Here is a 144,179-nt window from a genome sequence, read left to right as displayed (position 1 = left end):
GAAAAAGCCGAAAGACAAACAACAACCTTTCTGACTGATTGTGTTCACAAGCTTTCAGTTAAAGGTCATACATGCTCAAAAGTAGGATATATAAGATGACAGCTTTTGTCTTTTAAGAATTCTACTAGAGTAGCTGGCTATCCTGATAATGTCTGGTAAGTAGCTGGAGATTTTCAGCATGACACATACAGGCATACAACATGAAATCACTGGCACATTGGTTTAGTGCTGTTTTTATACTATGCTCCCTCATTCTATTTATGTGAAGGGAGATGAGCAGCTGGTCACTAGAACTCTTCATCATGGAATACCTGCATGTCCTGGACTTGGATCTGAACCTTTATTTTGTTATACTACCCTTTTACGTTTCTCTGACATATGACAACATAGCTGTAATAGGGGTAATGTGCCAAAAGTGATTAAATTCCAACCTTTCTTCCCAATGAATTTGTGGAAGATATAGGCTTGGCACTCAAGTGTACTGATTTGCATGCTTTTTTGGTAGAATATTGGTAAACCTTTCTTCCCAATAAATTTGTGGACTATATATATATATATATATATATATATATATATATATATATATATAAAACATCACTTGTGTGGAAGAAAATGGATCTCTTAGATATTAAGTGATGGCATAATTTAGTTTTTCAATACTATTTAAAGAAAACATTCTTGAGGATTAAGCACAAACTTAAGGCCTAGAAAGCATATTAATATAGCACAACCCTGTGTAACAGTATGCACCCCTTTCTACATTGTGTATTCTTTGATCTCTTGTACAGGATTCATTTTAGCAATCCTCTTGAGGGTATAAAATAAAGAATGGAGCATTTTTCATGCAAAAAAAAAAGTCTGACATTAAATGAAGATGTTCACATGGCTAAGGCCATTAACATTTTATATATATATATATATATATATATATATATATATATATATATATATATATATACTTGGCACTGGTTTGTTGTGTCATATATCTATGAATTATCATGAATTATCAAAGAAACTAAACTTTGCCAGTGCCCTTTATCTCAAGCAGTTACAGGTTATGTACTCTAGATTCTTTTCTGAAATCATGATGAGCTGCCAAAAGTAGGTCACATTTGCTGATTTCAACTTTATGGCTCTTTGTAATGTTTACAGCTAGAAATTAGATTGCCCTTTTCTCAACCATCACAGCACTAGTAGTTTGCTCTAACAAGCACAATAGTTCATGATCATGAATAATTTATTAATATTAACAAATGGGCACAAAAGTGAAGAAAGAAGCTTAATTAAACACAGAAATATGTGAGTCCATATAAATAATGGAGTTTCAGTATTAAAAATAAATTATTTGTTGAAGCTATAATGTTTCATAAAATGAAATTTAAATGCTATTAAAGCACTGAACATTAGAAATTCACATTTCACCCTGTAATAAATACATATTAGTTATTTTATGTTTACTGCTAATATGATCAAACATTCTAAAATATGAAAAAGGTACTATATTTTCACACATTTAAAGGACTATAAAAGCACTACAATAAATATATATTAATATTCAGACATTTTAAAAGTTTTATAAAGAAGAATCTTTAGTTTTTTAATTGAATTACTTTTTAAATAAGCTTTTGCAAGCAAACAGAGTCATATACATTATTATGCACCTGTAGTATTATATAAACAAACTTAGTATAATGCCATTTTATAAAGAGGGTAAGGCTTTCAGGGTGTTAGTTGTGTGACAACTGCATTCCCTGGTTTAATTTCCCTAAATGCTTAGGTTTTTACATACCTTGATGGAAATTAACCCCGTTTCTAAGTTAAGGCATAATTACAGTTCATGAAATCAGTTTTGCTTCAGTCTTTGACATTTGATACACATGCTCTCTTCAGCACCATTTCATAATGGGGTTACTTTTACCAGTAGCTTATTTAGCTGTGTTTGAAGATTCTTATTAGCCCAGTTGCTTCTACTACAATTGGAACTGTGTATCCTTATTCCATATTGCTCTAGTCTCTGGTTGCAAGTCCTAATATTTTTCAATTTTATATCTTTCAGTTAGTAAGACACTGGGTGTAGCAATTTCAATAATCAAATATATTTCTGTCTTTTTCTCTTGAAATACAATTTCTGGTCTGTTTGCTTCTACATTCTTAAATGCTGATATGGTTTGATCCTACATAATCATTACTTCATCATTTTCAACAATTCTCTGCAGTTCATGTTTCCAATGTCTCTCAGCTGTTTTTGTGTTGTAATGTTTACAAAGTCTCCAGTGTAACAAAATCAACACATTGTTATGTCTTTCATGTACAAACCTTCAGCCATGAATGTATTGTACCCTGCAATAAGATGTGTAACTGTTTCAAATCTATGTTAGTCTATATCTCATGACTTTTAATTTTTTAATAATATTTTTATTAATTTTATGATGCACCCTCTCTGGGCCAGTAATCAAGGACCCTGAATCCTCACCACTGACATTGAAGAGGAATGTTCAAAAATAGATACAGTATTTCCAGATGCAGCTCTCTGCATCAAGCACAATTTCTCTTAAGAGCACACAAAGAACACACTCAGTCCAGGGTCTGGATTTCTCTCTCTGTCTCCCTCCAGATCCTCAGTAAGACTCCCCACTAGCACAACTATAGAGTTGAGTCCTTAGCCGAGTGTCCAAGCCAAGTCCTCCAGTACCCTCTCTGTGAAACAACTGCTTCATGTTCCTGCTCCAAACAGCTGACACACACACACTCTTGGAGCTTTGATTTACACACATATGCACACACACACATACACACACACCTGAGAAAGGATGGCACAAATATACTAACTATGCCCTCTTCTGCACATGCTGTACGGTAGTTACTGCCACCAGATACTCCAAAGCCAGCTACTCTAAAGCTGTTACAAGGGTGCCTAATTATACTGAGTGAAATTAATATTAATACAAATGGTAGTGTTTTGACCAATGCAGTAAGGCTTTCAGAAGTGGCCACAGAGCCACCAAATAGATATGAGTACTGTCAAATATTAAAATATTCTCTAAAGGACCAACTATGATGAAAAGTTTCAATATATTTAATAATAAATAATAAAATAACATGAATATACTAAATATCTATCTACAATAAACACCAGAGTTTCAATCCTAGAAATATTAAAATGACACAGATGAATATATCCACACAGATACAGAAAACCGTACTTAACTAATCTCACTATAACTTCTTGACTGATTTAAAGAATTACTATCACCTTGGTCACTTACTAGAGCAAGGCAGGATGAAGTAGGTGAGGGATCCTTCTTTGTCAGGTTGCAAAAACAGGGTGCTATGAGTCTTCAGTCTCAACTAGTATTAAAATATGATTACAGAGCTGGCTTACAGAATGACATCACACACATCTGGTCATATGACTTCTGGTTTCCATACTACCCCCTTGGTTTTGATAAGCTGGCAGGATTTAGCACATATGTGTCAATAATAATATCTGTTGCAGCTTCTGGAACTTATAAAACAATAAACACTTCCATTCTTCCTACAAGAGCTAATAAACCATTCTCTAGCACATAAATGTTGTCTCTATCTGCAGTCAGAACTGTAAGATACAATCTTTTTGGCCTAAATTAAGTAATTTAATTTCTGACTATTTTTCAAAGTTATATGGACTGAGATTAACATGTTCTCTTCCATTATACTTTGTTAAAACATATATATTTAATCAGTTACAATACAGTCAGGACCCACTGCTGGTATATTTTTATTACAAGCAGCTTAATAAATGCATTTTTCAATACAAGCATCTGTACAAATCAGTTTGATATACAAATGACATGCCGTACTGGCATATGTTACACATCCACCACCCAACTTCTCCTGGCATAGCTGGCAATATCTCACGTCATCACAAATTTAACATATTTACAATATATACACAGAGAACTCAACTGCAGATATTGTTATACAATGATAGGAATAATTGAATTATCAAGGTAATGTTATATAATTAACACATTCAGAATCATGGTATTCCAATAGCAACATTTCAAGGTTATCCCAACAACTAAAGGTCTTTTTATGATTTATAGATCTTATTTTGCTAACTTCTTTTTTCAGTTTTACATAGTATTTTTTTGTTAAATTTAAAATTGTTTTGAATATAAGAACTATGTTTGATTTTCAGTTTTTTGTAATAACTTTTCAGGCAACTGCCAAGAGAGCCCAAATGAGTTTTTGATCTTCGGCTTTCATAGACACAGGAAGTGGAACATTCATTAGTATTAATGATCTAGTTAAAGAACAATTATCAGACTATAACCTCTTAAAAATGTATTTATCTCTTCTCAATATAGATTTAATTTTCACAATCCATAAACATGTGCCTTCAGCTTTTATATTATTACTACATCAACAAACTGAAGTCATTTTACTAAACGTAGAGATTTTATATGGAGTAGCAAACATTCTATATATGTATTTTTACATAGAAACTTTCCAGTATAAACTTGAAGAGGTTTGACTAATTGATTTAAGTATCAAAGCTTTATTCTTACCATCTATTGAGTCATTCAGTCCACCACTGTCTAAAAAATTCCAGAAGTTTGCACTGAAATGATCATTATCATTATTATTTATAATTAACTTATAAAACTTTGGCAAACTTCCTTTGTATGTCAATCGACTTTTAATAACAACATTCATATATTCATATAATGGGGGAATAATTTCCTGTTCCTCTTCACTCATATTATCCACAAATTCATTTAATTTCTTACTGATGGATATTATTAAGTGGTTATCAGATTCATTCAACTTATATTTTTTCATTAAATATTGTGGGGACTTAGCTTTTCTTTTTCCAAAACAATCAGACCATAATGCTAATAATTTCCTTTATAGTAAACTCATTTTAACTTTGTTCTAAGTTTCCACAAATCTAGAGGGTCTATATTATAAGATTGACATTTTAAAATGTCGACTCTCAGTTGTTCGACACGAAAATGTCAAACTCCAAAGTTCAACCAAACACCAATGCCACACAAAAACAAACATATTTAAGTGAGATGCTTTGCCCCCCCCACACACCCTAACATGGGGGGGCCGTGTCCCCCACACCCTAACTAAATATTCTAACTCCAAAACCACACTACAATTAGGGAAAGGGCAGGTGTAACAGAACAGCCAACCGATTTCTTTCCATGGCCATTCGGGAAACTTGGAGTTCGACATTTTCGTGTCGAACAATTGAGAGTCGACATTTTAAGATGTTGATCCCATAATATAGACCCAAATCTAGAGGCATGTGCAATAAGAAAACACAAAAAAAATTTCATTTTGATATAATGGAGTTTTAAAAGTATATTTCTTAACTGTTTAAGAATTGATTTCATATACGCAGAGTCTAAAGTCTGAAATTAATTTCCTTCTAAGGTGCATTTTGTTAACCAGAGGAAAGAATTGTTACATATTTCTAATTTATCATCTTTAATAAACTTATAAGAATTTAGTATAATCTGGTCCTGGATGGTTTTCCATTGACTATTGTAGGTTGAGTGTATCCAGAGTAAAACAGAGTTAAAATTTGGAGCAATAAAATAATATTCTACATCTAGGAAGCTAATACTACCATACTCCCATAATTTATATGATTTCCATAAACAATTATTGGCTTTTTAGGATACCATAAGAATGAAGTTAACATTTATTCCATTTTCTTTAAAAGTTTTTGTCAGGTATTAAAGGTATTGAATGCAATATATATATATATATATATATATATATATATATATATATATATATATATAGATAGATAGATAGATTTTTCTTCCTAAATATTTTGAGTATTTTTACTATTAATTATATTCACATCCTTAAAGTTACTATTTAGTAATTGATTTAACACTAATATTTCAGTTTTATTGCTATTAAATTTCAGCAGTCATACTTCTTGAAACTTTTCAATTTCTTCATCTATTTCTTCAATCAAATAATTTAAATCTCTTACAGTTAATGAAATATCATCTGCAAATAAGTTGTAGTTTAGACTGACAAAGTTTATTAAATAAAAATCCATACATTTTGCATTAGAGTCTCTATACAGGTTTGTTTAATATACCAATAAACTGTTCTAGAAATGCAAACTCTTCTAAAGTTTTAAACTGGTAGTTCCAATCAACAGAATCAAAAGCTCTCTCAATATCTAAACTAATTAGGAACAATTTCATGTTCATTCCATTTGCTAAATATAAGATAGTTACTACCCTTTTTATATTATCGTATGCTGATCTATTGAGCATAAATCCTGTTTCTTCTTCTTCTTCTTCTTCTTCTTCTTTTGGCTGCTCCCTTTAGGGGTCGCCACAGCAGATCAACTGTTTCCATTTCTTCCTGTCCTCTGCATCTTGCTCTGTCACACCAACCGCCTGCATGTCCTCTCTCACCACATCCATAAACCTTATCTTAGGCCTTCCTCTTTTCCCGTTACCTGGCAGCTTCATCCTTAGCATCTTTTTCCCAATATACTCTGCATCCCTCCTCAGCACATGTCCAAACCAACATAATCTTGCCTCTCTGGCTTTGTCTCCAAACCTTCCAACCTGGGCTGACCCTGTAATATACTTATTCCTAATCCTGTTCATCCTCATCACACCCAGTGCAAATCTTAACATCTTCAACTCTGCCACATCAAGCTCTGACTCCTGCCTTTTTGTCAATGCCACTGTCTCCAACCTGTATAAAATAGCTGGTCTCACTACCCTCTTGTAGACCTTCCCTTTCACTCTTACTGGCACTCGCCTGTCACAAATCACTCCTGACACTCTTCTCCACCCACTCCATCCTGCCTGTACTCTCTTCTTCACCTCTCTTCCACACTCACCATTACTCTGAACTGTTGATCCCAAGTACTTAAACTCATTCACCTTCGCCACTCTACTCCCTGCATCCTCACCATTCCTCTGTCCTCCCTCTCATTCACACACATATATTCTGTCTTAGTCCTCCTGACTTTCATTTCTCTTCTCTCTAGAGTATATCTCCACCTCTCCAGGGTCTCTTCCACCTGTTCCCTACTCTCACTACAGATCACAATGTCATCTGCAAACATCATAATCCATGGGGACTCCTGTCTGATCTCATCTGTCAACCTGTCCATTACCATTGCAAATAAGAAAGGGCTCAGAGCTGATCCTTGATGTAATCCCACTTCCACCTTAAACGCATGCGTCACTCCCACCACAGACCTCACCGCTGTCACACTACCCTCATACATATCCTGTACCACTCTTACATACTTCTCTGATACTCCCAACTTCCTCATACAATACCACAACTCCTCTCTAGGCACCCTGTCATATGCTTTCTCTAAAGCCACAAAGACACAATGCAACTCCTTCTGACTTTCTCTGTACTTCTCCATCAATACTCTCAGGGCAAACATCACATCTGTAGTGCTCTTCCCTGGCATGAAACCATACTGCTGATCACTAATCATCACCTCCCTTCTTAACCTAGCTTCCACTACTCTTTCCCATAACTTCATGCTATGACTGATCAGTTTAATCCCTCTGTAGTTACTACAGCTCTGCACATCACCCTTATTCTTAAAAATCGGTACCAAAGCACTTTTTCTTCATTCTGCAGGCATCCTCTCACTTTCCAAGAGTTCATTAAACAATCTAGTTAAAAACTCCACTGCCATTTCACCTAAACACCTCCATGCTTCCACAGGTATGTCATCTGGACCAACAGCCTTTCCGTTCTTCATCCTCTTCATAGCTATCCTTACTTCCTCCTTGCTAATCCACTGCACTTCATGATTCACTATCCGCACATCATCCAACCTTCTCTCCCTCTCATTCTCTTCATTCATCAGCCCCTCAAAGTACTCTTTCCATCTGCTAAACACACTCTCCTCACTTGTGAGTATGTTTCCCTCATTATCCTTTATCACCCTTACCTGCTGCACATCTTTACTAGCTCGGTCCCTCTGTCTAGCCAATCAGTACAGGTCCTTTTCTCCCTCCTTAGTGTCCAACATTTTATACAACTCTTCATATGCCTTATCCTTAGCCTTCGCCACCTCTCTCTTTGCCATGCACCTCATCTCCTTATACTCTTGTCTACTTTCTTCATCTCTTTGACAATCCCACTTTCCAGATGTCACACCAAGCACCTTCTAGCCATCTCTCTTACTAGTTACCCAGCTATTCGGTAACTCTTCACTGCCACCCAGTGCCTGTCTTAACTATTCCCTGAACATCACCTCACAATTACCCTATTTCAATTTCCACCATTTGATCCTTGGTGCTGCCCTCACACTCATCCTCCTCTTCTTGATCACCAACATCATCCTACAAACCACCATCCTAGCTGCCTAACTACACTTTCCCTGCCACCACTTTACAGTCTCCAATCTCCTTCAGATTAGCCCTTCTACATAAGATATAATAATCCACCTGTGTGCATCTTCCTCCACTCTTGTATGTCACCCTATGCTCCTCCCTCTTGTTAAAATACATATTCATCACAGCCATGTCCATCCTTTTCACAAAATCCACTACCATCTGACCTTCTGCATTCATTTGCTTAACACCATACCTACCCATCACTTCCTCATTCCCTCTGTTCCCTTCACCAACATGCCCATTAAAATCTGCTCCAATCACCAGTCTCTCACCCTTGGGTACAGCCATCACCACTTCATCCAACTCACTCCTGTTTGATCTTTGTTAATGAAATTATGTAGTATATTTCTAAATTTTATGGTGAGAATGGAAGTAAATATTTTATAGTCTACATTTAATAAGAAATAGGTCTATATGAGGAGGCTAATTTATTATCCTTTTTTGTTTAAGTATAGATGAGATTACAGACAATTTCTATGAGGGAGGAATTATTTTGTCATCCTGAATTATACTGAAAATGTCACTGAGTAATTCTACAATATTTAGTGGAAACAGACTATACAATTCCATAGTTAAAACATCTAACCCTGAGATTTATCATTTTTACCTTTTTAAAGCTTCTTTAACTTTTGACAAGGTAATAGGCTTATTGAACTGATATATTTGTTAGTCATTTAGTTTACAAGCAACATTTTTCTTTAAATAATTGTCAATTTTGTAATCATCAAGATTATTATTTTATCATTATTAAAATCCTCATGGATTTTTTAAAATTATTAAGCATTTACTCTGTATATGAAGTAAGCTTATAAGTGTGAGGACTTTGGATATTATTGATTTGTGCCCTTTTGCTTAACATCTTACTTCTATTGGCTAATCTATGTAGATTTTTGAAGTCATCCCATAACTATATAATTTTATTTTTTTCTAAAGATATTGCCACTTTATGATTTAAAACTGTTTATTATTTTATCATTAATTTTGGAATGATTTTAGTATTATCTAATTTCTTTGTTTGTTGTTCAGACCTTGCTTTGTGCATTTTATCTTGTATTTCTAACAACTCTTTATCCCACTCTTTTATTTTATGGCTAGCCCATCTTCCCATTATATTTTATTACACATTTTTAAAGAGTCCCATAGTATGAATTTACTAACTTGACTATTATCATTCAAAGTTAAAAATGTCCTTGACTTATTCCTTAAGGTAACTCTCTAAATAATTCAAAATGTCCTTATATCCATTACTATATTAATACTTAGTGCATTATGATCAGATAGAGGGCAAAGGATAGTTTTAAAAAATTCAGTTTATTAAGTAAGTCTATAGAGGCATAAATCTTATCAGTTCTAGTTTACATACCTTGTACATAAAAATAATGACTGAAGAACAATGACTTATCTTGTGCTTTTGCTAGCAAATATTTAAATTATTAATAATCCATCTATTTAGTCCTTTAGCTATTTGCAGTATTTTAGATTTATTCTGTTTACTTGTATCTTCTGTACTAAATATGTAGTTAAAATCCCCTGCCAAAATTCCCTGATAAAGTTAAACTACATTTCCAATGACTTTGTTGTAAGTTTAAATGATCTTTAGCCACTCTTGCACCTACTCCAGGGATCCAATAAAAATTAACTAATGTAGAGAATTTGCCGTTATATTTAATTATTACAAATGTATACATTCTTTGAGGATCATTAAATGATTCCATGACCTTAGGCATTAGAGTCGATTTTCTCTAAAGTATAGCAGTTCCTCTCCTCAGTTTTTTAAAAGAAGCAGATGATAACATTTCATAACCTCAATTATTTAAATATTGTATATCTTTATCTATCAACTGAGTCTCTTGCAAGGTATAATGTCTTCTCTACTTAATTTTAAATATCTCATTAATGATTTCCTTTTGATGCCATTATTTAGTCCATTTGCATTAATTAATAATAGATTAAAACTATACATACTGTGAATTTCAAAATATTTCTTTTAAAACATAATATGAGACATTTATCCACCATTTTAGTTGAATAATATATAAGACTCTAACATATTCCTCTGACAGTATCTTGACATTCCATATTTTTTTGAATTCTTCCTTTCTACAAACTAAACAACTAAAATTCAAAAGTAACAAAAGCAAAGACACGTCTACAACTGTAACTGTATGCAATACTAATAAAACACAGCCTACCATGGATATCAAAATTCCTAGTCTGCCTATTGAATAGTCAAACTACTAAACTGTTGCTCTATCTAGCAACACCTAAAAATTCATCCAAAAACAAGCCAAAACTATTGGGACTTACAAGTAATTAATATACTATTACACACACATATATATATATATATATATATATATATATATATATATATATATGTTTCTTGATCGAAATTTCACAATCTCAAATAAGAAACATCAAGACCCATTAAAGCAAAAGTGCACTACATTGAAAGTGCACTTTTGCAAAAGCCGGTTCTCCGTACTGGAAAAAACAGTATTTTGCTAGTGGGCAAGCCCCACTGTGCCCCCCACACACCCCCTACTTAAATATACTAATCCCGAGATCGCACTACAGTGGGGAAAAGATATATTTCCTTATCCCTACTGTAATGCGCTTCGGAGACCGGCTTTTGCAAAAGTGCACTTTTGATTTAGTGCACTTTCGCTTACATGGGTTCGATCTTCTGGTTGTCGAGAAAGTGTGTTTTCGACAATCAGAAGTAGACCCATAGATATATATATATATATATTTATATATATATATATATATATATATATATATATATATATATATATATAGTAAGGTCAAAATAGTAAGAGACTATTAATTCAGTTATATATTTATATAATAATCCTCTTCTATTAATCATAGACATTAAATAATCTAAGAAATAGTATACTACATGCCTATTTATATAATAGTAGTGTAAATTGCCCATTTCATATTCCTAAAATTATTCACTCATTCAACATTATCATAACTAGATCTTTAAATAAATAAGTATAACAGAGTGGGACCTGAAGAGATAAAGACTTATGTAAAGTTGCAGGTGACAGGTAATCTTATACTGAAATATAATACAAAAGAGGGATCAATGTACATATATATTTAGCATGTCAAAAGACACATACACATATTTTATAGCTCTAACAAAAAGCTGTGAATTACTTTTTAAAGTACACATACATATATTTCAAATTTCTGATATGCTCTTAACACATCAAATATCATTTTTTAAAACATTACCTTATTAAAGTACTTCATAAAAATATGCACAATACTGAGTTTAAAGAGAATGTCTTGCTATTTATATGGAGTAAAAAAGAATTGCAGTCTATATTGTATTCATAAGTTACAAAGTGTTCAATTTAAACCACATTCTTCATTTCTTGATTTAAGCATATTGAAACATTTGCTTTACTTTCTATAAAATGTGATGCACTCATAAAGCAATAAAACACTCATGTTTCTACATTGACATATAAATTGAGTTATTTCAGGTAGTCTTTGTGAATCTAATCACATTCAACATGTAAATAGCTTCAAAGTTCACATGACCAAGCTTAAAATTTTGGCTTTTATATTATTTTGCAAAATGTTATATGCTTTTCTATGTAAAATATATGAGATCACATTTCTGTCATATACAGCTATAGTCAATAGACATCTTTCTTACAAATAGTTTGTTATTTAAGTATATTTTTGTCTTATTTTCCCACTAGTATTCTACCTTATTCTATATATCTAGTATTTCTAAAATATCCCATCAAAACATTATTTATCAGTTCTCTATTAAATATTATTGTAAGTCTATATATTTCTTAATTTACTGATACTGTTGTTTTACTGATCTTAGATAGAAGATGTTGCATTACCTGTGTATTTGCATATTTGTAAGATGTTTATTTATTAATTCTAATATTACAAGCAATATTGACTATATATAAAATAATTCCTGCTTATTTAATTTGAATAAGTGTGTTTAGCTATTGTGAACTGCTGTTCTGATCTAAGCTTTACATGCTGAAATCAAAATCTGGCTATAGCAAGTGAAAAATGACAACTCACAACATGCAGCAGCTGCTAATGTCCTTTGTAAGTTTTTCATTTTTCTTAGTTCTTTTAAGCTGTTCTAATTAGTAACAAACATATAACTTTCCTTCCTTCAATTAATATGTACAGTTAATATGTATACTTAAAGTTAATAACACTGCAGCATAAGGTGTTAACATGCAAAATGTTATCAAATTGTATACATTACTCTATATATATATATATATATATATATATATATATATATATATATATATATATATATATATATATATATATATATATATATATATATATATATATATATATATATATATATATATATATATATATATATATATATATATATATATATATATATATATATATATATATATATATATATATATATATATATATATATATATATATATATATATATATATATATATATATATAATGTTATAACATTACTATAGCTTTTGTCTTACAATTTTTCAAGTCTAAGAAAAGAAAAGATGGTTATTTTGAATACATTTCTCACATAAATACTTGAGAAAAGGAAAAACATTTGAAAGCTCCATTTCTTCTTTCACAGACATCAGTAATGAACTTTGATCTATATTTTCTTCAGCACAGCTTAAAGTGGGAAATTTGTAGCATTCTGAAGAAATGGGACATTCTATTGTTCTCAAGCTTTCTCAATGTATCTGTTGTTTCATAAATGACCTGTGAAAAAAATGTTACACAGGAACAAGGAAAACAAAGTCAACAGCACTTTAACTCTTTCAATTAGCATATTACTTAGATCTGACATTCAGTTAACTCAGCAATACATATACTAAGTGATGTCAAATAAATAAAATAAAATTTGCAACTTATATAGCTTTAAAGTTAACAATTCTATTACTGATAATATAATGACATTTTCTTATGGAAAGCATTTGTTTAACACTTAGAAACACACTTATAGGTTTAGTTAAATAAAGTATATTAAGTCTTTCACTGTAAATATAGTAAAACAGTAACACTAACACTTTATATTCCTCATCATGAAAAAATGCTTTAGCTTAAAATATAAATACATACTTAATATGTTTTGAGGCTCAAAGTCTAGTACAAACCTTTTACTTAAAAGGCAAAACTATTGTTCCAGAGAATAATAGTCCAGCAATAAGTGAATACGAGTCATTTGCATTTAGGCTTTTCAGTTTTAGAAGCAGTTTTCCAATAATTCATCTTGCTCTCTTCATAGATATATTGTTCCACTCCATTTCTTCAGTAATAATGATTTTATTGCTGTTAACAAAAGTGATTGCCTCCTTCAGTGTGTTAAATATTTTGGTTTCTTGAGAAATTTAATCAAAAAATTGGAGATGGTCAAAACCTGCAAGTAAAGCCCTTGGTCAACAAAGGATCCAAGGGAATAAAGCAACCTAGATGTAACTTTCCCTACCAGATCCTAGTATCCAGATCATGAAACTAGGAGAAAGAGCCAAAGCAAGGGTTACAAAGCATCCCTAACATTTTTCGTAGCCCTGATAAAGAATACCAAAAGCACAACAAATGTTTAGTGCAGAACATCATTTACAGACTTACATAATATTTAAATGGTTCAACAGCTACCTATCCAGTATTCAGCCAACAAGCCATCCAGTGGAAAGAATCTACCTCTCCTTTCCTACCAACACCCACCAGGGTCCCCCAACGTTCAGTTCTAGGTCCTCTACTCTTTAACATATTTATCAACAACTTCCACCTCTCCATCCCTGAAGCCTCTATCATCCAATATGCAGACAACTCCACCATCATCTCCTCAGCCTCTTCCCCTTCTAAACTGCTAATAAAAACCCAACTTGCCTTTTCCAAAACAGAATCTTGGATGAAAGCCAATCACCTTGCCCTAAATGCCACCAAAACAAAACTAATGATCTTTACTCCTACTAGAAATTCCACTTTGGACAGAAACCATTTCTGCATTACTAGCCAAAATAAAATTCCATTAGAAATAGTCCCCTCAATCAAACTGCTAGGCATCATTATTGATGAAAACCTAAAGTTTGACTCCCACATATACTCTGCTATCAAGAAAACTTACCAGAAGATTGGTCTGCTATACAGGCACAATCGCTATCTTAGCCCCTCCACCCAACAAATGCTTGCAACTACCTTCCTCCTCCCATCTCTTATGTACAGCGCTCTTCTATTTATCAACCTCCAGCTAGGCCTTCACTCCAAACTGGAAGCCTGCTACCACAAAATTAGCAAATTCGCTACCTACTCCAAAAGTTCATATCATCACTGCCACTCACTACTCACCCTCAAATGGTTAGAACTCCCCAACTACCTTAGATATCTGCAACTCACCACTACTCACAAGCTCATTTTCAAACCATCAGACTGGTCCATTCCTAGCCAAAGTGCTACCACCCTACACTCCCTCCCACTCCCTAAGATCCGAGAACCAAAACCTGCTTTAAGCACACAAACCCTCTCATCCCCCAGGCCAACTACTGCTATCCTGCACAATAGCCAAACTTTGGAACTCCCTCCCCTCTCACCTACGCAACATACCTAACCATAATAACTTCAAAACCCAGCTCTTCTCACATCTATCCTCCAAGTGGGAATGTCTCTTTCATGCTCCTACCTAAATTACCTCCATCAATGTTGTTCTTACCCTCTTCTTTATATTTTTTACATGAATACCTAATGAGCTTTTTTCTGTCAGTCTGGTCTAAATATGATTAATGAGATTTCCTATTCTACTAATGTTACCTAATACATTACACTGAATACTGTCTATTAATAGTAATGCAATGTAACCCTACATATATGTAAATGTTATGCAATTAAATGTAATGCAATGTAATATAACTATCCTTGTGGAGCTTTTCTCCCCAGGCCACCACTGAAAACTGGGTAACTCTGCCCAGTAGACTATCCCGGTCAACAAATGCAAATAAATAAATAATAAATAAATTGTTTCCTATAGATTTGGTTGGCTTAACTGTTACTATTATACAATTAATTAAAATTCATCCAGACAAAAAGAGGTCATTATTTCCCTCTACTCATCACTCTTTAGACCCATTATAGAGTACAACGCCCCTTTTGGAATGTACCTTACAAGATATCTACAACAACTGTAAAGGCCGTGGAAATACCTCACAAAGAGGATTACCGGCCTCAAACAGATGCCCTACACAGACCGTCTCAAAAAACTCCAGCTTTACTCCGTCGCATATCGCCTACTCAGAGGTGATCTCTGCCTAACATACAAAACTATGTCAAACCCAGAGCTGTTGGACATGCTGCACTTAAAGAAATCCCAATCCCTACGAGTTACACGCTCTAGGGACCTAAACCTTGTCACCACAATAAACAGAAAATGCCGGAGGGATAGATTCCTGTCCCAGAGACTTCCCATACTCTGGAATAAACTACCTATCTATATCAAACAAAGCTCCTCATTAGCACTCTTCAAGAAAAATCTTGATTATTGGATGGGAAATAGGAAATTCACCCTGGGGATCACCTCTGTGGCTCTGCTCGACAGTGGTACAGGAAAATAATTTTCTTGGGTGGCAAAAGCCAGGGTACCTTTTTGGCTGGGCTTGTATAGGCCCCAGGGCCGATAGCCTAGTACCTGCCTATGAACCTATGGCAGGACATCAGTTACAGGTTTACATAATATTTAAATGAAGAGTTTTTTTCCTGTAGATTTGATTGGCTTAACTGTTACTGTCGCAAAATGAATCAAAACCAAGGGGCAGGTACCATTTTAATGTCTTATTTGATTGAAATAAAGGCTCTGGCCCTCTACACCCATGCACCTTGACTGGTTACCTGCCACTGACACTCCTGTACACTTGGCAATAAAAACCCTGTTTTCAACACTGCTATTTCAGAACCACTGAGTAGCACTTGGATGCTGTCAATAAAGTCTTCTTGAACTGAAGTACATCTGCTGAGTTTTATTGGATGAAGAGTGTCTTCCTGATGCCATTTTAACACCTGGCTTCAGAGTGCCTGACATGTGACCAACCACATTCTGCTTGTTTATTTTGCTCATACCAAAACTGAGAATTAAGGTTTCAGTTGTTTGTTTTCCTTATACCTGAACTGAGGTTTCATGAGCACATTGCACCTAATTATTAGAATGTATGCATGTGCTGATTTTTCTCTTAGCATTTTTATGGTGCCTTTGCTGTATTTTTTAGCAAAACCAAATATTTTGAAATGTGATTTGCACAAGGTATCTGAACAGGGTTACTTGTTTTGAGTTGGACCATTGAACGAAAATGGATGTTGGCTTTTGGAACCCATGCTTTGTCTCTTTCTAGTTTTACAATATGGACATTAGGATTTGGTAGGCTAGTTACTCCTGGTTGGTTTTTTGAGAAAGGGATAATCTTATCTTTGCAGAAAACATAAAAGTGGTTTGTTCTTTTTAATTTCCTTAATCAGTGGTAAATATTATTTTCTTTTACTCTTTACTTTACCATAATAGTCATCATCAAATCTGACTACATGCTCACCTATTTTGATAGGTGGAATGGACCATGCTGCTTTTAATATTTGTTCTTTTTGTAAGCTAGACATGAACTTAACAATAATTGACCATGGTGGTGAGTTTTCCTTCTCAGGGATCGATGTGCTCTTTCAATTCCAAAAGATAAAGTTTCAGGTCGATTTAATGTTTTATGTAGCCAGGTAGTTAAGAAGTTTGCTATATTGTCTCCCTCATACTATTCAGGTATACCATAAATTTTGATGTTATTTCATCTCAGTCTATTTTCTAAATTGTTGGGAATTTCTATGAACCAGTTGTTTTGTTTTAAAAGAAATTCAGTCCGAGGCTCACTTTGAGTTATTTTGTGTTCATGATGATTGAAAAGTCTCTTCCATATTGTTGATTTGTGCCCCTTGTTGTTTCACAATTGTTTCAAAATGTTCCATCTTCTTACTGGTCTTTTCTTTGAAACATTTGAATATTGTATCCAGTTTGTCTATTTTAAGTAATATATTAATTGTATACTAGATAATATTGACTACATTTTTTTAAAAAAACAAGAATCCTGAGTACCATTTCTTATTGACTCATGTTGAAGTATTTTCTCTTTTAATCAAACAGTTGAAATTCTGACAGAAAAGCTATTGGTTTTGAAGAACCTGAAGCTATAAATCTTTTTTTATGACTGTTCGTGAATACAATTAGCTAGAAGTATCTTCAAATTTTAACTTTTTGACTACGTTTCCTGTCAGAGAAACGTTTTCAGTCACAGAGCTTTCACCAGTTGCTGCTCTCAGTTAGCCATCTTGGTCATGCCCCTTTCCTACCCTTTCTATAGATTTTATGAACCACCTAATATGTAATCCACTATCTTGGACTGCCATTACTAACCTTTCATCTTTTGGTTTAAATTTACCTCTTTTAAGCCAAGACAAGTCTTGACCAACATGCAGCTGTTCCAGCCGATCTTTAGATTTTTTGTTATAACTGAGATCTTTCCATTTATCTTTTCTTTTAACCTGATCCCATTCTTTCTATTATTTCTTTCACCTTTTTTTCAATTTCCGTTGCCACCTACTTTTTATCCATGTTTGGTTGGATTTCCTTTTTTCCTACAGGCTTTTGTTAACCTAAGTGAAGAAGTCATCTTAAGCTTATTTCTTTCATGTTTTAGAGTTTTCAGTATGCTTGTACCTGATAATGTCAATAAATATGTATACAAACCCAGTCAACAACCTATATATATATATATATATATATATATATATATATATATATATATATATATAGGTTTACTATTGTTTATTCAAACAGAAAAACATTTTTGGGGGCTGCACCCCCCACCCCTCCTACTTATGTATTCTAACTCCAAGATCGCACTACAGTGGGGATGTGGCTGAATTTCCACTCCCCACTGTACCGCGATCTCCACGCAGATAGTCGACTTAAACTTATATGAAAACAGTTGTGCATTCACATAAGTGGAGTCGACTATCTGGTGCAAAACTGTTTGTGCATTCAACATTCTGGTTTTTGGCACATTGCAGCCGACAGACTCCACACTCGCTCTACCCCATCTTCCTAAGTCCTATACTATTCTATAATCTCCTACAAACATGCCTCTTACTCATACACTCACATATGTACAAATACCACTCCTACTTTCTTTCCTATCTATCCTTTCAATACCATACACAATTACCTTTTATGAAAACCTACAATTCACATCATCTCACCAACCCCTAAAACAAACATTGCTAATAAATGATCTTAAATCCCTAAGCCATTCAAACATAACATCCAACTCAACCTATCTATCTCCTAAATTCCACAGAGTAGCCCATCTTACATTCACGCAATATAGAAAATCACAACAAAATTTCATTAAACTTCTGAAGCATCACTACTATCCCAATAGATATCCTCTCCTTCATGGGGACATTCATCCCAACCCAGGACCAGGCAGCAACACCCTTAGCCACCCCACTCCCCCTTTCACTCACCATCTAACCCCAAATTCTCTACTCATAGCTCACCTTAATATAAGGAGTGTTAACAATAAAGTAAGCCAACTACACGCACTACTAGTTACTCACTCTTTTGATATCCTATGCATAACTGAAACCTGGCTTAAACCTGTTACAAAAGACAATGAAATACTCCCACCTGGTTATAATATCTTAAGATTAGACCGACCCACCAAAAAGGGTGGTGGGGTAGCAATACTGCATAAATCTCATTTACAAATCACTTCTCTACTAATACAACCACCTCTAGACACCAATGTAGAAATCCTTATCTCTAAGCTCCAGCTCAGTGCTACAAAATCCATTTACATAATATGCACCTACATACCCACAGGCAATAACATCAGCACCCTACAAAGTATCCTCTGCTGGCTTTCGACATCCTTCCCTCAAGAAACCATTGTACTTGGTGACTTTAATATAGACTGGAACACCTGTGCCACTCTTAAACCTACAGTCCATATAAACCTCTATGGCTTCTCCCAAACTATTACCACCCCCACCAGAATCCATAAACCCAGCGGCAAAGAAAGTATACTAGATTGGATCCTCATCAACAAACACCCCCTCTCTTACAAAGTTGGCATCCTTCCCAACGATATTAGTGACCACTCACCTACCTATTTATCTAGCCAAAAATCCTTTATCCCAAATCAAACTCCCTTTAAAATCACCCGCAACAAAAAACATTTTGACCCCTTAGCCTTTCAATCTGAACTTCAATCCTGTGACTGGTCACCTTTAAGGCACCTACCACTTGATGAATCAGTATCCTATTTCAACTCCAAATTCCTACAAATTCTTGAATTCCATGCCCCTTCACGCACTATAAGAATTAGAAGCAAAGCAGCCCCCTGGCTTACTAAAGAAACCAGACAACAAATTCTTCAAAGAAACAAAATCTATTCCAAATGGAGAAACACTAAAGACCCAATCGATCAGCAGTTCTTTAGACAGCTTAAAAATGCCACCAAAAAATCAATAGTTCAGGATAAAAAAAAACTATTTCTTGAAACTCCAGAACAAGCACCAAAGTCAACCCAAAACCTTCTGGTCAGGCATAAGCAAACTATTACATCCAGGCCACTCCAAAACACCAACCCCATCTGGTCTCTCTCCAAACTCTCCCATCCAGATAGCGGATGCTTTCAATACATTTTTTTCAGAAACTGTCCAATCTCTAGCTAACACCTTACCACCTATTAACTCTACCCCCTCATCCTCCCTAACATCCCTACCATCTACCTTTCACCTAAAACCTATTCCTACCTTTCACCTAAAACCTATTCCTACAACCTACATCTATACTCTACTTCACAAACTTAAACCTTGTACTCCCTCAACTGATCTCCTACCAACTGAATTCCTTCAAACTGCTGCAAAAGTTCTTGCCTATCCCATTTCTATCCTAATCAATAGAACCATAACCAAAAGCTACATCCCTTCACTCTGGAAAACCTCTCACATAATCCCACTTCACAAGGGTGGTAACTCAACTGAACTCTCCAACTATAGACCTATAGCCCTACTATCACCACTTGCCAAAATCATGGAAAAATGCATACATCAACAATTTCTTGACCACATCCTCCAAAATAATCTACTAGCTGACTGTCAACATGGTTTTAGACCATCCCATAGTACCACCACTGCCCTCCTATCCTTTACGGACTGTATAAATAAACTTCATAACAATAACATGCTCTCCTCTGCACTATTTATTGACCTATCTAAAGCTTTTAATATGGTTAACCATCAAATACTTCTCAACACACTAAATTCATTCTCACTTGACACACAAGCACTACAATGGTTCAAGTCCTACTTGGACAATAGACAGCAGACTGTCCTGTGGGGCAACAACCTATCCAAACATCTCCCTATTACCCTTGGTGTCCCTCAAGGATCAATCCTGGGACCACTACTTTTCTCCATATTCATTAACGACCTTTCCACTATATTACCTCTACCTACCTGCATACAATATGCAGATGACTCCACTTTGATTTGTAAAGCTTCCACCTCATCTGAACTGCACTCCATCACCCAAACTGTATTTAACCAAGTAGAAAACTGGTTCCAACAATGTTGTCTACTCCTAAACGCCAAAAAAACAAACTACTACTCTTCACTCCTACTATAAAATCTACCCCGATTCATTTCTCTATTACATCCATCAATGGCACAATCATAGCTCCTGACCCAACTACCAAACTCTTAGGTGTAATAATTGATAATAACCTCAACTTTTATTCACCTATTAATGCTACAATTAAAACTGTAAACAGAAAACTTGGATCCTTGTATAGGATAAAACTCTTTCTCACCCCAGATGCTAGAGCTACTATTGCCCAGACCCATCTGACCTCCACCCTCCTCTATGCCTCACCTATTTTTACTAATCTTTCCAAAAACAACCTAAACAAATTGATCACTTCTTATAACAATATTGCCAGGTTTGCTACAGGTTCCCCATTTAGAACTCATCACTGTCTAAATCTCAAACTTCTAGGTTGGCTAGAACTTAATAACCAAATTGAATTTCAACAACTCTCCATTACCCATAATATTCTATACCAGCCTAATAAAACTCCTATTCTTAAAAACCTCATCTCCCCCTAAACAAACATTACTACCCTTCAATCTGCAAATAAACTACTGGTAACCATTCAGAAATCCCACAATAAGGCAGGTAACTCTCTTTTCTCAAACTCAGTGGGGAAGATTTGGAACGAGCTTCCCAGTAAACTGACATCTCTCATCATTACCACTCTTTAAAAAACAACTAAAAATTCAACTAAAATTACAATGGCTATGTCCATGTACTAACCCAGACTAAATCCCCCCCCCCTGCCAAGTATTACCTTTTTCTACATCTCCCCTCCACTCACCCACTTGGCTGAATTTAGTAAATTAATCCTCTCACTCCCCTCTTTGTGAATTATCTAAGACTTTTCTCATGGTAAACATTACTGTATTTTTGCCTTGCTAAACATTTGTACTCATCCACAGTAGAATTAAGTTACGGTATAAATCAACTTGTTGATGGATATTTTCAAGTTTATGTATTTTGGATTGGTTTTTTTGTTGTTGTTGTTTTGTGGAGCTTATCTCCCCGGGCCTCTACTGAAAATGGACTTGTATCCAGTTGGACTAGCCCGGTCAACAAATGTAAAATAAATAAAAAAAAATAAAAATAAACAATAGGAGGCCCATGTCTCCTTCTGACTAAGGGATATAGAATATTGGCATACACTGGTTCTTCTTTATCATTTGATGGGTATGGAGCAATTTTTTTGTATTTTTATCAAGCTTATTCAGCTTATTTTGTAGTCAATCACCCCAAAGCTATAAGTTAAAACAGGAAGTGCAAGTTTATTTATAGCTTGAACTTTATTCCTAGATGTCAAAGCATTTTTCAGTATTAATTTTAACCTTCTAAAATATGCCTTACTGGCCTTTGTTCCCATTTTTTCGTGCTTTATCACTACCTCTTCATCTGTTGCAAGATACACACTCCTTCTTGTTCCATATCTTTTAAATCACATTCCTCCCCGAGTTTTACATTTTCTTAGGTCTTCAGGTTTCCTCTTTCAAATATTGCTTTTTCACATTTCTTGAGACCAAATGACATTCCTATGTTGTCTGAGAAAGCTTTAACAACTTGTAGCTGTTTTTTCAGGTGTTCATCTGATGACCTATGCAGTTTTAAATCTTTCCAAAAAGTTAGTGACTTATCCATTCACTTGATGATTTTCTTGGAGTCAGACTGAATCTGTGACTTAGGTTGTTGAGTAAACAGTTTAATGGATTTAGAGTAAGACAAAGCAGTAATGCTGACAAAAAATCACCCTGAAACTTTTCACACTGGATTTTTACACCCTGGCTAGCAATTTGTTATTTTATATAGTTCAATTGCAAAGTGGTTTGCCATTTCTTCATAGTAACTACAATAAAATTTGCCAACATATGACAGACCTCATACATCAGTAAGTATTCTATAATCCAGGAGTGAGAGATACTATCAATGTCTTTTTTTTTGTAATCTATCCATGCCATATTGAGATTCCTGTTCTTTTTACAGGTCTCTATTATGACTTTGTTGAACAAAAGGTGATCTTTTGTGCCATATGAATCTCTTTTATTCCCCCTTCTGTTTTTATGGCCATGGTTGAACTTTTATCTAAATGACTGTATAATCTGTTTGCATCAATTGCCATATATAACTTATATGTTGTTGGGAGACAGGTTCTTGGACAATAGTTTTTAAAGTGATCTGCAAGTTCAATTTTAAATATAAGTATGGTTTCCCATTGTTAACCAGTCTGGTGTTGTTTTAGGATGTAAATATAAGTAGCTTTTACTCAAGGCTAAATCAAAGTGCAAAGATGTCAATACCTTAAGTCAGGTACAGCATCTGAACCCAGTGTTTTCCATTTCGGAGCATTTTTACTTTATCTGTATTTCAGTAGGAGATACTTCATTCCATTTCCATATCTTCTATGTCAGATTCTCTTAATCATTCTTTTATTTATCCATTCAGCCTTATTATGCTAAACTGGGTCCTCATAGGTATTTCTCCAGAATGCATTTATTTTCTATATTATTGATGGTATTTTTAATGCAGCTTTCCTTCCTAACTCCCCATAGAATTTCTTTGTGTCATCCCTAAGTTCTTTGTTTTGTGTCCTTTCTTTATAGGTTCATAGATTCATAGGTTCATACTAGGCTATCTGCCCTAGGGCATTTACAAGCCTAGCCAGAGTGTGTTTGGCTTTCGCCACCCATTTTAAAATGAATTTTGCTATGCCCTTTTTCGAGGTTAGTATACTGTGCCTCTGTCTAACAGTGACACAGAAGTGATACCTGGAGTAAATCTACAATCTCCCATCCACTCATCAAGATTCCTCTTGAAGACAGTCAATGAGAGACTATGCCTAACCTGGACTGGGATTTTATTCCAGAGTGAAGGGAGCCTCTGGGTTATGAATCTGTCCCTCCAGCATGTCCTATTTATTTCAGTGCTGAGGTTCAAGTCTCTCGAGCGCATAGCTCGATGGGATTTGGATTTTCTGAGGTGCAGCATGTCCATTAATTCCAGGTTGGACATGACTTTATACGTCAGGCACAGATCGCCTCTGAGCAGGCGGTATGCCACTGAGTAGAGCTAGAGTTTCTTTAACCGGGCATCTGGCATCTGTTTGAGCCCTTTGATCCTCTTGGTGAGGTACTTTTGGGGTCTTTCCAGTTGCTGCAGGTGTCTGGTAAGGTACATCCCAAAAGGGGCATTGTACTCAATTATGGGCCTGATGACGGATGAGTAAAGAGGCAATGATGACCTCCCCTGATCTAGATGTGAATCCCTTCATAATTAGGTGGGCTGTATAAAATGTTTTTCTAACCACTTTGGCCATGTGGTTGTCAAATGAGAGATTGATATTAACTTGGGTCCCCAGGTCCCTAATTACTTCTTCCGTACTTAATGGATTACCATCTATGTGGTAATTTGTGGGCACTTTGTTTTTGCCAAAGGGGGTGACTATACATTTTTTGGCGTTTAGCTTGAGGCCATGGCTCTGGCACCAGTTGTCTGTTTCTATGAGGCCCTTTTGTAGGATGCTTGTGTCAGCTGGAGAGTCGATTATGGCGCCCAGTTTGCAGTCATCTGCGAACTTGGTCAGCCACAGTCCTTCCATGTTGGCCTGTACCTCCGAGAAATATATACCGAACAAGAGAGGTCCCAGGACTGAGCCTTGTGGGACACCACTTGTAACTGGTTTGGAGTCTGACATGGCTCCAGCAATTCTAACCATGTGGGCTCTGTCCTTGAGCCAGTTTGCAACCCATCTAGTGACATAGGGATTTATATTTAAGCTGATGAGCTTATCTATAATGCCCGAGTGGGGTATTGTATCGAAGGCTTTTGCGAGGTCCAGGTAGGCTGTGTGGACCACCTTACCCTCGTTAATGGCCTTGGTGACTGTTTCAAAGAAATCAACCAGGTTTAAGAGGCAGGATCTGCCCTTAACAAAGCCGAACTGGGTAGGATCCAGTGTCTGTAGGTCCCCAATATCTTTATTTATGAGGTCCATTATGATCCTTTCCATATCTTTGCAGACCAGGCTAGTCAAGCTTATGGGACGATAGTTTCCAGGATCCATTGAGGCACCACCTTTGTGGAGAGGGACCACTGTTGCTGTATGCCACTCTTTGGGTACATATCCTGTAGTAAGGCTGAGATTGAACAGTAGTTTTATGTTTGGGTTTAGTTCTTCTTGGATTTCATGTGGGACACAGCGTGGGACACCGTCTGGTCCCATTGATGCTGTGTTTTTTGCTTTGGAAAGGGTGGCTCTTACCTGAGCATCTGAGATGTCAGGGGGGCAGCACTCTGCTGGGATAGATATTTGCCCTTTTGGTGGGGAAGGGGGGGAGAAGTTTGCACTGAACCTGTCAGCTAGGATGTTGGCAATGTCTGTGGGTTTGGTGTATTTTTTGTCATGTTGGACTAATTCTGAGCATATCTGGGAATTCCCACCCAGGTTCCTAACATAACTAAAGAAAGCCTTGTGATTATCCTTAGTGTCCTGTGCAATTTTTCTCTCGAAGCTGGCCTTAGACGATTTTATGAGTGCCCGTAGTTTTTTGCTAATACTGATCAGAGATGCCTTCCCTTTTTGGGATTTTGCTCTATCATGTAGTAGCTTCCTCCTTCTTTTGTATAGTTTGTTTATGGCTGGGGTCCACCAGACAGGACGCCTGCCTTTGGAGGATTGGGTCTTGGTTTTGTTTGGGATTGCATGATCCATGCATTCCTGAAGGTGTTCATATAATGCATTTATAAAGGATTCTGCGGTCTGGGCCATATTTTCCACAGGCCCGAGGGCTTTGAAGGATTCCACCTCGGTTTTGAGGAGTGTGAAATTTGCTTTAGAAAAGTTTTTCACTGTGGTTTTCTGGGCAGGGGCTGAGGTTGGGATGTGAATATCTAGTGAGATTAGTTTATGGTCTGATCTTACCAGTGAGGGATACACTTCTGGTCTGGAGCATAGAGTCTCCTTGTTGGTGATGATCAGGTCCTGTATGTTGTCCCCTCTTGTGGGAGTGGTAACAAGTTGTTCCATAGCATTTGAGTTTATAAATTCTAGGAACCTTTGGGCTAGGGTGTTGGAGCTAGAGTAATGCTCCCAGTCTATGTTTGGGTAGTTGAAGTCGCCCAATATAATGGTGTTTGGAGAGACCTTCATAGTTTCCAGTGTTCTCAGGAAGGCCGAGTGGGGTTCCTGGATTTGGGAGGGTGGTCTGTAGCAGGCTATAAACGGGAAGGCAGTTTTACCCACTGTTAGTTGCACATGGACAGTCTCTGATGCTTCGTGCTGTGCCACCAACCTGGAGGTGTGGGTATCTTTGACGAATATTGATACTCCCCCTGCTTTTCTGGTTCGGTCCAAGTTTTGGGGCCGAAAAACATGGTATGAGGTGTAACCTGGTAGTGCTGGGGTGCTCTCGGGAGCCTTGAACCAGGTTTCTGTTACTGCACAGATATCGATGTTCTCCATGCTAAGGAGAGTTTCAAGTGCATGCATCTTGAGGTTTAGACTTCTGGCATTGAGTAGCATTACTCTTAGTTTCCTATCCCTTGTTATACCTATGGAGGTGGGTTTGTCTTTTGAGCCTTGCCTAAGAAAGGCACTATGAAGGTGGCAAGAGCCTTTGCCAATATCCAAAAGCCCAGAGGTGATAGCTGCAAGCCATCCCTAGCGAAGCATCATGGCTTGTCGAGCATGTCATCCCAGGCTGACAGGCTTTGGATCCCCTTTGAATGACACCAATACTTAAGCCAATTGTTGAAATTGATCATCTAGTCTTCATATTGTGGCATCATTCTTGGTGAGGGTAATATGCTACTCAAGGTCAGGGTCATACCGGCATGAGCTACATGCTCAGAGAGCTCCTCTATGTCTCTTTTCATGTAGCCCAGGGAGGTACGTCTCAAGTCAGTCACACCAGCATGGACAATGACTGAGTCATATTTGTACTTGCCTTGGAGTAACCTGAGTGCTTGTGTTATGTGGTGGATCCTAGTGCCCGACAGGTAGCTTACTGTGACCTTCTCCTTGTTCAGCCTGGTGAGTGGGACGTCAGTGTGCCTGACGATAGAGTCGCCTATTACAAGTGTATCAGGTGTGTTGTTTAGCCTTAAGGGCTGTGACTGTTCGGCACACTGGCTTTGTGAGCTATGTGTTGCACATGTTTTGTTTTGGGGTAGTGGTTGCTTGGGTGTCTGCTTTGGAGGTCTCTGTTGCTTAGGCAGATTTTTACTTAGAGCTTATGAGTATGTTTTTGTTTGTTTATGTGTTTGGTTTGCTGTCGTGGTAGGTCTATGTGAGACTGGAATTGTAGTGAGTGTGGTTTCCTTCTCCTCCTGACTGGTTATGCCAGCACTGAGTTGAGAGAGCTTAGCCTCCAGTTTGGCTATATGGTTGCATCTCTGACATGTCTTGGAATTTTTTGGGAGGAGGAGAGCGGTGTCTGTGTACATGAGGCAGTTGTAACATTGCCTCAAGATTCCCAGATTCACCAGCTGGACCAGAGAGGAGATTGACAACTGACCTTTGGACATACTAGAATAGTATTGGGAATTCCTTTATAATTGAAAAAAGGGCCAATGTGGAACAAGGTACTCAAGGGGAATTTGTGAGGGTGTAGTGCTTTTAATTTTTTAGTGCTGACTTATATAATTGCTTTAGTGAGCAAGTGCCAGGATTTAGAGTAGGAATAGGGTGTTTATTATGAGAACTAGATCAGTTCTAAGGGAAAAAGTGAAGAGCAGACTTTGTGGATCTGAGAATGGTTAAAACCCAATTAAGCGGCGTTGCCCGATGCTGCGCTATGCGCAAAATTGCGTAAAGCCGCACTAAAGTGGGTTTTATATAGGGGGATTTGAAATAGCTAGAAATTGGCCCAAAACGGCCAATAGACTACCAGATTCTTGTGCTGGGAACACTCCTCCAGGGATAGATAGGCTGCTCTAAGCTCCCCACTGCCACTGGTGAACAAAGAAGCCTCCCTTTATCCAAGAAAGGAAATGGGCGACACAGGAACTTTCCAAAAGTCCAGAATACAGCAAAGCCTGTATTTGGACTACTGTAGGTCAGGAAAGATGGGAAACAAGGATAATTTTTATTTTTCTTTTTTGTAACAAACAGCAGGAAAAAGCAATAAATATGTAACACAGGCTAGCTCACTTGAGTGTGTAGCCTCAACAGGTAAATGCAACAAACAGGACAAACTTTAAAAGTGCAGGTGCAAAAACAACTTTAAACAGTTTAAAACAGTTCAAGAATGCAGAAATACTTGCAGTTTAGCTAGATCGGACAGTCGCCCAGGTAGTAGCAGGAAAAAAACACTTTTATCAGGTTAGTAGTCGCTCTTTTAGCCTCTCTGCTGCTAGCACCACTCTGCAGGACCACGAGGAGCTTGGCTGATTAGTAACAAGCGCAAAAACCGCGCCAAAGAGGCTTTTATACAGGGGGACTTGAAAGAGCTAGAAATTGGCCCAAAACGGCCAAGAGACTACCAGATTCTTGTGCTGGGAACACTCCTCCAGGGATAGATAGGCTGCTCTAAGCTCCCCACTGCCACTGGTGAACAAAGAAGCCTCCCTTTATCTAAGAAAGGAAATGGGCAACACAGGAACTTTCCAAAAGTCCAGAATACAGCAAAGCCTGTATTTGGACTACTCTAGGTCAGGAAAGACGGGAAATAAGGATAATTTTTTTTGTTTTTTCTTTTTTGCAACAAACAGCAGGAAAATGCAATGAATATGCAACACAGGCTAGCGCACTTGAGTGTGTAGCCTCAACAGGTAAATGCAACAAACAGGACAAACTTTAAAAGTGCAGGTGCAAAAACAACTTTAAACAGTTTAAAACAGTTCAAGAATGCAGAAATACTTGCAGTTTAGCTAGATCGGACAGTCACCCAGGTAGTAGCAGGAAAAAAACACTTTTATCAGGTTAGCAGTCACTCTTTTAGCCTCTCTGCTACTAGCACCACTCTGCAGGACCACTAGGAGCTTGGCTGAGCAGTAACAAGCGCAAAATCTGTGCCAAAACGGGTTTTATACAGGGGGACTTGAAAGAGGTAGGAATTGGCCCAAAACGGCCAATAGACTACTAGATTCTTGTGCTAAGAACACTCCTCCAGGGATGGATAGGCTGCTCCAAGCTCCCCACTGCCACTGGTGAACAAAGAAGCCTCCCTTTATCCAAGAAAGGAAATGGGCAACACAGGAACTTTCCAAAAGTCCAGAATACAGCAAAGCCTGTATTTGGACTACTCTAGGTCAGAAAAGACGGGAAACAAGGATAATTTATTTTTCTTTTTTGCAACAAACAGTAGGAAAATGCAATAAATATGTAACACAGGCTAGCACACTTGAGTGTGTAGCCTCAACAGGTAAATGCAACAAACAGGACAAACTTTAAAAGTGCAGGTGCAAAAACAACTTTAAACAGTTTAAAACAGTTCAAGAAGCAGAAATACTTGCAGTTTAGCTAGATCGGACAGTCGCCCAGGTAGTAGCAGCAAAAAAAAAAACCCACTTTTATCAGGTTAGCAGTCACTCTTTTAGCCTCTCTGCTGCTAGCACCACTCTGCAGGACCACGAAGAGCTTGGCTGAGTAGTAACAAGTGCAAAAAAAGTGCCAAAGTGGGTTTTATACAGAGGAACTTGAAAGAGCTAGAAATTGGCCCAAAATGGCCAATAGACTACCAGATTCTTGTGCTGGGAACACTCCTCCAGGGATAGATAGGCTGCTCTAAGCTGCCCACTGCCACTGGTGAACAAAGAAGCCTCCCTTTATCCAAGAAAGGAAATGGGCAACACAGGAACTTTCCAAAAGTCCAGAATACAGCAAAGCCTGTATTTGGACTACTCTAGGTCAGGAAAGATGGGAAACAAGGATAAAATTTATTTTTATTTTTTGTAACAAAGAGCAGGAAAAAGCAATAAATATGTAACACAGGCTAGCTCACTTGAGTGTGTAGCCTCAACAGGTAAATGCAACAAACAGGACAAACTTTAAAAGTGCAGGTGCAAAAACAACTTTAAACAGTTTAAAACAGTTCAAGAATGCAGAAATACTTGCAATTTAGCTAAATCGGACAGTCGCCCAGGTAGTAGCAGGAAAAAAACACTTTTATCAGGTTAGCAGTCACTCTTTTAGCCTCTCTGCTGCTAGCACCACTCTGCAGGACCACGAGGAGCTTGGCTGAGTAGTAACAAGTGCAAAAACCGCGCCAAAGCGGGTTTTATACATGGGGACTTGAAAGAGCTAGAAATTGGCCCCAAACGGCCAAGAGACTACCAGATTCTTGTGCTGGGAAAACTCCTCCAGGGATAGATAGGCTGCTCTAAGCTCCCCACTGCCACTGGTGAACAAAGAAGCCTCCCTTTATCCAAGAAAGGAAATCGGCAACACAGGAACTTTTCAAAAGTCCAGAATACAGCAAAGCCTGTATTTGGACTACTCTAGGTCAGGAGAGATGGGAAACAAGGATCATTTTTTTTTCTTTTTTACAACAAACAGCAGGAAAATGCAATAAATATGTAACACAGGCTAGCGCACTTGAGTGTGTAGCCTCAACAGGTAAATGCAACAAACAGGACAAACTTTAAAAGTGCAGGTGCAAAAACAACTTTAAACAGTTTAAAACAGTTCAAGAAGCAGAAATACTTGCAGTTTAACTAGATTGGACAGTCGCCCAGGTAGTAGCAGGGAAAAAAACACTTTTATCAGGTTAGCAGTCGCTCTTTTGGCCTCTCTGCTGCTAGCACCACTCTACAGGATCACAAGGAGCTTGGCTGGTAGTAACAAGTGCAAAAATCGCGCCAAAGTGGGTTTTATACAGGGGGACTTGAAAGAGCTAGAAACTGGCCCAAAACGGCCAATAGACTACCAGATTCTTGTGCTGGGAACACTCCTCCAGGGATAGATAGGCTGCTCTAAGCTCCCCACTGCCACTGGTGAACAAAGAAGCCCCCCTTTATCCAAGAAAGGAAATGAGCAACACAGGAACTTTCCAAAAGTCCATATTACAGCAACCCCTGTATTTGGACTACTCTAGGTCAGGAAAGGCGGGAAACAAGGATAATTTTTTTTGTTTTTCTTTCTTTTTTTGCAACAAACAGCAGGAAAACGCAATGAATATGTAACACAGGTTAGCGCACTTGAGTGTGTAGCCTCAACAGGTAAATGCAACAAACAGGACAAACTTTAAATTTCAACCGCAAAAGCGCGCTAAAGCTGGCTTTAAAGCAGGGGGTTAGAAGAGATAGGAAATGGCCCAAAACGGCCAATAAGCTACAGGTCACTGGGCTGGAACCACTCCTCAAGGGACAGATAAGCTGCTCAGAGCTCCCCACTCTCACTGGTGAACAAAGAAGCTTCCCCCTATCCAAATAAGGATATGGGCAACACAGGAACTATGACACAGCCCAGAGATCAACAATACCTGAAGACTGGACTATTCTAGTTTAGTAAAGGCGGGAAACAAGGATTTTCTTTTTTTTTTTACAGAGTAGCAGAAATTAGGTACATAAACACAGTAAATGCTTTAATTCGGCTAGCACACTTGAGTGTGTAGCCTACCAGTTAAACTAAGCAAAAACAAACTTTAAAAGTGCAAAAAAACTCAGAAATACAGGCAGGAATGCAATAAAACAACTTTGCAGAGCTTATTTAGTTAAAGAAACAGAGAAGTCTATATATACAGAAAAGCAGCTAAAACACACACACACTTCAGATGCAGTGCAACCTAGAGCACTTGCGTTGTAGCAATATTAAGGCAATTACAGTTATAATAAATGCTCTGAAATATTCTCTATATATATTTTTTTCTTTTTTCCCTTTTTTTGAAAGGGAAAAAGGAGAAACAGAAGGCCTTATCAAATGCTCTCTCTGTATTAGGTAGAATGAGCTAATGACACTAGACTAGGAGGAGTGTCACAGATCAGATTTACAGTAGGGGTGGGCAACTGCAAAGCCACCAAATATAAGAGAAAGACACCAACTGGGAGGAAGGGAGGGGACAGACAGTAAGCACTACAGAAAACAAATGAAAGTTTTTAAACAGATAAAGATTTGTAAAGATACAGAATGCTTTTAACTGCAGACAAATCAGTTACTTGTGCAGATTTGTTAATAGCAATAAAATACACTCGAAGACTAAAAAGCAGACAATAAAAGTGCTATATATTAATTGTTAGAAACAATAATCTGTATAAATAATCGAAAAAAAAAGCAGGATACTTATATATCTCAGATAACTGTTGCGGTCAACAACTCTCATCCACTCTGCTCAGTGTGTATTGACGTAGTGTATCTCCTAAGTTTTTCACTTTGTTCAGAGATTTTTTATTTATTGTTAGAGATAGTATAACTCATTCTTGATCTGTTTTGATGCTGTACTTTTGTTTCAGCTCATACACTTTTCTAAAAGTTTTTTAGATTGATTTCCTTTTTTATATTCTTCGAATAATGCTACTTCTTTTCTTATTTGTTTCACAAGTGTTTCTCTTTGGTGCTTCCGTGGTGGTGATCTGTTTGCTCCTTTATTTTCATTTACTAATTTATACTTCCGTGGTAATACCTTGTCTGTTATTAGTTCTGCTGCACAATAATACATTCTGATAATTTCTGTTACATTGTGTGGGTCACTCTTTATAGTTTCAATCACTTTATTGATGTGGCTTATTCATTTTTTGACAATTGGTGTCTTTTTCACTTTTGGCAGCCTCTCTCTCTCTCATGCTTATTATTATATTTATAAATTCCTATCAAACCCAGCAGGACTTTGCTTAAATTTTTTAATTCTCGATAGAGAGTTTCTTCTTAAGCTTGTGCTCCCTGCCCTTTCTGCCTCTGCTGGAAATATCCTGGCTTTGAAATGACAGTGACATTTCATTTCGTACATCTTTACTGCTTTCAAAATGTAACTTAATTAATGAGTGATTTTTCTGTACTATTCAACTTGTCTACGCCCTCTGTCATTTCTTCAAGCTGTAACAGTTTTAATAAACCACCATTCTGAAGTAGCCCTTTGCATCTGGAATTCCCATTGAAGTCCTTTACTTTGTAATTGACCTATCACTTAATTTTCAATTTCCTCCATTTCTGTATCAAACTGTTTACTTGTCACATCATTAGACGTTTGTGCTACTACTCTCTTTTTTGTAACATGTATAATGCCTGGTCACCTTTGCCTATATGTATTTTCAAACATTTTTGACTTTGCCTTATGATCATTAGTTAACATTGATTCCTTTTCAGTGTATGTACTGCACCATATTAGGTTTCAATTCTTCTAGTGAGTCCATTCTTCTCTCTTTAATGTTACAAATACTGTGGACTTTTTTCTTTCTCTCTTAATACTCAATTTTTTGCTTCCCTTTCCAACTTACTGTATGTTTTCATGTCTATATATTGTTTTGTTTTTATGTGGTCAGTTATTGACCTTAAACTGACATCTGTAACGTTGGCCATTTTCATGTTTCAATTACTTTGCTTTTCTGTATTTTTCACTTGCTTTTGCAGTATAACTCATTTTCAGGAACTCTGGGTTAGTTGCATAGAAGAAACAACTTCCTTTTTTCCATGTTATATATATGACAGTCTATATATATATATATATATATATATATATATATATATATATATATATATATATATATATATCAGTTTTTCCTTGGTGGGATTTAGTAAACAATGGGCCCACCAAGTGAAGGTATCCATCAAGGCTTGGAAATGATTTTAACTCAAAACAAAACCTCCCTTTCATTTTCTTTTTTTGCACCGATTTCATCTCTCCGTCCAGAACCTATTACTTGCTGTACGATAACTGCATGCCCTGGTTTAGTTTCTCTAAATGCTTAGACTTTTTTATACCTTGACGGGAATGGACCCCATTCCTAAGTCAGTACATAATTAAAGTTTAGGAAATCAGTTTTGCTTTATTCTTTGACATTTGAAATGAGTGCTCTTCTCATCACCTGCAATGTACCTGGAAGTACTTCTTTTTGCAATTCATAAGGGGTTAGTTTTATTGGTAGTATATTTAGAAATGCTTGAAAATTCTTTTTTGGTACCCAGTTTTTCCTGCTACAGTTGGAACTACCTGTCTATCCTTACTCCACATAGCTGTACTTTCTTTTTCTAATGTCCTGATATTTTACAATTTTATGTCTTTCAGTTTGTAAGACACTGTAGTCACTGGGAGTAGCAATTTCAATAATCAAAGCTATTTCGGTCTTTTTCTCTTGCACCACAATATCCGGTCAGTTTGCTTCTACCTTCATGATGTTAAATGTTATGTGATAACTACATGCTTAGGTATGGAAGTACCTCTGGTCTTTCATCTTAAGCATTGTTATATATGTTGTCATGCCTTATTAGTTACATAATGAATATGAAGAAGTAAAACTGCACATACGCCATCCATCTCTGCATGCCATATTCACTGCATAACATTTGCTCATTTAGTTTCATCTGGGTATTGAGACAGGATAAAATATCATTTCAATTATAGATGGTGAGATGGAGAACATAGAAATCTGTGGAAAATAAATGACTATATAACTACTGGGCTGCTGCATGCAGAGTAGAGAATGTGGTGCTGTCTCTCAAAGTGCGGACTATGAGAATTCCAGCAATATATGCTATAACCTGTACAATAGCAAATGTCTGGCAGCATAAATTTTTACTTGAACAGAAACTACAGAACTTTAGATCTGAGGGTTTGAGGTATATATATATATATATATATATATATATATATATATATATATATATATGTATATATATATATATATATATATATATATATATATGCAAATGTTAGAATTTGATCCTTTTAGTGTGTGTTTTTGTACTGAAAAAGTGGATGCAGATTTTGTTGTCATTCTATACAGAAGAACACACTAGATGATAAACTCCTGCAAGCATTTTACAGAAGTCTTTTGCAAGCCTTTGAATGGGACTCCAGTTTAAATTTACATTTTTAGCTATTATCAAATGTTTGATCCCAACATAGAATGGTAGCAGGTATTGCTTACCCTTATAGTAATATAATTTTTTGTAGAAAATTTTAATTTTATAAAGAGCTATGCATTTTTAATTTTGTTTTTAAGTTTTGGTTCCCAATTTATGAAGCAAATAAGATGGTAAAACATGACATTTCATAACCTTCGGTGCCACAATGTACAGATGTTACAGAAGGTGTGGATTATTGTTTCACTTAAGTGAGGTGATGGAAGGTGTGAATTACTGGTCCACTTATGTGAGGTTAAAGAAGATGTGAATCATTGTTAAATTTATATGAGATTACAGAATGTGTGAATTATTGCTTCACTTATGTGAGGTTACAGAATGTGTGGATTATTGTTTCACTTATGTGAGGTGCACCCCTACCCTATGGAGCATCAGGATTAGCTGTGATATTCAAACTGAGGTGTGCAGCTGAGCTACATGTCCACACCTACACACTTAATAGCCAATAAAGTGAAAGGGTTGTCCTCTCCTGTCATATATATATATATATATATATATATATGTGGCCTTCCTGTCAAAGTATCAGTCTCCTTCTTAACTCTTCTCAATCTGCCATTTTTTGTGATTTTAACTGCATCCTTTATCTGTTTAATGGTCATTGATATAATACCCCCATTCAGGCTAATTTGGTCTGCTGTACACAACTTCCTAAAGGTGTTTTCACCCCATCACTTTTCTTTAGTTTTATGACAAGGATGATTACTCTGAAGGAATGAATTATTTCCAGAAATACTTTTAACCAAGTTTATTCCAGAGTACTGTGAGTCTCTGGGTTAGAAACCTGTCCCTCCAGCAGGTTCTGTTTATTGTGATGATAAGGTTGAGGTCTTTGGGGTGAGTAGCATGGAGAGACTGGGATTTTTTCAGATGAAGCATGTCAAGCAAAACTGGGTCAGACATGGCTCAGTATGTCAAGTAGAGAGTGCCTCTAAGTAGGTGATATGAGATGGAGTATAGTTTAAGATATTTAAGTCTATCAGCATAAGACACGTGTTTGCATCCTAAGATCCTCTTAGTGAGGAATTTCTGTGACCTCTCCAGTTGTTGGAGGTGTCTAGTGAGGTACATGCCAAATGGGGCATTGTACTCTATAATGGGTCTAATGAGGGACGAGTAGAGAGAGGTAATGACTTCTTTTTTCCTGGATGAGAAACCTTTTCTGATGAGATGTGCCACGTAGAAGGACTTCCTAACTACAGTGGCAATGTGGTTGTTGAAGGAGAGGTTGCTATCTATCTGTGTCCCTATATCCCTTATAACTCTTTCAGAGTTAAGTGAGTTCCCTTTGATATGGTAGTTTGTGGGGACCGTGTTTTTCCCAAAGGGAATGACTATGCATTTTTTGGCATTTAGCCAAAGGCCATGGTTTTGGCACCAGTTGTTGGTCTCCATGAGGCCTTTTTGTAGGATGTCCACATCAGTTTGAGAATCAATAATAGCTCCCAGTTTGCAGTCATCCACGAATTTGGTTAACAAGAGTCCGTTGGTGTTGGCTTGAACTTCAGAGAAGTAGATACCAAACAGGTGAGGACCCTGAACTGATCCTTGTTGGACTCCAGTTGTAACTGCCCGGTAGTCAGAGTTGGAGTCAGCTGCTTTTGCCATGTGCATTCTGTCAGTAAGCCTGTTTGCAACCCATCTAGTGATGTAAGGATTGATGCCCAGATTAGTGAGCCTATCAATGATTCCAGAGTATGGGATGATGTCAAAGGCTTTGGCTAGATTGAGGTAGGCTGTGTAGACAGCCTTGCCTTCATCCACTGTTCTGGTGACAGCTTCAAAGAAGTCTATCAGATTTAGCATCATGATCTGCCTTTCACAAACTCAAACTGCATGGGGTCCAGGGTTTGAAGGTCCCCTATATCCTTATTTATAATATCTGTAATAATATGTTTCATAGCCTTACAGATCAGGCTTGTCAAGCTGATAAGGCGGTAGTTCTCAGGGTCAGTAGTTGCACTCCCTTTGTGGAGTGGGATGACTGTAGCAGTGTGCCATTCAGTAGCAACAAAGCCTAAACTGAGGCTGTAGTTGAACAGAGCACTCAGGTGTGGTGCCAGCTCCTTTTGTATTTCATCCAGGACAAAACTCGGTATATTATCTGGTCCCATGGAAGTTGTGTTCTTAGCTTAGTTCAGTGCGATTTTTACTTGTGCAATCATGATAATAGGGATTTGGTATTCCTCGGGCATGTGGATGGGCCCTTTAGGGGGTGATGGGGGAGTACAATTTGCACTGAACCTGTCTGCCAAGATACTGGCAATGTCAGTTGGTTCAGTATAAGTAGTGCCATTGTGCTGTAGCTCAGAGCAAATCTGCATATTATTATGCAGATTCTTGACATAACTAAAGAAAACCTTGTGGTTGTCCTTTGTATCTGTAGCAATTTTGTTTTCATAACTAGCTTTGGTGGATTTGATGAGGGATCTCAGTTTTTTACTGAGATTTCTGAGGGAATTTTTCCAGTCATCAGACTTTACATTTCTCTACAATAGTTTTTTTCCTTCTGTTGTAGCGTTTGTTAATGGCAGGGGACCACCAGATTGGCTTCCTTTTTTTAGAGGAGAGCATCTTGGTTCTGCTTGGTATGGCCCTATCTATGCAATTGTGTAGGTGCTCATACAGTCCCTTGGTGTATGATTCAGCAGCCATACTCCCATTCCCCATGTCTATGGATGACGTGAAGCTTGCCACTTCTGTCCTTAGAAGCTCAAGCTTTTGAGAAGTTTTTCACTGTGGTTTTCTTTTTTGCAGGTGGGGGTGGGATTTGGATATCAATGGTGATTAACTTGCGGTCGGATCAAACCTGTGAGGGGTTTATCATTAGGAGTAGAGCAGCGGTTCCCCCGTGTTTGTAATGACTAGGTCAAGAATGTTATTTCCCCTAGTGGGGGTGAGAATGAGTTGGTCTAAGGCATTGGAGTTGATGAATTCCAGGAAACGTTGGGCAAAAGATCTGGAGCAGGAGTAGTTGTTCCAACTAATGGAGGGTTAGTTAAAGTCTCCCAGTATAAGGGTATTAGGCTGGACTTTGATGTTTCCCAGAGTGTCCAGGAATGCAGAGTGGCAGTCCTGGGAGATTGTGGGGATCTGTAGCAGGCTACAACATGGACTGCAGTTTTGTCCAGTGTTAACTGTACCTGAAGTATTTCTGATGCATTAAGTTGGGCAACAAGTCTGGAGATGTGTAACATTTATGAAGATGAATACACCTCTGTCTTTGGGGGTTCGGTCATCACATCCCTTAGGGCTTTGGTTCAGATTTGGGGGCCAAAAGGTGTGATATGCATTGCAACCTGGAAGTGCAGGGGTGCTCTCAGGAGCCTTGAACCAGGTCTCTGTTACTTGCAAAGATGTCAATGTTCTCCAGTTTGAGGAGTGACTCGAGGGAGTGCATTTTGAGGTTTAGACTTCTAGCGTTGAGTAGCATAACCCTTAGGATGCATTTGCTAGCAGATGTTATGGTAGTACATTTATCTTCAGGACAATGCCTAAAAAAGGCACTATAGGGGTGCCAAAGGCCTTGGCCAGTATCCGAATTCTTAGGGGTGACAGATGCAGGCCGCCTCTGGAAAAGCATTGAGGTCTGTCTATTATGTTATTCCCAAGCAGACAGACATTGGATCCCCTTTGAATGACACCAGAAACTTAGCCAATCGTTATAATAAGATGACTAGGGGAGCTATCACATGACAGAAAAATACCAATGAAGGCATAGAGCAAGCTACATAAGAAAGGGGAGCATGATATAAAGGGTGAGTACAGTGGCACAGCCAGCAACTTTTTAGGTAGTCTTTGGTGGCTGATTTAAATTCTTTCAGTTGTTTGAGTGTTCTGATTTCCAATAGGAGTTTCCAAGAAATGGTAAGCTAATAGCTATAGAGGTTTTGACCAATTTGGGGGGGGGGGGGGTTATATATTTATATAAAGTCTTGGTGTGAGCAATGGAGAGTCCTAGAAGGAGTGTAGAGAGAGATTAGAGGGGACAAGTTGGGACAGAAAGATGGCTGGTACAAGACAAAGTGTATAAACTGAAGCTGAGAGAGGAGTAACAGAAGGAAGAATTCTAGCTAGTTTAAGTGTTTTAAAGAGAGACAGTGATAAGATCTAAAGCTTTGATTTGTAGCAAATTTGGCCACTTTGTTAGGGTAGTTTCAAGCTTACTTAGAAGAAAGGGTTGAGGTTAGTGAGGATTTGCGAGCTGTACAATAGGCTTGGTATGAGATAGGCATGAGAGAGAGAGACTTTAGCTTTGTTAGAGAGGAACTTTCTATTTCTGTATAAGAGGCCAAGTTTTTGATGGGGTTTTTTAATGCAAGTGTTCACATGTAGATCAAAGTTCAGTTGGTCATCTATCATGACCCCTAGAAGTTTTGTGTTGGGTTCAGCTATGATAGGTGTTTCATTTACAGAATGGATGATAAAAGTGGATTTAACATGGTTTAGGTTTTTGGGAAGAAAAGTAAAAGTCTGGACTTTTTAGGATTCAGAATTAGCTGGTTGTTAGAGAGCTAAGTTTCAACAGAGTTGAAGGATTTCTGAGTAATAGAATACAAGTCAGAGAGGGTGTCTGCAATTGATATGACTGTAGAATCATCAGCATATTGAACAAGGGATGACTGAGGGCAGGAGGTATAGTGTAGATTATTGAAGATATTGAAGAGTAGTGGACCAAGAATAGATCCTTGGGGAACACCCATTTTGATAGGGATAGGAGGTAAGAGAGCAGGCAGCCATTTTACTGATTGCAATCAATCTGTGAGGTAACTAGAAAACCAGGCAATGGTAGAGGTGGAGAAGTTAAGGTTAGTGAGTTTGTCCAGAAGAAAGGAGTGAGAGACTATACTGAGTGCTTTAGTGAGATCTAAGAATAAGCATGACACTAGTTGATTGTTATCTCTGGCCAGAGAGACAGGGTTGATAAAGGATAGGAGGGCAGTAGTTGTGCTATGTTTTGGATCAAAGCCATGTTGTGTGGGATTGAGCAGATTTTCTTGAAGTAAGTGTTCCATGACTTGCATGCATTTTTCCCGTATTTTTAGAGAGGTGACAGGATGGCAATAGGTTTCAAATTGGAAATTTCTATGGAGTTACCTCCTTTGTATATGGGTAGGGTATAGAATTCTTTCTAGATAGAGGGAACTTTTGATTCAGATATAGAGTGGTGTATGAGTATAGGGACTGGGAGGGCTAAAGAGATAGCTGGTATCTGAAGAAAGTAGGGAGGTATATTGTCAGCAGATCTAGAACACGTTTTCAGTTTGAGAACTAGAGATTTAATGCAGCTGGTAGGAATTGGTTTAAGGGAGAATTTGTTAATAGAATTCTGTCTAAAGGAGGGGTCAAGTGGATTTGTAGTGCTAGAATTAGAGGGAACAGGACTTATCAACTTACTAATGGATTCAATGAAGTAGGAATTGAAGTTTGAAGCTGTTTCTAAGGGTGTGTTTGTTGGGCAGGGATTAGGAGATGAGGGGTTCCCAGGATGTAATATTTGATTTATTGAGTCCCAGAATTTCTTGGGTTTTGACCTTTGTGTAGAAGGTGGGTTATTGTAAAAATCTTTTTTGTCTTAATTGATACTTTTTTAGTAAGGTTTCTGAGTTCTTTATATTTTTGTAAGTGGATGGGGAGCTTAGTCTTTACCCAGGCTTCCCACATTATATCTCTTGTTTTCATCAAGGTGCAGGTAGCATTAGTTAACCAAAGGGGTATGTCAGCTTTGACATATACTGTGCACAGGGGTGCCAATGAGTTAAGAATATTCAGGAAGTTTGAGTTGAAAGAGTGTAAAACTTCATATAGAGGGAGCTGGGTAAGAAAAGACCTGTTTATTTTGTTGAGGAGGGTATTAAAGGTTTCTGGGTAAAAGTTTGATAGTTTGTGACATTTGATATATCAATGTGATGTAGAGAACTGTGGAGAGAATCTTACAACTTTTATTGGGGAGTGATCACTTAGGGAGTTTGGTAAAGTTTCGGGGTTGTGATATTTATTTGGGTCTGAGAATACCATCCATTCAATAAGTGAGCCAGAGTTGTGAGATTTATTAGGATGGGTGGGTGTAGAGGTAAGTTTAGTAAAACCATGCAATTTAATACATAAGGTAGAGTTTGGTGAGCAGAGCGATAGCCAATTTATACTGACATTCCTTAGAAGAGTGATTTCGTTATGCATGTGCTGTGTAAGCCAGGAGAGAATATGTTCAAGTAGGGGAATGTTGTCACCAGGAGGTATATAAATGAATTACTACTTCAGTTTTTTTTCAGCTGTGAGTAGTTTTTTGGATTAAATTTACTCTTTCCATGTTCCCATGTTTCAAATCATAACATTATATGCAAACATTGCAGCAAAACAGGAGGCATGTTAGACAGCTTGAAGACTTCTCTCTCTCTTTCCCTGTCTCTCTGTTTACACACACACACACACACACACACACACACACACACACACACACACACACACACACACACACACATGGGTGTGTGTGTGTGTGTGTGTGTGTGTGTGTGTGTGTGTGTAAAATTAATTAACAGACCTTAAGATCATACATAGCATGTGGAAAATACACCTATAGCCATCCTCATCAAAAAAGCAGGCATTCTGCTAGATGCTGAAATGTCTTTTCTCCTACCGTCCTCCACTGTTTGCACTTTTTCTCCAGCTGCACAACTTGCCTACCAAGATTTATAGCCCTTATGGTATTATAGAGGCTTGTAAGTGAATTGACTTGAGTTAATTTCATGATATTAGGTGTCAGACATGTATTAGGGAAACTGCATGGATACCTGTGTAGCTAGCACATCAGCACAGTGACTTCTGCATATGGCACACTGAAATAGCACGGAAACAATTTCATCTTTTTTTATTAATTTTTGTCTGTATTGATCCAGATGTATGAAACTACAAAAGCTACACAATGAATCTAATAATTCAAGCGTAGCTTTCTTAGAATAACAGACACATAGGATGTTACATTATTCAGGTAAATGATCCGCTTTCTTAATTTTGCATTGATTTTTTCCTCATTTTCTTTCAGTGATTTTAAGAGGGCATTTTGCAACTTCCATTTCTCATAATAGATAAGTAATATTGAAGACCGTGACTTGTCAATTTATTCTGATTTTGTCTCTCATCTCTGCAGTTGTAGTTCAATGAAACAAATATAGTGCCTGTACTATTGTATTAGCTCTCACTTTAATGCTAACAGAAATCTCAAAATGCAGTATAAAGCTGCAAAGATGGCACACTTGTCATACACTTGAATTCAATGCCCTATGCGCATACATACAGACCCCCAGAAGGCAAAAATCTGATGTGACTGTAATCTGTATCTTGAGAGATTTAGGATAATTTTCTTAAATATATCATACAGAAAACTAGATAACATTTCATCCAGATCTCATCCATTCCAGAATTTTTTTACAATAGAGGGAATGAAAAATAACAGTCTTCCAGTACCAAAATAAAAGGAAACTCAAACACAAATGTCTTTTCATTCAGTAATTGCACTTCTGATGAACCAGTCCCTTTCTGAAAACTACAGATTTTGGAAAATAAAGAAAGAAAAAGGCACACCTAATATTTAGACAGCATCAAGGATCCACCAAGATGCACTACACATCTGTACAGTGCTTACACAGTTTTGTGGCACTGCACAGTGATAAGGGAGTACTTGTCCAGAGCAAAACAAGCAGCATTTCAGTCCAGGTAATGGAATACTGGGATATGCAAATGAAGAGCACAGTAACTATGAAAGCAGATGATCCTAATTGCCTGGCACAGAGGGATGGATAGAGTCCTTACTGAGACCCAGGTGACTGGAATTCAGTTAGCAGCACCGATACTGCTGAAGGCAGGCAGGGAGGGGGATGAGTAGTGGGATAGGGATGGTTGCATGCACTCAAGGGCACATGGAGTTGGTGTGATTTCCCTAGTGGAGAACAGGAAAAACACCATATGTGCTTCCTGGGGACTGGGATACTTGGAGTTAATGCCCCGTGCAAAAGTGGGGCACCAACCTCTATGGTCTCCTTGTGGCATGACCTCGTTTAGTGCTTTGCCGAGTTTGTGAATGGAGTTAGGCGAAGGAGTAGCAAGTAAAAAGTCAAACACTCCTGATGGTGGTCTGAATGATGCCCACTCCCGGCCAACTTGCACCCCTGTGTTGGGGAATGACTACATCCATTGTTCGAGAAGATGTTGATGACTGGTAGGCAGAAGGGCAAAAATGGGTAAAAAATATGAAAGTGAACACATCCATGCAATGTTACACCAACACAGAAACACATGACATAACACAATTCAAAGATTGGCAGCATGCCAGATTGCAGGGATCTCATGGAAATGGGAACTCATAGACTGATGCATCTCAGAAATAAAACATCTAGTGTCTATACTCCCCATAGTAGCACATCCTTGTCAGTTACCATACAGCACTTGCAACTGCAGTGTTGAAGCATCCACATACATGGACATCTGTCAGACATATAAAATGGAAGGAAATGTATACATATACATAGATATAGATATAAAATTGTTTGCAGATGATACAGCATGTAGCCTTTGTCACAAAGTTAGTTATTTACCTGAAGCATATTACGGATCTTTATGTATATAAATACTACAGTTGTATTTGTGTAGCATGCATTACTGACATGGTCTTAATGACAGAAACTGCTTTTTGTCAGCATTGATTTGCAGAACCCTGATAACTATAGTACTTAATACCTCACATGCACCTATGTGTATGCCTTTGGGTTTATAAAACTCCTAGAATAATGCATAGAGATAGAAGATGCTTCCTTGGTTTGGAATGTCAAAAAATGGTGTCCACTATGTTATATAGAGGGCAAGATGTAACTGGCAGAGATGTAGGCAAGATATACTTAAATTTATATGCATGATTAAGTAATATCAATATAGACCAAGGGTTTATTTTACTGGAACTATATTTCTTGCAAGAAACATTTTTAGCTGTGCTTATTTTAATGTTATGAATTTCCACTAGCCTGTTCATCATACTTTCCAAGACAAATCATCACTAGCTTGTGCTGTCATTAAGATTTAATAGTGTTTGGCGTCAGAGAGTGTTGTCTGATCTGGGATGACAGAGTTGCACTATCCTTTTTGGATTCTCTTGGTGTCGAGTCTGACAGCAGTCTTTATGAGATATGACCTCAAATGGGAATATAATGGCTTGAGAAGTCGTCTGTGGAAGTCTCTATCTATAAAAGAGAAGTCTGTGATATCTGCCTTCCTTTGAGAAGAAGACCAGTTACCAGTCTTACGCTTAATTATGTAAGCATCTCTGGTGGAGGAAGGTCTGCTGGGCATACTCAACTAAAAATTGTTACTCTTTAAACTACTCTTGTAACAGTGAGATGCAAGCATACTGTTGGGACTGAAATGTGCCATTCTTGCTATGGATACTTAATGCTAACTGCTTTCATTATGACAAAGTCCATTCTCAAATCTCGAGCTAAAAGGGAAACACACATTTTTTTTCCTCTTTTTTCTTCTTAACTGAATATTTGACTCCTGTAAAACCTTTTAATGCATACATGTCATCTGTCTATGAATTCAGGTTTTTCTAGAACATTTCCGGACCTCTGTGTTACTTTCTTTCTTATTGTTTTTCTTTATATATTTCCCTTACTTTCCTTAGCTCCCTTTTGAGTTGCTCATATTGGCTTCTCCAGTTGTATCATTGAGGCATTCACAATTTTCCTAATTTTCTTTACTCTCTGATATAGTACTTGTCACATGACTAGTGATGACTGCAGAACCTTTGAAGTGTGAGTTAGTAATTATTCTGCGATGTGCGTCGTCAGCATTTTTCTGCTTCTACTTACGGTTATCTGACATCCAAGTTGCTAAAGATCAACTGATTTCAGGCACACTACCAAAAAAACAACAGTACCTTAAATAAATACAAGAAACACAGTATGATATAACAGAGTTATCGGTCATATCCACTAAATGCTGGGGCATTATAATAAACTGGTAGTCAAGAAAAAACCCCAGACAGTGGCAGTCTTTTCTGAAAAGTAACAGCATTTCACTGAAAAAAGATTATTTTAAAACAAAAGAGTCCTAAAACCTCCCTATTTGACCATCAGTGGGTCAAGCAAATATCCATGTATCATCTGGTTTATTTAGCTTTTTGCAAGGCCTAGTCAGACATCGATAAATATATATCTGTAAGGGTAAGCATATCAGCTAGTGCCTAAAAAAAGGGATCATTGTTCTTACTGCAGCTAATGCTAAATAAAGTATAGGGCTCTGATTGGCTGCAAGCAAGGAATTATGAGTAACTTCTAGTACCCAGCTTAATTGATTTGCCATGCCCACCTCCCTTTATCAGACTTAACTAGCTATGACTAGTTTGGGAAAGTAAAGCTCATTCAATTAAAAATGCATTTTGTTTTGTAGTAGCACAACCTGTCATGTTAATTCTTCTTCTTCTAGCTTTTCCCAGTTAGGTGTCGCCACAGCGGATCATCTGTATGCTCATGATTGGCAGTGGAGTTTTACGGTGTTGAGTTGCCAGCCCAGCACCCAACCTACCACAGAAGGCACACACACGTACACATGCCTAGGGCCAATTTAGAATGTCCAATCCACCTACAGCATGTCTTTGGGATGGTGGAGGAAACTGGGGCACCCAGAGGAAACCCACACGACCACAGGGAGGATATGCAGACTCTGCACAAAAGGCACCCCAGATGAGAATCAAACCAGAGAACCTCTTGCTGTGAGGTGGCAAAGCTAACCGCTGCACCACTGTGGTCACCCATACAACCTGCCATGTTAATAAGATGAATACATTTTATATGTAGCCTCATTTACAGAAAATAACCACTATTATAATTTTCACAAGTTTTGCTTCTCCTCTGTTTCTCTATTTTTATTCCATTGCAGTACTCCATTTCTCTTATTACAAGAATATTAGAGGACTATATTGACAGTGAGCATGTCTATCACCTTAGTAACTCTAATGAATTCATTTGCAATCCATGAACTATGCTTTCAAACTAAGGCTTGCATTGTGACCAGTTTGATTAATAAGACTTTTCTATCAGGTTGATAATTGTACAAGCTTATTTTTAGCAGTTCTTCTCAGACTGCAGAAAGGTCATCTGATACACCATACAGTTCCACAAACTGGCATCATCACAACTCAAAGCTGAGGAGCACAAAAAAAAAAAAGAATAGAAAAATATCCTGTAGCAAGCTGCTTGCTACATTTAATGTAATACAGGCTGAACAAATTAACGCTTCATGCTCAACAGCAAATGCATTATCATCATTCATTTATGAAACACTGATACCGTCACAGCTTCATAAATCAATGCTGATAATGGGCTCCTGCACCATTGGCACCTGCTGATTGCACTTCCGTGTACATCTCTTTGCCCTACCATAGTTACAGCTTTGTTACTTCTACTTCTGTTTATACCACATAACCAGGGCAAGCAGGAAATCGTGGACAATATTATCAAAAAGTGTAGAAATATTTTGTAAAAACTGTGAGAAAATTGTGGGCTTTAGCATCCAACCCCAATATTCTCTAATAGTTCTTTAGATTATATACTGCAGTCTATATTTATCACATGGTTCACTGTACAGATGTGATTCCATGTGTATGTGCTTTAAGTCTGAGATTTTCCTAAATACACTGCAGATTAACCATTACTTGATACATGTTCAAGCTGCTAAACATCATAGGTAGTTCAATAATTACCTATTATGCATTCATTAATGCATGCACACCATCATCAGTAGATCAGTGTGAAAGCCTAATTACCTTTATCTGTTTTGCTGAAAATGTGTTTTTAAATGGTTTAATGAGCTGTTGTCCATCCCCTCCAGGAATACAATCAAAAGTAAAATTTAATTCAAAAACCCTTTTAATGCAAGGAATATAAATTGCCAAAAAACATAAGAACACCATTTTCATGAAAACAGAGCCTTCTAAAGATTAATGGGTGCTTCTTTGTGTTTTATAAACATGCTGTAAGGTCACTTATAATAGGTTCATAGGTTCATATGTTCATACTAGGCTATCTGCCCTAGGGCATTTATAAGCCTAGCCAGAGTGTGTTTGGCTTTCGCCACCCATTTTAAATTAATTTTGCTATGCCTTTTTTTGAGGTTAGTATACTGTGCCTCTGTCTAACAGTGACACAGAAGTGATAGCCGGGGTACACCTACAATCTCCCATCCACTCATCAAGATTCCTCTTGAAGAGAGTCAATGTGGGACTCTGCCTAACCTGGACTGGGATTTTATTCCAGAGTGAAGGGAGCCTCTGGGTTATGAATCTGTCCCTCCAGCATGTCCTATTTATTTCAGTGCTGAGGTTCAAGTCTCTCGAGCGCGTAGCTCGATGGGATTTGGATTTTCTGAGGTGCAGCATGTCCATTAATTCCGGGTTGGACATGGCTTTATACGTCAGGCACAGATCGCCTCTGAGCAGGTGGTATGCCACTGAGTAGAGCTGAAGTTTCTTTAACCGGGCAGCATATGGCATCTGTTTGAGCCCTTTGATCCTCTTGGTGAGGTACTTTTGGGGTCTTTCCAGTTGCTGCAGGTGTCTGGTAAGGTACATCCCAAAAGGGGCATTGTACTCAATTATGGGCCTGATGAGGGATGAGTAAAGAGGTACGATGACCTCCCCTGATCTAGATGTGAATCCCTTCATGATTAGGTGGGCTATATAAAATGTTTTTCTTGCATGGAATCATGTAACTCATCTCCTTTGTTGTAAACAGCAAAGTCATCTATACTTTGTGTACATTTAAATTAAAATTCAGGATGAAACATTTCATCGGGGGGAACTTTAAGTCACAATCTCACCAAGGTGAAAGGAAAGATTTTCAGTCATTCTCATACCATTTGGTCAGTTCCTGCCACTGAAATGTTTAGGGTTCACGTGATCAAAAAATCTTACACAAGCAAAAATGATGAAACCAGACATAAAATAAGTAATTTAGAATGACTTATTGTGGCTCTTGTTTCATTAGACTAAACTGAATATTTATCATATTCTGCAACAAGTTGTTAAATTCTTGACTTCTCTTATCAAAAATAATGTTATAAATTATGTAAAGAATTACTGATTTTGAGGGAAAAGTAAACATTTTGGAACCTGCAGAAAAAAAATTGCATGTGTGATTTTCCAAGAGTTCTGCACATGAATCGGGCAGCTTTCTCCTTTCTCTTTATCTGCATATATATTTATATATTATGAGTATGTTTGTGTGTCTGCATGAATTTGTGTGTGTGTGTGTGTGTGTGTGTGTGTGTGTGTGTGTGTGTGTGTGTGTGTGTGTGTGTGTGTGTGTGTGTGTACTGTGTTAATCTGAATGCAGAGTACTGAACATGTAGTTCAAATTACAATGGAATGCTTTGCAGTTTGAATGCATAAGAAAATAAGGTGGCTAATACTCCCAGACAAGTAATAGTTGCCCCCCCCTTTTTTTTTAGCACAACAGGTCCTAAATGAATAGATTTCCTAATGAGTGAAAATCTGGACACCTGTAGACACACATGATAAATGTGCATTCAAAATTTCAAAATAAGGTGAATGGCTACCGTTTCTCTTCACCTATTATCTCTTCTGATGTTTACTGCCCAGGTGACCTGAAGTGGTAAGTTAATCCTCTGTTTCGAACAAGCAGAACCAATACACATTTAACATCAACTGTTTAGCCTACCAATTAAAAAAAAGGCTATCATTTTTCATTATTGCAAGTCTAGTGCCAATATCTTTGCAAAACAGTATGCAACAAAATTAACATATCAGTATGACAACATGGGGAAAAACATTGATTTCCTAAAATATTTGTTTTCTAATTCTCGTAAAATACAAAAGAAATAATCTGTCAAAAAATTACATGGCAACTACTGGAAAGCCATTTCAACAGTAACAACAATTTCATTGTAATCATTGCCTCTGTGCCATACCTCTCAACTATCCAGACTTTCATAGAATGTCCAGATTTTTGTCTCATATTTTGGTCTGTTCCTCATAAAATTTGTGTTTTTCTTGTAATTCACTGAGGATTGAAGTCACTAAATAATGACATATGTTTGAATTTCAGACTTCATATACTTCAGAAAATGCATACTAACACAAATCCTGGTACGCTATTTTTTCAAAGTTTATAAGAACAATATTTAAATTCTGTACCTATTTTGGAACTTTGTCCCCCCATTATTTTAGGCTTTGTCAAGCATTCTTGCACTAAGAGGTTGAGAGGTATGTTCTATGCCTATCCCTCTGTACATGAGTGTATATATCTGTACTGTCAGTATCCAAAGTGTCTCTGCTCATTAGCTTACCAGCAGAAGTACACTGAAAGAGAAAGACTTGATTAAATAACTGAAACAGAAAAGTAAGGAATATCTTTAAAAAATAATTGTGATATAAAGTACTCATTTTATAAAAGCAGTTTAAGGTTCAGCACTGGACTGATGCCATCTGCCATAATGCAAATCATCTGGCTATGGTATTAAGACCACCCCAAGTGCCTGAAATCAATGTTGGGGAAGTCAAATGCAAGAAAGCATGGTGGTTCTAACCAATAAAGATTATGAAAGGTACTCTAAATTGGCCCTAGGTGTGTGTGAGTGTGTGTGTGTGCCTTCTGTGGAAGGTTGGGTGCCGGGCTGGCAACTCGACACTGTAAAACTCCACTGCCAATTATGAGCGGACAGGTGATCTGCTGTGGCGACCCCTAACTGGGAAAAGCCGTAAGAAGAAGAAGATTCTCTTATAGTGTGCTTGCATTCTCTGATGGATATCTCTTTAAAGGGAATTCAAGGTGTCACTGGCAATTAAGTAAAGGTGTTAGTAAGATTTGTATACAAAACAGGGGTTGTAGAGCCCTAATCAGAAGGCAAAGAAGAACTGGAACTGTTAAAAAGAGAACTGAAGACTCAGAGTATCAGCTCTGGAGAAGATATGTTTTTACCAGGAACAGTTTGCATGAAGAAAAGTCTGGCACCTTGCTTTCTAAATGTGTGCCTGAACCAGAGACTTTTTGTTTATGTTGTTTATATCCAGTACTTTAACAGTTATGTTTTTGTTTCATTGTGACCTCAGGCATTACATTTTTTTTTTTTTTGCAAAATAAACCTATCATTTAAGTTCTATAAAATAAGAGTGTTTTAGAAGTTAGATTCATATGTTATTGTCTTTTAATCTTTCACAGTACTTTAGTAATTTCTTTCTTTGAATCCCTCTGGTCGACATCTGTTTAGTCAACAAAATTTAGTAAACTACATAGATGTTAACAAGTTTGTTAGGTTACACAATTCTCAACGTAAGGAAATATACCCTTCCCCCTATGTTGTATGATCCCAGAGTTAGTATATATAATTAACAGGAGTGTGAGAGCACAGCTCCCCACATAGGCAGTGGAGGGAGCTTGCCCCCTGCAAAAAGTGATGTTTTATTACATGTTTTAACTGATGTTTTGCATGTGATGAGATTGTTGCTCAGTGCATGTGTAGTAGAGTCTTGACATTTGCATAGCTGATATTTTCTGGTGCAGTTTGGGGGTTCCGATGAAATTCAGCATACCCATAAACACACACACACACACACACACACATATATATATATATATATATATATATATAGAGAGAGAGAGAGAGAAATTCAGTGTACCCATAAACACACGCGCCCACACACATTATATATATATATATATATATATATATATATATATATATATACAGAGAGAGAGAGTGTGGTAGAGCTATATAGATGAGTATCTATATTTCTATGTATGTGCATATATCTATAGCTATCTCTTTATATATATATATATATAATATATATATATATATATATATATATATATGTGTGTGTGTGTGTGTGTGTAGACAGGTATTGATATAGATACATATATGGTTTACACTTTCATAATATCTGCTACTGTCTAGATATTATTTTACTGGAAACACTGAAACTCTTTGCTGTGCATTTGCTGATTTACTAGTGTTAGAAGAAAATAATCTGGCCTAGTCCTTTAAAACCTGACAAATAGAAGATTTAAGAACCCGTGGCTTGTCTGGGGTCATGAAGCTTTGCTGTGCTTCCCTGGAGTTCACAGAAAAAGGCACTTGGCCTGGACCTTGGTGCAAGAAGAAAATCATTTATTTAAACCTGCAGCCTTCAGCAGTGTACCTAGAGTTTTCTTAAGATGTGGCAGGAATGATTCCAGATGAGTTATTGCTATTCACTGAGAAACTGTGTACATTCTCCCTCTGTGAATCAGGAGAAGGTCAAAGGAGATGAAATAACACTCCCCAATTTATATATGTTTCTTTGATTTCTATCTGAGTTGTCTAAGCCATTTGTCATGCACACAAACACACTGGACTCCTCCACCTCTATTCGGAAAGCGGCAAAACATTTACAAGCACTTTTTACAGAAATATTGTATATACCATTTGGAGTCAAATCCTATATTTTATCTAAGTAAGTAGAAATGTAAAATGTTCTTGGCAAGTACCTAAGCATCTTTTTTCCCCCCAGTAGCTGATTGTACCTCAGAAATCTGTTCTGAACTGTTTATCACTTCCAACTGTCCTGCATCTGTAATCTGGGTTTACTGGCTGTGTTTCAACAGTATAATTACAAATACAGTAGCATTTTCCATTTTTTGGCTGGAAGCAGTATCATTAATTATTTAATGTGCTTCAGTGGTGAAACTAGAAATGTTGTGTCCACTGTAATTTTCAGGTTTGAAAATGAACATCCCTTTCACAGTAAGGGGTTAAGGGATAAATGTTTCATCTTGAACTGTAAGCATACAGCCTTATGTATTGTATGGAAATTTTCAGGAAATGGCCAGGCAGTACAAATACAAATGTATGACATTTCACTCTTCATTCATATTTGCAGTAGAACAACATCACAATATAAAAATATAGCAGTATCTGATGTTCAGAACTGATATAACTGCAAGTCCAAATCCATTGGTGCAGGTGGGGGTTGGACTATTAATTGCTCTTACCACTAAGCTGCAGTCACTTGCAACTTATAATAATTAGTTAAAAGGATAAAGGATGAAAAGCTGTCCACACAAAATGGCTGTTGAAATGTTATTTCTTATATCATGCCTCTGGTGAAGCACAAATTACCATGCTAACAGTTTTGATCTGTGGATGCCAATGACATTTCCAAAGTTTGCAGAATTTGCCTTTGACATCTGTTACAGCAAAAACTGATTGCCCTTGTACATCTTTATCAGCATGTCGCAGTATCATGCAGTTCTGTCGAATTAATGTGGTTGGACCTGTCTTTGGTTTTTCTATGTAATTTTAATTTAAATTCTACTTGGATTATGAATAAGGGAATGGGATTTCTTTCCAGTTTTTCCATATAATATTGAGTGAGAGGTGAAAAACAAGTACATGTGAAACTCCCGTAAATAGTATAAGAGATAGTTAAAACAATTTTGTACACTCTGTAGCTACATTTGCCAAGTTACTATATATTTCATTTGAGACAAAAACATTAAGCTTGTAAAACTAAATGCAAAACATTGTGATTCCATGACACAAGCATTTCACAAAAGCTGCAGTTCAGTATCAAAAAATAATGCAAAATACCTGTCTGAAAACTACACATTTGAATTGGTAAACTATGGATGGCAGGACTGCTTTCATTCTGATAAATGTGATCAAAATACCTGGAATACATTGCTTCTTTCTCATTCTCTATAATGTGTGTGTGTTTTTTAAATAGGTAACAATATCTGCCAGGGTGAACATTACAGTAAAATAGAGAATGGGGAAACTTGTGCATTGCCATCCTGCATGGACTGCTGCAAGAGTAAAATTTAAACAAAAAGTAAATAAAAAAAGGAAGCATATGTGTGTGTGTGTGTGTGTGTGTGTGTGTGTGTGTGTGTGTGTGTGTGTGTGCGCATGCGTGCATGTGTCTGTTTTTGTATAAGTGCTTGCATGTGTGAAAATGTAAGTGAAAGAAAGAAAAAACAGCACAGAGGTACGAAACTCTTCATCTCTGGCATTACTTAGTTTTTCAGCTTTTCCCAGTTAGGGGTCACCACAGTGGAACTCTGGTCTGCTAATGATTGGCAGTGGATTTTTAAGGGTGCCAAGTTGCCAGCCCAACACCTGACCTTCAAAGAAGGCACACCCATTCACACACACACCTACCTGCATGTCTTTAAACATCACTTGACCACAGGGAGGACATGCAGACTCTGCACAGAAGGCACTCCAGCTGAGAATTGAACAGAAGAACCTCTTGCTGTGAGGTGAGAATTCTAACCACTGCACCACCATGGCCACCATCTCTGGCATTACTGACCAGCTTTACTCCTCAGTAATTTACAAGGAAATAATCACACAGAGCAGCACTATGGGAAAAATCAGGAACAGTAAAGTCTTTAGCTTTGGGAGTAGGGGGAGGAGACAGAGAGATGCAATAAGTTGCTTTATATGATTTGGTTTTTTTTATATTAGACATTTTGGATGCATGGCTCTGTAAATGAAATTGATTGTAATTGCTGTAAGTGTGTATGTGTGTGTGCATGTGTGTGTGCCTTAAATACTTATACAATTTATAATTTGGATGGAAAATACTTCCTTCAATAACTATACATACAAGAGCAAGTCTGAAACATTAGGTGGCGGAACTATTTTACATCAAAATAAAAAAAATACATAGTAATAAAAAAATGAAATACAAAATTTAATAAATAACCCATTCTGTAAGTGTAATAACACCCTCCAGGGTGTGCTATTGTGTAAATAACACCCTTGTTGTCCAGAGAGAGTGGAATTTGTATGAACGTCTGTGCTTTCTAGCAAGTTATGTGTTATACACTGCAGGGTTTTATTCTTGGCCGAGACATACTAATGTCTGGCAGTATTGCTTGCATAAGAGACCATACAGAGGTGCTATGAGGACTGATGACAAAGACTGATTGTCTTTCTATCTAATAAGGTCCATTATTTCCCTATAATGTCCACCACATTGGGTGGCTGAGTTTTTATAGTTGCTTTTTAAAGCATGTATTTCTTTCTTGGTATTTTTAATTATGTTTATTTATAATAGAATATTTCACATATTGTACTTTTAGACATTGTCAGATAATATTGCACGTGTATCTAATTGCAAAAATGCATATCCATATATCTGTGTGCATGTATGGATATGTATGTGAGAATATTTTTGTGAGTGTGTGTCTTCATGTATATGGCTGTGTCTGTGCAAGTTTTGTGTGTGTACATTAATGCATGTGTATATTAAAGTAATTCAAAAAACAACATTCTGTAAGCTGCACTCTGAGAAACCCGCTATTTCTCTGACTTGAGGGGTGTCAGAATGGAGATGTGTCATTTTGTATTGCACTTTACAGTAATGGATACGCAGCATATATTTTTATCTGCAGATAAACAGAATCTTTCATAGCAGTACCCTTTTGTCTAGTCCCACTTCCCTTTTTTTGTTAGAGAGTATGATTTATCTAAAGAGGGTTTCTTTATTTACAAGAAAATAACATTTATGATCCCTTCTGGTATGACTTTTTCTCAAGACATGCCAATGAAACAAACCTTATTAGAGCCTTTGATGATCTCCTCATAGTTCCATTTTGGTGCACTTGGAACTCTCATTTGTTTATGATAGATTTTGGGATCTTATTTGAGCACTTCATTCTTCCTGTGACACCACTGCTGTAGTTCCAGATTGGTTTGTCTCCTACTTGTCCAGAGAGAGTGGAATTTGGATGAACGTCTGTGCTTTCTAGCAAGTTATGTGTTATACACTGCAGGGTTTCATTCTTGGCCAAGACATACTAATACAGCTCTGCTTCCTGCAGGAATCAGGCAGGAATTCATATCTGAGCACTGTATGGCCACACAGCACTGATATTCAAGGAGATTGCTGCACAAATGCTGCAAAGTTATTTAGGCATGTATTAAGCAGTGGACAGTACCTGATTACTGGACAAAGGACCTCACATATAAATAGAGATGCAGAGATAACAGGATAGACAGTGCTAGGCTGCAGTATGACACAAGCAATACTATAAAGCAGCACGTTGCCAATGTGACCGATGTAGTCAATGAGCATGCACATATGCAGTGTAGCAATGTGCAACTGTAGCTAGCACCCAACCAGCAGAAAAAGGGCAGCACAGCTAAGCAATGGAGCCAAGAGGAAGATCTTTGCAGGTGTGCCCAGAAGAATAGCAGTTCTGTTCAGATTTTAAACTAGTGGGGGTAATAGAAAAGTAGGAAAGGCGAGAACAGCAAATAGAGGTAAATGAAGTAGGGTACCTATAAGGTATGAAAGGCTGACAGAAAGAAGATAATTTTTTTTGGAGGGAGAGCCCTATATAAGTTTAAAAAGAAAGTCAAATATGGAATATACTGAGGGATGGCTAGGACTATGATAAGGGCAGAAGGTCAGGTAGCAGGGACAGAGATGTAAACATAAAACACAGGCACAGAGTCAGACACAGACAGTCAAGGCTTGTATACACATAAAAGTTGGGTAAAGCATGCAGATGGGCATATGCATACAGAAGGACAATTGGTCATAGGGAGAGCTGGACAACAACAAAGAATGAAGAATTACACAGTAGGGAGGGGGCATACCAGGATGGGAATATAGTGGTTATTAGCATGATTTGCTACCAGTCTACCCCTAAAAGCAACTAACCCAGGCATCACTCACCTACATGGCTGAGGGTTTGGACTGCTTGCTCCTTCAGAGAGCCAGTGGTTGGGGCTGACAGTCAGTTGACTCGATCAGCCACATCAGAAGGTGCTGGGAGTTTCCTAAGTGGGTGTTTGGCTTCCAGCACATCTCTAACCAGCACTGACAAGATCTCTCAACTGTCCCTATTTTGTATGCCCACCCCCAAATGTTTATCAATGGTTTTGTTCCTTTCTTTCTAACATTGAACATCAGTTTGAGAATTTCTAAGATAACAGTGCCAACATTTAAGATGGGGATAATTTGGGGTCTTTCCTTAGTTATTTTTTACTTTGTTCCAAATTCTGTTGGTAAAAGTTAAGAGCTCTTGTACCCACACCTCACACCAGGAGACCTCCTGACCATATTCCGCAGAAGACAGCTCATCCCCCATTGAATGGCAGACACAAAGGGAACCAATGAGCCCTGATGGTCATCTCTAGCATGGAAGACATTGCCTCCCTACTGAGAGGAAGATCTTTTGGCCAATGCCAACCTAGTGTCTGATTCAAGAGCTGACAGAGAATTGAGCTGTCTGGACTGATCCTGATATTCATTCCCCTTCACAACTGGATTTGCAGAAAAATGACAGACTTGGAAAAGATCAGATGCATGTATGAGAATTTCATTAGTGCAGATCTCATGTGGACTACCACACATCATGTAATATTCTGCTCCATGGAGAGGCCCTCACACCTTCCACAGCAGCCAGCCATTTTCAGTTTCTTGTCCTCTTCCACTGGAAATAAAGTACATGGTTTTCAGTATGTATCCATGACAGTTAAGATAAAAGACAATGATATTTAAACAATGGTTACATTATATTTTTGACTCACTCTTCTGATGCTGTTCCTTTCATCGCTGAAGCAGGTCACAGTGGCAACACTTCAGGCCACTTTAACAATGGCAGCATTGCACAAGTGAATTGCTGATTTCAGTAGATTTGGTAACTGCATTACAGCTCTACAGTTCATGCCAGGCATTGACATTCCACAGTGGGCCATCATAAATGACCAGCAGATACTCCCTGAAGATTCTTTCCAGGAAGAACAGGAAACCCTGCGCTCCCTGGCACACCAGATTGGAAGCATACATTCCTCAGTGCCAGAAATAGCCATAGCCACTCACACAGGTCTGCTAAAGGATGAAAATGGTGACCCTCATTTCTGAGTCATGTTTCATTTATAGTAGTGCTGCACAGAAGCACCACAACATAGTTATAGTGCTGCACCATGGAACTATGGTTATATATGTGCCAAATGCATGAAAATACAGTTCACATGGTACATGTTCATTGTGATGTGCATGGCTCAAGCTGGTATTTGCATAGTACAATGTGCAGTGGCAGCAATTCACAGACCTTGGACTAATAAACTTCATGTTAACAGGTCTTTGCTAACAATAAGTGTTTGCACCATTTTGTACAACACTGTCTACAACCATACAACTCTGAAATTGCCAAATTCAAGTGAAATATCTGTAATGATGACATTTTCCAGAGTTAAGGAAGGAGTCCTGCCTGTTAAAGTACCTCAGAAACAATAGCAAGATAAACCATATGATGGCCCAAGGAAATATCCAGCTGTGAGATGGTGGCCACAAGCCATCCCAAGTCAGATTACATAGACCAGTGTTGAAAAAGTTCCATTGTGACTTGGGGCACATGGCCTGCCACCCCTGGCAATGGGTATTGTCCAAGTTATAGACAACAGTGCTCATTAGGCTCAACACAGAGGACTTCCCATCAGGATACAGGTGCATGGTTCAATAGTTCTACCCCTTCCTTGTCACAACTGCAGTGAATGCTCAGGTCAGAAGCCAGCAGTGCGGACACCACAAGTGGTTGTCCGGTGCAGCACAAGTTTTCCACTGGAAGATGGTATCCCTGACTTCCCACAACCTCCCACAATATAGGGCTATTTTGCTCACATCCTATGATCCTATCTCATACTATACTGTTGCTGTCACCTATAACTGTGTCTCCCCAGCTGTACAAGTGATGATGACTGTGTCCTGCCCACCCCATAACATGTGAGGATATGGTGATATCTGATATACATTGTCTCTTGTCCTTGCACTGCCTTGCATAGTGTAGGTGTGACACTACATACATTGTTTTATTCTGTTATCTGTATCACATCCCATGGTTGTAGATCAGACACTGCATCTTTGTCAGTGCTGCAATGTACTGCAACCTATATCTGCTATACTTTTGCTCTGTGTTCCTATCCTGACTCTATACCCTGACTTTCTACTGCTACTGCTGTGGCTGGTATGGCAAGTACTGCCATGACGTTCACCTCCTGTTCCATTTGTTTGCACAACACTATGTTATGTGACAAGGCATGCACAATAACAATCTTGATACATATGTCTGAACTGTATTTCAATGCCCCTATGAGATGTCTAGGCACTGGGAATGTCTAAGCAGATTGACTACATGTGCCACTTAATTTCACACTGCCACATGAGCTGTGTTATAAACTAGTTTCTACATGATGTGGAATTTGTTTATCAGGATCGTCAACCAGGGCTCCAAAGGATACATGTCACAGCCTAAAAACACAATACATATTACTTATGTTTTGTTCCCTGCTTGAGTAGCAACTGTGAGTATAGACCTGTTAGTCTAATATGCATGTGCATCTACAGACCAACTCTCTCTGTGGGTATTTGAAGTACAGGAACTTTTAATATAGTTTGTACATGTGCCGTGTGCCAAATATATGAATCACATGAACTGCTCAGCTGACTCATCGGCACATTATAATTACTGCCCTGGACATTATAGACCACCTGGCAGTTTAGAGAGTGGAAGACCTTACTGTTAATGTATCCTAAGCCCTCTGGACCATATTGTGTCTTTATAACACCATGAGTGGAATCTGTAGCTCTCATGACCTAAGGGAAATTAGCTATATCATAAAAAACTGCAATGTTGGTTCTTATCTCTAATCTCCTGGAGAAACCGGTGTGCTCTTCCACATGTTTTAGCATCATAACATGGAACTAGTTAAGGATTCATAAGTCTGATGCCTGTAGTGTTCCTAACATTTCCTGTGCAAATGACTGGAAAGTCCCGGTAGTTAAGATGGTTAATAATAATGATAATTTTATGTTCACAAAAAAACGACATTCTACGGATCTCTCTTCAGTCTTTTTTTTTTGGGAGTGAAAGTTCAATTAGAATCCTTTAAACAGCAAAGAACCAAACCAGGAAGTAAATGCACACACAGTCAGGAGATGGAACAGTTCGTTGTAAGTTCACCAAAGCAGATTCAATAAATCCAGGTAGGCACCAAACGAATTCAAATAATTCCTTTATTCAGAACCACAGAATAATATCAAGTGACACCATGCTGTTAAATCAGGTGTCTTATATACCTTGAGAATCCTAAATTAATTAGGAAGCACTGCCAATTGACATTTTAAAGAGACTGCACATATTTAAAAATTCCATTAAAACAAAATGTATAAAACTAGTGGTAAAGTATGCTTAAAATAATGCATTAATGCATCTATTACTGCTAAAAATGTTAAAAACATAAAATAAACAAAACATTGTTTTAACTTAAAATCTGCACTTCTTTTGAAAATTGAAATAAGATGGAATGACTTGACATACCAACTGCTGTTCACATAATTGTGATATTGACAGCCCTGCTAGGTGTATCTTGATTAAACTATAGGTCATTCCTTAACATAAACTTTGTGTGATATACCATTGATACTTGTCATAAATAATTATATAAATATCAAACTAAAGTAGTTGATTCCCAATCACCCCCCTGGCATCAGGCTCAACTTGTTCCAGTACCATAAATCTCAGTTTTATGTTTGGACTTTGATTTAACAGCATGGTGTCACTTGATAAAGCTCAGAATTTGTCTGAGCGAAAGCAATTAGAATCCTTACAATATTCTTGTTCACTCAGAAAATGCCCTCAGTCTGTTGTTCTGTAAACTGATCATTTGCCAGGTACAGTCTGTTCTTCCTCTGTTGGAGTAGATGGCAGCAACCAAAAAAAATTGTGGCCAGTGGCTCCCAACAAATGACTGCCATGCAACTTCTGCTGATATTACTAGCATAGCTCCCATGATACATTACAAATCTTAACACTTAACATAGACATGCATCCCTACAGAACGCTGCCATTTAATATATTTCAGAATCACTTTGCCGTTCGGTGTCACATACTTCATCTGGCTTATTTACATGGGGTTTCTCATTTTCATGTAATTATGCACTCATCAGCATGCACTGTATAGTGAACTATTATGGCCCTTGCACAGCTGTGGTACCCACATCTTAGGGTTATCCACACTCTATACACTGCAGCTACCCATGCTAATATGAGCAGCACACTGCAATAATCACCTCTGAATCCCAATCCTAATGTTTGGCATTAACAGTTTGGCTGATGACATGGAGTGGATCCATGACTGGATGGTAATTAGTCATCTGAAGCTGAATACCTCAAAGATCTTGGCCATTGCTGCTCTGAAGGATTCATTCCTAATGCTATCTCAAGCAGTATCTACTACAAACACCAGCTAGGAAAGTATGCCGTTTTGGCATTATTGTTGATAGCAAACTGGCTGTTATTGACCGTGCTTTAGCTGTGCTGAAATTCTCTTGCATTCATCTTAGAAGCAGGAAAATTTCACCACAGCTGAAACATAATCATTAGCATTCAGTTTTCTGTCAACAGTATTTCCTTGTAGTGGTCTATCAAATGGAATCCTTCAAAATGGACTATGAAATGTTTTGTATGTAGGGCTTCCTGATTGTGAACTTGACTGCCTTTAGCTAGTTCCAAATTATGTAACCTGGCTACATACTGGAATATGTTGTTACCAACCTGTTGAAACAGTCCTGTGTTAGTTCCATTGGCTCTCTGTTCATGAGCACATACAATTTAAAGGTCTAAACATGGTATGTCCTTCTCTGTATGACTAAGGTCTCTCATCTGCAAGATTTTCTGAAATGCTATTGCCTGCTTTAAACTACTTGCTCAGCCATCAAGGGGCTGCTAGTACTTTAAGATGTAGGGCTTGACTCTTCTGGCATATATATCAAAGGTCTCACTTTTGGAACCTGTAGCCCAGATGTCTGCTGGAATACTCACTCCATATTAAGTAACTTTAAACATTCCCTTAAGACTTTTTGGATTTATTCTACAGCTAGCTGCTGTTGAGCGTTAGCCTTACTGGTATCCATATCCAATGGTTAGTACTGTTACTGTACGTATTTTTCCAATCCATTTTACAGCTATTGTAATTATTATTATTATTATTATTATTATTTAGTCATGGTTTTATTGTTTGCTGACTTTTATTTTAAACTTGTTTCAGTCCTTACATGCTATTTATAGCATTGCTTAGTTGTGAGCACTTGCATAAACCCTAACTTGAATTTGTGGTAATAAATTTTCCCAAACTGTGCTTTTTTTACTGGAGCTGTGACTGGGGGAGATCATAACGGAGTTGTGATATTTTGCATTGTACCTTATAACAACAGAGAAAATGCATGTAAGTAAAATCTGTATAAAATGACTATAAACTGCTGGCTAATATGTATTTTTAACTACTTTGGTTTGACTTTTATTTTAAAAACTGTCAAAAGAAATGTCATCCCATGGCATTTGTCAGATATTTTTCACAGCTGATAAATGAACTGTTGGATGTGATAACTGTTTTAATCTGTGCCAAAATAGTTGTCAAATGTGGTAATTTATTGAAAGACCCGATTACCAAACTACTAAGGGACTTCACAATGGAATGATTTGACTATGTAAAGATACTCTGTTGTTTGTTCTTGATATTTTTATGAACATTTTTGACACAATGCTTCTGAGGCTTGACCAGTGACTTTAAAGCATTTTAGATTGCTATTTTCTAACAATATCAGGATGACATTCCTTTAGCACCATGGTATATTGTAATTATTTTGTTGCTATTACATGTGTTTGTTTACATGACTAATGCTATGATGCAGTTTTCTAACACATGAATAAACCTGGCACACTGTACTAGCAGCAAATTGTTAGAATGTCTCAGGATAGCTTATAGCTACTTCCCTAGTGGTGACTGTGGTTTGGTACTTCATTGAAGTATCTTCATGGATAGTATATAAATGTTCTTAAGTACTTTTTCCAAAGAAATATTTTACATAACTTCATAATATGCAGCTGAGAGAATAACGTCTGACTGCCTTAAAATAGTATGCCTTGCTATACTGCAGTGTACTGTAATGGTGTTTTTTGCAAGCTGTACAATGTGACATGAACAAAATGTATTACTTCAGGGATGGGATATTGACAATCCCTCATCTGCTGTAATGCAGCTTTCTGACATATGATGTATGCCCTGTCAGTATCCCTTTTGCACACAGAGGGATGATATCTGTGCTGCTGCTTTCTAGGAATAAAGTCCACTAAACTTATAAGGCAAACAGTCTTGAGTAAGCAGTGTAGTGGGTCTTCAGACTGCTGCCCATGTGTAATATATATATAATGACAGAGATGTGCAACTTTTCAGTATAAGTATTTGGTGGGAGTACAGAATATGAGGTCCACTGGCTTTGGCTGTCAAAATATGAAAGTACAAGGACTTTGCCTGCCAAACTTTATGTACCAGCAACTTATACCATATGACGTTCCTGAATTATACATAGAATGTGCTGTTGATAATCTCAGTGAATAAACAATGTACTTAAAACAAAACATCATTATACTGTACATTGCAATGCAGCAGTACCAATAGCCTGTATGAGTGAAAAAAGTAGGTCTTGAGGTTCTACATTTAAGGTCAGATTACTGTTATTATCTGAAATTGATTTAAAAGTCATGAAATAAATGTTATCACTAAAGATAATAAAGATAAACTATCAAAATTAAATTTCACAGTCTTATTTGAATTATATTATACAGAAACATCAAGGTGACTAAAGCTCACAAACAACAGCAATGGAGTGACTACAAAATATATGAAGTTTAGTTATAATTGCCAGTGCCATGGTTGTTTTAGCTTTTATACTCCAGCATCTCAGTGCATCTTGCATACTTTGCATTAAATTAAATTGACCTTAGTTTGGTTACAGAAGCTCGAGACAATAAAATTATGAGGCCAATATCTCAAAAATACATGCAGATAATCCATGAAAGGTGTCAAAGTATTCATGCCCATCTGTTATTTAAAATGAGATATGTTTCAAATAAATACAATAAAGTACATTATGAACACACCCAAGGAAAGCACGAACCAAGCTAAATCCACCAAACTTGTTTATTTAGTGCCTTCATCCATACATAACACTGGACTTCATCAGAATAAATATACTCACTCACTCCATGAAATTTATATACTAATACACAATTACTTCAATTAAAAGCCCCTCCCCTCTCAAACAAGTTGCACTGATTACACAAGAATTATTAAATTGCATTCTACTTAAAATCAATACTAACAAAGATATACACCTAAATACTGTGCTCTTTTTATATAAAACGATATATGTGTATGTTGTAAAAAACACAGTCATAAAAGACTTATAATATATACATAGTATATCAATAAAATAAACACCATACATTTGAACACCTACAGAAATTACTTCATTATAAAAAATATGCTGCTTTCACTTTCAGGAAGCTACTTTTAGAAAAGGCTTCATTAAGACCTGGAATAGTTGTTGTATTGAGTTTCAACTGCCATTTGAGTTCCATGAACTCAAGAAACTCATCACAGGGACTCCCTCTTTCATCAAGATCTACTTGGTCTATAGCAGCAAATCTAAACTCATGTTGTGGATTATATTTGTATGCTTAAATAGTGCATTCTGCTCATCCCCTTTTGCAATATCATAAACATGTTGGTAAATTCTCTTTCTTACGCTTAACTTAGTTTTACAAACATAGAATGCATGGCACCCCTGCCCTGACACAAAGCTAAATAAACCACACCTTTGCTGCTATAAGACCACTTTTTTTCTAAGTCTCAATCTTCCAAAACCATCTACAAAAAAGACATCACCTTCTGTAATAAAAGAACATTGCCTACAATGGCCACATTTCCTCATGTAACCCTCGTTCCTTCCAGATGGACCTCTTTCTAATAAACTTTTAAAACAAAAATTCCTTTTATATACAGTTCACAGTGTTTCCCCCACTTCCTCCTTGTATTCATTACCCAGACAAAATGCTCAGCAGTTCCTTTTCACTATGCTAGTGGACTCATGAAAATCAGTATTGTAGGTAAGTACCATTGTTCTGTCAAAACCACCCCCTTCCCCACCTTTTTGATGTACTATTAAGGTTCCCACCTTTTAAAAGGGGATTAAAGTGTCCTGTGGCCTTTTAGCACAAACTTCACCAAGGATATCTAACACAAACTCCTTAGGGTATCCCCTCATCATGAGCATAGATTTAAGTACCTCACATTCTCTTCCAAAATCAGCATCCTCTGAAATCATCCTTGCCAAACGGACATATTGGCCTTTGACTAAGGACTTTTTTTGATGAATGGATACATACTGCTAAAATGGAGGGTGTTAGAATAGGTAGGCTTCCTAAATATATTTGATTCAAAAACCTTTTCTTCAAGATTCTTCCTGGTGGTAATATCTAAAAAAATTCACCTCATCCTGTTGAATATTACACATGAATTTTAAAAAAGTAGTAGTGTTATTAAGATACTTAAAAAAAACTCAAGTTTATCCAAGCTGTCCTTCCAAAGGAAAAGTCAATCATCTAGTAGCCAACAATGCCTATATACAGAATTTAATACAAAGTTCACCTCCCAATGGGCCAACACAGCATTGGCAAACTTGGGAATACAAATAGCCTACAATACTGATTATCATGAGCTCACTAGCATAGTGAAAAGGAACTGGAGAGTGGTTTGTTGCCTGGATAATGAATACAAGGAGGTAGTGGGGGAAACACCGCAAATTGTGTATAAAAAGGATTTTTGTTTTAAAAGTTTATTAGAAAGGGGTCCATCTGGAAGGAACGAGGGTTACATGAGGAAATGTGGCCATCGTAGGCAATGTTCTTTTATTACAGAAGGTGATGTCTTTTTTGTAGATGGTTTTGGAAGAGTGAGACCTAGAAAAAAGTGGTCTTGTAGCAGCAAAGGTGTGGTTTATTTAGCTTTCTCTCAGGGGTGCTGTGCATTCTATGTTGGTAAGTTAAGCTTGAGAAAGAAAATTTACCAACGTTTATGATATTGGAAAAAGGGATGAACAGAATGCACTATTTAAGCACATAAAAATAATCCACAACATGAGTATAGATTTGCTGCTATAGACCAAGTAAATCTTGGTGAAAGAGGGGGTCCCTGTGATGAGTTTCTTGAGTTCATGGAACTTAAATGGCAGTTGAAACTCAATGCAACAACTATTCCATGTCTTAATGAAGCCTTGTCTATAAGTAGCTTCCTGAAATTAAAAGAAGCATATTTGTTATAATGAAGCAATTTCTGTAGGTGTTCAAATGTATGGTGCTTATTTCATTGATATAATATGTATATATTATTATAAATCTTTATGACTGTGTTTTTTACAACATACACATATATCTTTTTATATAAAAAGAGCATGGTATTTAGGTATATGGCCTTGTTAGTATTGTTTTAGAATGCAATTTTAGTAATTCTTGTGTAATTAGTGCAACTCATTTGAGAGGAGAGGGGCTTTTAATTGAAGTAATTGTGTATTGGTACATAAAGTTCATGGAGTGAGCATGTTTATTCTGATGAAGTCCAGTGTTATTTACGGACAAAAGTGCTAAATAAACAAGTTTTGTGGATTTAGCTTGGTTCCTGCTTTCTTTAGGTGTGTTCATGGTGTTCTTCGTGTCTTTGGATTACAATAAAGTACATCATTATCACAAATTTTAACAGAATTTTTGGAAACTGTGCACTTCAGAAAAGACAGCTAAAAGTTGTCAGATGTAAAGCATGCACAACACCCCATTTATAAAGAAAGATAGCCATCCTCATTCCTGTTTGCATTCATACCTCATTGTATTTGACATTTTTGACTTCAGAAGAAAATATGCCTTCATTAAGGGGAAAAAATCATACCAAAGTTTAAAAATGTGTAAAAATGCAAATGTTACGAAACACAAGTATTGGCTGGATAGATAATGCTTAATTCCTATTTCAAGAGTTTAAACTGTTACAGTTTCATCTGTTATACAATAGATTTGAGTAGAGATACTGCTGGTTCACCTAGCACCTGATACTTGTCCCACTATAACACCCCACCCACCTCTTCAAGTGAAGAAAAAAAGTACTTTATCTTGTACTGTAGCCAGTCAATTTGCACCATTTGGCTTCCTTCAGCCAGATCCACAGATCCATGCCCCTTCAGCTCTTCAACTGAGAGCAAAAAAAAAGCCATGGACTTCTACTTCTACTGCAGGAATCTGATTTGTACCAAAAATATAATGCAGGGACTGTACTTCCTTATTGTGCCCCCCCCCCAACACTTTGTGTCCTGGGCAGCTGCTTCTTTTCTCCTCCCTTGCTATACTTCCAGATCTGAATACCCTACCTAGACTGCATGAGTCATTTCACATGAGGATAATACAGTCTTATAACAACACGTATTAAAAATCTTGGCTACATCAGATTATTACAATATTTCTTTACGGACCAGGCCACATAATGTTCTTAAATAAATGATCGTGATGTTCTGTTATCATAGAGACTGACTTTTGTGTGAGCTCCATTCAACAAGATGTAGCAGATGCACTGGTGCAAAGCCAGCACATACTCTCCCATCCCCTCTAATTATTGTGTTCCCAACCAGAAATCTACACTGTAAGCATCCCTTCATCTCTCTACCATGTTGTTATGTCCACAATCAGCAGTAGTTTGCAAGTATCCTCCCACCTCCTAGTCCTCTTCTGTGTTGCTGTGTTCTTGATGATTTATACTATACAGATGAATGTAATATAAAGACTTGTGCCCACCTTTTTCTATTATTGTCTGGGGAAAGTGTAATTGCACTCAACATGAAGTACTCTCATTTTCTTCTGCATCCATGTCCCTATAGTCTGCATTTTATCAATAACTCTTCTTTAGTTAATAGCACAAATAATTTTACATTTTATTCCCCATGCCATAAAATGTGGTCCAGAACAGATTTCTTTCTGATTTCAAGAACATTGATTAATCTAGAACCTATAGTGGTTATAAATGCACGTTATCTGTCAGATCACTCAAAAATTTCGCTGAGTTTTGCTAAGGAGGTAAAGGATACCTTGCGACAAAGAGGTTATAATTGGTCTCTTAACCCAAATTTGCTGAATAAGGAAGAAATAATACAAGAAATTACAAATTACCTTAAAGATTTATTGGCTGGTCTAAAGAAACAACAATATACCCCAGATATTGAATGGGCGACAGTTAAAACACAAATAAGAGGGATCCTTTTGCAAAAAGCTTCTTATTATAAAAAAATACTAAACAGAGATATTAAAAATTTAGAAACAAAAATTAAACTACTTGATCAAGAACTGATTCAGAATTTTAATGAACAAACAGAGAAGGAACTGCTTAAATGTCAAAAGGATCTCTTCTTAATTCAAAATAGTAGATTAACATTTCAAGAATATAAGACGTTGGTGAGGTACGCTAATCATGTTCAAACACCATTGAGAGCGTTAGCTAGGATCATTAATCGATCGAAAACAACAGTGCAAATTTCGGAAATACAATTTAATAATATTATATATTCTAAAACAGAGGATATCATTAATATTTTTGAGGGAATATATACTAATATTTATGATGGGCAAAAGGATATGTCCTCACACAGAATTTATGAAAAATATTTACAATCAATTAAGTTTCCAAAAATAGGAGAGGATATTCAAAATGACTTGGTCAAACCGATATCCGAAGAAGAAATAGTATATATAATCCAACATATGAAATCACATAAATCACCAGGTCCTGATGGGTTGACAGTGGAGTTTTATAAAAGGTTTGCAGATACTTTCAGTAAGATACTTTCAGTTGTATTTAACTACATAATTAGGAATAAAATTAGTGATCCTCATCTTAATGCTTCAAAAACTATTTTCATACATAAAGCCAATTCAGATCCCCAAAACACTGATAATTATAGACCGATATCATTAATAAATGTAGACATGAAAATTCTAACCTCTATTATAGCATCTAGACTGAAGAAAATCATGACTCATATAATATCTAAAGAACAGGCTGGATTTATGGCAGGTAGACAAACCAGTGACAATACACTTACATTACATACTATGATAACACATGCTAAACAAAATAATCTTAATGTCTATGCCCTTATAATTGATGCACAGAAGGACTTTGATAGGGTTGATATAAATTTTTTGTTTGATCTTTTACCTTATTTTAATATTTCCCATGAATTTGTTCAAATGTTACAAATATTATATAGTAATCCCTATACTACACTGCATATTAATAGAAATTTCTCTAAAAGAATACAGATTAAGACTGGAACATGCCAGGGCTGCCCTTTGTCCCCTTTACTATTTAATCTTTATCTTGAACCTTTGTTCTTATATATTAAGCAGAATGTCTATCATAATGTCCCAATAATTTATGGAACCAAAATATTAATGGCAGCTTTTGCTGATGATCTTAACATTTATTGTGCATTTCCAATATCAGATACTGAAAAATTATTGAAGGCTGTTAATGACTTTTCAGAAGTCTCTAACTATAAAATTAACTTGAAAAAAAACAATATTTTCCCTTTAAAGACACCTAAACCTTTTTTGCTATTACCTTTGGTTGGGCAGGTAACATTTAAAGAAAATATTAAATACTTAGGTATTGAGTTTTCTACAGATAATAAAGACTTCTACAATAATAACATTAAAACAATTTGGGACCAAATAATTTCTGATTTTGGGAGGTGGAAAAATGTACGACTGCCAGTATTAGCAAAAGTTTCAATTGTTAAAATAAATGTACTACCCAGCTATTATATATTTTCAGGTCAGCCCAACTAATACTTTCGAAGACATTTTTTAAACAAATTCATAAAGAATTGGCTAAATTCATTTGGGAACCAAAGAAACCCAAGATATCTTATGATAAATTAATGACCCCAAAAAATAGAGGAGGACTGGAGTTACCTAATTTTGAAATGTATTATTTAATCGTAAACTCTAATAGAATTCTAAGAATTGCCAACTATGATATCCCTAGTACTAAGTGGACACCAACTTGGGTGATCTTGAATTATAAATATATTTTAAAGTTGAATATTAATCCAAAAGCAATACCTTTTTAGGTAAAGATACTTTGAAATTATATGGGATTATTGAACACATTAAAACAGACATAATTTCTTTACAAGATTTATTTCAATCATTAGATCTGGTTCAGCATATGATGGTTTTTCAACCCTTTCATAGGAATCCTAATTTAAAATTGAATAATCAATTAATTGATCTTAAAAAGTTTCCATTAATAGTTAATTTAACTTTGATTGGTATATATAAATATCTTGAATGTTCAGCCAACCAAATAAGACAAGAATTTAACCTACCTAAAAATTATCTTGTTATTTTGAGACAAATTAGAGAACTTGCTATAAGTTACTTTAAAATTTTTAAACCTGAAGATGAGACTGTGAATAAATGCTCTGATTTGTGGCAAGCTCTCCAACAGGATATTAAATATATAACAACAACAAATAAATTAATGAAAGAATTTAGATTTCATGATAAAGTTTTGTTATCAAACTATTGGGAAGAGAAAATCCTATTGACAGACAAAAGTATTATGTTAAAAGCAATTGACTTGACTATCAAATCTACTTCTCTTCAAAAATTGATATATACCCAGATGATGATATGGAATAATGCATATTATACACGCCTTACCCTGCATAAATTTAACTCTAAAAACTCTCCAACCTGTCCATATTGTAAAAATCAACTGGATGATCTTCTTCATATGTTCTGGAGCTGTAAATGCATATACAAGCTTTGGAATTCCCTTAAGATTCAACTTCAGAAGATGGGTTACCAAAGCACAACGTTGTCATGGAAATTTATGATTTTGCATATTCCCCCGAAAGAACTCCCTAGATCACAAAGTATTATATATATTAATATTTTTTTATTAATGAAGCTTTATATAGCCACTAATTGGTTAGACCCATCTAAAACATCATGGGAAAACTTTAGAGTTTTGGCAACAAGGCATATATTAGCTCATAAACTACTTTTAAATCTGCATAATAAAAATATTAATAATCCAAAAATTTGGGAACAGATATTTAATATTATACTAGCATAATACTTTTAACTTGAAGGTATTAACAATTATTTATATGTTTGGAGAGAATTTTGAAATCAAACTGTCTATTACTTGAAATGTTATTAGTTACTCTTTGTTTTTCTTCTATTATTAATGTTTCACATGGAAGCATTCTTGTAAATATTGTATATTTGTTTGGTGTGATGGTTAGTGATATTAGTTAGTAGTTTTTTTCTAAAAATTTTGTTCTTGTTTTTAATTGTGTATGAAAATAATATAATAATAAAGATTTATTATGGAAAAAAAAAAGAAACCCTTCTTTAGTCACCCCCATCATGTTATCAATTATTGTTTTGTATCAGGACCACCCTATCTAATTTAAACTTTTGTAACTTCCCTAGTCTCTTCACTTTTTAATTGTAATCCTGTACATTTCATCCTCTGTCAAAGGCAGGTATCCTGCTATGACGTGCAGTGTGGTAGCATGCCATAATCAATATCTCATCATACAAATGAGTTATCAATAAAGCTGTTGCATTTTGCCTAATTACCATATTGTTTGAAAAATGTGCTGAGGTCTAAATAAGCTACATAAAAATGACGAATACCAACTGGAAATATGGAGAAGTTTGTGCGGCAGTCATAGCAAATAAGGATGACAACTGCCATACTACATTTTCAGTGGTACGATAGTGGATTACAAATTCTCCCTCCCTGGTTCTATGTCCATAAGCAGTCTTCAGGCCTTGTCTATACTTAGTCAGTCTGCATGGTCAAAAAGCCTTTAATGTATTCAAATTACTTTTTCGTACACCTGGCCTCTACTCTGTGGAAGTGAGACATTCGGCAGTCATGTGTAGCATTAGCAGAGGATTTTCCTAATTCCCTACCAGTGTACTATACTTAGCAGTAGGTTGATTGCCTTACTTGCCTAGTAGTGTATGCGTATAGGGTCACATTAGGAGTCAGCTGTGACTCGTGAGCATGGATGGAAATGAGTGGTATCATCATAATAAGTAACATTTTCAAAATCAGATGGTAAGCAAGTGGCAGTGGAGAAAAACACAACGATAACAGGCATGAACATTTTAATCTCTTATAGTCATAATCTTCTGAGCTATCTTGCCAATACGTAACACCATATGTCACATGCACTTTGAAAAAGACAGTACTAAACTACATTAAAACACGTCACAAAACTTGTAAAACAATATTACAATCATTTCGTACAAATAGTACTACACTGAAATGTTTGTAATACCACATTCATTATTATACAGGCAGAATTGGTCAACATCCCAGGTAGTGTGATGTATTTGCAGTTATACAGTGTTACACTACAACACAGGTACAGTGATGCCCCAGCCACAATTACTGAGGCAGTATTGCACAATGCTAGTACTGTGATGTTACATTCAGCCATAAATAGAGCACTACACTACAATGCAGGTGATGTGATATCACATTCAGTATTACAAAAGCGGTACTATACCAAAACACTCATATTAAGATGTTACATTCATTGACAGTCATTGGCACATCACTACACAGGTATTGTGATGTCTCATCCTCAGTCACACAGACAGTTCTATACTACAACACTTACAAAGTGATGTCACATTTGCTATCACATAAACAGCACTACCCCAAGGTACAGATAATGTGATGACACCCTCTCAGTCACAAAGCATTTCAACAATTGTAATGTCAAATTATCTGTCATACAGTACTACACCAAACTATAGACACAGTGATGTCACATTCATAGTTACTGTAACACCCATGCACTGGCCCACCAATCAAGGAGCCCCAACCTCACCACTAACACCAGTGAGGGGCATCCATATAGGGAAAGGATAATAAATACACACACACAGTAAAGTACAATTTCCCTTAAGAGCATACAGAGATCACAGTCAGTCTGGGTCTGGTTTCTCCCTTTCTCTCCAGGTCCCCAATAAGACTCCCCACTGGCACAGCTATAGGGTTCAGATCTCAGCCTAGTGGGCACGCTAAAACCTCCAGCACCCTCTTTGTCCAACCAAGTAGCTGACACACACACACACACACACACACACACACACACACTTTGGGATAAGAGTTATATACAACCACACAGACACTCCTGGTGAAAGCTGACACAGTTTCTCCAGCTGTACCCCTTTTACCCAGACTATGCTGTAGTACCACTTGCCACCATCCACTAATATTTATCAGATACTAAAAGGGCCTTAACAAAGGGTGTCCAATTATTACTGTGCAATATTATTATCCAAATGGTAAGTGCAACTGAACAGTCAAGGCTTATTGGAGTGGCTTGGCTAGTATCACTAAATACATGCAAAGTACTCTTAGAGCTTAAATTATCTCAACACAAAACAGCCACAGTTGAATGGTTTAAAAATATGTAATAATAAATAATAAAAACACAAGACAATACTTCTTACTACACAGTGCTAGTCAAGAGTTCAGAGATCACATAGTAATACTCAAAATAATACAGTAGAAAAGTTATGACATCAATACAGAAAAAAAGACAAATCTAATCTTCCTTGTCCCTAGCTATATCTTAAGAGAAAACAGTTCTAAAATAAACTTATATAAAGAACACAGGCAGAGTGCTGGTGGGTTGGATGTTCTCAAGACAAATGCTAAATGCCCTCATTCTTTCTGTCCTTAAATTGATAACACGGTACCACTGATTCATTTCAGATTACATAATTTTTTTCCAGTTCCCAGGCTAACAGAAGCTCAACATTTACATTTTTAACATATATTTTGTTATCTTGCACCTGCAGGAAGCTACAGCAATAAAAGACATTCCACATGTAAACTCTAGTAATTATTCCATAAGTTAAAACAATAGAAAGAATGTGCTATCCCAGACAGACTGACTCCGAGCTCTGGAAATCAAAGTTACAAGATTCTTTGCTTATCAGCTTTTTTTCCAGCAGAGTGCACTGTGGTTACATTTTTGTAGTTCCACACTTAACACCATTTTTCTTCCATTTAAGAGAACAAGTCTGTGGCTTATATTAATATTTACAAATGACAGAATTATGTACAAATTTCTAGCTAGCTAGGCTAGCAGCCTTCACCTATCTTCACAGTTACACAGGGGATGCTATACCAGAAAATGTGTACTGTGATGTCAACTTCAAAGTCACATAGGCAGCACTACACAACTGTGGTACTGTGATGTCATATATACAGGCACCCAGATAGTACTACACAAAACTGGTACTATAATGCCACGTTTCACTGTAACACAGAAAGTACAACATGACTAGTGCTGGGAAGACACTGTCATTGTGTCTCATACAGTCCTGTACCACAGTGCTAGTATGGTGAGACCACACTAAAAGTCACATACACCACTTTGCTTCACAACATTGTCATTGCGATGCCACATTCACTGTTATGCAGACAGTATTACACCAGGTACTGTGATGTCACATTCTTTGTTACACAGACAGTACTGCACCACAAAACAGCTACTGTGATGTCACATTCTGTGTTATACAAACAGTACTGAACCATAACACAGCTATTGTGATGTCACATACTTTGGCTATGCAGACAGTACTGTGCCACAATACAGCTACTGTGATGTCACATTCTTTGTTACACAGAGAGTACTGCACCACCAAACAGCTACTGTGATGTCACATTCTGTGTTACATAGACAGCATTGAGCCACAACACAGCTACTGTGATGTTACATTCTTTGTTACACAGACAGTACTGCACCACAAAACAGCTACTGTGATGTCGCATTATTTATTACTGAGACAGCACTGCACCACAGATAATATACAGTGATGTCACATTATTTATTACACAAGCAGTACTGCACCACACCATAGACACCATGATGGCAAATCCACCTCTATGCAATCAATACTGTATCAAAACAGTACTACCATAACTGGCTAATAAAGGTACTATAATACCACACTAGTACTATAATGTCAGGTTTATTCTCACTTAAATAATACCAGACCAGAAAACTGGCACTGTGATGCTGCAGTTATGAACATGCAGACAGCTCTACTCCATATCTGCAGTATTAAGTGCCACATTATCTGTCATACAAACAGTAGTATACCATAACATGAACACTGTGATGTTACAATCTCTGTCACACAGAATATACCATACCTCAACATGGTCACTGGGATGTCACATTTTCTGTTAGAAAGACAGTACAATACAACAGCACTGGCACTGCAATGTCACATTCACTGTCACAAAGATAGGAATACATCAGAACACAAGGCTTATGATGAAACATGCACTATAATGTATATAGCAATATGCCTAAACACAGGTACTGTGATGTCACATTCACAGTTATGCAGGCAGTGCTACACAACATCATGATGTCATGTTCCTTGTCTCAAAGTATTACGCTTTAGCACTATCAACACTGTAGTCACATAGAGAACATTACACAATGATACTGGTACTGTAATGCCACAGTCGCAGTCATACCACCTGCAGTTCCACAGCACAAGTTTTATGATGTCACATTCAGACTCACATAGGCAGCCCTATACCATAACAATGGCATGTTGATGTCACACTCACAGTCCTGCAGCTAGTACTATAGCACATCACTGGTACTATGATACCACATTTACTGTCATGTCAACAGTACTACTTCACAACAAAGGTATTGTGCTGTCATGTTTTGAGTCCCACAGGAAGCACTACATCACTATACTGATATGAGCATGTTATGTATAGACCAATGTTGTTGACATTACTGATAATATTTATACATGTTCTGAGTTCTGTGCCCCATAATGTTTCTGAAAGTTTCTGAAAAGAATGTAATAAGTTGGCTAGATTGAACATGTCTGGTAGTACCTTTGCTTTCCTGTGAGACATTTCTGCATCTGAGTTTGTTGGATAATTTAAATAATATTTTCATGACCTGTATACATTTGGATATAATCTGGTCATAATGTATCATTTCTCAGTTAAATTTAGCTAGCAACGGCCTACTGGAGCTTATGAAACTGATGTTGAAATGTGAAGGAGTGTAATCATTTCCATATGTGGTACCAGTTTTGTAAAACTTGCAACCACATAGATTTAGTGAATGTGTCACAGTGGGGGGTCAGATTCATGCTAAAGGCATGCTCATTTTCTAAGATAAGTGGAATCATTAGGTAATGTTTGATATTTATAGTCTGATTATTCTGTGATGTATTTCAGCAGTAGATATCATTTGTTATATTCCAAGTGCTGTATGTTTTGACAGAACTGTCCATGCATACATGTTAATCTGCAGATATTTAAAATCTGGATAAAAAATAAGCACATCTGGCCAACATCCTAGATAGTTAATTAGTACTTTGTTTTTATATCTGATAGCATATCTCCTCCCTCTTCTATTAGGATTGTGGGATTCTACTCCTCAAATGAAAATGGATAGTTTCTTGCAATTATTGAACAGTTGAAAGGACCCTGGAATCAGATGACAGAGGGAACAGAAAATCATTTATGTTCCCACAACAGGACAAACATTACATTTGCTTGACATGAAGCTATAATTTCTCAGTGCTCCAAGGTATACTTTGTAAGTAAATTCTAAATTGAGCTTACTATAGCAGTAGATGTCTGAATGATCACTGCTGCAGCAGCCTTAGCCATATGGGTTATATCCTGCGAAGCATATAACAGCCAGCCAGCCAGCTTCCAAAGGTTCAAGATACCTTCCATACATCCAAACCATTAAGCTGCTCTAGCTGAGCTGACTGAAAGACAGGTTTGGTCACAAAGCCCTTCAGAGCTTTCCTGCCAGCAAAAAGAGGGAGACTGAACCCTGAAAGTACAAGGCTAGGAATAACAAAAAATAAATGTCCACACCCTAGCATAAAAAGCGCACCAAAAAAAAACAAGGGGGTAGAGGGAAAGAGCAGCTACTGCAGCAGTGATCATTTCAAAATATACTGTTACGGTAACTTCAATGTACACAACTGTACTATGTTCTTCATATTGATCACTGCTGCAGTAGCCTTAGCTACACAGGTAGATTAACATAGCTAGCTATATTTGGGAGGTGGAAGAAGAATGGTCCAGGATCACCTGGAGAATGGTCATAGTAAAGCATGATCTAGACCTAGAAAAGGAAGCCAGATTAGAGTGCTTTGTAAAAGTATGTACAGAGGACCAAGTAGCAGCTTCTAGAACACTTCTAGAATCCAGCCGTTTCCAAAAAGCCATAGAAGAAGCCAAGGTCCTTGTAGAGTGCTCTTTTTTTGACACCAGTTGTCTCTTCTTCTTACCTTCACAAGAAATGAACAATTGATCTGAAGATATGAAATATTTACCTCTGTCAAGATAGCACCTGAGTTGTCCATGGGAAACCAAGGTATTCAGTATCCCTCATTTTGAGGTTCAGGATGACAATGGAGAGATAGATAGTTTGATTTAAAGTAAACTTGGATACCACTTTAGGTATAAAAGAAGGATTAGTTCTTAAAGAAATCCTGTCCTTGTGGAAAATAAGGTAGGGTTGCCTTACCATACGACTTTGTATCTCAGATACCCTTCTTCCAGAGGTCAGAGCTATCAATAAAACTATTTTCCATGTTAAGAACCTCAAGTCAGCCAAATTAGCTGGTTGAAATAGAGCAAGTCTTAGTTTTCCTAACACAAATTTAAGATCCCAAGAAGAGGCCATCAGTTTACTTGCTGGCTTCTTTTGCAAAACCCCTTTTGAGAACATTTTAACATGCCTTGAAAGAAAAGGATCCATGGGCAGACATGCTGATTTGGCCAATAAATAAACCTTGATAGAGGAATAAAAAAGGCCATAGGATAGTAACTCATACACATTTGCAAAACCACAGAACAACTAGTCCTGAGTGGGTGCTGGTTATGTTGTTGGCACCAAATAGAAAATATTTTCTATTCTAAGATATGATTTTCTAGTAGCAGGGTTTCTTGCCTCCATTAGTACCTGCTGAATGTCCTCAGACAAACAGGTGCCTGCAAGGAATTAAGACCCTGTCATCCAGGCAGTCAGTTGATGATGATTAATGTTGGGGTTTATCAAACAACCTTGTTCTTCTGTGAGTAGATCCATTCTGTGAAGATGATTTTGGTAACTGCTCCTGGCCATTTTCAAAAGAAGAGAGAATCATGGTTGACTGAGCCAGAAGAGAGTCACCACAATGATCTTGGGGATTCCTTCTGAATCTTTAGAAGTACCCTGGATGTTAGTGGAAAGGGTAGAAAGACATACAGGAACATTCTTGCCCAAAGAAAAGAAAAGGCATTTGTCTCCCAGACCTTTTTGCATGGTGTCCTGGAACAGATTTTTCCAATTCATTGTTCAGAGAGAAAGCAAACAGGTCTTCTTCAGGAATTTCCCACAGGTGGATCAAATCTCGGAAGACTCTTGGATCTGATTTCCATTTATGAGGGTTTGCCCTGGTCCTGCCCAGTTTCTCTGTCACACAATTTTGCTCTGCCAGAATGTAGGATGCTTGTAGAGTGAGACTGTGCTATGAAGCTATATCCCAAACTAACAAGGCTAGTTTGCAAAGGGGGTAAGATTTGGTTCTGCCTTGCTGTTTGATGTACCACACCACTGTGATATTCTCTTGAACCACTTGAAGAAGTCCCGGTGACCAAAGATTGTTCAGAGAATTGAATGCCTTGATGAGGGCAAGCATCTCCTTGACATTTATGTGCTTGCATATGTCCTTGGTGTCCTACACTACTTGCATTTTTATCTCTCCAAAAACTGCTCTCCAAACAATGTCTGAAATTTGTGATGATTGACTGCTTTAGAGCAGGGAGGGAGAAGGAGAGACTTTAATTTAAGGATATCTGTTGCCTTCACGAAGGGATTTCTCTTATGACAAACTCCAATATTGGGATCTAAAAAGATAATGGGTGTTGGTGCTGGGACCAAAGAGATTTTAGATACCACTATATCTTTCTCATGTGAAGTGTTGCTAGGTGTATGATGAGAATTATAGATACCATGAGAACAAAAATTCTGAGGTATTCCCTCTCAGTGACTGCAGTCTGAGTGGAAAAACTTAGAAACAGATCAAAAAAAGATCTATTTTTTTTCCTGTGAAAAAAAAAGCTCTTTGAACTTAACTGTCTAGCTGACATCCCAAGAACACAATCCTGTTTGATGGAGTCAAGAAAGACTTTTGAATGCTCTCTTGGAACCCCAGTTTGTGCAAAAGATCTCCCACCCAAAAGAGAGATTCCTGACATTTTGAAAAAGACTCTGTAAAGATAAGCAAGACATCTAAATGGAAAAAAATGTGGATACCCTCTACTCTGCAATGAGCTGGAGCTAAATACTCTGTGAACACTTGGCATAGTAGAAAGTCCAAAGGGTAAAGCAGAGAACTGATAATGTGATATAGATACACAAAACCTTAAGAAACACATGAAGAATGAATGAATAGAAATGTGATGATAATTATCTTTTAAGTCTAGTGTTACCAGGAAACTTCAAATAGGAAGAAGAGGCAACAAGTTGTGAAGTTACATAATAATTTTGAATTTAGGCACTATCACAAACAGGTTTAGGAAAGAAAGATCCAGAAATGATTGTAAAGCATTTTCTTTCTTTGGTACTAGGAACATCCTTGAATAAAACCCCTTCCCTGCTTGGGAAGGAAGAACTGGCTCTATCACTTCTTGGGACAGCATGTGATGAAGAACAGGTGGAAACTAAATAGTCTGATCTTCAAGATGAAGAATGACCCCCAGGAAAGGAGGAATTTCCACCCACTGCAATCAGTAACCCTAATGAATGATCTTCAAAACCCATTTGTCTGAAACATGCTGTTGCCAAAGGAAAAATGGAGATTCAGACTTTCTGGAAGAGAAAAAGGGCTAGGGTTGGAGGGAGTCACAAGCTCTCTTGAAGATCCATTCAGACTTGTTTGAGTGTCCTAGGTTTAGTGTGGTTTGGGACTTCTTTTTGGAACCTCCTAGCCACTTCTTAAATGTCTGCTTACCTAAATTCTGTTCAGATTTTTTATTCTGTGTTTTGCCAAAACTGGATGAGGAGAAAGAAAATCCCTTCTACAATTTGAAAAAGAAGGGCTGAAAAATCTTAGAGATTCCCTTAATCAGTTTGCCCTTTCATCACACTTTCTGGTGACCTCTGCAGGACAGGGGACAAACACTAAATCTCTATCCAAGGGAGAATTTAGAATTTCATTTTTAACATCAACTGGAAGGTTCTGAGAATGCAGCTAAGCAAACCTTATTAAAACTTTGCCATTGGCCACAGCCCTGGAAGAAGTATCAACAGAGTCATGCACACACGGCAAACAATGAGTAGTGACTTGTGCAATAAAAGAAGCTAAGTTATTTAAAGCAGAGCATTCCTCAGAAGAATAAACTGTACATAACGCATTCCTCATGCTTTCATAATATGTCAGAATAAACTTTAATATATGATCCTGACAATTTTGAAATTCTGAAATTCAAAGTTGCAGAATTATACACTTTGTTTCTATACCTATAATTTTCCAAGAGTAGGGCTGAAATTAACTAAAAACTCAGCTTAGCATATACAAATTTAGAAGACTAAGGAACTTTACACATCCTATCTGCCTTTTTAGGGAAAACAGGCTGACTATGAAGAAAGTGTCAGTAAGACACACATCCTCTAAAGCAGATAGGATAAGAGGAATGGGTGTAGGTTCTGGATAATCCTTCTGTAACAACTCATAGCAATTTTTGAGGGACTGAGACACCTTAGTGTTCTCCCATTAAAAACAATGTGACATTCTAGCAATAATCTCAGAGAAAGATTACCCGTACCCCCACCGTCCACAGGGTCTATATTATCTAATCAAAAAGTGAATTCTGCGAATTGCATCTACATTGGAAATGCAGTTCAACAGAGTGATAATAGTGAGATCGCATAACAGTGAAGATCAGAAATTTGCCCTTTCCTCACTGTAGTGCGATCTCGGAGTTGGTATATATAATTAGCAAGGGTTGTGGGGGGCATAGCCTCCCACAAGAGCGAATTCACTGAACTGCATTTTTGATGTAGATGCAGTTTGCGGAATTCACTTTTTGATTAGATAATATAGTACCCTGTCCACACACACGGAGAATCAGAAAGAGAGCTCTCCTCTGATCCTGAATCAGAAATCTGAGGACAAAATCCTTGATTCCATCCCTGCATCTTCATGTTCAGATTCAGAATCTTTAATCTCTGCAGGAAAGGAGTCGTCCCCCTTTCTTTTACTGGCAACTACTCTAGAAGAAGAACTGGCAATAATGGAGAACAATGGACTGAGTGTAACTCATGTCTGTGAATATGAACATGAGTTACATTTGGTGCAAAGCTCTCTATTATCACCTAGTACTCCGCCTCTTGCCTCCAAAAGCAACCAAGGATGCTTTTTTAAAATATTAATAGTATTATCTTGAAATGTTAACAAAGTAAGATAATCTTAGTCTAAATATCGCAGTATCCTTTTAATATTGATCACCACCTTTTCTTCCAGAAAAATAATTAGGAGAGCCAGTGCAACATTTATTTAAATATTTATTCAATTTTCACATATGACAAAGGCAATTTTACATTTATATAAATGAAAAAAAAATACAAAATGATGCTACTTTATTTGCAAACAGTTTAGATCACAGACACCACTGAAACAACTGTAGCTGCAAACATTATACATCACTTATAAACCATTCATACATTGCCATTCAAGCATTAAATGGGTTATTCGAATTTCGCCTCTTAAATCTCATTCCTGCTCTGCATATATTGTTCCCACAATTCCCATTTTTTCCTATGTAGTTTGTTCCTTCCCTTTTCTAAAGATCCCAATTCCAGTTGTTTAATTTCCGTTAATATATTCACTACTTCTAGTAAAGTTGGGTTAGACTGTGATTTTCATTTTCTAGTAATTGCTTTTTTGGCAGCCATCATAATTAGACTCAGCAAGGCCTTACTATGTCTAGGCAATTCAGATTCTGTAGCATAACTCAAAATAATCATCTCACCAGGCAGTCCAATCTGCTCACCCAGCATTTCCAACAGAGGAGTCTACAGGGAATCTCCAAGACAGCGCAACATTTTGAGACAAACCCAGAATAGGCAAGAAGTATGCTAGGAGAGATGTACACGAAAATAAAAAGATTACAACCTCAACTAAGGAAATGCTTTGTAACCGTAACTTCTAAATGCTGGGGGGGGAAATTATCCAATATTTGCAAATATAAAGATTTGATGCAAATAACTTACATTGAAGTATAACTAACAAATCTACACAGTATAGTACCTGCCAGCCCAGATATAATGGAGACCACTAGAATGAAACAGTTTCTTTGTGATTATGTTTAAAATGGTATGACAGCAGGACAAATGTGTGCAACTATGCATATGCTGTAAAAATTCAACCTTCATGCAAATACATTATTTTGGTTCATTGTTCTCCATTATCACTGAAATATCAACAGCCTGAATCAAACCTTCAGCCAGTCCCCAGTAAACTACTCATATTCCAAAGAAATTTGTAAATGAGTAGATACATGCTTAGTTTTCTATTTCTTTTTGACAGGAAAAAATGCGGCCAACTGTGCTACTAATGGCAGCATTCTGACACAACAGGAAACCTTCCCTATTTCCACTCCCAGGACCAACAAAAGCTATTCCCTCTTCCACGCTGAGGAGAACCCAACAGCCATAGAGAATATGGCTAACCCCCAGTCCACAGTGTCTGTAGGTGCTACACCAGAGGCATCTGGGGTAAAAGATGAGTGGTCTGAGGTACAACAAATGGCCACAGCAGAGTCACCCACCTGTGGCTGAGGCAGATTGCTAGCCTGTTGTGGTGGCAAAGGCCAGTTGCTTAACTTTCTTTTTGTCCCGGGAAAAAGGATTAACCATTTTAGGGACAATCTGTTCCGTGCTCAAGCTGAAAATGGTGCCCCTATCCTGGTGAAAACAAGCAACAATGCCAGTAAAACTACCAGTCCACAAAAGTGACTGTTTTGACAGAAAAACATATTATAATGCACTTTTAAACACTATGGCAGTCTCGCCATTATAAAATAAACAGTTTCTCCACAGAAAATAGTTTATCTGTTAGAAAACACTACCTTAAAACTGACAGAAATGACGAGTGCTCTGTTTAAAAAACATGTTATAGTCTCGAGGCATTCCATTAAAACATACCACTCCTAGCTTTAAAACAACTTTCCTGATGAGTAAAGTAATAAAACATCAGTAAAAAATAAAAAAATAGAAGTTTTTTTTCCAAAGGGAACTTATCTGCCCAGCTAAAGCAAGCGATCTTCAAAAGCCTCAGAGGAGGGTACTCTTCTGCAGCTGTAAAGCTCTGAAGGGCTTTGTGCCCAAACTAGTCTTTTACTTAGCTCAGCTCAAGCTACTTAATAGTCTGGCCATGTGGAAGGGCTCTGAAGCTTTGGAAACTGTCCGTCTGTTATATTCTTGAGAGGCTGTAACCCACATAACTAAGGCAACTACATCAGTGATCAATATTAAGAACAACTATGTAATTCTTTTTTGGGAACATTGTAAGCTAAACTGCAGTTTCCTAACTGAAAAAAAGTTATTTAATAAAACAGGTAATAGAAAAATAAATCTGATTTACCTTAAGCATATCCAGATATAATTGTTCATATGTATAATGGTAAAGAGAAAACAGAAAAAACAATACTTACTTGACTAACCTTTTAAATAATTGTCACATATGAAAAAAATACTATATCAAAGCAAGAGAGTTGTAACAGCTATCTTCTCTACTTTTTAAAGCGTACTTATTAATTTGTTTATTAAGTATTGTTCTTCTTACAATCAGTAAAAATGTTTCTGCCTTTTTCAAATCCAGCATGAGTAGACTACTGACACCAAAAATTGGGAAAGGAACAAGTGGCATCCTGAAAGGAGATGATTTCCATGGGCAGATTGCAGATACACAGATTAGAAGAAATATGGTGCAGAGTGCCTACAGTATACTAACATCCTGAAGGAAGTTATAAAAGTAATGTTTGTCCTGACAAACATTTATTTTTTAACTTTCTGTGTCCTCAGATATCAGAAGTAGAAAACCATGAAATACCTGAGGACTGACAGCTCTGATTTTGAAACAAACACTGGCTACGCTATTATAGATAATGATAAAAGATTAATTATATTAATTTTTTCTTAAAGGTGTTTGCAGAGATTACAAACATTCTTACTTAATGCTATGTAAGCAAATCACAGGAAAACTTAATTATCTATTTTATCTATCTATCTCTATCCATCTTTCTTATCTATCTCTTTCTATATTATTCATTTCTGGTCTTCTTTTATTATAATAGGCCGGATTCTCAAAAGCTTGCATGGAGTGTTAGAGTAGTGTATGACAGAGGCAAGATGTCTGCCGTGTGATCCAGGAACAGCCTGCAGGGGCGTGCATGATTGCTGCTAAAGCTAGTCTTGCATGGACAGTGTCATGGTATGCAAATGACCTCATTTGCTGGTGAAAGCCATGCAAGTAAGGTAAATTTGAGATCCAGCAAACACTAACCTGTCCATGGAAGATTAGTGTTACTTGCAGAAATGTACTCCATTGGTAACGGAGCACATTTCTGCAAATAGCTAAACGGAGCTATGACAGCTCCAAATAAAGAATGCATACAGTTGAGGAAGCATGCCAATGGCCAAACGTAAGGCCATTGGCAGTGCAAAATGTTGAAAAACATAAAAATTTAACTTTCTTTTTCCCCCGATCCCCGATATTTAAGCATAGCACAGCACCGAGCAAACGTGCGGCAGTTAAAAAAATAAGAAAATTATTTCAAAAAAGCCAAAAATAGGCATTTTCACTAAAAAGCTTATTCTGCCATGCAGGTGAATGGCAGGCTGAAGACAACATGGCTACTGACTAGTGGTTGCTAAGGGGGGGGGGCTCAGTGTGAGAGATGTAACCATGCATTACTAGGCAATCCTATGCAAATGAGGATAAGGATAGTGAATCCCAATTTTCCCCAGCATGTGAAGCATGTCCCAAGAGTGTAAGATTTGGAATAGGTGAGTATAAGACTAGAATATAGGTGACATCATGAGGGTGTGTGTCAGACAGGCTGTAAGCTAATTGGAGCACAGTGGCTCATGTTTGCCCTGAGTTGCTCAGGATTGCAAAAGAGACGTGTCTACAGTTGTCCTATTTGAAAACCTCAAACCCAAGGTGCACACTGTTATACGATAGAAAACTTCTTGCAAACATGCACACAGCATGTGTGCACATTGGCGCATGTTGGCGCTTGTTTGTGCAACGCTTCCCCCTGGGTGGAAACAGAAAGGCAAACGGAAGGAAAAGAAGTAGTAGGAAGTTAACCAAGGAAAACTAGCAGAGCTGCTAGGTGAAATATATCAGAATCAGCCAATTACACAGGTAGCAGACTATCCCAGCCCAGCCCAGCACTTTAAACTCTGCAAACACCATTCCCCCCTGTTTTTTCTCAAGAACTCTGCAACACTGCAGTATACAAAGAGGGAAAGCTTAAAAAGCTTAAGTCAGTCAAAATGTTAGGGGCTGCTCTTGCTGTCATAAACCAACATGTGCAAGGTGCTGAGGGCAGTGATGTTGTGAATGCTGCTGAGCAACCCACAGTGAGGAGACGGAGAAGAGTGTACAGACGCAGGGTAACCTAACAGGGGCTACATGAGCTGTAGATAGTGGAGCACTATATGGAATGGGACCTCCTACAGCAAATTGTTGAGCTGTGCCGGCCACGCCTCACACACAGAACCAACAGAGGGGAACCTGTCCCAGTGGATACCAAGGTATATGTTGACCTAAGAATACTAGCTACAGGTACCTTCCAAAAACCAACTGGTGATATGATGGGGATTTCACAGGCATCAGCATCCAGGGTACTCCACCAGTTTCTGGATGCCATGTCAGCACATGTTGGTGACCACATATATTTCCACACTTCCCATGTGGCATTGGCCAGCAATATGCGTCCTTTCCACCAAATAGCAGAATACCCTGAGGTAGTGGGTGCAATAGACTGCATGCACATATGCATCAAAGCACCACCCGGTGAGTGGGATAGGGTCTACATCAACCGTAAGGGCTTCCCCTCCATCAACTGCCAGTTCGTGTGCGATGCCCAGGGCATAATAATGAATGTGTGTGCTGGATGCCCTGGAAGCTATCACGATTCCCACATTTGGCATCTGACCCAGCTGTACCAGTCATTTGCCAGTGGGGACATTCCCTACGGTCACCTAGTAGGGGATGCTGGATACGCACTGGAGCCATGGCTGATGACACCCATCAGAAATGCACACACACCTGAACAAGAACTCCATAATGAGGCACACGCACAAACAAGAATCATAATAGAGCATGTGTTTGGGATGCTTAAGTCACAGTTCCGGTGCCTGGACACAATTGGTGGAGCCTTGCAGTACTCACCAACTACATGTACCCAGATTGTTATGGTATGTGCCATGCTACACAATATGATCCTGCGGAAACAGCTGCAGCAGGAACAGCATGGGGCAGGGCCAAACAGCCCCCCACCATTGCCAAGAGCTGCACAGGCACAGCATGACTCGGAGGAGGGACAACCTGAGCCTGCCCCAGTAGGCAGAAGGAGGAGTGCCCAGTATGCCCTGGCCTTGGCAAAGAGGCAATGCATAGCACATTCACTGACTCAGTAGGAACCCTGGAAATGACACCTCTCTCTGACTCACACACACAGTAAAAGGGATGCCTAACTTGACACTACCTGTTTTCAAACATGTATAGGGAGTTTACTATGTGCATCTGACATAGGCAGCCCTGCAGCACCACCCTCAACACTGGCACAGACATAACTTAAGTCACTCACACATACCAGTTCGGGGGGTCACATACCTAACAGATACAGCCAGCAGGACAGTTGTAGACAAACGCTAACACAAACAAATGCTGTATCATGCCCTCTGAAGAGGCAAATGGGTAACCTCCCCCCAGGCCTATGCAGACAGATAACAGCAGGCCAGGCAGTGTGATGTGGGTTGGGTAGGCTATGAACTCACAAACTAATATGCATGTAATTGGAAGCTAAGGTCTGTAGTACAGTGGTATGCCTCAAGCCATTACGACAGGCAACAGTACAGACTGAAATGGAGTACCTGAAATAGCAGTGCAGGCCTAGCAAATGTGTACAAGTGTCAGGTGTACCCCTCATCCTATGTACACCCACAGTAACAATCAGGTGTGCCCTCCCGGGTAGAAATGTACAAATAATAGCCGTGCCCCCTCTATGTAGAAATGTTGATAAGTCTATGCAAACTGACTCATGGAAGCCCTGCAGGCACAGCATGCTTCCTGTTGATGAAAAACACAAAGGTGAGCCCTGAAGTAAAAACCAACTTGATTTTTCACACACATATAGTATATATGCCCATAGTGGGCATGCTCACACACTTAAACAAACAAAGCAAATGTCAGTCAACAACATACTGAAAGGTCATACTGGGCATGCTCACACACTTAAACAAATGAAGCAAATTTCAGTCAACAACATACTGAACGGCCATACTGGGCATGCTCACACACTTAGGCCATGTCTGAGTACAGCAGTGGGCCACACATATCTGGCAGTTGCAGTACTTACTGCAGACACATGTCACTATTCACCAATCCTGCCTTGCGCACACAGTGATATGAAAACAGACCCATATAATATATTGGACCCCTGTCATAATCAAACTATGTAATACAAGTACTTAAGTTGTTCAAAGAAAGTTAAAATCCAAAGAAGATCAATAAATCTCCGATCAGTATCATCAAGAAACAATGAGCACTCCTAACATTATCCAAGCCAAGCTCTGCCAAAAATATTGTCAAAGATTCCATAGAGAACCATGAAGTTTTCTTTAGCTATGTCATAAATATCAATGTAAACTCATATATGTTCTGAGTTAGTGCAAAGTGTAAATGAATACATGTACATGACTGACATTGCCAACATCTTGTCAGACAGGTTCATACATATGTAACCCCCCTCTCACTGTCAAAAGGGCCCATTGCCATACCTGGAGACTGTGAAAACCCAGAAATCACATATACAATGGTTAAACAGCTCTATCCAAACCTAAAAACATGGCATCTATGGGATGACATGGTGTCCCTGGCTGTGTCATATGTGAACTCCAAAACAAACAGACCCTGCACCTGAACAGTCTGTTGAGACTCACCCTCTGTGCAGGATATGAAACTGTGGAATGGGTTACAGCAACGTTTGGCATACTCCACAAGTGTTGGTGCACAACAGACAATGGGAACTATTGTCTTATAAGCCTAATAAGCCTGATTTGCAAGGCCATGGAGTCCATCATTATGGAACTCATAAACAGAGCTATTGGGAGCCTACAAACACCGAACACTACCCATTTTGGTTTGGTCAGGGGCAGATCATGGCCCCTAAACCTGCTAGACTGTTTTCAAGGCAGTTACCCAGGACATACATCAAGGAAGTGAGCTCCACATGGCCTACATAGACCTTGAAAAGCCCTTTTCCAACATCCCACACACGTCGTATCCACAAAATCAACAACCTGTGCATAAACACGTATGTCATCTGATGAATTGCCAACTGGGGCACAGATAGATCCCACAAGGTAAGAATTGTGGTCCCCCTGTTGGACTGTAAGCTGGTAACAACTGCTGTCCCCCATGGCTCAGTCCTGGGACCCCTCCTGTCTGGTGTACACTTCAAAAGTACAGTCAAACACACAAGGGCTATGGTTAGCAAAGTTTGTGGATAACTGCAAAAAGGTTGTCATAACTGATGTTTGGGACAACAGAGACATCCTTAAAAAGGGTCTCAGTCAGACAGATGTGGTGTCAAAATTATGGCCTCGAGCTACAGTCATACAAATACCACATAGGTGCCAACACCCTAAATATGGAGGTAATAATAAGGGATCTATGGACGCATGTGGATAGTCATCTCTACTTTCACAAACACATTCACAGAGTGTTTAGAGAATCATGCTATGTGTCCCCACTAATTGCCAAAGTCTTAGCATGTAGGTCAAAGGAGGTTCCCTCTACTCATCAGTCATCAGACCCATCAGAGAGTACCACGACATACTTGCAATGTATCTGACTGGCACCTTCAGCATCTGGAAAGACCACTGAAGTACCTCAACAAGAGGATTACTGGCCACAAACAGTTGTCCCATGCAACAAGACTGAAGTAACTCAATCTGTACTCTGTTGCATACCGTCTACTCTGGCGATCTCTGCCCAACATACAGGTCGAGGTCTAACGCAGAACTGATGTGCATGCTCTATCTGAAGTAAACCCAAGCCACATGCTCTAGAGATATAATCATCACAACAATAAATAGAACATGTTGGAGGGATACATTACTAACTCACAGACTTCCCTTGCTTTGGAACAGGCTTCCAACCTACATTAAGACAGGAGCCTTGAAGAGTGTATGTGAAACTGAACTTTCACACCATGGATCACTTCATCAGCTTTACTACACAGAGGCATAGGGAACTAACCCCAGGTGTGGCGTTAGCTGCACACTCTGGCCATATTAATATATGCCTTCAGGTTGATAGCCTATTACCTGCCTATGTACCTATATATGTAGGGGGAACACAGCACAATAAGCCAAAGATGGATAGGCAGAGATGTGTGTAAGAGGGTGACCATGACAAGGAGCAATCCAGGACTGTCCCACCCAACACACATCCCAATGGCACAAAATACATGAGGTGCACATCTCACACACTGTACATAATAGCCCCCAGTATCTGTAAGCATTGCAGTATATGTGGTGCATGTGCCTGCTGTACAACATGACTGTACAATGAAGTACACATCTACTATCTGTAGACATGTACCTGTCACATAATTTCATAGGTATGTAGCAGACTATCTTCACGAAGGCATATATTAGCCTAGGCAAGTTGTGCAGCTTTCACCACCCCATTGGTTAGTCTCCTAAGCCCTAGTTCTAATAGTTAGTACCCTAAGCCCCTATCTAGTGGGGCTGCTGATGTGATCCCTGGCATGAATTGCCTGTTTCCCATCCACTCATCAAGGTTCCTATTGAAGAGTGTCAGCGAGGGTCTCTGTCTATGTACATTGGGACTCTGTTCCACAGTAAGGCAAATGTCTGGGATGGTACTCTATCCCACCAGCATGTTATATTCATTGTTGTGATGAGGTTCATATCCATGGAGTGTGTAGTGTGACTCAATTTTGTTTTCCTTAGATGGAGCATGTTCAACAGTTATGTGTTGGACATGGCTCTGTATGTTAGGCAGAGTTTGCCTCTGAGTAGGCGGTACGCAACAGAGAACAGATTCAGTTTTTCCAGTTGTTTTGGATAACACAACTGTTTGAGGCCAGTAATCCTCTTGGTGAGGTACCTCTATGGTCTCTCCAGCTGCTGGATATGCCTAGTCTAATACATCCAAAATGGTGCATTGTACTCAATGATGGGTCTGATGACTTAAGAGTAGAGGGCCACCACTACCTCTTTTGATCCTGATGCAAACCCTTTGTTGATTAGGTAGGCCACATAGGATTTCCTAAACACTTTGGCAACATAGTTGTCAAAGGAAAGATGACTATCTACATGTGTCCCCAGATCCCTTATTACCTCGTCAATTTTTAGGGGTAACACCTATGTGGTAGTTTGTGTGCACTTTGTTTCTCCCAAAGGGGATTACTATGCATTCATTTGCATTGAGCTTGAGGCCATAATTCTGACACCACACATCTGCCTCATAGAGTCCCTTCTGGAGAATATTTGTGTCATCCGGGGAATCTATTATGGCACACACTTTACAGTTCCCAGCAAACTTAGTCAACCACAACACCCCTGTGTTTGCATGTACTTCTGAGAAGTATATACTAAACAGGAGGGGCCCCAGGACTGAACCCTGTGGGACACCAATTGTTACCGGTTTAGAGTCTGACATGTAGCCAGCAACTCTTAATTTGTGGGATCTATCTGTGAGCCAGTTTGCAATCCATCTTGTGATGTATGGACTTATGCACAGGTTGGTGAGTTCATCTATGATACCTGACTGGGGATTGGTGTCAAAGGCCTTAGCGAATTATAGGTAGGCTATGTGGAGCTCCTTTCAATAATCTGTAGCCTGGGTAACTGTCTCAAAGAAATCCACCCAGTTCAGGAGGCATGGTCTGCCTTTGACAAAGCCAAACTGGGTGTGCTCCACTGTGTGAAGGTTCCCAATGTCTTTATTGTTGAGCATCATTATGATTGGCTCCATTGCCTTGCAGATCAGACTCGTCAGGCTCATAGAACGGGAATGGCAAGGGTCTGTTGTGGCCCTACCCCTGTGGAGTGGGAAGAACGTTGCTGTGCAACATTCTATGGATACATATCCTTTAGAGAGGATGTAGAGAGAGGTGTAGGTATCCTTGTTGAATATGGATATATCCCTGCCCTATTTGTTATGATCCAGGTCCTGATGCCGGAAGGTATAGAATGAGTAGTATCCTGGTAGTGCTGATGTGCTCTCTGGAGCCTTGAACTAGGTTTCCTTTACTGCACAGGTATCAATATTCTCCATACTGAGGAGTGCCTCAAGTGTGTGCATTTGGAGGCTGAGATCTCTGGCATTGAGTAGCATTTAGCTTACTTTGTGGTTATATGTGTTGGTTACGGGGGTTGGTTTGTCCTTTGAGCCTTGCCTAAAAAAGGTAATATGGGGACAGCAAGAGCCTTGGCCAGTATTCAGGAGCATATGGGTGACAGGTGCAAACCATCTCTAGCGAAGCAATGAGGCTTGTCTATCATGTCATCCCAGGCAGACAGAGACTGGATCCCCCTTTGAATGACACCAGAAGCTCAGCCAGTTGTTGAAGTTTATCATCTTTCTGTTATATTGCAGTATCATGTAGGTGAAGGTAAGATGCTACTCAAGGCCAGGGTCATACCAGCCTGGGCTACATGATCATAGAGCTACTATATATCTCTTGTCATGTTGTCCTGAGAGGTATGTCTCAGATCATTCACACTGACATGTACAAAGACCGCATCATATATGTACCTGTTCTGGAGTGATGTAAGTGCTTATGTTATGTGGCGGATCATAGCACGTGACAGACAACTGACAGTAACCTTCCCCTTGTCCAGCCTAGTGAGTGGAACATCTGTGTCCCTGACTATGGAGTCACCTATTACTGGTGTGTTGGGTATGTTGTTTTGCCTTAGGGTTGTTAGCCTGTTGTGAGGCACAATGCTTTGTTGTATTATGTGTTTTCTGGCATGTGCTTGGAGGTGCACGTTGCTTGCTTGTCTGCTTAGGAGGACACTTTCTCTTTTTCAGATTAATATTTGTATTCTCCGAGTATGTTAATGTGTATTTATGTGTGTGTTTTGCTGGTGCTTATATTATAGGTCTATGTGAGACTGTTGGTGTCGTGCTTGTATGACCCTACTCCTCTTGACTGTATTTTCCAGTATTGGGTTGACAGAGCTTATCCTCCAGTATGACCCTGTGTGTGCCAGCATGTGGTGCATCAACCCATATATGATATGGTTATGGCCTATGCATACAATACACTCACAATACACCTAGTATGATAAGCCTGCTGAGGTTAGCAAATGTGAAAAAACCTTTGGGCAAACTGGCAGCGAGTAATGTCTGTATTGCATCCTGTAACTCCATATTGCTTGCGTAAGTGTAGAAATCTGCTTAGTTTGGATTAAGAACCCCACACTTGCCAACTGTGTATGTGTGTGTTTGTCACTCCCTGGGGAGAGAGTAACCTTTTTAGAAACTGCTCACACTCCTTACAAGTGATATACTCATCTTTGTCAAGTCTGATGATGTCACCATCTTCCAAATATACCTGTGGGAAAGTGAAAACCCTGTAATGTGTATAGTGCGTTGTGTCAATGCATACTGCTGTAGTGCCATAATGTTGTTAGTTAGGAGTTTGAATCCTGAACTTGCCAACTGTGTGTGGGTCTGTCTCTCCCTGGGTAGAGAGCAACCTTTTAGGAGACTACTCACACCCCTTAAAAGTGATATACTCATCTTTGTCAAGTCTGATGATGTCACCATCCTACAAATACACCTGTGGGAAGGTGAAACCCCAGTAATGTGTACAGCACGTTGTGTAAATGCATACTGCTGTAGTATCATAATGTAGTTAGGTAGGAGTTTTAATCCCGCAATTGCCAACTGTGTGTGTGTCTGTTCCTTCCTAGGGAAAAAGCAACCTTTTTGGAGACTACTCACACCCCTTAAAAGTGATATACTCATCTTTTTCAAGGCTGATGATGTCACCATCCTACAAATATACCTGTGGGAAGGTGAAATCCCAGTAATGTGTATAGTGCGTTATGTAAATGCGTGCTGCTGTAGTATCATAATGTAGTTAGGTAGGAGTTTGAATCCTGCACTTGCCAACTGTGTGTGTGTTTGCCCCATCTTGGGGCAAGAGCAATCTTTTTGAAGACTACCCACATCCCTTAAAAGTGATATACTCATCTTTGTCAAGTCTGATGATGTCACCATCCAAAAAATACACCTGTGGGAAAATGAAATCCCAGTAATGTGTATAGCATGTTGTGTAATTGTATACTGCTGTAGTATCATAATGTAGTTAAGTAGGAGTTTGAATCCAGCACTTGCCAACTGTGTGTGTGTCTTTTTCATCTTGGGGAAAGAGCAACCTTTTTGGTGACTACTCACACCCCTTAAAAGTGATATACTCATCTTTGTCAAGTCTGATAATGTCACCATCCTACAAATATACCTGTGGGAAAGTGAAAACCCTATAATGTGTATAGTGCATCGTGTAAATGCGTACTGCAATAGTATCCTAATGTAGTAAGGTAGGAGTTTGAATCCTGCACTTGCCAACTATGTGTGTGTTTGTTGCTCCTTGGGAAACGAGCAACCTTTTTGGAGACTACTCACACCCATTAAAAGTGATATAATCATCTTTGTCAAGTCTGATAATGTCACCATCCAACAAATACACCTGTGGGAAACTGAAATCCCAGTAATGTGTATAGTGTGTTGTAGTATCGTTAGGTAGGAATTTGAATCCTGCACTTGTCAACTGTGTGTGTGTGTGTGTGTGTGTGTGTCTATCTGTTTCTCCTTGGGGAGAGAGAAATCTTTTTGGAGACTACTCACACCCATAAAAGTGATATACTCTTCTTTGTCAAGGGTGATGATGTCACCATCCTACAAATATACCTGTGGGAAGGTGAAATCCCAGTAATGTGTATAGCGCATTGTATGAATGTGTACTGCTGCATAATCATAATATAGTTAGGTAGGAGTTTAAATCCAGCACTTGTTAACTGTGTGTGTGTGAGATAGTGTGTGATGCAGTTTTGTCAGTTTCAGCTTCGGTACCAACAACCACTTCGGCACTGATCCCATGTGTCCGTGCAGACCATGACCTCGGCACCGATGACTCCTTGGGTGCAGACACCCGTAGTCCAGTCTCTCTCGGCACCATTGTTCTCGGTGCGGATTGGTGAGATTGCCTCTTCTGTGGGCAGGTCTGTTTCTCATTCAGTCTCCATGAGGTCTACTAGAAGCCTTTCCGAACACGATGTGCTGCATCTTGTGGATCAGGTGCTTTTGGCCAGAGGTATCCCACACCACAGGAACTATCCTTCCTTGGGAGGTGATCACCAATCTCCAAAGACCCCTTCTTATTCTCCTCCTTCATTGCCTTTGAAGTCCATGGATATAGCACAGTCCTCCCCTTCTGAGGTTCCCTTTATGGATCTCACTAAGGAACCACAGTTGCCTTCATGGCAGGAAAGTTTTGCTACGCCCCAGGATGTCAGTTGTGATATGCATAGTTTGCTGCTCCACAGCCATCCAGGGGCTCTGGGCCAGCAGGCTGAGCCACTTAGGGTAGGGGTGACCCCTGTCCTAGACATTCACTCCTCTTCAGGTGGACCATCCTTTCAACTGATGGAGAAGGCTTTCACTGCTGCTGGTGATACTGGACTGTCTATCCCTCCGCCCTCCTCTGGTACACTGGTTTCACAAGTTGCACCGAGCAGACACTGGGTGCAAGGGCCTCAGGACATAGTCCCACAGGAAACCCTTTTTCCGCTGTCTTCCCCAGCTTCTCCCACTGAGGAAGTCCACCGGAAACATTCATGTAAGAGGAAGCACATGGACTCTACAGAGCAGTGCCTCACTGAAGACACAGATTTTGATGAGGGGGAAGGATCCCCTCGGTCACCCTCTGAGGTATCCTTTGGTGATATCCTCAAAATCCTGAAACAGAGAGGTGACTGACAGTCTTCTAATCTGACTTCTGAGGAATCTGTGTTCCTGCAGGCCTTTCACACCCGGTCCTCTACCTCCTGGGTTACTCCACCTGCCAATGAACTTGTCCGACTTATTGTGCAGCATGCTTGGAAGGCTCCCGACATTGTCAAAGCTATTCCCAGAGGCCAGATAAGATTTTGTCCCCTCCTGCTACGGAACCTCATTGGTCAAAAGGTCTTCCTGTGGATGCTTTGGTGGTGGCAGCCACAACAAAAAAGGATCTGGCAGAAGAAGAAAGCCAGACTGTCCATCCAGCTAACAAAGAGTCCCGGGCCCTGGACAGGACAAGGAAGTGCACCTTTGCATCAGCGACCTTTACTATCAGGTCCCTGAATTATATGGCACACTTTATCAGGCTTCAATGGGATCTGATTTCTGAGCTCTCTGAAACCATGGCTGGGCCATGTCTGATGAGGTCCGTGACAAAGTGGCCTCTCAGCTGGCCACCATTGAGTCAATATCTAACTCCTCTATGCGACTGATATCTCATGTATCAGAAGGAGCAGCTAGAGCAGCGGGTTCAGCTGCGGTCTTGAGATGACACACCTGGATGCGCTTGTGCAGTTCCACGGAACCCTTTAAGGCTTCCTTTCTTAGTGCTCCCACTGAGGCCTACTCGTTATTTGGACCCAAAGTTAAAAGCACACTGGCCAGATGTGAACAGGACGGTAAGACCCTTTCTGCCATAGTTGTCCGCTATTCTTTCCCTCAACATGCTTTCTCCTAAAACCAAAAGAGTGGGAAGATATAGTTCAGGAAATCTCAGGGTCCTTTCCGTGATGGACAGGCCAAGTTCTCCCCCAGAGGCAGAGGGGGAAACTCACAGGGAAGATGCTCCTTTTGGGGCAGAGGAGGTCTGCATAACCAGGGTTCCAGGGATTCCTTCCCTGGCCAATCCTACCAGTGCTCCTGAAGAGTGGCTCAACTCCTTTTCTCTGGAGGTAGTTGTGGGACGTTTCTCCTTGTACCCTTCTGCCTGGCTAACCATCACCACCGGTTCTTGGGTACAAAGGATTATAACCAGAGGCTATCATATCCCCTTTGATCTTTGTCCAGTCCCTTCAAAAACCTTCCAGACGTTCCACCCAGTCAAAGGGAAGAAGCAACACTAGAGATTGAAATGCTGCTAAGAAAGAGAGTCATCTAAATAGTCCCTCCAGACCAGATAGGATCCGGATTCTACTCAAGACTATTTTTGGTGTCAAAGAAAACCGGGGACTGGAGACCAATTATGGATCTCAGTGTATTGAACAAGTTTGTGAGAGTACAAAAATTCCAGATGGTCACAATACAGTCTATCCTCCCGCTTTTGGAAAAAGATGATTGGATGTGCTCGATAGATCTTCAAGATGTGTGCTACCACATAAAAGTGGACAGGCCATTAAGAAGATTTCTGTGCTTCCATGCAGGAGCCAGTCACTATCAGTTCAGAGTACTGCCCTTCGGACTCTCTACAGCCCCCAGAGTGTTCACAAAGTGCATGGCAGTTGTCACAGCTCACTTGCGACTTCAAGGATTCCAGGTGTTTCCATACCTAGACGACTGGCTCATTTCTGCCCCCACCAGACATCTACTGGAAGAAGCCGTGGCATACTCTCTACTCACTGCACAAAGGCTAGGCATAACCATAAACTGACAAAAATCCAATCTCACCACATCTCAGTTGACAGAATTCATAGGGGTTATTTTGGACACGAAGAACTGCAGAGCTGCTATTCCAGAGCACAGAATTTTAAGGATAAAGTAACAACTGATTCCAATCCTTTCAAGGGAGAAATCCACAGCTCACTCAGTTCTACAGCTGTTGGGTTCCATGACAGCCTCTATCACCATTGTCCCCCTGGCCAGGTTTTACATGAGACTTCTACAATGGCTACTGCTCACCCAGTGGTATTCCTTTCAGCATCCTCTTTCAGCCATGATTCGATTAACCCACAGGTGGAAACAGGATTTAAATTGGTGGATGACACACAATCTGTCACAATGGTCTCGCTCCTTCTCTCCCCAACAACTCAGGGCCACAGTGATCACGGATGCCTCCCTGATGGGGTGGGGGGCTATGTCAGGGACAGACAGTCCAAGGCACTTGGTCCGAACTGGAGGCCCATCTGCATATAAATGTTCTAGAGCTGAGGGTGGTGCTTCTGGTGTTGCAAGCATTCCATCCCCTGCTGCCATCTGGAACAATTGCGATTCAATCAGACAACATGGTGGTGGTCTGGTACATCAACAAGCAAGGTGGAACCAAATCTTACCCCCTTTGTCGAGAGGCCATGAGGATATGGCAATGGGTGATGGCTACCAACCATTTTCTTCTAGCAACGCACATTCCCGGGAGTTCCAATGTGATAGCAGACAGACCGTGGTCCCTGAATCCCTTGTTAGCAGCGGAGATCTTCCACCGCTGGGGTCGTCCTTGCTGCGACCTCTTTGCATCCCCGACCAACTGCAAATGCAGCAACTACTTTGCCCTGATTCCCCCTTCAGGACAGACACCCAGGGACGCTCTAGACCACAATTGGCCCTTGGGTCTTCTTTATGCATTCCCACCCTTTCCCCTCCTTCCCCAGTTTCTGAAGAAAGCCCGTCGGTTGAAGAGCAAGGTGATCCTCATAGCATCATATTGGCCTCGACAGATTTGGTTCCCCTTTCTTTGGTCTCACCTACTAGATCGACCATGGATTCTCCATCCAACCCCGGAGTTGATCTCACATCCACAGAACCTGATCCATCCCAACTTGAACAGCCTGAAGCTCACGGCTTGGCTACTCCAATTCCCTTGACTGCCAGGCAGAATGATCTTTCTTTACCAGTACGTGACATTCTCATTGCATCTCATAAGTCTTCCACTAGAATTACTTATCTGAACAAGTGGAAAAGATTTACCTGTTGGCTGAAAGATAAACAAGTAGATCCCTTCTCAGCACCATTGTCAATAATACTAGACTATCTGGCCGACCTTTTTCAATCGGGTCTATCGGCCTCTACCATTCGATTTCATTTGGCTGCAATCTCTAATTTTCATGAGGGTGTCCAAGATTCCTCTCTTATGTCCCACAAATTGTGCAAGACCTTCATAAAAGGTGTGAATCATCTGAAGCCACCTTTTAGGGAACCTATTCAGCCATGGGATTTATCATTAGTTCTACAAGCTCTGACAATGCCACCTTTCGAATCAGCCTCTTCTTGCGACCTCAATCATTTGTCATGGAAAATATTGTTTTTGGTCATCATTACTTCTGCCAGACGTATTTCTGAGCTTCAAGCTTTATGTATGAAGAGTCCATACTTGATTTTTCATAGAGATAGAGTGTCTCTGAGAACTAATCCATCACTTCTGCTAAAAGTGATCTCTGAAATGTCCATTAATCAAACCATTGAATTGCCAGTTTTTTTTCCCAATCATTCAAACAGAGGAGAGTATTGCCTACATACCTTGGATATCCACAGGCAAATCCATTTTTACTTAAACAGGACTAGGTCCTTTCGAAAATCTGACCAGTTATTTTTGGCCTTTTTTGGACCTACATTAGGATCTGCTGTTGCTAAGGTCACATTAGCTAGATGGGTGAAGGACTATGTGACCTTCATCTATACACAATGCAATATCTCGGTGCCTATTACCATGGAAGCTCATTCAACAAGGTTGGTGGCAACTTCTGCTGCCTTCCATGCCAGAGCTTCTTTACATGACATCTGTGCAGCTGCAACTTGGGCAATGCCTCATACCTTCATCAATCATTACAGATTGGATTTGCATCTTTCAGTTCTATGGTGCTCAGGAATGTCCTTCCATGAGACCCTCCCAGGAATAGAGGTAGCTGGGGACTCTGTCCCATGCATAAGAAATGAACGAGGATTAACAATATCAGATAAAGAAGTTATGTCTTACCATAATGTTCCATCTGTATTGTTGATCCTCGTTAAGTCATTATGACCCCCTCCCTCCTTCCCCCTCCTGTGGTTTCTAGTGGATCTCACCATCTGACTCTCTTAGGTTATTTGACCAGAGGTAGCCTCTACCTTCTTTGACTTGCAAACTCAATCTGAGTTAACAAGGAGAGGGAATTGTGGGTAAGAGTTTAGCTCGAGAGTTTGAAGCTGACGCGAGCTTGCAATATGGCCAGCTCAGATCTGAGGTCAGAACCAATACCCATGCATAATGATTGAACGAGGATCAACAATACAGATGGAATGTTATTGTAAGACATAACTTCTTTTTCCTGCTAGAATGGCTGCTTCTCTTATGACAGTCATGTAATGTAATCCCACAACAACTGTTGGTCAACATCCACAGAACAAGTTCTGTGGTATGGTATTCCCAATTTTCCTTTACATTCACTCATTCTGATGTATGATATAATTATTTAAGCACCAACTTAATGTATATCTACCATGGCTTAGTGATACTTCATGTTGTGTAGTGTGTGCAAGGTCCAGGGTTTGAGACTTACAGAGGTTTTTATTTTGTTCCTGAGCAGAACAAGGGCCCTCACATGCAGAGTGCCTAAGGCACTTTTAAGCAGTTGTGAGTGGGTTTGCGCAGGTTTGCTCAATGTCTCGCATAGCTTAGCCAAGCGCAAACAAGAGCAAACCCACTCACTACTGCTTAATAGTGCTTACTCCTGCTCACCCCCGTGCTAATTTCTTTGAAAAAAAAGAAAAATGGGGAGATAGGAAAGTGGTGAAAAAGGGGCACAAAGAGGGAAAGACAGTATGGAAAATAGCTTGGGATGTGCAGGATGGGTGTAGGGAAGGTCCATAGCTGCCCATTTCTTTAATAGCAACAGCTGTGCATATGCAATAAATTTGGAGGTAAATATGAACCCTTCAACCCCTGAGAGAGGGGAGAGGACAACAAAGTATGTTGTAATGCCAATTAAACAACATTTCATGTGTCCAGTGGACATGTGTGCAAAATGGGCAGCTATATATGGGGTGTAATTTTTTTTTTGGGAACAGATTGCCCTTTTTTTTCAGGTGAGAGTGGAATGTGGGGTAGGGGAAGTAGGTATATTTGGGGAGGTAGGTTGGAGAGGTAAACAGACAAGACAGACAATATGCATACAGGGGTGGTATATGACACATGTGGTGGGTGAACTCCTTTGACAGGGAGGGATGTTTGGAAATCACAAGCCCATGAGCCCCCAGATGGAAACAGTGGGACTGAGGTCCCCACCCATGGGCAGTCACCACTGCACCTTCACAGCCCAGAAAGTGGCTGTGCTAGGGGCTGTGTAGGAGGGGCAGGCTGACCAGTGAGTTGTGCCACTCGGGCCTCAAGTTGGTGTAGAGGTTCTGCAACAGAACATTCAATCTCTCTATGCACCACAGCCCAGACCTTATGAAGGGTGATAGGTGCCGCTCCGCCCACATTTGCACATGCACCCCATTCCCCTGCAGCACTTCCACCTGAAGGTGGCACAAGGCCAATGGAGGAGGAGGTCCCAGGCTGGGCATCGGATCTGCTGGTGCCAGGTTCCATGGCCAGCTGAGGTGGGACAGGTGGGTCTGCTGGGACCGGCCTTCCCATGCGAACTATGTTTTGGAGAGTTTAATAAAGATATGGGTTAGTAACAGTCAACAGCATTCCCAATTAGTTATAACAGCATGCAGAAGTATTCCCATTAACTCAACACACCAGATTTTTCAACAGTTGAAAAGCAAGCATAACACATGCATATTTAGAACAACAGTGGACATTACAACATCGTGCAGGTTTAATTGATGGCAGCAGGCCACCAATATTGTGGCATTTTAACAGGGCACATACATAGAAATAAATGCAAATATTTATAAACCAATAGGACATATGTCCCAACAAATGTTTTGAGATTATACATACCGACTGAGGTGTGGAATTGCATTTTTTATGCACATACAGTAGAGTGGAAAAAGATAGCTCAATTGACAACTTATACATCCTTCTAGTTTTCACTACATTCCTATTAACTGCAGTTATATGTCCCTTACATGTATTATTACACTACCCAGTGTCCTTATATTGTGCAAATGGATTTTGCTAGATCATTATATACATGAGCTGTATCTTATATACAAACTGTCCAAAATGCAGATGTTACTGCAACATATTCTGAGAATTTCTCACACGCACTACTGCTAAGATGGTACACTGACAGCTCTACTTTCATATCATTATCTACATATGTTCAGGTGAAGGTATCAGTTATATGTTAACAGCTCCCTACATTTCTGGCAGCATACTGACATTTCTGGGGAACACAATATCAATCTACTCATGTGCCAGATTCACCTGTACATGCTGGGCATGAACCAACAGTTGAGGGCTGTAAATATGCATAAAAGCTACTGGCACTCCCTTCATCCACTTTATATGGGCTTACCCAAGTGTGGGTTGACACTTCTTAATACAACACTACTATTTGTAGAATGCAACAGTACAACAACATATCAAAGAAAATGACACAGACGCACTCCAGGAATTATACATTTATTAAATGATTATTACACCTTTATTTATTGGGTTAAAACACTTTTTGAAGGCTCTCTCATTTATTTTATATAACAGTACATGCAGAATAATTACTAACCTGCCTCATGATGCAGCCTTTGCAGCCTATCTTTATGGGCTTGCACATTCATAGCCCGGTCACCTGCAGCTGTGAAGTAAATGCAGTGGTATTGAGATATACCTATCCATAGTACAGAAAGCATGGCAATTCTTAACTACTTAATGCAATGGCTACTTACTCAGTACTGGAGCATTAGGTATCCTACGAGATTCCTGGATCTACCGGTCTAGTTCATTCCTCCCTACACTGCTTCAGATCAGAATAATGGTGCCTGACCTGCTCACCAGTCTGAAGAACACCAGTGGCACTGGTGAGATCATGGACAAGACTGTTCCAGGCCTCCGTTTTATGTTGGGTACACTGGTACTGGCCCTGCAGGAGTCTTTGCTCATGTTTATGGACGAGGAGCCAAACCATAGTTTTGGACTCCTGGATGCTCCAGTGTTGTGCTGTAAACCAAGTGCCCTCACCTACACCAGCCATGCTGACTGCAGAAAGAAGCTACAACCACTTATAACAAGTATTCCCACCTGTGGAGATTAAATATGCCTCATTTCCCACACTTATTTGTGATTGGCCAGTTTTGAAAAAGCTCAGCTGTGGGCACACCTGCTTAGCTGATATTGGCAATGTTTAAAATCCCTTTGATAGATATGTCTCTGTTGAAAGTGCATGTTTGTGAAATGCTATCATGGCTTAGTGGTTAAGTACTGTGATTATAGTGCACAGTATCCTGCGTTCGAGCCCTGGCATTGCTTTTATTTTCCTGCTGGGCAGAACTGACTGGTTAAGGAACAGTAAAGCAGGTGTGAGCGTGTTTACCTGACTTTGCCCGACTTTGCCCAACTTTGCCCGATGTTGCGCTGGTTAGCGGAGTTGCGCGAAGGTAATCAGCAGTAAAGTGCGGTGAACCTGTGTTAGTCCTTCTTAGCATTGCTCAGCTATGCGCAAATGTATTTAAGTATGCTCAATACTGGTAACATATGGTTAGCAGTGGTTTATATTGCTTAAAATAAAGTGCTCATACCTCAGAATGCATAAACATTTCACTTTCATATATATAATTCATGCACTACTAAATTTAACATTTCAATGCTTTTTACAAAACTTATACATAAACAAATGTCTGGAAATGTTCTTGTATACGAATTTCCCACAGAAAATGGAACGTGCAGTATTGGGACTCGAACCGGGAATGCCTCCTCTTTGTGCGAAAGCTCTAACCACCACTCTATTGCTATGTTGCTTAATTTGCATATATTTTTCTTGTTATCCTCTTCTGGTGTCTAAGCTGCTGTAACTGTAGCTAAGCAATGGGCAAACCCGGGCAAACCCACGCAACTACGTGCAGCTATATCGGAAGATAAAAAAAACTTTTTATTTTTTATTCTGTTAGTTGTTGCACATATGGGGAGTGTAGTGTTACATTGTACACATATGAGCGGACTCGCTCATTTAAATGAGAAGTTGCGGCATTTCTTCATTGCAGGGGCGTGGATATTTGGACTGCTCGGCAGTCCGACACGCCCCCTAAACTAGTTTATGATCCATGTAGGCTTTGGAGTTGAGGCAGCGCACCCTCATTAATATACATGGCGCACTGCCATCATAATCTTACACTGGCGCTTCCGTGTAAGATTAATCTAGTCTTACACAGAAGATTAGTAAATCCAGGGGAATGTCTCCATCCTCATTTTTTTCTCTCATAATAATTCTTTCTTTTTATCATTCCTATAATTTAGTAATAACATCCTTTCTGTAATTTAATAATAGCATCCTTGCTTGTTTTTTTCAGCAATTTAATTATATAGTTCCTTTTTCATTTCTTTCTTCTCAGTATAGTTTATTTTTTATGTGACAAAGGGAGATACTGCCAGCCCAGCTATCTGGAATTTTGTAAATAGTTATATGTTATTTGTCAGTATAAACATGATCCATATAAAATGCCTGTGTTACAAATGTATTAGAACTATATGTCATGTGTATATCTAACTTGTTTGCACAGATGTGTGCTAAAAAAGGTATTCTGTAAAGTATTGAGCTTAAAGATCTATCAACAGTGTGCCCTGCTAGAAGAGAACAGAAATGTGCATGCACTATTGTAACTGTTTAAATGTACATATTTTAAAAGTGTAAACTGGAGCACAGGAGGTTAACTTCAGTCCAGCAAAACTCCAAAAAAATTGCTGAAATTAAATTACTTTATGACAGCAAGACACCTCCATCAAAGCCATTAAGCAAAGTCTCAATTCCATTTCATAACAATAGAGAGCAGGTTATGATATATCTAGTGCTCCTTCCCCTAGTCCAAGGATACAGAATGAGCCTGTACCTTGAGAAGCATGGGTGATGTCCTCCCAGCACCATCAGGCAGCATTTTGTTTGATTCTGAACTTGGTATTAACCCTATGAATTACAGTTATATGGCTTTGTGAAGGAAATACATGTTTGAACGCCTAGCAAAGGATTTTGTATTTTAGTACTTTTCTTTTTATATTTTTTTATTTCATCAAAGTACCACTTCAATATGGGCTTTTCTGGTTTTAATCCTGTACCACCATCACAACTGTATTAACATCTCTGCTACCATTAGTACAATGATAGCAACTACTTCTAATGTGCTACAGTGACAAGTGGATGAAATTGCAGCCTGGAAGCTTTAGGAGGAGGGTACTTTTAAACTCTTGCCTTCCCCGACATTCAGTGGACATGAGTAGGCTGTGAGCATGCATGTATACTTCTGTATCTGTCATCCTTTGATATGAAGTGTATGTGCAGATGTGAACTGATAATGTTCATTCTCCTGACCATCACCAGTGGTACATACATCCTCTGTATATCCCGGACTATCTCACTGGATAAGACAAATGGAATTTGATAGCTTTACCTCTACCAATCTCACCGATCCTCTAAAGATGGAGATATCGGTTACACCCTGGTTACTTGCAGCATCATTATGAACAAAAATGTTATAGCAGCATATTGGAGTATTTCAGCTTTGAGTGAGTTGAGTGTATGTGAGAGAGCATTTTTCTTCTCAAAGTAGTCCTGGCAACAAGAGCCCCAGCCACTCATATTATCCTTTTGTGTCACCTGCACCTGTAAGAAAATATGAAGACATTTTTGCTGCTAGTAACGTAATTTAACAATAGACATGTTGTCCAGAAGCACTGCATTTCACTGTTCTTATTTTGAATTTGCACATGCAATGCAAGTGGGAAATAGTTACCACTAACCTTCCTATTTATTTTCTTACTTACTGACTTGACTTACTTTGGTTGAGTAAGTTAGTTGCTTGAGTTCTGTGCCATATTTTCAGGTGAGATACAAGGCAGAACAGAGATTTACATTTGGCAAGAACATCTGGGGAAACTGTACTACTTTGACAGTAAAGGGTGCTGAAAAGTAAGACATCTCAGTTTGAAATGCACCATAGGCTGTCAGTGCTTATAGGTTTCAGAAATGGAAAGAGAAAGAGTGTTTATTGATGCAGAAAATTATGGCTTTAATATTTGTAGGAGACTCATAGCAGTATTAAATGAAAATTGGTATTTGATTTAATAGAAATGTTTATTGCTGAGGATGAAATCAATCCTAAGGCATCAGTGGAAGTCCATAAATAACACAATGTTATACATGCTAGCACTACATTGAAGCTGTATAAAAGTAGGATAGCACTGATAATACTGTTGGAAGGAAATGGCATGTAGACAACTGGTATCATAACAATGATACAAGAGGACTGATTTCTAATGTAAGTGTCAACTGCGTTAAAGCCGGAGAGCTCTGATAATGCTGGTGATGGGAAATGGCAAGTACAGAAATGGCACCAAGTAACAACTATGTTAGAGGACTGAGTTATAGTGCAAGTGATTATGCTGTTTAGGGCAAGAGAGCTCCGATAATGTTGGTGGAGGGGAATGATATATACCCAAATGGTGTTGAGTAAAAAAGATATTAGAGGACTGATTTGCAGTGCAAGTGATAATGCTGTATGAAAGCAGGAGAGCCCTGATAATACTGGTGGAAGGAAATGGCATGTACACTAATGGTGCAAACCATCAGAGTTAGAAGGGGACAAAAAGGCAAGAAGGAAGCATGCACAGATACATAATATAGTAGGCTAAGAGGCATTGTGTTAGCTATGGGAAAACCTACTTTTTTGATGAGGAATATGGCTTATTTTACACCACTGAGTGGCTGGGTTAGCCACTCAAAGGTGTAAAATATGGCTGTAGGCTATTCAGTCTAGTTGACTAATGTTGCCAAATGGGCATAGGCATTTGCTGGTGATAAGTAAGTTGAGGACCAAGCCTACTCCAGCCTAAGCCAGGGACCCATGGTAGCAATGGGAGAGGTATATGTGCCCCTTTTGGCCAATGTGTGCTCACCATAAAGCCAAGCAGCCCTTCGTCAATAAAGCTACTGTCCAACAAGTGCCCAGTTGCACAGCTAGGGTTACCTGGGATAGCTCAGTTATGTGAAAGCTGGATGTAAAACCAATCAGCTGGCCAAACATAAACTAAGAATTGCTAAACTCAAAGTTCACTAACAGGATGCAGCTTTGAAGTGCTTGACATGATGAAATGGGGAGGCAGTGTGTCCTATCTATGCAAGAGACAAGATGAAAGGGCAGTGCAGCAAACCCACTTGGCTTGGGATCCAGAGTCTACTACTCAGGAGGAGGACAGGCTAGAAATTGTGTGGGAATTTTGGTGAGAGAGAGACTTCAGAAGGCAGTGAGGGATATCATCAAAATTAGTGACAAACTCAAGGCAATCAGACTTCAGTGTAAGGATAGGGCAGTATTCATAATCTCAGCCTATGCTCCACAGCAAAGTTGTGATAGTCAGGAAAAGAGTACATTCATAAAGCAGTTGCAGGACCTACTAGATAAAGCATGACAACATGAATTGTTGTTGATAATGGATGACTTGAATGCACATATCAGGGCAGACCGAACAGGATATGAGGACTGCCTGGGTCCACTTGTCTATGGAAACAGGAATAAAGAAGGAGATTTCTGTCTGGCAAATGGTTTGATAATAGCAAACACATGGTTCAGAAAGAGAGCCAGTCACAAGATTACATGCAGGAGTGACCAACATGCAAGTCAGGTAGACTTTCTCCTAATAAGGAAAGGGCAGTAGGGTGGAATCAATGATTGCAAAGTCATCCCCAGGGAAACAGTTGTCCCATAGCAGAGATACCTGATTGCCACAAGTGAGTTTCTATGAATGGTCAGAGAAGGCTCTAAGGTCAACAGAAACTAGGTCAAAGACCTGGAAGTTGATTGAAGAGAAAGTATAACAGTTCATGGGATTACTCAGGGCTGTAGCACCCCAAGAAGAAGAGGAAATAGATGGAGTTGAAGAAGAATGGCAGCACCTCAAAACAACATGTGTGAGGACTACAGAACAGATTGTGGCTGAACCAGGTATGGAAATAAGGTGCATAAGAAAGCTGGTTTTGGAATGCAGGAGTCCAGGAAGTCATCAAAAGAAAGGAGCGCAGGAAAAAAGTGGGAGATAGAAAAGACAGATTAGGTTAGGAAAGAATAATAGCTGGCTAACAAAGAAGCTCAAAAAGGAGTTGCAGTAGCAAAGAAAAAGATATTGTAGGCACTCTACCAGCTTCTGGAAAGTGACTCAGTCAGTGGCACAAAGAAACTGTATCAGATTGCAAGTCAAAGACAGAAACATAAAGAAGACTGTCAGACACCCTTCGTAAGGGATGCCAATAACAACCTGCTCATCAGTCCACAAAACATCAAAGGCAGTGAGAAGGAATATTTATATCAGCTTCTGAATGAAGAAAACCCCACAGAAGCTGTACTTCCTTAGACACCAGGTTACAATGAGAGAAGAAGAAATGCCCACCCTACAAGAAGTAAGAATAGCAAAAGAAAATGAAGTCAGGGAAAGCAGCAGCCTCAGATGAGTTACAACAAATATGATGAAGATACTGGGTTAGATAGGGGAGAAATGTCTCCTGAAGGTACTCATAGCAATGTGGCAAGAAAGGCGTATCCCATTGGGAGTGGGTATGCATCAGGGTTCAGCTCTGAGCCAATTGCTGTTCATATGGGTGATGGACTACACTAGCAAACAGGTTGGAGGGGACAGATCAAAGAAATTTTTCTATGCAGAAAAAGTGGCATTAGAGGCAGATTCTGAGCAAGAACTTCTGCAAAAGACAGGGGAAAGGAATGCAAAACTGAAGCCACATGGGATGAAACTAAGTACAGATAAGACAGTAGCAGTCAGCAAATTGGGGGATCAGAAGCAGCTAAGATAGAAGGCAAAACAGTGGGACATTTTAAAAGCTTCAAGTATCTGAGCAGGGTTGTTGAGGAGAAAGGAAATGTGAATGAAGAAGTCAAAGGTAGAATCAGAGGGGCTGCAGGCAATTGGCATGGAGTGTCAGTTATAGTATATGAGAGAAGAATGCCACAGAAGCTGAAAAGTAAGGTGTACAATACAGTGATGTGACTAGTACTACTGTAGGGCACAGAAACCTGGGCAGTGAAGCCAGAAATTATAGAAATGAAGTGCCTGAGAAAGGTGGTAGGATGCACACTGTGGGACAGACAAAGAAATGAGGAGATAAGAGCAGAAGGCAAAATAGCTCCAATTGCAGAAAAGATCAAAGAGAACGGATTACGGTAGTTTGGACACGTGCAGAAAAGCAGAAGACAATTTGATGGAAAAGATTTAGGACAAACAGGAGAAAGGTAAGAGGAAATGAGGGTGTTCAGCAAAGAAGTGGGTTGATTGTGTAGACAAGATCTGTGACAGTCAGGCATGAGTATCATAGGTTCATAGGTGTTTACTAGGCTAATGACCACAAGGACCTTTTTAAGCCTAGCCATGCAGCCCAAATCTCTGACAAGTTCTGATACCCTTGAGGGGCTTGGGAAATGAAACATTTACAAGCTAGGGCCTGAGAAATGAACCATTTAGAGATTGCCTGTGTCCATTAGAGACATAGGGACCAAACCAGGGATGAATTTCCTGTTCTCTATCCAATTGTCCAAGCTGCACTTGAATTGGGTTAGGGAAGAACTCTGCTTCACAAGGATGGGGAGCCTGTTCCAGAGACAGGTAATCTGTGGGATACATACCTTTCTCTCCAGCAGGTCCTGTTTATATCACAGGAAAGGTTCAAGTCATTAGAATGGGTAATTCTGGTGCTGTTTGTTTTGTGGACATGCAGGAGTTCCATCAGAGTGGGGTCTAACAATGACCTGTATGTCAGGAGTATTTCTATGCTCAAAAGCCTGTAGGAGACAGAATACAGGGATAGAGCCTTGAGGTGGTCTTCACAGAACATTTTACTTAAGCCCTGTATTCTTTTGGGTCTGGTTGATTTTGCCAAAACCTATGTCAGCAAGACCAAATCGCCAAAAGCACAAATCACCAAAAACTAATTTTGTCGAATTTCATTTCACTGAAAATAGTAGTGGCAGTGTATATGGTCTTTTCTCCACTGTAGTGTGATCCTGGAGTTAGAATATAGAGTTAGGAGGTGTGTGGGGGGCACACCCCTCCACACTGGGTGGTGTGGGGGTGTGTAGCCCCCCACCTAGCTTGAATTATACTATGGAGTTTCTGTTAAAAGGGTAAGTAAGTACTTTTTAATCAAACTAGGTGTGGGGCTATGCCCCCACACCTCCCAATGTTGGGGGCTGTGCCCCCCACCCCAACTATATATTCTAACTCCAGAATTGCACTACAGTGGGGAAAATGGCATATACACTGTCACTACTATTTTTGGTGAAAATAAATTCGGCGAAATGAATTTTCAGCAATTTGTGCTTTTGGCGATTTGGTTTTGTTGGAATAAAATTCAATGAAATGTGCTTTCGACAAAATGTACCAGAGCCATTCTTTTAGTGAGAAACCTCTATGGACTTTCCAATTATTGGATATGCCTGGTTAGGTACATACCACAGGGGGCATTGCACTCAATGATAGGCCTGATGAATGCCGAGTACAGTAGAACAATGACTTCATTGGACTTAGATGCCATACCTGTGTTTATAAGTTGTGAAACATAGAATGATTTCCTCACTACTGTAGGCATGTGATGGTCAAATGCTAGATTACTATGTATATGTGTCCCTAAGTTCCTGACTACTGGATCAGCTCTAAGGGATGTATTGTTAATATGATAGTTACCTGGGGTGAATGACATCCTGAAGGATACTATTATGCATTTCTTGCTATTTCGTTTTAGTCCATGGCTCTGACACCAGTTGTTTGTCTTTGTCCATCACCCCAGACAACATTTGTGTCAGTGTGGGATTCAATGACAGCTCCTAATTTGCAATCATCTGGAAATTTATTCAGCCAGAGACCACTGACATTAGCCTTGACTTCTGAGAAGTAAATGTCAAAAAGGAATGGTCCATGGACTGATCCCCGAGGGACTCCACTTGTGACTAGCCTCTTTGTACAGGTGGACTCCCTAATTCTAACTTCATGGGTCCTGTCTGTGAGCCAGTTGGCTATCTACCAGAAGACATACGTGTTTGCACCTAACCTCTTGAGTTTGTCAATAATGCCCAAATGTTGTGTCAAATGCCTTGGCCAGATCAAGGTAGGCAGTGTGAAACATTTTGCCTTCATATATTGCTTTGGTGACCTTCCCAAAGAAGTCCACCAGGATGAGTAGGCATGATCTTTCCTTGACAAAACCAAACTGGGTTGGGTCCAGTGTATGGAGATTTACTATATCACTATTGATCATTTCCGTGATAGTTCATTCCATGGTTTTACATATAAGACTAGTGAGACTTATGGGTTTGTAAATGGCCCACCATTATGCAGAGGGATGACTGTCGCTGTTCTCCATTTATAAAGCCTGGAGCCTGTTTGGAGGCTATAGTTAAATAGCAGTTCCAGAGGCCCTGATAGGTCATGTTTCATGCTATTTAGAAGGCATCCTAGGATATTGTCTGGGCCCATTGATGCAGTGTTCTTGGCCTTAGAGAGAGCATTAAAGACCTGTTCACTAGTGATAGCAGGAGGAGTTATATTTGATGCTCTTTCCTGAGGGAAGTTTGAGGGGAGAGAAGGGTAAAATTGGAGTTAAGTTTATCGACCAGTAAGTTTTCTATAATGTCTGGCTCAGTATAGGTGGTTCCATTTACAATGAGCTCTGCACACAATTCTGTATTGCCTTTGAGGTTGCAGACATAGCTAAAGAATGCCTTGTGGTTGTCCTTGGCCCAGGAGGCCAAATTCACATGAAATTTGGCTTTGGTAGATTTTGTTTGTCCTATAAGATGTTTGTCTGGTTTGATGAGAGTGTTTTTTATCCTGCTGGGTGCTGCACCTCCTAATTTTTGGTATGATTTATTTCCTTCTATTATACACCCTATTGATTTTGTGATTCCACCAGGGTGGCTTGTTTTTTGAGTTAGTTCTGTACTTCTTCCAGGTGGATACAGCTGCCTCTATGCAGCTATTAACATGCTTGTACAGGGTTTCTGTGAACAGTTCTGCCTAGGCAGCAGCATTCTCAGGGTTTATGGGGGCTTGAAATTTTATCAGGTTTTCCCTTAATAGCAGGTGGTTAGCCTTAGACTAGTTCCTGAATATTCCAAGTTTAGATGGGGGTCCAGGTTTTATTTTTGCTTCAAAGGAGACCATTTTGTGGTCTGTCCTTACCAGGGAAGACATTACAGTATGGGGTCTACTTTATTCACTCGAAACACGTAAAACCCGAATCCGAATAGCGTGACACATAAAGAGCAAACCGTGAATACGTCGAACGTACTAAAGTGCAAAATTTAAAACCATGAACCGTCATAGTCAGCCAACCCACCACCCGCAACACACTCCCTACCCAGACACAATAAAAAAACACATACATACACTAACCAAAACCCTACTTCTAACCCTAAATTAAAGCACCAAAACCCTACTGCTAACCCCACACTAACCCCACATACACAACTATATATGCACTATCCTTAACCTCTCCCTAACCCTAAGGTCCGTAACTACTGCACACTTCCCCTACGGAGCTATACCCAAACTAAATATTCCACACACATACACTTAACAAAACCCTACACTAAACCTTACATGCATTATCTAAACAAAACATACACTACCTACCTATGCACTTACCTTAACCCCTCCCTAACCCTAAGGTCCGTAACTATTGCACACTTACCTTACGGAGCTATACTGCAGATGGGCCAACTATGCAAATTCGATATTTCCACTTTCTCGGTTTCGTTCATTCAATGTATTCGCGGCTCGCCCCTTACATGTCGCGCTATTCAGATTCAGGTTTTTCGTGTTTCGAGCGCATAAAGTAGACCCAGAGTAAGGGGTATGCAGCATATTAGTGAGGACCAGATCCAGTATGGTTGCACAGCTGGTTGGTATATTGATATTTGGTTCTGGGAGTTTGTGTTTACAAAATCCAGGAACCTCTGTGTGCCTGTACATTTGGTGTAGTATAGGATTCCCAGTTAATAGTGGGGTAATTAAAGTCTTACATGAATATGGTAGTGGGCTGGATTGTTAGTGTTTCTAATAAGTTTAAATACATGGTATGGGTTTCCTGGCTCACAGAGGGGGAACTATAGCTGGCAAGGAAGTGATATTGGATTTTGTCTATGGTGATTTGAACATGGAACAACTCAAGTGCATTGTACTGTTTGACCAGCCTTGAGGTATATTTAATTTTGATATAAATAGAGATACCTCCACCTTTAGGCCCTGTCTGTGTAGTAGCTGGTTTAAATGTGTGGAAGGCATTATAACCTTGCACTGTTGGTGTGCTCTATGTGGCTTTAAACCTTGTCTTAGTGACCACACAAGCATCAACATTCTCTAGGGTAAAGAGAGCTTCTAGGGAGTGGAGCTTCTTGTTTAGACTCCTAGTATTGAGCAGCAACACCTTCAGATTTTCTTGGTTTTGATTTACTTACAGTTTGACATTACCTAAAAAAGGCAGCATGGGGGAAGTCAATGTTTTAACTTCAAAGGTTTCATAGGTTTCATAGGTTCATACTAGGCGATCTGCCCTAGGGCATTTATAAGCCTAGCCAGAGTGTGTTTCGCTTTATGCACCCATTTAAAAATTAATTTTGCTATTGCTTTTTGAGGTTAGTATACTGTACCTCTGTCTACAGGTGACACAGGAAGTGATGGCAGGGTAAGACCTGATCTCCCATCACTCATCAAGATTCCCTCTGAGAGAAATATGGAGTCAGGCTTCTAACCCTGGGACTGGATTTTTTTTAGAGTGAAGGAGAACCCTCTGGGTTATGAATCTGTCCCTCCAGCATGTCCTATTTCCTTCAGTGCTGGTCTCGGGCGAGTGGCTCGATGCTCGTTTAGTTTTCTGATTCGAGCATGTCCATTAATTCGGGAGGGACATGGCTTTATAACCGGGTTGGACATCGCCCGCCTCTGATCAGTAGGTATGCCACTGAGCTGGAGGAGAGAACAACTGGGCATGTAGCTGTTTGGCAGCTGTTGGCATCTTGGTGAGGTACTTGATCCTCTTTGTCAGTTGCTGCAGGTGTCTGTCCAGTTGGGTCAAAAGGGGCATTGTACTCAATGGTGGGCCTGATGCTCATCCCAAAAGAGGCACGATGGATGAGGCTGATCTATGAATGATGATCCCTTCATGAGATGGTGGGGCTATATAAATTGTTTCCTAACCACTTTAGCCCATTGGTTGTCAAATGAAGATTATCAACTTGGATCCCCAGTGGTTTGTCAAATGATTCTGTACTTAATGGATTACCACCTATGTGGTAATTTGTAGGCTTTTGTTTTAATGGAGGGACACCATATTTTGCCAAATTGGTTTAGCTTGAGGCCATGGCTCTGGCACAGTTGTCTGTTTCTATACAGTTCCTTTTGGGAGATGCTTGTGTTGGAGGATGCTTGTGGCCCTTTTTGGAGGTTGATTATGGCAACTTGGTCATCTGATCCTTCTGTTTTGTCATCTGCTTGAAATATATTGGCCCACCGAGCCCGAGAAGGATATAGCCTTGTGGGATATATACCGAACAAGAGAGGTCCCAGGACTGAGCCTTGTGGGGTCTAACCATGTGGGTTCAATGTGTGAGCAGTTTAGCCATCTAGTCCATCGGGGTTTTATATTTAAGCATAGGAGCTTATCTATAGCTGGTGAAGTTAGGTATTGTTGTATCGAGGCTTTGTGAGGTCCAGGTAGGCTGTGGCAGGGGTCTTCCCCTCGTCAATGGCCTTGTGACTGTTCAAGGTAGGCGATTGGACCACCTTCCAGATCTGCAATAAGAACAAGCCAAACTGGGTACATCAAAGTGTCCATGTGTCCCAATATCTTTATTTATGAGGTCATGATGATCCTGGGGTCCATGATGCAGCTTTCCATAGTCAGGCTTATGGGCAAAGTCAGGCTTAATCGCGATAGTTTTCCAGGAGTGGAAGGCCACTGTTGCTGTCGTTACTCTTTGGGTACATTGCTATGAGTAATCTTTGGGACTGAACAGTGTGTTATGTTTGGGTTCTTGACTTCTTAGATTATTGGGTAGTACAGCTCTGACTGGAGTCATTCCCATTGATGCTGTGTTTTTGGCACCTGGGCGTCTCTTACTGTGTTTTTGCTGGAGAGGATGTCTGTTGCCACGGTGGGAGGGCTGGAAGTTTGCACTGAACCTGTGAGCATCTGGAGAGGGAATGTCTGTGGGCCTGTTGTATTTTTGGTTAGAGATTGATGTCTGAGCGGTGTATTTTTGTCAGCCCAGATCTTTAACTAAAGAAGCCTTGTGATTATTTTTAGTGTCTGTTGATTTTCTCTTGAAGCTTATTGGCTGCGTCCTTATAGTGCCCTTCCTTTTTGCTGGCCCTAAGAGCCCTGTGCAATTTTCTGATTAGTTTTGTCTATTCTGTAGTAGCTCCTCCTTCTCGCTTTATTGTTTTGCTTAATTGTGGCTGGGGAACAGGATGTCTACCTTTGTTTGCTTGGTTGATTGGGCTTATTTGGGGATCTGCCTATGCATGCATTTCCTGGGGTATTTGTCATAGAATGATCCATGCAGGATTGATTGGTCTGAACCGGATTTTATGAGGGATTCATGTTTCAGAAGGATTCTTTTGCGGTTTTTGGGCGTGTGGGATTCGCGGTCTGGTTGAGGATTCTTGGTTTTCTGTTTTTGGTGTGGGATTTCATCCGGTGAGATTTTTTATGTGGGATTTCTTTATCGTGAGGATTTTCTTCTGGTATTTACTTAGTGTCCCCATGTTGGTGATGATGAATATCCATATGTTTCCCCTCTTGGTGATGATCAGGTAGGTTGTTTCCATAGGTTTATGGGAGCTAGGAACCTTTTATTTGGGGATGAGGAGCTAGAGTATGTTCTCCCACCTTTTGTGTGTATGGGTCCTAAAAGTCGGGTGCTATAATGAGTTGTTTGGTAATTTGAAGTGTTTCAGTATTCTCAGGAGAATGAAGACCTTCATATTGTTTGGTAGGGTGGTCTGTAGCAGGCCAATATATGGAGGGCAGTTTTACCAGGGTGGTTTGTGGCAGGAGGAGTTGATGCCCGTGCTGTAGTGATAACCTGGCAGTGTGGGTATCTGATGTGTTATTGACTGACCTTACCAACCTGGCCGTTTCGGTCACAGTTTTGGAATCAAGCATGTTTGCTCCATAACCTAGGCCAGTGCTGGTTGTGGTGGTTGGGGCTTGGATCTCGTGGCCTTTACTGCTGTGTAAGGGTTCTCCTGGCTGGGGAGGTTTCAGGTATAACATTGTGAGGTTCAGACTTCTGGCGTTGAGTAGCATTACTCTTGTTTCTTATCCCTTGATACTATGTTTAGACTTCTGTCTTTTGAGCCTTGTCTCTTAGTTCACTATGGGGTAGCTTCTGCCTTTGACAGGCATTGTCTTTTGTTTCAAACAGGTGGCTTGGTCCCTATGGGGAGCTTGTCGTGGCTTGTCCGAGCATGTCAAAAGGCTGACAGGCAAGGGTCCCCCTTTGAATGACACCAACAAGTCCAGATGGTCCCAATTGATCATCTTGTCTTCATATGATCATCATTCTGCGTGAGGTAGATCATACTCAAGGTGGCATTCTTGTGGCCTGGGAATGGCATCGAGGCTTTGTGGCATCTCTTTCATGTGGTCAGGGTCATACCGGCCTGGGCTCACACCAGCATGGAGAATGACTGGGTGTCTTTATTACTGCCTTGGAGTGACTAGAGCTTGTCATTCACCAGCTCCCCTAGCAGGTGAGTCATGGCTCACCGTGACCTTCTCCTTCTGTCTCTTGTGTTGCCAGGGCGGATCCTAGCCACCTATTTGTGGGTCACAGCATTGACCGTGTCAGGTGTGTTGTTTGTGGCGGGCTGGTCAGAATCGCAGTGTGATAGATGAGCCTCTTATGTGTTACCCGTGTTTGTTTTAGTACGGTGTTGGGTGTGATGCTGCCATTTTGTGCTTTGTGAGCTATGTGTTGTTTATGTTGTTAGTATGTTTTTGTGTGTTTATGTGTTTGGTTTATGTCTGTTGTAGGTGTATGCTTTATGAGAATTTAAGTAGAGTGTGTGTTGTTTTTCCTCCTTTATGTTTGGTTTGTTATGTGAGTTTAACTTAGCCTCCAGTTTAGCTATGGTGATCTCATGTTTGGTGTGTTGAGGTGAGGTTTGTCTTTGTACATGAGGCTGTTGTAACATTCAGGTTGGATTCATGGTTACATCTCATGTGTTGGAATTTGTTGGGAGGAGGGAGAGGGTTCAATAATTGGCAGTGAGGACAGGCTGGACTTATATTCAAAAACCTAGAGGGGAGATGTGCAGATCTTCCCTGGCAAAGCAGCATGGTCTGTTGACAATCTTCTTCAGTTTTGAAAAATATTGCACCCTTAGAATGATACCAGAAACTATGCCAATTATTAAAGTCAATCATCTTTTGTTCGTATTGTGACATCATCCTTGGAGAAGGTAAAATGGTGCTCAATGCTAGGTTCATACCAGCCTGAGACACATATTCCGAGAGTTGCATGATGTCTCTCTTCATATAGTATAGGGATGTATGTCTCAGGTCATTTGCACCCACATGGACTATGACTGCATCATACTGGTACTCGTGGTCCTAAGACCTGAGTGCATATGTAATGTGGTGGATCCTAGCCCCTGATAAGCGACTGACTATAACTTTCTCCTTACTCAGTCTGGTGAGAGAGACATCAGTGTGCCTCACTATTGAGTTTCCAATGACCAGAATTTTGGATTGTGTAGTGGCTTGCCTTATGGGCTCAGAGGTAGAGACTCCATGAGATGTGGCTCTATGTGTTGATGTGGGTGTTGTTTTGAAAGACTGCAGTTTGGGGCTGCTGAAGGTATTTATTATGTGTACTTCATCTAGGAGGTCTTTGTGTTAAGGAGGTTACATTTAAGTTCCTCAGCATATGTGGATCTATATGTCTGCTTTGAATTGTGTGTGATGGGTGCATCATGTGTACTACTGACAATCATTTTGACATTAGAAGTACTTTTATGTGAGAGCCTTGCCTCCAATGACATTATGTAAATACATCTCTCACATACCAAATCAGTTTGTTTGAGAATTAACTGATTGTCAGTTAACATGAGGCAATTTCTACATGACCTCAGGATGCCCATATCCACCAAGCTGGTAACAGAGATAGTGGGAAAGTTCATATCCCTAGCAACAGACCTTTTTTTATTAGCTAGCTGGAGTGAGAATATAAAAAAATGTCAGGAGTATTCTGTTTTCAACTCTGGTGATAGTGCTTGCCACTGCAAACTAGCTGTCCTGTGTGCAACTTGGTACTGGAGAAATTTCAGTTGTACTTTTACAGGAAAAATGTCACTCAAGGTGTCTGAGTCTGTACAGGATATGGTCAAACACTTGAAAGGAAACTAATATATAGACCCTGAAAATTCAAGGATGATGTATTTAGGCAGATATTCTGAAGTTAGAAACAAATCAAGCAGTATTTACTGAAAACCAAGAATTAGCTTGTCAAGAATGATGAAAAGAGGGGAGTCGCAAAAATGGCTACTGCTTGGCTACTACTAGTGCTGGTCCCACCACAGCTTTACTCTCCTGGGATACAATGCTCCTTTGCTTCTTTTCTCACCAGAAATAAAATGTTAGCACCAATGCCAAGATGAGAAGCAAGCCACAGCCTGTTTGGTGACCCACAGTATTGTCCCAGATGATGCAAGACTCTGTAGGCTAGTTGTAACCTTTTCCTGGTAAATGCTTTGAATAGCAACCAGAGAAATCAGGAACATTAAGTACAAACACTCACTGTCCAGCCAGAAACAGTTGGGAATCAATGCACTCTGCTTTCTCTCTCACCAGGAGCAGAATACAAGCACAAATTCTAAGCTGTCGCCTATGAAGCAGTTATTAGGCTTTCTGGTGATCATCAGTCTCCAGGAAAAAAAATCTCGCTGTGCTCCTTCTCTCACCAGGAGTAAATAGAAGCACTAATCCCAAGATGACTATAGAGAGGCAGAATGTGGCCTTTCCAGTAACTGGAGGTCTTGCAATAGATGTTTAAAAGCACAATGAAAAAATGGGTTAATATTATAAGTACTGCAGTGTACACTAAGCAGTTAGATATAAAAAAGGGGGTAACTAAAGTTTCAGTTGTTTAAGTGGAGAGCCACTAATTTTAAAACAGCAAAATAGATTGAAAGGGGGTGGGCACTTTTGTTTTCTGTCTGTACAGAATACGGTGGGATGGCCAATATATGTAAATAGTTGAAGGGGAGTGATTTCACAAAATGATAATTTTGTGCTTATTCACAACAGTCAGTGAAAGGAGAGAGGGAAGGAGATATGTGATCAAATTAACTAGAAAGACAGTTGTGTTTAAGAACACAAAAGCAACAGGGTGGGAGGGTGAGAAAAATTATGTGTGAGTCACAAGAGACACAGCTGTGGTCTCTTTCCAAGTTTTAATATGCAATTCAAAGCAGAATACAAGAAATCAAATCACAGTATACAAAATAGAAGAAGGCAATAAAGTAATACAAATTACAAGAAATCAAAGGAAACTAAACTTTTCCTCACAGCAAGTTGTGTCAGAGTCTTGGTGAGCTTTTCCATTAAAGCCAAGTTTCGAAGAAGGAAGGAGTGGGGCACTGAATCGAGAGAGATGGCAACAGTTAACACAACACACAGACCCCAAGTAAAATGAGAAAAAGGGGATTCATGATGTTGCTGTTGCCTCTGATAATTAAAGCAGACTCTATTTGATATCAGTCTAAAATTAGAGAAAATCAGACTACAGTGAAGAAAACTAGAAAATAAAAATGTGTGAACATATGCCGAATTTTACCTTATAGCATAACCTTGTGTAGCAGAAAAAGAATGTTTTACTTTTCTTCATTAAACATGAAATAATGGATCCAAATAACACTGCACAAGAATTAAAGTAATATGGACGCTTTGTATCAGATTTGTAGAAAATAAACATTAAGACTGTACTGTGGACAATGCGATGGAAAACAGGCTTTATTCTATTAGTAAAATAAACTTCCACTTACTAAATGCTATATGAAAAACAACATAATGGCAGTGTCACTACAAACTAAAAAACGAAACCAGACTAACCAAAGTATTCACTGTGTTGAAGAACACAGATCCACAATTATAATGTTGAGCACTTTCATCTTTAATATTAAGACTTCCTCAGAACAAACCATTCACATAATGGACATGAGAGTTTATAACTCAACTCTCACATCATGTGAACAAATCTCACTCACCCGATCAACCCAAGTTTTCAATACTATTTCAAATAATTGTCTAGACTTCAATTACTACAATGTTCATACTCAATATATCTATATATATATCTATATATATCTATCTATATATATATATATATATATATATATATATATATATATATATATTTATTTATTTATTTTACATTTGTTAACCGATACATGTCTGGCTTCACAGAGGCCCACTTTCAGAGGAAGCAAAGCCCAAAACGTGACTAATAAGACTAAGACAATACATGAGGAATACTTTATTGACCAAAACAAATCTTTTGTAAACAAAACAAAACAAAAAAAAACACAGTACAAAGACACCTTGTTCTAACTAGGTTACAATAAAGAGTTCAATCAAAGTTCACAACATGTGGCTTCACAGGAAGCTCAGGCACCAAAATTAGCAAAGCATAAAAATTGAAGTTAAGGATGTATATATATATATATATATATAGTGGGAGGATGGGAGGTAATGGTTAGGTTGTTTGCCTTGGGTTTGAGTCTCACAAGGGATAAGTTCGAGTTTTCTAAAATGGCTCAAGTAAAGGGCAGTTAGCTTAGTACTAATCTATGAAAATCTATATATATATAAATATGGGATTTTGCCAAATATTTCTGACATAGGGTCCAAATCGCCGAAAATAGTACTGTCAGTGTATGCCATTTTCCCCCACTGTAGTGCGATCTTGGAGTAAGAATATTAATGTAGGGGGTGTGGGGGGCACAGCCCCCCATAAGGGGGGGTGGGGGGCATAACCCTCCACCTACTCAGGTTATAAACTAGTTACTTACCCTTTTCATAAAGACTGGACAATATAAAACAATACTAGACAATATTAAACTGTAATGGGTGGGGGGCTATACCCTCCACCCTCCCCCACTTTAATATTCTCACTCCAAGATCACACTACTGTGGGGGAAAAGGGCATATACACTGTCAGTACTATTTTTGGTGAAATGTATTTTCTGCGATTTGGACCCTATGTCAGAAATTTTCAGTAAAATGACACTGATCCACATATATATATATATATATATATATATATATATATATATATATATATATATATAGGTTTACTATCAAAAGAGTGATTAGACTTCATTCAAATTCCATATGTCCCATCACCCAATTTAATATCACGAAATAATGAAAAAGAAAAACTGAAATGCACAACAGCGAATGCTTGTGTGCATTCGGTGTTGTGCATTTCAACATTTTGAATGTAGATCACACTATAGTGCGGATCAGAAATGTACCTTTTCCCTCCCTGTAGTGCGATCTTGGAGTTTATATATATACATATATATATATATATATATATATATATATATATATATATATATATATAAGTTGCAGGGGGCCCCACATGGGAGGGTGCAGGGGGGGGCTTGACCCCCTGCAAAAATGTTCTGTTACTGTTGACCAGAAGTGCAGTATTTTCAGTAAAGTCGACATTTCTGAGATGTCAAATTTACCAAAATACTTCATTCTACATTTATTTAGTTCATTCTTGTGATTTTCAATATGCATATTCAGAAATCTGAACACTCGCACAATGTCGGTGGGTGAATATGATAGCAAACTATATATATATATATATATATATATATATATATATATATATATATATATATATGGATCAGTGTCATTTCGCCGGAAATCCATTTAGCCGAAAATGTCTGACATAGGGTCCAAATCACCGAAAATCCATTTTGCCCGAAAATAGTACTTACAGCGTATATGCCATTTTCCCTTACTGTGGTGCGATCACAGAGTGAGAATATTTATGTAGATGGGCTGTGGGGGACACAGCCGCCCCACAATGAGGGGTGTGGTGGGCATAGCCCCCCACCTACTCAGGTTATAAACTAGTTACTTACCCTAGGGACTGGACAATATAAAACAATACTAGACAATATTAAACTGTACTGGGTGAAGGGCTGTGCCCCCCACACCCCCCTACTTTAATATTCTCACTCCGAGATCGCACTACAGTGAGGGAAAGGGCATATACATTGTCAGTACTATTTTTGGTGAAATGGATTTTCGGTGATTTGGACCCTATATCAGACATTTTCGCCAAAATGGATTTTCGGCGAAATGACACTGATCCATATATATATATATATATATATATATATATATATATATATATATATATATATATATATATATATATATATATATATATATATATATATATATATATATATATATGGATCTAGGACATTTGCTCGAATAAGCAAATATCTGAATCCATAATAACCAAACACACTTTAACGGAAGCGCTTTTTTCGAAAAAAGCACTTTTGTTAAAGGGTGTTACAGAAAAACCCACTACATTAACATTTTACCAGGGGGGATTTGCCCCTTAACCTCCTACTTTAATATTCTCCCTCCAAAACCACACTTCTTTGGGGAAAAGGGATTTTTTCCTTACCCGCACTGTAGTACAGACTCAGCAACAGGCATACTTATGCGAAAGTGCTTCTTCGGTGAAAAGCACTTTCACATAAGTATGCCCGGCCGTTTGGGTTTCGGACTTTTGCTCATTCAAGCAAATGTCTGGAACCCATATATATATATATATATATATATATATATATATATATAATAAATAATTATATAAGTATAATGAAATTCTTTTTTTTTTCCATAATAAATTTTTATTGAAATATATTTTCCAAAAACATTACAAAAATACAATAAACATCACACACATAATACACTATAACTACTACAAACCATTTATACAATATCTACATGAAATGCTTCCTATATTTAATATATTCCTAAAATCAGTATCATGCTAATATAATATTGAAGACCTTTTTCATATATTTTCGGGTTATTAATATTTTTGTTAGTTTGTTTCAGAAGTAATTTATGTGCTAGTATATGCTTTATAGCCACAAGCTTAAAATTATTCCATGATGTCTTATGTGGTTCTAGCCAATTTGTGGCTATATAGAGTTTCATCAGCAAAAAATATTCATACAAATAATAGTTTTGCGATCTGGAAAGCTCTCTTGGAGGAATGTAGAATCATAAATTCCCATGACAGTGTAGAACTTTGATAACCCATCTTTTGCAGTTGTACTTTAAGAGAGTTCCAAAGTTTATATACATTTACAACTCCAGAACATATGAAGAAGATCCGCTGTTTGATCTGCACAGTATGGACAAATTGGAGAATTCCTAGGGTTAATTATGTAATCTAAGATGTGTGTAATATGCATTGTTCCAAATCATCAATTGCGTGTACATCAGTTTTGAAAAGAAACTGATTTCCTAGTTATATCAATTGCTTTTAATATCTGATTGTCTGTTACTGTTACTTTTTTACCCAATACTCTGAAAGCAAAATTTTGTCCTGAAATTTCAAATCCTTAATTAATTTATATGCAGTTGCTATAAATTTACTGTCTTGTTGGATAGCTTCCCACAATTCAGAGCACTTATCCACAAATCCGCTGCAGGTTTAAAGTTCCTAAAGTAGCTCAAGGCAAGTTCTTTAACTTGTCTCATTATAACAATGTAACTTCTAGGTAGATTCATTTCCTGTCTAATTTGTAAAGCCGATAAGTCAAGTTTATTAAAATCATCAAATAGAGTCAGATTAAGTATTAATGGAAATTTGCTGAGATCGATCAGCTGATTATTTAGTTTAAAATTAGGATTCCTGTGGAAAGGTTGAAGAACCATCATATATTGCAATAAATCTACGGACTGAAATAAAGTTTGCAAAGATGAGACACAGGTTATTATGTGGTCCATGACCCCATATTTTATCAGACTAATTTTGTCCATAAAGGGCAATGCTTTAGGATTTATTTTCCTATCCAAAATATGCTTATGATTCAAGACCACCCAAGTTGGTATCCATGTTGTATTCGTTACATCATAATTAGCAATTCTTAAAATTTTATTAGCGTTTACAATCAAATAATATGCTTCAAAGTTTGGTAGCTCAAGTCCCCTCTTGTTTTAGGGTCATTAATTTCTCATAAGATATTCTAGTTCCTTTTGGCTTCCAGATAAATTTAGCTAGATCTTTATGCATTTGTTTAAAAACTGTTTTTGAAATTGATAATTGGGCAGACCTAAATATGTATAACATTCGTGGTAGTATATTCATTTTCACTATTGATACTTTTGCTAATACCGGTAGTTTTAAATTCTTCCATCTGTCACAATCAGCTATTATGTGTTCCCATACTCGTTTAACATTATTGTTATAAAAGTCCTTATTATCCGTAGAGAAGTTGATACCCAAATATTTAATATTTTCTTTACATGTTAACTTCCCCATCAGGGCCATTAGTGAAAAAGGCTTTGGGGTTCTTAATGGGAAGATATATATAAGTATAATGAAATTCTACCTAAAATTTAGGTGGAGTCTTTAAAATGCATAAATTTTTAAAATGTAAACCAAATTTATTTATATTCATGTTAAATTAAATGAAATAAAATGAAACTCATAATATTTCTAAGCTGTTACTTCAAATGTCTGACTCATCTCCCATAAATATAAATGACAGTCTTGTTTGTAAATTTGATGCCTTATTCTTTAAATAACTTTTCAAGGTGATGACATCATTTAGCCCTTGCAGCGCATCAGCTTGCAACTTAATTTGCCATAAACAGATGTCATTTATATAACAAAAAGACATCTAATGCCTTATTTGGGCAGATCTGTTTATACCCTGACCATAATCTTGTGTTCAGTGGTATTGATAAGGTATATATAGATCCAAGAGTAGGGCCATGGAATGATAGGCTTGCCGTTTTAGAGTTGAAATGGCAAATTGAGTGGCAAGCCAATGTTCCACCATTGCTAAGTACTTCTTAGCTTTCTTCACCTCACATAATCTTAAAGTCATTTAATATAAAGATGTCAGTAAGTTAATGTGCTTTGTCAGTTTGTAAGGCTGCTGTATTTTATCATTTTGTTTGGGTTTATGTTTATGCACTGTGCTTCAGACTCTATGCTGGGCTTTATACTCTGATTTATTTATTTATGTTTTTAATTACATATATATGTACTTTGTTATGGTTATTTTGCAGATTTATTTTTTTATTCACTTACTTAATTTATGCCTCAGTGTTCTAAAGCTTGCCGATACTTTGTCATTTCAGGAAGTGGTTGTTTTAAAGCTTTATTAACAATATTATGTCATTTGAGGTATCTCACTTTGATTAGAAGTTAAAAATCTGATGCAGTATGTTTGCAAGATATTAGGCCAAAAAGAAAAAAAGAGCAAGTTAAAGCAAATAGAAGGTTTGTAGGGTGAAGAATATGTTTAATCAGTAAACACTTGTCAGGGATGGGTGTTGTACTTTTGAAATAAGAACAGTAAAATGATAAAAAAAGAATGGTTTTATAAGACGTCTTTTTATTCAGTAATGATAGAATGTAAGTATAAGATTTTAATTTACCATTGGAGAAAGTAGAAAATGAAATAGAGGAGAAAAAAGAAATGAAAAAATTGAAGATCAGGAAAGAAATCTTAAGAATAGAGGAGCTACAAGTAGTTATAGCAAAACAAAGTACATGTTGAGGGGAAGAGCATAATACTAGAAAACATTGCATTTTTTGTAACTGAAAGCAGAAGGCTGGAAGCTTTATAAAATGGTAGAGTTTTCAGATCATAAACATTGAGTGCAGCTCAAAAGAAAAAATGGAGGTATATTGAATAGGATCTAAAAAAAGGACGCATGGTAACTAAGAAACTTGACAGTACTCAAATCTGCTAACAGTGAGATTATGGTGGTAAGCAGAACCATCAACTTATAATGGAAACACTGACCTACAAATGTCATTTTAACAAACACATAAAATTGAACATCAACACCGTGAAACACAGCAGATGCAGATCAAATAATAAACCTACAAATATCATATAGCAGCAAGTTTTTCAAAAACTGCAGTCAGCACAAAAATCTCCATATCACTTGTGCCTGAAGAGTAAGCAGAAACAAGTTAGAATCCCCCAAAATCTGTAAACTAATTTCCATACATTTAATAAAAGTTAATGAATCTGTAATCACTAATGTCAACATTTGCACTATTAAATTAAACAAAAAAGGAAACAATTTTATGTAAGTAAATATGAAACTATAGTTTGCTTCCAGTGTGCTTGTATATTCATCAGGTTCAAGGATGCACAACACTGACAGAGAAATGCTATCTAAAGTTTATACAGATATACATATTGTGACCAAGCAAGTATTAATTACAAATGGACTTCACAACCCAGACACTATAATTCCTGATTTAATGAAAGAGCCATTAAAGTAAAACCAGCATCCATCAATAAAATGAAAAAAGAAATGCTTCAGCACATAAAGGGGTATTCTCGCAGATAAGGAATGCTTGTGAGGAGGAGAAACCCCATTATATGGACTAAGTGAGTCTGTAGGAAGTATCAAAAGGAAAGTTTGGAATAATTATGAGTTTGCTAGTGGTGTGCATATAAGAAAAGATGAAAAAGATAGGGATATATGAAAGTGTTACTTAAGAGTTATTGAATGGCGTAAAAATGATTTTTATGATAAATATAATAATTATTTAAATTTAAAAAAATGAAGATTGGTGCATTAGTTAAAACATGTAACTAAATTTGTTGTGCCAGTCCCAAGCCCGGATAAATGGGGAGGGTTGTGTCAGGAAGGGCATCCGGCATAAAACTTCACCAGATAATTCATGCTGACACTAGTTAATATTTACATACTGGATCGGTCGAGGCCCAGGTTAACAACGACTGCCACCAGTACTGTTAGCCAACAAGGTGCTGGCAGAAATTGGGTTACTGTTGGCCAAAGGAGGAGAAGAGGCGGAAGGCATGGCCAAAGGCAGGAAGAGAGGAGAAAGGCTAGGACTGTGGTAGTGAGAGTCAGAACTTTCAATGTTGGCAGTATGACTGATATAGGGAGAGAGCTAGCCGATATGATGGACAGAAGGAAGGTTGGTATATTGTGTGTGCAAGAGACCAGATGGAATGGGAGTAAGGCTATGTGTATTGGAGGTGGGTTCAAATTGTTTTATCATGGTGTCAATGGGAGGAGAAATGGTGTAGCAGTTATCCTGAAGGAACAGTATGCTAACAGTGTTTTGGAGGTGAAAAGTGTGTCGGACAGAGTGAAGTTTATGAAGCTGGAAATTGATGGTGTAATGATGAATGTTGTAAGTGCATATGCTCCACAAGTTGAGTGTGCAATGGATGAGCAAGAAAAATTTTGGAGTGAGTTGGATGAAGTAGTGATGACTGTACCCAAGTGTGAGAGAGTGGTGAATGGAGCAGATTTCAATGGGCATGTTGGTGAAGGGAACAGAGGGAATGAGGAAGTGATGGGTAGGTATGGTGTTAAACAAAGGAATGCAGAAGGTCAGATGGTAGTGGATTTTGTGAAAAGGATGGACATGGCTGTGGTGAATACGTATTTTAACAAGATGGAGGAGCATAGGGTGACATACAAGAGTGGAGGGAGATGCACACAGGTGGATTATATCTTATGTAGGAGGGCCAGTTTGAAGGAGATTGGAGATTGTAAAGTGATGATCGGGAAAAGTGTAGTTAGGCAGCATAGGATGATGGTTTGTAGGATGACATTGGTGATCAAGAAGTGGAGGAGGAGTGTGAGGGCAGCACCAAGGATCAAATGGTGGAAATTGAAAAAGGGTAATTGTGAGGTGGAGTTCAGAGATGAGTTAAGACAGGCACTCTGGGTGGCAGTGAAGAGTTACCAAATGGCTGGGTAACTACAGCAGAGCTAGTAAGGGAGACAGCTAGAAAGGTGCTTGGTATGACATCTGGACAGAGGAAGGACAACAAGGAGACATGGTGTTGGAATGAAGAAGTACAGGAGAGTATACAGAGAAAGAGGCTGGCAAAGAAGAAGTGAGATTGTCAGAGAGATGAAGAAAGTAGACAGGAGTATAAGGAGATGAGGTGCATGGCAAAGATAGAGGTGGTGAAAACTAAGGATAAGGCATATGACAAGTTGTATGAAAGGTTGGACACTAAGGAGGGATAAAAGGACCTGTACCGATTGGCTAGACAGAGGGACCAAGCTAGGAATTATGTGCAGCAGGTAAAGGTGATAAAGGAAAATGTGGGAAACATACTCACAAGTGAGGAGAGTGTGTTGAGGAGATGGAAAGAGTACTTTGAGGGGTTGATGAATGAAGAGAATGAGAGAGAGAGAAGGTTGGATGATGTGGGGATAGTGAATCATGAAATACAATGGATTAGCAAGGAGGAAGTAAGGATAGCTATGAAGAGGATGAAGAATGGAAAGGCTGTTGGTCCAGATGACATACCTGTGGAAGCATGGAGGTGTTTAGGTGAAATGGCAGTGGAGTTTTTAACTAGATTGTTTAATGAAATCTTGGAAAGTGAGAGGATGCCCGAGGAATGGAGAAAAAGTGTTTTGGTACCGATTTTTAAGAATAACCATGATGTGCAGAGATGTAGTAACTACAGAGGGACTAAATTGATCAGTCACAGCATGAAGTTATGGGAAAGAGTAGTGGAAGCTAGGTTAAGAAGGGAGGTGATGATTAGTGATCAGCAGTATGGTTTCCTGCTGGGAAAGAGCACTACAGATGCGATGTTTGCTCTGAGAGTGTTGATGGAGAAGTACAGAGAAGGTCAGAAGGAGTTGCATTGTGTTTTTGTAGACTTAGAGAAAGCATATGACAGGGTGCCTAGAGAGGAGTTGTGGTATTGTATGAGGAAGTCGGGAGTGTCAGAGAAGTATGTAAGAGTGGTACAGGATATGCATAAGGGTAGTGTGACAGCGGTGAGGTCTGCTGTGGGAGTGAGGGATGCGTTTAAGGTGGAGGTAGGATTACATCAAGGATCAGCTCTGAGCCCTTTCTTATTTGCAATGGTGATGGACAGGTTAACAGACAAGATCAGACAGGAGTCCCCGTGGACTATGATGTTTGCAGATGACATTATGATCTGTAGCGAGAGTAGGGAACAGGTGGAGGAGACCTTGGAGAAATGGAGATATGCTCTAGAGAGAAGAGGAATGAAGGTCAGCAGGACTAAGACAGAATATATGTGTGTGAATGAGAGGGAGGATAGAGGAATGGTGAGGATGCAAGGAGTAGAGGTGGCGAAGGTGGATGAGTTTAAATACTTGGGATCAATAGTTCAGAGTAATGGTGAGTGTGAAAGAGAGGCAAAGAAGAGAGTACAGGCAGGATGGAGTGGGTGGAGAAGAGTGTCAGGAGTGCTTTGTGACAGATGAGTACCATTAAGAGTGAAAGGGAAGGTCTACAAGAGGGTAATGAGACCAGCTATATTATATGGGTTGGATACAGTGGCATTAACAAAAAGGCAGGAGTTTAAGCTGGATGTGGCAGAGTTAAAGATGTTAAGATTTGCACTGGGTGTGACAAGGGTGGACAGGATTAGGAATAAGTATATTAGATGGTCAGCCCAGGTTGGAAGGTTTGGAGACAAAGCCAGAGAGTCAAGATTACATTGGTTTGGACATGTGCTGAGGAGGGATGCTGAGTATATTGGGAAAAAGATGCTAAGGATGAAGCTACTAGGTAACAGGAAAAGTGGAAGGACTAGGATAAGGTTTATGGATGTGGTGAGAGAGGACATGCAGGTGGTTGGTATGACAGAGCAAGATGCAGAGGACAGGAAGAAATGGAAACAGATGATCCGCTGTGGCGACCCCTAATGGGAACAGCCGAAAGAAGATGATTATGATGTAACTAAATTTGTTGGAGATGGAGGTAGTTAGAAAGTCGTGAATGGCAGAATTAATAGTTAAGAAAGGAAAAGAATCATGAGAGGTAGAGAGAAAATTAAGATTTTTGTAGCAAAAAAGTTCAGTAAAATACAGGGAATGATATAATTGAAACAGAGGTGTACTATAAGAGTACAAAGGTAAAAAGTCAAATTATATCAGAGAATGTAACCAGAGAAGAAATTTAAAAGATACTGATGGTAACAGGGCAGGAGGAAATAGCATTACAGGATGAAATAAGTTTTGATATCCTTATGAATTTAGGGGAATGGCAGATAAAGGATGCATTGGGAGTATTCAATGAAGAGACAGATAAAGGAAAAGAGTGGAACATATAAAGCCATTATAAAACTAGACCTACTACACATCACAACAACTTCCTGAGTTAAGGTGCAAAACACTGAAAATGTAACAAAAGCAAAAAGAACTTGTTCAATAATTCTGTAAGCAGTGCAAAACAGTTAAAATTAATAACCTTTGCAGAGCCGAAAGCAGGACCACTGAAAAAAAGCTGCAGGTTTCACAAGTTATGCCATATAAGGGTTTGACATCTGTATCACTATAAAGAAAAAAGAAGACATGGGAAAGGCAAAAGCAAATGTAATAATGATTAATAAAAGAAAATATGTAGAGCATGGACTTAATTGTGAGATGGAAGTTTCAATACATAGTAAGGGTTTTCCGACATCAGGTACTTAGTTCTCTAGGGTCAGATTGCAAAAATAAATTAATAACAGTGAATAGAATGAAAGAAATGTGCATGGATAGAAAGCTAATATTATGCCTTTTAATTAGAATATTTATTTACATATTTTTATTAATCTTAGTGTGGTGTTAAGCTGCTCCAGTGGTGTAGATAGATAAAGCCCTGACTATAGCCAAACTAATCTGGGTTCTATTAGTGGCTTGGTTGATTAAGAGAGTGGCAGGGAAGGGATGAGCATGCCTGTCCTAGGTGGGAAGCCACTCACTGACATGTTTCCTAAGTGAAGGTGTGGTCCAAACAAGGACGTTACCCTCAGCCATAATTAACAAGTCTTGGGGGTAGGGAAGTGGTAAGTCATAAACAAAAAAACAAATAAATAAATCCCCCTGGATGGAAGCACAGACAATATAGGCCCCCAAGAATACTTTAAGAATTGGTGACCAGTGACAGCAGTGAAAGCAATATTGGAGTAAGTAAGAGGAGTTGGCAAGTAGCTGGTAGTCCTGGCATGGACACCGGGTATTTCCTAGGGGCTGAGATGGTAGCAATGATCTATGTGGTGACAAAAAAAACCTTAGGGGGATATTTATCAAATACAAATGTTGTATCACTGAATATGGAGATACAAACTGTGATATATTATATTTCAAGGAATTTGAACAATAGCTTAAAACCCAATGAAGTATCAGCATGTGTGGGCATATTGCAGGAGTGACAAAAGGGTAAGGGTATAAGAAAATAAAATCTAAAATAATGATCTGTTATTGAAATTTATTAGAAATAAATAGTAAACAGAATTAAATTAAAGAAAGAAGTATAATATGACAATGAATATTTCTTAGAGGTTAGGTGGGAAAAATAAACTAGAAATTCAGCAAACAATGAGAAAAAAGTTGTTAATGGGGAAAGAAAATGAAAATAGACAAAGTTTAGATGACAAGTTAGAAATAAGATGTTGTTTAAGACTCGTGTGATTTCATATATATGATATATCTTTGCAGAGTTAATGAATATATCAAGAATTTCCTGTTTGCACTTATTTTTAAAATCGTTTTTTTTTCAAAACTTGCATTTTATCTGTCTTTGGCCTAGCACTCTTGTGTGGGGTCATTTACTGCACTGTTATAACTTGTTGATACTTGTTAACCTCTGCTATCTCTGAAAACAAAAAAAAATCTTACTTTTTTCCCACTTTTATGAGATTTAAAAAAGTTCAGCTACAGGCTTGCTGTTCTTGAACTGTTTGTAAGTTTCTGTGAGGCCATTTTTGCTTGGGCTAAAGGAAAGTCTCTCGGTTGATCAGTGGCAGTGAAAACATTGAGCGAGCCTGCCTGCCCCTGTGGGAGTGGTTACTGACTTGAAAACTGTAGTTTATTAATATTCTGGGTCAATTCTAAAACACCTTCTATATTCTCTTTAAACCTGGTTGCCTCATGGTTTTGGTGATTCTTTTCAGGCTTGTTGGTTGCTGGTGAAGCACCCACCAAGAGGAGAAAATGTTGAGAGAAGAAAGGGAGCCACTTTTTGAGACTCTTAAGTATTTTTCCTCTGTTTATTTGCTAAGTTTTTTTGTGATAGTCAGCCTATTTTGAGAAAGCATTTTCTGGCTTGTTAAATTTGATTTCGTGCATTAGTAATCACTGTATTTAGAGCGTCAACCTAGAGCTGTTTTACTGAATTTCCTGTTTGTACTTATTTTAAAAATCGTTTTTTTCTCAAAACTTGCATTTTATCTGTCTTTGGTCTAGCACTCTTGTGCAGGGTCATTTACTGCACTGTTATAACTTGTTGATTTCAGTTAATCCCTTCCGCTATCTCTGAAACAAAAAAGAAAAAAAATCTTGCTTTTTCCCACTTTTCCTGAAGATTTAAAAAATTCAGTTACAGGCTTGTACTGCTGTTCTTGAACTGTATGTAAGTTTCTGTGAGGCCATTTTTTGCTTGGGCTAAAGGAAAGTGTCTCTGCTGATCAGTGGCAGTGTCAAACATTGAGCACTGCTTCCTGCCCCCTGTGGGGAGTGTTTACTGACTTGAAACTGTAGCGTTTTATTGGCCATTTTTGGGTAAATTCCAAAACTCCTTCATCTTCCTCTCTTAAAACCTGGTTCCCTCATGGTTTTGGCATCTTTTCAGGCTTGTTGGCTGTTGGTGAAGCTGCCCTACCAAGAGGAGAAAAAACGCTGAGAGAAGAAAGGAGCCACTTTTGAGACTTTTAAGTATTTTTTCATCTGTTTATTTGCAAAGTTTTTCTGCATATCGCCGCTTCTATTTTGGAGCATTTTCTGGCTTGTTAAATTTGATTTCTGCATTAGTGGAACTGTATTTAGAGCACAACCTAGAGAGATGTTTACTGAATTTTCCTGTTTGTAACTTATTATTTTAAAATCATTTTTTTCTCAAAACTGCATTTTATCTGTCTTTTGGCCCAACACCCTTTGTGTGGGTCATTTACTGCACAATTGTTATAACTTGTTGATACTTGTTAACCTCTGCTATCTCTTGAAAACAAAAACAAAAATCTTTGCTTTTTTTCCCACTTTTCTGAGAGATTTAAAAAAAGTTCAGTTACAGGCTTGCTGTTCTTGAACTGTTAAAAGTAAGTTTCTGTGAGGCCATTTTCTTGCTTGGGCTAAAAGGAAAGTCTCTCTTGTTGATCAGTGGCAGTAAAAAACATTGAGCAGCGCCTGCCTGCCCCTGTGGAGTGGTTACTGACTCTAGAAACTGTAGTTTTTCATTGGCCATTTCGGTCAATCTGGAAAACTCCCCTTCCATCTCTCCTCTTAAAAACCTGGTTGCCTCGTGGTTTTGGTGCATCTTTTCAGGCTTGTTGGTCAAGTTGGTGAAGCTGTTCCACCAAGAGGGAGAAAACGCTGGAGAGAAGAAAAGGAGCCACATTTCAGACTCTTAAGTATTTTTCCTCTGTTTATTTGCTAAGTTTTTCTGCATAGCTGCCTATTTTGAGCATTTCCTCTATTTGCTTAAACTTGATTTCTGCATTAGTAACTGTATTTAGAGTACAACCTAGAGCTGCCTTACTGAATTTCCTGTTTGCACTTATTTTTAAAATCGCTTTTTTTTCTCTCAAACTTGCATTTTATCTGTTCTCTTTGGCCTAAAGAACTCTTGTGTGGGTCATCATTTACTGTAACTGTTATAACTTGTTGATACTTGTTAACCTCTGCTATCTCAAAAAACAAAACAAAAAATCTTTGCTTTTTTCCCACTTCTTTCTTGAGGATTTAAAAAGTGCCCAGTTACAGTTGTACTTGCTGTTCTTGAGCTGTTTGTAAGTTTCTGTGAGGGCCATACTTTTGCTTACAAAGGGCTAAAGGAGTCTCTGTTGATCAGTGCGCAGTGAAAAACATTGAGCAGCCTGCCTGCCCCTGTGTGGGAGTGGTTACTGACCTTGAAACCTGTAGTTTTATTGGCCATTTTGGGTCAATTCCCAAAACTCCTTCATCTTCCTCTCTTTAAACCTTCTTTACGCTGTGGGTTTCAATGCACGTGCTTTGAGCATAATATGACAAATCTAACGGTGTTTTTCACAATAATTGGGTTTAAACTATTCCTGGCTCCACAAAGTGCCTGCTCTTTCATCACCTTTTTCCTTTAGGAACTGCTCTATCTCCTCAGTTTAAAACACCATATTTCCTATCATTCTAAGGCCCTTCACTGGTCCAATTAAGTAATACTTGCATGTTAGCACCTTATTAAACCATAAGCACTACTTACCTTTTTTATAATTTCTACGATTACACCTTGTCCTCTATTGGTCCATCTTAAATTCAGTTTCCCTATTACTCTAGCATGTCCAAAGCTGTCAGTCAATGGTTTCTCCCCAGTCCAGCTGGTGAATCTGGGAATTTTGAGGCAATGTTACAACTGTCCTGGCATGTACATGGACAACCCTCTCCTCCTCCAAACAGGTTCAACATATAAGGTGAGAGATGCAACCATTTACTACCAAACTGGAGGCTGAGCTCTTCTCATCTCAAAACTGGTGTAACCAGTCAGGAGGAGAAGGTAACCTCTCCACACAACACAATTCCAGTATCACATAAGTTCCACCACATCAGCGAACCAAACACATAAATACACAAAAACATACTCAGAGGCTCTAAATAAAATCTCCCTAAGCAACAGAGAGACCTCCAAAGCAGACATCCAAGCAAACACTACCTCAAAACAAAACATTAATAACAACACATAACCCCACAAAGTCAGTGTTACAGCCACAGCCCTTAAGGCTGAATAGCCACACCTGATACTCTTGTTATAGGGTGACTCTATTGTCAGACACATTCGACGCCCCGCTCACCAGGCTGAATAAAGGGAAGGTCACGGGTGAGCTGCCTGTCGGGTGCCATGATCTGACACACAACGCATAACGCAAGCACTCAGGTCACTCCAAAGAAAATACAAATAATGACTCAGTCATTGTACATGCTGGTGTGAATGATCACCTGGAGACGATTGCACCTCCTGACGCATGAAAAGAGACAGAGGAGCTCTCTCTTGATCATGTAGCCCAGGCTGGTATGACCTGACCTCTGACCTTTGGAGCAGCATCTTACCCCTCACCCTTGTAGAATGATGCCAAAGCAGTACAAAGACAGCGGCTAAAGGAAAGTCTCTCCTGTTGATCAGTGGCAGTGAAAAACTTGTTGGGCAGCCTGCCTGCCCTGTGGGGAGTGGTTACTGACTTGAAACTGTAGTTTATTTGGCCATTCTGGGGTCATTTCAAACACCGCCATATTCTCTTAAAACCTGGTTGCCTCATGGTTTTGGCATCTTTCAGGCTTGTTGGCTGTTGGTGAAGCACCCACCAAATAGGGGGAGAAAATGTCTTTGAGAGAAGAGGAGCACTTTTAAAGGACTTTAAGTATTTTCCTCTGTTTGTTGCTAGGATTTTTGCATAGCCGCCTATTTTGAGCATTTTCTGACATTGATTTGATTTCTGCATTAGTAACTGTATTTTGAAACAACCTAGAGCGTTTACTGAATTTCCTGTTTGCACTTATTTTTAAAATCGTTTTTCTCAAAACACATTTATCTGTCTTTGGTCTAGCACTCTTGTGTAGGGTCATTTACTGCACTGTTATAACTTATTTGATACTTGTTGTTAACCTCTGCTATCTGAAAAACAAAAAAACAAAAAAAATCTTGCTTTTTCCCACTTTTCTGAGATTTAAAGAAGAATTCAGTTACAGGCTTGCTGTTCTTGAACTGTTTGTAAGTTTCTGTGAGGCCATTTTTTGCTTGGGCTGAGGAAGTCTCTCTGTTGATCAGTGGCAGTGAAAACATTGGGCAGCCTGCCTGCCCCTGTGAGATGGTTACTGACTTGAAACTGTAGTTTTATTGGCCATTTGGGTAAATTCCAAACTCCTTCATCTTCCTCTCTTCAAAACCTGGTTTCCCTCATGGTTTGGCATCTTTTCAGGCTTGTTGGCTGTTGGTGAAGCACACCCACCAAGAGGAAAACGCTGAGGAGAAGAAAGGAGCCACTTTTAAGGACTTTAAGTATTTTTCACATCTGGCGCTATTTTGAGCATTTTTCTGGCTTGTTAAATTTGATTTCTGCATTAGTAACTGTATTTAGAGCACAACCTAGAGATGTTTACTGAATTTCCTGTTTGCACTTATTTTTAAAATCATTTTTTCTCAAAACTTGCATTTTATCTGTCTTTGGCCCTCTTTTACTCTTATTGGGGTCATTTACTACTGTTATAACTTGTTTGATACTTGTTAACCTCTGCTATCTCTGAAAAACAAAAACAAAAATCTTGCTTTTTCCCACTTTTCTGAGATTTAAAAAGTTCAGTTACAGGCTTGCTGGTGTGAACTGTTAGTAAGTTTCTGTGAGGCCATTTTTTGCTTGGGCTAAAGGAAAGTCTCTCTGTTGATCTGTGGCAGTAAAACATTGAGCAGCCTGCCTGCCTGTGGGAGTGGTTACTGACTTGAAACTGTAGTTTATTGGCCATTTTCGGTCCAATTCCAAAACTCCTTCATCTTCCTCTCTTAAAACCTGGGTTATTTGCCCGCAAATTGGTTTGGCATCTTTTCAGGCTTGTTGGCTGTTGGTGAAGCACCACCAAGAGGAGAAAAGCTGAGAAGAAAGGAGCCACATTTCAGACTTTAAGTATTTTCCTCTGTTTATTTGCTAAGTTTTCTGCATAGCTGCCTGTTGCAGGCATTTTCTGAAAGCGGTAAAGCGGATTTCTGCATTAGTAACTGTATTTAGAAATTACAACCTAGAGGCTGTTTACTGAATTTCCTGTTGCGCTATTTTTTTAAAATGTTTTTTTCTCAGGATCAACTTGCATTTTATCTGTCTTTTGGCCTAGCACTCTTGTGTAGGGTCATTTACTGCACTGTTATAACTTGTTGATGCTTGTTAACCTCTGCTATCTCTGAAAAACAAAAACAAAAATCTTGCTTTTCCCTTTTCTGAGATTTAAAAGGATCCAGTTACAGGCTTGCTGTTCTTGAGAGCTGTTTGTAAGTTTCTGTGGGGCCATTTTTGCTTGGGCTAAAGGAAAAGTCTCTGGCTGATCAGTGGCAGTGAAAACATTGAGCAGCCTGCCTGCCCTGTGGGAGTGGTTACTGACTTGAAACTGTAGTTTTATTGGCCATTTTGGGTCAATTCAAAACTCCTTCATCTTCCTCTCTTAAAAACCACTCTTTTAGCGGTTTTACTTGCGTTTTGAGCATAAGCGCAATAGCGGGCAGCGCCCGCCTAATTGGGTTTATTCTGAAACTCCCACAAAGTCTGCTCTTCACTTTTCCTTTAGAACTGCTCTATCTCTCGGTTTAAACACCGTATTCTCATTCTAAGGCCCTTCACTGGTCAATTAAGTAATACTACAAGTTAGCACTATTAAACCATAGCTGCTCTTATACTCTCTCTGATTACCCTGTCCTCTATTGGTCCATCTTAATTCAGTTTCCCTATTACTCCTAGCATGTCAAAAGGTCAGTCAATGGTTTCCTCTCAGTCCAGCTGAAGTGGATCACAGAATTTTGAGGCAATGTTACAACAGTCTCATGTACATGAATAACCCTCACCTTCTACAAACAGGATCAAATATATGTGAGAGATGCAACGATTTAGCCAAACTGGAGGCTGAGCTCTCTCATCTCAAAACTGGTGTAACCAGTCCAGGAGGAGAAAGTAACCTCCTAACCTGATTCAGTATCACATAGTTCCACCACATCAATGAAGACCAAACACATAAATGCACAAAAACATGCTCAGAGGCTCTAAAATAAAAAAATACTCACAACAACAGAGACTATAAAGCAGACATCAAGCAAACACTACCTCAAAACAAAACACACACAACACGCAACCCACAAGTCGGTGTGCCAAGCAGCCACAGCCCTTAAGGCTGAATAGCACACCTGATACTCTTTGTTATAGGTGACTCTATTGTCAGACACACTGGCGTCCGGCTCACCAGGCTGAATAAAGGGAAGATCACGGTGAGCTGCCTGTCGGTGCTATGATCTGACACATAGCATGAAGCACTCCGGTCACTCCAAAGAAATGCAAATGTGACTCAGTCATTGTACATGCTGGTGTGAATGGCCTGAGGCACATTACCTCCCTGGACTACATGAAAAGAGAGACATAGAGGAGCTCTCTGATCATGTAGCCCAGGCATAGTATGACCCTGACCCAGCCAGGCAGCATCACCCTCACCTAGAATGATGCCACAGTACAAAGAAGACAAAATGATCGATTTTAACAATTGGCTAAAATGTTGGTGTCATTCAAAGGGGATCAATGTCCTGTCAGCCTGGGATGACATGCTCGACAAGCCCACGTTTAGCAGCTAGGGGCGGCTTGCACCTGTCACCACTGGGCTTTCAGATATTGGCAAGGCTCTTGCCACCCCATAGTGCCTTTTTAGGCAAGGCTCAAAGTCAAACCCACCCCCATAGAAGCAGCACAAGGAACAAGAAACTAAGGGTAATGCTGCTAAGCGTAGAAGTCTTAACCTCAAGATGCGCCTCAAGCTCTCCTCAATATGGAGAGCGTCGATATCTGTGTAGTGACAGAAACCTGGTTCAAGGCTCAGAGGCACCCCAGCACTGCCAGGACTCGCCACCTCATATCATGCTTTTTGTCTGTCAACCTACAGGATGACATACTCGATAAGCCCGTTGCTTCGCTAGGGACGGCTTGCACCTGTCACCACTGGGCTTTCAGATGTTAGCGAAGGCTCTTGCCACCCCATAGTGCCTTTTTTTGGGCAAGGCTCAAGGTAAACCACCCCCATAAACAGCACAAGGAACAAAAACTAAAGGGTAATGCTGCTAAGCATCAGAAGTCTTAACCTCAAGATACCTGCCTCAAAAGCTCTCCTCAGTATAGAGAACATCGATGTCTATTGTAGTGACAAAACCTGGTTCAGGAGGCTCAGAGAGCACCCCAGCACTACTGGAGCTATACCTCATATCAGCCTTTTAGGCCCCAAAGCCCGACCGAACCACAAAAGGGAGGGGGAGTTTCATATTTATCAAGGACCATCCACCTCCAGGTTAGTAGCATTGCACGAATTATCCCGGAGACCATCCTGTGCAACTAACAGTGGGCTAGACTGCTTTTCAGTTTATAACGTCACCACAGACCTGCCACCCTCTCAAAGTCAGGAATCCCACATTAGAAGCTTTCCTGAAAATATTGGAGAACATGAAGATCTCTCAGTTTTATCATTATATTGAGGCGACTAACTACCCAAACGATGACTGGAGCACTACTCAGCCCCAGCACCTTAGCCCAAACATTCCTGGAAATTATAAACTCTCAAATGCTATGGAACAACTAGTCACCACTCCCACAAGAGGGGACAACATACTAAACCTGATCATTACCAACATGGGGACTCTATGCTCCACACCAGAGAGTATATCCCTCATTGGTAGATCAGACCATAGAAGGTAATTTCACTGGATGTCCCACATCGACCCCACCAGCCCAGAAAACCACAGTGAAAAAACTTCTCAAAAGTGAACTTCTCACTTCTCAAAACAGTAAGAATCCTTCAAGGAGCCCCAGGGCCAGTGGGAAACTACAGCCAAACTGCAGAATCCTATATAATGCATTCTACGGACATCTCCAGGAATGCATGGATCCATCTTATCCCAAACAAAACCAGACCCAATCATCAGGCAGGCGTCCAGTCTGGTGGACCTACCATAAATAAACTTCAACCCACCTGTGAAGGAAGCTCTTCCACATGATGGGCGAAATCCCTAATAGGAAGGCATCTACAGTGATACTATCAAATAATTAGATCCCTCACAAAATCCTCCAAGGCCAACCGAGGAGAAAAATTGCACAGGACACCAAAGGCAATCATAAAGGCTTTTTCCGGTTATGTTAGAAACCTGGGATGCAACTCCAGACTTGTTCTGAGGATTGATTCTAAGCCATAAAAAATACACTGAACACAGGCATACCAATATCCTGGCAGACAGGTTCGGTGCAAACTTCTCCACCCTCCCCATAAAAGAGCAAGTATCTGTATATCCCGGCAGAGGGCTGCCTCCCAAACATCAGATGCTCAGGTGAAGGCCTTACTCTCAAAACAAAAAACACTGCTTCCATGGGACCAGATGGCATCCCCAGGTTGCTTCCTACATGAACTACAAGGAAGGAACTAATCCCTCAAATAAAACAGCTATACAATCTCAGCCTCACTACAGGATGTATTGCTTGCCCACAGATGATTGTGCAGCAACAGAGGTCCCACTCTACAAAGGTGGAGCCTCTCTCGGACCCTGAAACTATAAGCCCCATAAGCCTGACCAGCTTAGTCTGCAGGCTATGGAAGGGTCGCCATGGAGCTCATGAGCAAAAATTTGGGGACCTACGGACACTAGATCCTGCAGTTTGGCTTTTGTCAGGCAGATCCTGCCTTTTGAGACCTGGTTGACTTCTTTGAAACAGTCACCAAAGCCATGAAGAAGGGAAGGTAGTCCACGACTATCTGGACCTTACCGCAAAGGCATTTGAGGCCCGCCTATTTTGAGCATTTTCTGGCTTGTTAAATTTGATTTCTGCATTAGTAACTGTATTTAGAGCACAACCTAGAGATGTTTACTGAATTTCCTGTTTGCACTTATTTTAAAATCATTTTTTCTCAAAACTTGCATTTATCTGTCTTTGGCCTAACACTCTTGTGTGGGTCATTTACTACACTGTTATAACTTGTTGATACTTGTTAACCTCTGCTATCTCTGAAAAAACAAAAAACAAAAAAATCTTCCTTTTTGCCCACTTTTCAGAGATATAAAAAAGTTCAGTTACAGGCTAGCAGTTCTTGAACTGTTAGTAAGTTTCTGTGAGGCCATTTTTGCTTGGGCTAGGAGATCTCTCTGTTGATCAGTGGCAGTAAAAAACATTGAGCAGCCTGCCTGCCCCTGTGGGGAGTGGTTACTGACTTGAAACTGTAGTTTATTGGCCATTTCGAGGTCAATTCCAAAACTCCTTCATCTTCCTCTCTTAAAACCTGGTTGCCTCGTGGTTTTGGCATCTTTTCAGGCTTGTTGGCTGTTGGTGAAGCACCCACCAAGAGGAAAACTGAGAGAAGAAAGGAGCCACATTTCAGACTTTAAGTATTTTTCCTCTGTTTATTTGCTAAGTTTTTCTGCATAGCTGCCTATTTTGAGCATTTTCTGGCTTGTTAAACTTGATTTCTGCATTAGTAACTGTATTTAGAGTACAACCTAGAGCTGTTTACTGAATTTCCTGTTTGCACTTATTTTTAAAATCGTTTTTTCTCAAAACTTGCATTTTATCTGTCTTTGGCCTAACTTGCTCTTGTGGGGTCATTTACTGCACTGTTATAACTTGTTGATACTTGTTAACCTCTGCTATCTCTGAAAAACAAAAACAAAAAATCTTGCTTTTTCCCACTTTTCTGAGATTTAAAAGTTCAGTTACAGGCTTGCTGTTCTTGAGCTGTTTGTAAGTTTCTGTGAGGCCATTTTTTGCTTGGGCTAAAGGAAAGTCTCTCTGTTGATCAGTGGCAGTGAAAACATTGAGCAGCCTGCCTGCCCTGTGGGAGTGGTTACTGACTTGAAACTGTAGTTTTATTGGCCATTTTGGGTCATTTCCAAAACTCCTTCATCTTCCTCTCTTAAAACCCTCTTTTCTTGGCGGTTTTGCGTTTTGAGCATAGCGCAATAACGAACAGCGCCGCCTAATTGAGTTTAAACTATTCCTGGCTCCACAAAGTCTGCTCTTCACTTTTCCTTTAGAACTGCTCTATCTCTCAGTTTAAACACCATATTCTCATTCTAAGGCCCTTCACTGGTCCAATTAAGTAATACCACAAGTTAGCACTATTAAACCATAAGCACTACTTACTCTTATACTCTCTGATTACCCTGTCCTCTATTGGTCCATCTTAAATTCAGTTTCCCTATTACTCTAGCATGTCCAAGGTCAGTCAATGGTTTCCTCTCCAGTCCAGCTGGTGAATCTGGGGAATTTGAGGCAATGTTACAACTGTCTCATGTACATGGACAACCTCTCCTCCTCCAAACAGGTTCAAATATATGTGAGATGCAACTATTTAGCCAAACTGGAGGCTGAGCTCTCATCTCAAAACTGGTGTAACCAGTCAGGAGGAGAAGGTAACCTCACACAACACAATTCCAGTATCACATAGTTCCACCACATCAGCGAACCAAACACATAAATACACAAAAACATACTCAGAGGCTCTAAATAAAAATCTCCCTAAGCAACAGAGACCTCCAAAGCAGACATCCAAGCAAACACTACCTCAAAACAAAACACACACAACACATAACCCACAAAGTCAGTGTGCCAAGCAGCCACAGCCCTTAAGGCTGAATAACACACCTGATACTCTTGTTATAGGTGACTCTATTGTCAGACACACTGACGTCCCGCTCACCAGGCTGAATAAAGGGAAGGTCACGGTGAGCTGCCTGTCGGGTGCTATGATCTGACACATAACGCAAGCACTCAGGTCACTCCAAAGAAAATACAAATATGACTCAGTCATTGTACATGCTGGTGTGAATGACCTGAGACGTACCTCCCTGGACTACATGAAAAGAGACATAGAGGAGCTCTCTGATCATGTAGCCCAGGCTGGTATGACCCTGACCTTGAGCAGCATCTTACCCTCACCTAGAATGATGCCACAGTACAAAGACAAAATGATCGATTTTAACAATTGGCTAAAATGTTGGTGTCATTCAAAGGGGATCCAATGTCTGTCAGCCTGGGATGACATGCTCGACAAGCCACGTTGCTTCGCTAGGGACGGCTTGCACCTGTCACCACTGGGCTTTCAGATATTGGCAAAGGCTCTTGCCACCCCATAGTGCCTTTTTTAGGCAAGGCTCAAAAGTCAAACCCACCCCATAAACAGCACAAGGAACAAGAAACTAAGGGTAATGCGGCTAAGCGCCAGAAGTCTTAACCTCAAGATGCACGCACTCAAAGCTCTCCTCAGTATGGAGAACATCGATATCTGTGTAGTGACAGAAACCTGGTTCAAGGCTCCAGAGAGCACCCCAGCACTACCAGGCTATACCTCATATCATGCTTTTACCCAAACCCCGACCGAACCACAAAAGGAGGGGGAGTTTCCATATTTATCAAGGATATCCACACCTCCAGGTTAGTAGCATTGCACGAATTATCGGAGACCATCCATGTGCAACTAACAGTGGGCTAGACTGCTTTTCAGTTTATAGCATCCTACAGACCACCCTCTCAAAGTCAGGAATCCCATTGACTTTCCTGAAAATATTGGAGAACATGAAGATCTCTCCGAACATCATTATATTGGGCGACTTCAACTACCCAAACATTGACTGGGAGCACTACTCAAGCCCCAGCACCTTAGCCCAAACATTCCTGGAAATTATAAACTCAAATGCTATGGAACAACTAGTCACCACTCCCACAAGAGGGGACAACATACTAGACCTGATCATTACCAACATGGGGACTCTATGCTCCACACCAGAAGTATATCCTCATTGGTAAGATCAGACCATAAATTAATTTCACTGGATGTCCACATCCCGACCCCACCAGCCCAGAAAACCACAGTGAAAAAACTTCTCAAAGTGAACTTCTCACTTCTCAAAACCAGTGGAATCCTTCAAGGCCCCAGGGCCAGTGGAAACTACAGCCCAAACTGCAGAATCCTATATAAATGCATTCTACGGACATCTCCAGGAATGCATGGATCATGCTATCCCAAACAAAACCAAGACCCAATCATCCAAAGGCAGGCGTCCAGTCTGGTGGACCCCTGCCATAAATAAACTGTACAACAGAAGGAGGAAGCTACTACATGATAGAGCAAAATCCCTAATAGGGAAGGCATCTCTGATCAGTACTATCAAATAATTACGATCCCTCATAAAATCCTCCAAGGCCAGCTTCGAGAGAAAAATTGCACAGGACACCAAAGGCAATCATAAGGCTTTTTTCAGTTATGTTAGAAACCTGGGATGCAACTCCCAGACTTGTTCTGAGTTGATTCTAAATGACAAAAAATACACTGAACCCACAGACATCACCAATATCCTGGCAGACAGGTTCAGTGCAAACTTCTCCACCCCCTCCCCCATAAAAGAGCAAGTATCTATCCCGGCAGAGGGCTGCCTCCCAAACATCTCAGATGCTCAGGTGAAGGCTGCCCTCTCCAAAGCAAAAAACACTGCTTCCATGGGACCAGATGGCATCCCAGGTTGCTTCCTACATGAACTACAAGAGGAACTAATCCCTCAAATAAAACAGCTATACAATCTCAGCCTCACTACAGGATATGTGCCCACAGAATGGTGTACAGCAACAGAGGTCCCACTCTACAAAGGTGGAGCCTCTACGGACCCTGGAAACTATCGCCCCATAAGCCTGACCAGCTTAGTCTGCAAGGCTATGGAGAGGATCATCATGGAGCTCATAAACAAAGACATTGGGGACCTACAGACACTAGATCCTACCCAGTTTGGCTTTGTCAAGGGCAGATCCTGCCTTTTGAACCTGGTTGACTTCTTTGAAACAGTCACCAAAGCCATAGAAGAAGGGAAGGTAGTCCACACAGCCTATCTGGACCTTGCAAAGGCATTTGACACAATACCCCACTCGGGCATCATAGATAAGCTATCCAGCTTAAATATAAACCCCTATGTCACAAGATAGGTCACAAACTGGCTCAAAGACAGAACCCACAGAGTGAGAGTTGCTGGAGCCATGTCAGACTCGAAACCGGTCACAAGTGGCATCCCACAGGGTTATGTCCTGGGACCACTCTTGTTTGGTATATATTTTTCCGAGTTACAGGCAAACGTGGGAGGACTATGGCTTACCAAGTTCACAGACGACTGCAAACTGGGCGCCATAATCAACTCTCCAGCTGACACAAACATCCTTCAAAAAGGTCTCACAGAGACAGATAACTGGTGCCAGCACCATGGTTTAAAGCTAAATGCCAAAAAATGTATAATCATACCCTTTGGCAAAAACAATGTGCCCACAAATTACCACATAGGCGGAACCCCATTAAGTACAGAGAAAGTTATTAGGGACCTGGGGACCCAAGTTGATAGCAATCTCTCCTTTGAAAACCACATTGCCAAAGTGGTTAGAAAGACCTTCTACATAGCCCACCTCATCACGAAGGGTTTCACATCTAGATCAAGAGAGGTAATCGTGCCCCTTTATTCATACCTCATCAGGCCCATCATAGAATACAATGCCCGTTTTGGGATGTACCTTACCCGACACCTTCAGCAATTAGAAAGACCCCAAAAGTATCTCACCAAGAGGATCAAGGGTCTCAAACAGATGCCGTATGCTGCTTGGTTAAAAAACTCCAGCTCTACTC

Source organism: Protopterus annectens, chromosome 4.part0 (assembly GCF_019279795.1).
Source record: "Protopterus annectens isolate FY-2018-M chromosome 4.part0, PAN1.0, whole genome shotgun sequence".
Classification (NCBI taxonomy): domain Eukaryota; kingdom Metazoa; phylum Chordata; order Ceratodontiformes; family Protopteridae; genus Protopterus; species Protopterus annectens.
This window is presented reverse-complemented; position numbering follows the sequence as displayed.